This window comes from Triticum aestivum, chromosome 2A (genome assembly GCF_018294505.1).
Source record: "Triticum aestivum cultivar Chinese Spring chromosome 2A, IWGSC CS RefSeq v2.1, whole genome shotgun sequence".
NCBI classification, from domain to species: domain Eukaryota; kingdom Viridiplantae; phylum Streptophyta; class Magnoliopsida; order Poales; family Poaceae; genus Triticum; species Triticum aestivum.
Window position 1 is genome coordinate 707,994,760 of NC_057797.1, and position 144,179 is coordinate 708,138,938.

Consider the following 144,179-nt stretch of genomic DNA (forward strand, 5'->3'; position numbering starts at 1 on the left):
TCGCACGGGAGAGTATGAGGTGCGCCCGCACCGTAGATTCTATGGTGATACGAGTTCACTGAGATCTAACGGCCCACAATAGGAGGTCTGAATGTTTTTGCAATATACGGCTGATAGAGTTTGGGAAATGCGCAGAAAGTACAAGTACTATGCATGTGCCATCTGATCACTGATCATACGACCTAGATGCTCATACCACCGTAGCGGGTAATTAAGCTACGGGGAGCACCTAATATGAGCACCGGGGAGCCGTTGGATCGAAGATGCAGTGGCACACACGAGGCCTGAATGTTTTATTTGCAAAAAACCTTTGGAGAGTTTGGAAATTGCGCATAATTACAAAGACTACTTCCAAGCCATTGGATCTCACTTCAAACGGTGTAAAAACTCGTATGACCATAGTATCTAAGCTGCGGGGTGGATGTGATATTCTATGACGCTGTCATTTTTGTTTGTACACTTGCAAAATACGTGTAACTCATGTCGTTACTTGTCTAACCGCGCAAAGTGTTTGTTCAAAAAAAACCATCCTACACTGAAATATCGGAACAACACACGGGGGTCCCACTTGTCATTAATCAAATTTGGACCTAAAACTAACAAATCCGAAAGACGAGATTCGAACTGGCAACCTGGACTACAAAGCGTAAGTCGATAGCCTGAAAAAACAAACGGTTGTTGGCTTTGTCCCATAACATGATTTTATTTATACAGTACTTTCGTTGAGTAGAGTAGAGGGAGTGCCTCGTCAACACGTGCATGACCGTTGTCTCACTTACTAGTGGGTCCCAGGTATGCGATCTCAATCTCTCTTCTCTCCATCGTCTAACCTTTGCATGGGCACACACGAAGAGCGGCGCTAGCTTGCTGTGGTGTTATTACAACTAAAAAAAATCTTGGAAAATAGAAGAATCGCCTAGAACAAGAGACGTTGTGGCTGATCGAGACGGAGCTAACCACATCTATCCTCCGTGCCATGTTTGCATGATGAAGCTGTGTGGCTAGTGGGGTGTTCTCGACGGACTGGCTGGGTCCCGAGGTCGAACCATAGGTACTATGTCTGATACAGTATATTTTTACACGCACATTTTTCCTCCGTGCCGAGACGTGGCACACCCTACCGCGCGGTTTTGGGGTCCTCCCGGGTGGTGCACGCATATATTCTTCCTGACGTGGGACGCCCTACCGCTCGTTTTCTGGGTCCTCCTTGGTCATCGCGCCGAAGCAAGTAAATGAGTCGTCAAATCACGAAAGACCACCTTTCCCGCTGAGTACATCAGTGAAGCACGGTGGCTAGCTAGTTTGGCTAGTTCGACCGATTAGCTAGGCCGCCGCCACATTTGTTTTTTCACCCCTTTTTTTATCTACTTGCCGGCAGGTAAATATAAATATCCACCGCGGCGTTGCTCTGGTGTTTGGGTGTGGCAGGATTTTTACTTTTTTGATTGACGGGAGCAGGCGCGACAGGACTTTTAATTTTTTGATTGATGGGAGCAGGCACGGCAGCAATTAGTCACAATGACTCCGCCTGTAAAAACCCACCGCTCCCTAATGTGAGAAGTCGTCGACTGGTGTTTTACCATGGTGAAAACCAAAAGATTCCCCACACCCTCTGCCTTCCCGTAGATTGCATTACCTTTCAGCCGTATCTCCCCCTTTGCTTCCTCTCCCCATTGCTTCTACCTGGTGCCACGGCGGCGCAGCAGATCACGGAGTCCGAGGTGAGGCTCCTGACACAAGAGCTCCATGCCAAGGATGTAGAGCTCAGGGCTAAGGATGTGGAGCTCCGTGAGCTCAAGGAGGAGAGGAGTGCCATGCTCCTCCATTATGTGAGGGAGTTCACGAAGCTTCAAAAGCGACAGGTGTCCACCACAAAGATGCTCGAGGCGTCGGCGGCGTTGCTGCAGAAAGCGGGAGATACGATAGGCCATCAGGGGAGCCGGGTGGAGCGCGAGCGGGCCGATCGTGACGAGGTCCAGGATCGCCTCAGCCACTTGGTGAAACATGTTTCCACGCACGTGTTGCGGCTGCGCGATGCCTACCGTCGTGCCAGTGCGACGATGCCGGCCGTTGGGCTAAACCCGTTCAACCACCCGGTCGACTTCAACGAGCTACGGCTTCCTAACCTGGTCTCCTTCTTCACCTATATCTCCGAGGAGCTGAGCCGTCTCCGCGCGATGGTGGGGGCTGAGCTGGACAAGGAGGGGTTGCAGGCTGCCGTCGCCGTTGCCGGGAAAATCCTTTCAGGGCTCCGTCACCGGAATCCATTCGTGCCATTGGACGCCATCTTTGACGAGCTAGCTCCCGTCGACTGGGAGCGGGCTCTGCGGGCGGTTGCACCCTGCATTACCAACGTCGTGTGCCTCGAGAAGCAGAGGGACTTCGGTGGTGTTTAGGCGCCCTCTGCATGGGCATGTCCATCTCTCGGCGCAACATGACCGTTGGATCAAACTCAGATGGTGCAGATCAGTCTTTGTAGCACAAAGTGTGTGGGTGTGTTTGGTTGCATTCTCATCTCAATATAGTTGTTTCCTCTTCGTGTATTTGTTACATATAGGAGTAGTTGACATGCGCACAACATCATTTGTTATCGTCATATCTTACTACACTAGCAACAAGATTGTGTAGTACTGACGTATGAACCACTGCACATGCCTAGTAGTAGGAGCATTGTGTATGTTCAAGTGGCTGCCGTGTTTTGCACTCCTCCGTCATAAGAGTGGAAACGCTTGTTGTAATCATTTTTTCTTTTGAAAAACAGTGGACACGCTCTACCGTGCAGATCCTCCTCTAGCCATGCACTAAATTACTCACTTTCACCGACGTGTGGGACAGCCAGCATCGGGGTCCACCAGCCATGCACTAAATTACTCCGTAGTAGAGTGACGGTAGACTACCCCGATCGAAGTGCCGCAGTAATGCCCAATGAGCCGTCAAATCACAAAACCCCCTCCTTTCCAGCAGTAAGTTGGACGGACGAAGCAACCATCATTTCACTCTTATCTCTTAGCTTCCTCTCTACCCAACCCTCGCTTCTGCCTCATCTTGTTCCTCATTTCTTCAAGAAAACCCGGACCTGCTTCTGCCATTGTTCTTCGCTCCCAAAGAAGGAAAGGTGAGCGCATCAATGGTGTTGATTCTGGCCAAGGCCCGATCTTGCAACCCCGAGACTGATCCTATAACTCCTTCTCTTTTCTTCTTTTGGGTTTGTGATTATGGTTTCTTTTCTTTTATTTATATTTGATAGTTTCTTGATGGACGCTGGAGCACCGACCGAAGTGATGTCTATGGCTCCGGCCAAAACCGTCGAGGCTCATGGTACGAAGAAGCACAAGCACCCCGCCAAGACTACCGCAGACAAGCTCAAAGCCATCGCCCTGTCCAAGCCCCCCTCTCCGGGATCCCTCATTAAGCAAGTCCAGGTAATATCTCTTCTTGACGATCTTTTTCTCGATCTTGATCGTGTTTTTTCATCTAACACGCAGTACTAGTACTAGTAGTACAACTTCCTGGGCGATCTTGCATGTGATTATTGTGTGCCAAATGACGGTTCTAAATTCCTCTTTTGACCAAAACATGCGAGAGGTTGACACTGATTTCTTATAGATTACTTTCAACTACTCCCTCTGTCCCAAATTTCTTCTCTTAGATTTGTCTAGATATGGATGTATCTAATACTAAGATGTGACTTGATACATCCGTATCTAGACTAATCTAAGACAAAAATTTTGGGACGAAGGGAGTACTTTATGAACATCCATGCTACCTTTTAAGAGGGTATATTTGCCTCAGTAACTTGTGTTATGGATTTTGCTTGTAATCCCTCTGCTCTCATGCCTTTGAAGGCATGTTCTAGTGTCTTTGTTCACTCATTTCTTTTGCGTATATGTAGTCTTATATGGAGTATAATATAGAAAATCATCTTATATTTCTGAACGGAGGTAGTAATAAAATATGGTTTCTGTTTGAATCAGAACCAGGTCCGCGATGGAAATGAAGTTCTCAAAGTCATGTCGTGTGAACTGGAAGACCTGATGATGAGTTCTACTCCTGAACTATCCAGCTGCTGTGTCCTTGTCGCCACGTGTCCTGAACTAGTGTTTTCCTGTAGCATTGTTGCCAGGCGTGTTCTCGAGGCTATACTTGACCACAACAATTTCCTGGCTGTGCCTTCGATTACGAAGGGTGTGGTTCTTGTAAAGCTTCCCAACAAATCTAATGCGGCCTGTCTTCATCATCATGTTTATGAGTGGAAAGTGTTGGGGAACGTTGCAGAAAACAAAGATTTTCCTACGGTTTCACCAAGATCCATCTATGAGTTCATCTAGCAACGAGTGATCGGATGCATCTACATACCTTTGTAGATCACGAGTGGAATCATTCACTAGAACGTGGATGATGGAGTCATACTCGCCGTTATCCAAATCACCGATGACCAAGTGCCGAACGGACGGCACCTCCGCGTTCAACACACGTACGGAGCGGATGACGTCTCCTCCTTCTTGATCCAGCAAGGGGGAAGGAGAGGTTGATGAAGATCCAGCAGCACGACGGCGTGGTGGTGGATGCAGCATTCACCGCAGCAGGGCTTCGCCGAGCTTCTGCGAGAGAGAGAGAGAGAGAGAGGTGTAGCAGGGGAGAGGGAGGCGCCAGAGCTTCAGGGTGTGGCTGCCCCTCCCTCCCCCCCTTTATATAGGCCCCCTGGGGGGGTGGCTCCGGCCCTGGAGATCCAATCTCCCAAGGGGGGCGGTGGCCAGGGGGGTGGAGTACCCCCCAAGGCAAGTGGGGCGCCCCCCCCCACCCCTAGGGTTTCAACCCTAGGCGCAGGGGTGGGCCAAGGGGGGCGCACCAGCCCACTATGGGCTGGTTCCCCTTCCCACTTCAGCCCATGGGGCCCTCCGGGATGGGTGGCCCCACCCGGTTGATCCCCGGGACCCATCCGGTGGTCCCGGTACAATACCGGTGACCCGATGGCCGAAACTGCACTTCCTATATATAATTCTTCACCTCCAGACCACTCCGGAACTCCTCGTGACATCCGGGATCTCATCCTGGACTCCGAACAACTTCCGTATTACTGCATACTCATATCTTTACAACCCTAGCGTCACCGAACCTTAAATGTGTAGACCCTACGGGTTCGGGAGACATGCAGACATGACCGAGACGCCTCTCCGGCCAATAACCAACAGTGGGATCTGGATACCCATGTTGGCTCCCACATACTCCTCGATGATCTCATCAGATGAACCATGATGTCGAGGATTCAATCAATCCCGTATTCAATTCCCTTTGTCAATCGGTATTTTACGTGCCCGAGATTCGATTGTCGGTATCCCAATACCTCGTTCAATCTCGTTACCGGCAAGTCGCTTTACTCGTACCATAATGCATGATCCCATGATCAAACACTTTGATTACATTGAGCTCATTATGATGATGCATTACCGAGTGGGCCCAGTGATACCTCTCTGTCATACGGAGTGACAAATCCCACTCTCGATCCGTGTCAACCCAACAGACACTTTTGGAGATACCCGTAGTATACCTTTATAGTCACCCAGTTACGTTGTGACGTTTGGTACACCCAAAGCACTCGTACGGTATCCGGGAGTTACACGATCTCATGGTCTAAGGAAAAGATACTTGACATTGGAAAAGCTCTAGGAAACGAACTATACGATCTTGTGCTATGCTCAGGATTGGGTCTTGTCCATCACATCATTCTCCTAATGATGTGATCTCGTTATCAACGACATCCAATGCCCATAGTCAGGAAACCATAACTATCAGTTGATCAACGAGCTACCAACTAGAGGCTTACTAGGGACATGTTGGTGTCTATGTATTCACACATGTATTACGATTTCCGGATAACACAATTATAGCATGAATAAAAGACAATTATCATGAACAAGGAAATATAATAATAATCCTTTTATTATTGCCTCTAGGGCATATTTCCAACAGTCTCCCACTTGCACTAGAGTCAATAATCTAGTTACATTGTGATGAATCGAACACCCATAGAGTTCTGGTGTTGATCATGTTTTGCTCACGGAAGAGGTTTAGTCAACGGATCTGCGACATTTAGATCCGTGTGCACTTTGCAAATTTCTATGTCTCCATCTTGAACATTTTCACGAATGGAGTTGAAGCGACGCTTGATGTGCCTGGTCTTCTTGTGAAACCTGGGCTCCTTGGCAAGTGCAATAGCTCCAGTGTTGTCACAGAAGAGTTTGATCGGCCCCGACGCATTAGTTATGACTCCTAGGTCGGTGATGAACTCCTTCACCCAAATTGCTTCATGCGCTGCCTCCGAGGCTGCCATGTACTCCTCTTCACATGTAGATCCCACCACGACGCTCTTCTTGCAGCTGCACCAGCTTACTGCTCCACCATTCAACATATACATGTATCCGGTTTGTGACTTAGAGTCATCCAAATCTGTGTCGAAGCTAGCATCGACGTAACCCTTTACGACGAGCTCTTCGTCACCTCCATAAATGAGAAACATGTCCTTAGTCCTTTTCAGGTACTTCAGGATATTCTTGACCGCTGTCCAGTGTTCCTTGCCGGGATTACTTTGGTACCTTCCTACCAAACTTACGACAAGGTTTACATCAGGTCTGGTACACAGCATGGCATACATAATAGACCCTATGGCTGAGGCATAGGGGATGACACTCATCTCTTCTATATCTTCTGCCGTGGTCGAACATTGAGCTGAGCTCAATTTCACACCTTGCAACACACGCAAGAACCCCTTCTTAGATTGATCCATATTGAACTTCTTCAATACCTTATCAAGGTATGTGCTTTGTGAAAGACCTATGAGGCGTCTTGATCTATCTCTATAGATCTTGATGCCTAATATATAAGCAGCTTCTCCAAGGTCCTTCATTGAAAAACTCTTATTCAAGTAGGCCTAAATGCTGTCCAAAAGTTCTATATCATTTCCCATCAAAAGTATGTCATCTACATATAATATGAGAAATGCTACAGAGCTCCCACTCACTTTCTTGTAAACGCAGGCTTCTCCATAAGTTTGCATAAACCCAAACGCTTTGATCATCTCATCAAAGCGAATGTTCCAACTCTGAGATGCTTGCACCAGCCCATAAATGGATCGCTGGAGCTTGCATACCTTGTTAGCATTCTTAGGGTCGACAAAACCTTCCGGCTGCATCATATACAGTTCTTCCTTAAGATGACCGTTAAGGAATGCCGTTTTGACGTCCATTTGCCATATCTCATAATCATAGCATGCAGCAATTGCTAACATGATTCAGACGGACTTCAGCTTCGCTACGGGAGAGAAAGTCTCATCGTAGTCAACCCCTTGAACTTGCCGATAAGCCTTAGCGACAAGTCGAGCTTTATAGATGGTAACATTACCATCCGCGTCCGTCTTCTTCTTAAAGATCCATTTGTTTTGTATCGCTCGCCGATCATTCGGCAAGTCTGTCAAAGTCCATACTTTGTTTTCATACATGGATCCTATCTCGGATTGCATGGCTTCAAGCCATTTGTTGGAATCTGGGCCCGCCATTGCTTCTTCATAGTTCGAAGGTTCACCGTTGTCTCACAACATGATTTCCAGGACAGGGTTGCCATACCACTCTGGTGTGGAACGTGTCCTTGTGGACCTACGAAGTTCAGTAGCAACTTGATTCGAAGTACCTTGATCATCATCATTAATTGCCTCTCCAGTGGATGTAGGCACCACAGGAACATTTTCCTGAGCTGCACTACTTTCCGGTTCAAGAGGTAGTACTTCATCGAGTTCTACTTTCCTCCCACTTACTGCTTTCGAGAGAAACTCTTTTTCCAAAAAGGATCCGTTCTTGGCAAAAAAGATCTTGCCTTCAGATCTAAGGTAGAAGGTATACCCAATGGTTTTCTTAGGGTATCCTATGAAGACGCATTTTTTCGAGTTGGGTTCGAGCTTTCCATGTTGAAGTTTCTTGACATAAGCTTCGCATCCCCAAACTTTTAGAAATGACAGCTTAGGTTTCTTTCCAAACCATAATTCATACGGTGTCATCTCAACAGATTTAGACGTTGCCCTATTTAAAGTGAATGTAGCTGTCTCTAGAGCATATCCCCAAAATGATAGCGGTAGATCAGTAAGAGACATCATAGATTGCACCATATCCAATAGAGTGCGATTACGATGTTCGGACACACCATTACGTTGAGGTGTTCCAGGCGGCGTGAGTTGTGAAATGATTCCACATTTCCTTAAGTGTGTGCATAATTCGTGACTTAAATATTCTCCTCCACGATCTGATCATAAGAACTTTATTTTTCGGTCACGTTGATTCTCTACCTCATTCTGAAATTCCTTGAACTTTTCAAAGGTCTCAGACTTGTGTTTCATCATGTAGACATACCCATATCTACTCAAGTCATCAGTAAGAGTGAGAACATAACGATATCCTCCGCGAGCCTCAACACTCATTGGACCGCACACATCAGTATGTATGATTTCCAATAAGTTGGTTGCTCGCTCCATTGTTCCGGAGAATGGAGTCTTGGTCATTTTTCCCATGAGGCATGGTTTGCATGTGTCAAATGATTCATAATCGAGAGACTCTAAAAGTCCATCAGCTTGGAGCTTCTTCATGCGCTTGACACCAATGTGACCAAGGCGGCAGTGCCACAAGTATGTGGGACTATCGTTCTCAACTTTACATGTTTTGGTATTCACACTATGAATATGTGTAACATCACGTACGAGATTCATTAATAATAAACCGTTGACCATCGGAGCATGACCATAAAACATATCACTCATATAAATGGAACAACCATTATTCTCCGATTTAAATGAGTAGCCATCTCGTATTAAACGAGATCCAGATACAATGTTCATGCTCAAATTTGGCACTAAATAACAATTATTGAGGTTTAAAACTAATCCCGTAGGTAAATGTAGAGGTAGCGTGCCGACGGCGATCACATCGACATTGGAACCATTCCCGACGCGCATCGTCACCTCGTCCTTCGCCAGTTTGCGCTTATTCCGCAGCTCCTGCTTTGAGTTACAAATATGAGCAACAGCACCGGTATCAAATACCCAGGAGCTACTACGAGCACTGGTAAGGTACACATCAATTACATGTATATCACATATACCTTTAGTGTTGCCGGCCTTCTTGTCCGCTAAGTATTTGGGGCAGTTCCGCTTCTAGTGACCCTTCCCTTTGCAATAAAAGCACTAAGTCTCTGACTTGGGTCCATTCTTTGACTTCTTCCCGGCAACTGGCTTACCGGGCGCGGCAACATCCTTGCCATCCTTCTTGAAGTTCTTTTTACCCTTGCCTTTCTTGAACTTGGTGGTCCTATTGACCATCAACACTTGATGTTCCTTTTTGATTTCTACCTCCGCTGATTTCAGCATTGCAAATACTTCAGGGATGGTCTTTTCCATCCCCTGCATATTGTAGTTCATCACAAAACTCTTGTAGCTAGGTGGGAGCGACTGAAGGATTCTGTCAATGACCGCCTCGTCTGGGAGGTTAATGTCCAGATGGGACAAGCGGTTGTGCAACCCAGACATCTTGAGTATGTGCTCACTGACAGAACTATTTTCCTCCATCTTACAACTGTAGAACTTGTCGGAGACTTCATATCTCTCGACCCGGGCATGAGCTTGGAAAACCATTTTCAGCTCTTTGAACATCTCATATGCTCCGTGTTGCTGAAAACGCTTTTGGAGCCCCGGTTCTAAGTTGTAAAGCATGCCGCACTAAACGAGGGAGTAATCATCAGCACGATGCTGCCAAGCGTTCATAACATCTTGGTTCTCTGGGATGGGTGCTTCACCTAGCGGTGCATCTAGGACATATTGTTTCCTGGCAGCTATGAGGATGATCCTTAGGTTCCGGACCTAGTCCGTATAGTTGCTGCCATCATCTTTCAGCTTGGTTTTCTCTAGGAACGCGTTGAAGTTGAGGTTGACATTAGCGTGGGCCATTTGATCTACAAGACATATTGCAAAGTTTATTTAGACTAAGTTCATGATAATTAAGTTCATCTAATCAAATTATATAATGTACTCCCACTCAGATTAGACATCCCTCTAGTCATCTAAGTGAAACATGATCCGACTCGACTAGGCTATGTCCGATCATCACGTGATACGGACTAGTCATTGTCGGTGAACATCTCCATGTTGATCGTTCTTTCATACGACTCATGTTCGACCTTTCGGTCTCTTGTGTTCCGAGGCCATGTCTGTACATGCTAGGCTCGTCAAGTTAACGTAAGTGTTTGCATGTGTAAATCTGTCTTACACCCGTTGTATGTGAACGTTGGAATCTATCACACCCGATCATCACGTGGTGCTTCGAAACAACAAACTGTCGCAACGGCGCACAGTTAGGGGGAACACTTTCTTGAAATTATTATGAGGGATCATCTTATTTACTATCGTCGTTCTAAGTAAACAAGATGCAAAAACATGATAAACATCACATGCAATCAAATAATAGTGACATGATATGGCCAATATCATATAGCTCCTTTGATCTCCATCTTGGGGCTCCATGATCATCTTGTCACCGGCATGACACCATGATCTCCATCATCGTGTCTCCATGAAGTTGCTCGCCAACCATTACTTCTACTACTACGGCTAACACGTTTAGCAATAAAGTAAAGTAATTTACATGGCGTTTCTCAATGACACGCAGGTCATACAAAAATAAAGACAACTCCTATGGCTCCTGCCGGTTGTCATACTCATCGACATGCAAGTCGTGATTCCTATTACATGAACATGATCTCATACATCACATATATATCATTCATCATTCATCACAACTTCGGCCATATCACATCACAAAACACTTGCTGCAAAAACAAGTTAGACGTCCTCTAATTGTTGTTGCAAGTTTTACGTGGCTGCAATAGGGTTCTAGCAAGAACGTTTTCTTACCTACGTAAAAGCCACAACGTGATTTGTCAACTTCTATTTACCCTTCATAAGGACCATTTTCGTCGAATCCGCTCCAACTAAAGTGGGAGAGACAGACACCCGCCAGCCACCTTATGCAACTAGTGCATGTCAGTCGGTGAAACCGATCTCACGTAAGCGTATGTGTAAGGTTGGTCCGGGCCTGCTTCATCCCACAATACCGTTGAAGCAAAATAAGACTAGTAGCGGCAAGAAAGTTGACAACATCTACGCCCACAACAAATTGTGTTCTACTCGTTTAAAGAGAACTACGCATAGACCTAGCTCATGATGCCACTGTTGGGGAACGTTGCAGGAAACAAAGATTTTCCTACGGTTTCACCAAGATCCATCTATGAGTTCATCTAGCAACGAGTGATCGGATGCATCTACATACCTTTGTAGATCGTGAGCGGAAGCGTTCACTAGAACGTGGATGATGGAGTCGTACTCGCCGTGATCCAAATCACCGATGACCAAGTGCCGAAGGGACGGCACCTCCGCGTTCAACACACGTACGGAGCGGATGATGTCTCCTCCTTCTTGATCCAGCAAGGGGGAAGGAGAGGTTGATGAAGATCCAGCAGCACGATGGCGTGGTGGTGGATGCAGCAGTCACCGCAGCAGGGCATCGCCGAGCTTCTGCGCGCGAGAGAGAGAGGTGTAGCAGGGGAGAGGGAGGCGTCAGAGCTTCAGGGTGCGGCTGCCCCTCCCTTCCCCCCCTTTATATAGGCACCCTGGGGGCGCCGGCCCTGGAGATCCAATCTCCCAAGGGGGGCGGCGGCCAGGGGGGTGGAGTACCCCCCCAAGGCAAGTGGGGCGCCCCCCACCCCTAGGGTTTCAACCCTAGGCGCAGGGGGTGGGCCAAGGGGGGCGCACCAGCCAACTATGGGCTGGTTCCCCTTCCCACTTCAGCCCATGGGGCCCTCCGGGATGGGTGGCCCCACCCGGTGGACCCCCGGGACCCATCCGGTGGTCCCTGTACAATACCGGTGACCCCCGAATCTTTCCTGATGGCCGAAACTGCACTTCCTATATATAATTCTTCACCTCCGGACCATTCTGGAACTCCTCGTGACGTCCGGGATCTCATCCGGGACTCCGAACAACTTTCATATTACTGCATACTCATATCTTTACAACCCTAGCGTCACCGAACCTTAAGTGTGTAGACCCTACGGGTTCAGGAGACATGCAGACATGACTGAGACGCCTCTCCGGCCAATAACCAACAGCGGGATCTGGATACCCATGTTGGCTCCCACATACTCCTCGATGATCTCATCGGATGAACCACGATGTCGAGGATTCAATCAATCCCGTATTCAATTCCCTTTGTCAATCGGTATTTTACTTGCTGAGATTCGATCGTCAGTATCGCAATACCTCGTTCAATCTCGTTACCGGCAAGTCACTTTACCCATACCGTAATGCATGATCCCGTGATCAAACACTTTGATTACATTGAGCTCATTATGATGATGCATTACCGAGTGGGCCCAGTGATACCTCTCTGTCATACGGAGTGACAAATCCCAGTCTCGATCCGTGTCAACCCAACAGACACTTTCGGAGATACCCATAGTATACCTTTATAGTCACCCAGTTACGTTGTGACGTTTGGTACACCCAAAGCACTCCTACGATATCCGGGAGTTACACGATCTCATGGTCTAAGGAAAAGATACTTGACATTGGAAAAGCTCTAGCAAACGAACTATACGATCTTGCGCTATGCTCAGGATTGGGTCTTGTCCATCACATCATTCTCCTAATGATGTGATCTCGTTATCAACGACATCCAATGCCCATAGTCAGGAAACCATGACTATCAGTTGATCAACGAGCTAGCCAACTAGAGGCTTACTAGGGACATGTTGGTGTCTATGTATTCACACATGTATTACGATTTCCGGATAACACAATTATAGCATGAATAAAAGACAATTATCATGAACAAGGAAGTATAATAATAATCCTTTTATTATTGCCTCTAGGGCATATTTCCAACAGAAAGACCACTCTGTTAGGTTCTCCAAGGTTGACAATATGGTGATGGTGCGCGTAGACATCTCACATGAAGTCCATGGCCTAGTCAGTTATGCGGGGTTCATCCCATAGGTCGGTGGCAAGAAATAGTCTACAGAGTTTAGTTAGTGCAACTTTGCTTGTCTGTAGTAAGTACTATTGTTCAGTACTTGATTTGTGTTTGTGAATCCTGTATTGTTTATTAGTACTGCCGCTTTTGGTGTGTGGTCAGTCCTGAGAACGGTCTATGTTAATGTCTGTCCACTCAATTCAATCTGTATATTTTGAAGTATCTAGATCATATTTTTTGTGAGGACGGTTTATCAATTATGGTTACACTCCAATATCTGTATGCATTGCAGGGTTTATCGCACCCACCAGGATTTCCAGTCCCATGGATGTTCGGTCCATACGATTTGTCACGACCTTTGGACTGTCCTTCTTGTGGGAGTAGGCAGGGCCCCTGCATGCCACGCGTAGTTGGACGATCAATCTTCTGTTTAGTACTTCAACATAGTGATTTCCTGGTAAGGATTCACTTGTGTCATATCAAGTAAATCTTATTGATTTACTGTCTAAATCTTATTAATTTAATGTCATGTTTTCTTTCTTTTCCTGCAATTTTACGATGCAGGTATTGCCATGTGACATTCATCACAGAATAAACCGTTTGGTTTGCTCTATGATGGCTATTTTGCAGGTTTCACTTCTTATGTCGTGTCAGTAATGAAGTCACTGTCCATCACTTATACTACTGGAAAAAATTGGATCAGTCTATTGTCTAAGTACAAGCTGAATCCCTATGATGAACTGCAGTTTGGTTTAACAAAAACGCCACAATTAGTCCTTCTCGCGTTTAAAAGAAATGAAGAAAAAAACTGGATCACGGTCACAGATCCTAGTCAAGTTAGAAAGCTGATCATAGTAGACCAGACACGATCACCATTGTCTCGCATAGATCGAGCACCGACAGTTGCTCTAGCACTGACAGCGGTAGCAACTCAGTCTGATCCAGCTGAGAATTGGCCACCGACCGCGTCAGCGGATCAGTCTGATCTACCGGAGGATCGGGCATCGACACCGGCACCTGCTCCGACACCGGCATCAACTCTACAAGGAGCACCATCTCCGGCAGCGGCAGCGGCTTCGGCACCCGCACCAACACTTGCACTTGCATCTGCTCTGGCCCGTGCAGTTGCACCGGCAACAGACTAGGATGCAATTCGCACTTCATATACCAAAGTCCTTACAAAAACCGACATGTCCACCTTCTTGGTAAGCATTGGCCGCCCAAGTGCTTCGTTCTTTTTTCTTTCCATGTTGTTTTACATGATTCACTGTGTTGATCTAACTATTTGGGTATGTCTTCTTGTTTGCAAACAGAGAATTCCTAGAGCAACAAGGGAGTCGTTCAACAATCCGGGCGACCGCGGCCAAGTTTCTCTTACCATGCGCAGTCTTGGTGTGAATGAACCTGCTCAATATACGGTAAGTACAAAGGATGGTCGCATGATGATTGATTCTAAAGAATGGTCAAGGTTCAAATCTAAATCATATCTTGCGGTAGGGCATGATGTCAAAATCAAACTTTCTCAGCAAGGAGAGCTGGTCCAAATGAACTTTGAAATTCTTCAGTAGTAGCACGCAACTGCCGAACTGATCTATCCTCTGAGAGATTTTGACGTAATAATCTGGCATGGTGAAACAAGTGTCCTGTGTGTATAAGTAGTATGACAATATTATTTATCACATGGTATATCGTTGATAGAATTGCAACTCTGATTGCTGGTTAGGAAATGTTCGATTTCATTCCAACAGCTGCCGTGCTTTATTCAATTTTGTGTACTCTCCTTGCGACAGCATCTAAAACCAGCGCCGTACCGATCGCTTGCAATATGAAAAGCGCTGAGGTAGAACACATGGGCCCCCAAACATGCAGGGTCTGCCTGCGACCCAAAGTCCAGAACCGTGAGCCTATCTGAGTATTATATTCTCAACTGAACCCCCATAAAAAAAGCTGAACCCCCATAATGCCCGTGCATTGCAGAGTATAGTTCTCTGTCAAAAAATATATTTATGTTATGTGTAACTAGTTACTCCTGTCTTTCTACTTCCTTTCGCTGATATGTGGGGCAACCGGCAACAGGGTCCATGTGTCATATGCACAAATTAGAGTGCACAACTTCACGGTAGACACACCCCGGTCATAGCGCCGCAGTAATGCCCAATGAGCCATCAAATCACAACCCCCCCTTTCCAGCTTTAGCAGTAAGCTGGACGGACGAAGCGGCAATATTTCACTGGGCCTGAATCCCCTTCTCCTTCGTCTGCTTGTTCAGAGAAAACCCCCTCTCGGCGATTGCATAGGGTTTTCTCATGGAGAACCAGGTACGAATTCTTCATCCATCCCCGATAAACCCAAGTCCCTTGGTCGCAGGTAATTCTAGGATGGCAGCCGCCGCCGTTGATGCATTTTTCTTCCTACTGAATCTAGTGTGTTTCATTTGCAATGCCCAAAGTGCGAGTACCCTACAGGTTTCTGCGCCCTCGGCGAGACGCCACACTTGTTCCTTCTCATCCTAACACAGCATTTTGAAACGCGCACAGTATGTTCCTAGAATCCTCTTTTCTATCCGGGAGGGTGGGGTTTTTTTGAACATGCTGTGTTCTCATATTATTTTTCCTGCAGTGTGTTATTTGCTCTGCCAGAACACATGTACTCAAGATGCTCGGCCTTGCCATAACTGAATACACTAGTTTAATGGTCACAGTGAAGACAAGCCATGGATATAAGTTCCGAGTTGGGTTCATGAACCAAGAAGATCACTGCTTTTTTAATGGCCGAACTTGGATAAACTTTCTCAAGTGTTACGGACTGAAAGTTGGCGCACGAATGTTGATGGAAATAGCAGAACCTGGTCTCATCTTCACTGCGATCTTCCACCCCGACGTCATTCCAATTGTTCATCCATGTTAGTTTTGTATCTGGTTCTTGCTTGTTGCCTCGATTACTTCTTAATCCACCTATTCTGTCTAACTAATCACAATTTAACTTTAAAAGTAGCAACGAATCTCTTACGAAGATGCTACTTCTAACTAATATTTTCTTATAATTGGTGGAACGTGTAGGTTTTTTCAGAGTTAAGCAGTCTGCTCGTTTGTTACTCTGTAATAACTCGGCTGTTACTAATGGCACTGAAGTTGACTGGATCGACATCCACAAGTTCCTACACTCCATTGATCGTCTTGAGGTCCTTGTGGGGCGTTTCAATGGTGGAAGGCCACGTGGGATATGTTTGCCACTGCTGCACTCGTTGAACAGGTCCAACTGTGTCGAGAAACTTATGGTACGAGTTGTTTTCTGTTATATATGTTGTTCATAAACTATTGCTTATACATAGTTTTACAGCTGTGATCTTCTTGAAACAGGAACTGCTGAGTTCTATTGTTCCTATACATATGCCTGACCATGGTCGGGTCAGACTTGCGCTTGGTCACAACATGATGTTTATGTCGACCTCTACTCAATTCCCCTTGGAGGTGAAAAGATACTTATTCATGGGTGGTCTCAAATAATGAAGGCCCGTCCATCTTGGAGAATAGGACAGAAGATTATGTTCATGCTTTTCCATGGCTCTAAAGCGAATATCATGTTTATTGACCATGTTGCGAGATGAAGCCGCTTTCAGAAGGTTGTGGATGCGCCAGGTGGCGCCTGGGCCTTATCCTTGTGCTTGGCAACCTCACCCTTGGTTGACTGTAGGCAAAGTAGCACTGTTCGACGCGTGCTTTGTACTGTTGAACCTGTATAAGTACTCATACTGCTTTCAGCTTTGGTTGTTAAGTGCCCCTACTGGTTTCAGTTAAGGTTGTTAAGTACTCCTGCTGCTTTTACAGTCTATCGTGTTTCTTCAGTCCTATCTTGATCCAGCCGCCAAGACCAAACCAGCACCGGCGGGGCCGCCTACTTCCGCCTCCCACGGCTGGCTGCGCCTCAGCGCACGCATCGCCGCCCCACCGTCTCCTAAATTGTTAACGCCGACGTCCTCCACGCGCTTTGGTGCGCTCGCCGCGGCGCCGCCCTCTCGCGTTGTCAACATGGTCAACAAACAACAGGAATCGACAGAAGTATGTGGAGAGGATGACAGTAGGTGCCCACCACGTCAGCGTATGGAAAAATAAAATGCTTCCTCCTAGTGTTTTCCTAACATTTGGGACCCACGACATTGTGAGCGTATATAGTCAATAGACAAGAGAACAACAAAAGATCGGCTGACACCTGGGACGTAGCTACTCGAGCAATATTTTTTTGTTTGGTATTGTTGAGACGGAGCAGGGTTTGAACTAGGCTGTGGCCCGTCTAGCCCGGGCTTATATTTTATGTTCACCATGTGACCAGCCCGAGCTATTTTTTCTTTGTGAAAATGAGCCCAGTTTATTTTTTCTGAAGAATACCCAATCCAGGCCTACTTATTTTTCAGCGCCCTGATGGGCTGCAACTCTTTCAAGACGCCTGCAAATCTTGAAAGTAATATGAAATGGGTTGTAAATATAAAAACAGATGACAAATTGGCAATTACTTTATAATTTCTGAATTTTATCACATTTTCAGATTCCTATTTCACTGGGCATTAACCTAATTTAAATATATCTTCAAAGTTATTTAAATCTGGCTGGACATTTCGGTATTAAAAATAGTTTGGAACCCACAGAAATTTGTGAAATTGGACCTGGACAACCAAAAAAAAACGACTGCAATAAATTGCATAAGAAGTTTCCATGAGCTATATATATATATTATTAAAAAAAGAGGGAGTGGTCTGACTTGTGGGCCTGTTTAGTTGACGTGTATGCAAGATTTTTTAGTGATTATATACGTCAACAAATGATTCTAGCAGACGTAACCGTTGGATGTCAATCCAACGGCCGTCGTGTTTCTTCAATCTCTGATCTTCTTGCTCTAGCCGCCAAAGCAGCGCCGGCGGGACCGCCTCCTCCCGCCCCCCGTGGCTGGCTGTGCTGCCGCACAGGCGTCAGCGCCCCCTACTACTCCCACCGCTGGCTAGGGCATCCCTCTACTCTCCCACACCCCCTGTTATTCTGCGGCGACGACAGCCTCACACCGCAGCCGAACCGGTGAACACTCGTACTCCTCTCCGCGTGGGCATCCACTGCCGCATCTTCCCCGGCTCCGCATCATCCCCTTCCTATGCCTCGCCGTCGTCCACCGCCGTGGTGCTCTCAGCGAGGCGTGGTGAAAGTGGTCAACGACCGACTTCCATCAGAAGAGTACTGTACGTGGAGAGGCTGACAGCTGGTTCCACGGCAGCCGCAAGGAAGTGCCTCCTTATTACGTGGAAAATAATTATTCCTCCACCTGACAGCGGGGACCCATCGGACGGGCCACCAGTATTTTGCGAAAAAATCGTTTCCCCCTGACTGCTGGGACCCACCGGACGGGCCACCATATTTCGCGAAAAAACGTTCCCCCCGCTGTCAGCTCGGACCCACCGGAAGTGCCTCCTTATTATGCACAAAAAAATGAATACTCCCCCGGCTAGCTGGGACCCACCTTGGTGGGAGGCTGACTTGTGGGCCTACTAAGTTGACGGGGACGAAGGGCTTTGTCAACTTAGTCAATATGAACGATAGTAGCTCCAGTGACCGTACGATGTCCATCCAACGGCCATAGTGCTTCTTCGACCTCTGGTCTTCTTGCTCCAGCTGCCCAAAGCAGCGCCGGTCGTGCCGCATGCTCCTGCCTCCCGTGGCTGGCTGTGCTGCAGCGGAGGCCTCACAGCCCCCTACTATTCCCACCGCTGGCCAAGCCCTGCGGCGACGACAGCCTCACACTACAGCTGAACCAGTGAACCCTCGTACTCCTCTCCGCGCGCGGGGGCTTCCACTGCCGCGTCTTCCCCGGCTCCCCGTCTTCCCCTTCCTAGGCCTCACCGTCGTCCACCGCCTTGGTGCTCTCGGCGCGGTGTGGTCAATGTGGTCAAGGAACAACTTCCATCGGACGTGGACTGTATGTGGAGAGGCTGACAACTGGGTCCATGGCCGCTGTCGGTGTCAAAACCGGTGGATCTCGGGTAGGGGGTCCCGAACTGTGCGTGTAGGCGGATGGTAACAGGAGACAAGGGACACAATGTTTTACCCAGGTTCGGGCCCTCTTGATGGAGGTAAAACCCTACGTCCTGCTTGATTAATATTGATGATATGGGTAGTACAAGAGTAGATCTACCATGAGATCAAGGAGGCTAAACCCTAGAAGCTAGCCTATGGTATGATTGTTGTATGTTCTATGTTGTCCTACGCACTAAAGCCCTCCGGTTTATATAGACACCGGAGAGGGTTAGGGTTACACAAAGTCGGTTACAACGGTAGGAGATCTAAATATCCGCATCACCAAGCTTGCCTTCCACGCCAAGGAAAGTCCATTCCGGACACGGGACGAAGTCTTCAATCTTGTATCTTCATAGTCCAGGAGTCCGGCGGAAGATATAGTCCGGCCATCCGGACACCCCCTAATCCAGGACTCCCTCAGTAGCCCCCGAACCAGGCTTCAATGACGACGAGTCCGACACGCAAATTGTCTTCGGCATTGCAAGGCGGGTTCTCCTCCACTTTCCGTGTACCTGTTGAATATTTTTTGTGAATGCAGTGCTCCTTGGCTGGGTCCAATAAAGGGCCCAATAAAGGCCGCCTTCCACGTGTCAAATGAATATGAAAAGTCTGGGTGTTTTTACATTCACACCCCTAGCCGCGTAAATAAGCCACCCATTTAAAGATATGGGGATTTAGATCCAAACCACACCTTCTCCCTTCCGCGAGTAGTCATCAGAGCGCATCCAGCAAAGGTCCATTCCATCATGGCCAGCCGTCGCAACTCCTCCTCTCGCTCTTCCTGTCCTCAGCCTGGAGACTGGGAGAGGTGCTCCATCTCGCATAGCGACCTAGTATCGCTTCAGACCAAGGGATTCCTCCCTCCGGCCTATATGGTCCCGGTCCGAGCCAGACTCGCCACCTATAATGGCGGAGGGCAAGCAGAGAGCGCCCCCAATCCCTCCAAAGGAGAGCGGATGTGCCTCGTCCCTTATCTAATAAGAGGACTTGGATTTCCAGTTCATCCGTTTCTCCGGGGGCTTCTGGAGTTCTATGGCCTCCAGCTGCACAACCTCACGCCCGCCTCTATATTGCATATCACGGGCTTCGTTGCCCTTTGCGAGCTGTTCTTGGGTGTCAAGGCTCATTTCGTGCTGTGGAAGAGGCTGTTCTGCCTGGTGCCCCATTCTCAGGAGGGGTCAATATATCAAGTGGGCGGAGCCGAAGTGTGGCGCATCGCCGGGACCGGATATCTATCCGGAACTCCAAAGAAGGCGTCCGAGGACTAGCCTTCAAAATGGTTCTATATAGAGGATGTCCCCCAACCGGATCCTGTTCGGATCAGCCTCCCTGAATTCAACAGTGCTCCCCTGAAGAAACGCCTAAGCTGGTGTCCACGGAGCTCTCAGAGCACTAGTAGAAAAAGGACCTTTAAAACCAGTTTGTAAGGGCCTTTAGTGCCGGTTATGGAACCGGTACTAAAGTTTCGGCACTAAAGGCCCCCCCCCTTTAGTACCGGTTCGGCACGAACCGACGCTAAATTTCCACCACGTGGCGTGAGCTCGCGCCCTGGTACGGGGGACCTTTAGTACCGGTTGGTGTTACCAACCGGTACTAAAGGTTTTTTTTATTTTTTTTTTGAAAATTTTGGAAAAAAAATTGATTTCTTTTATTTTTAATTTTTCTGAATTATTTGATGATTTAGTCTCTAATCACCTCTCTTAACTGCTCAAGTGTGGATCACTCATTTCAAATCATCTAACTTCCCGACCGGTCACCCATCCCTCTCACTACTCCAGCCCGAGCACGCTTAACTTTCAGGTTCTATACTCCTTCGTTTCCGAGTCTGCACTTGTTGTTTTCCTGACAATAGTAAGATGTCAATCCTATTAACCCTCATGAGTTTAGCTTGAGCATGAATTCACACATTTCACCGTTTGAGTTTGAAACTATTATTCTAAAAAAACAGTAATTATTTAGTAACGCTAATATTTCTTGAATAAGTTTGACCATAGTTTGACCAGATTTGACCAAAATTCAAAAAATTGAAATAATTAGTTAGTAACACTAATATTCTTGAATAATTATGTAGTAACACTAATATTTCTTGAATAAGTAGTTTGACCACAGTTTGACCAGATTTGAACAAAATTCAAAAAAACTGAGATACTTATTTAGTAACACTAATATTATTGCGTAATTATTTAGTAACACTCTATATTTCTTGAATCAGTTGTTTGACCGGTTTGACAAGATTTAACGAAAATTCAAAAAAACATAAATTAGAGCATATCTTTTTTTCCTTTTACAATTTGTCATTTCAAAAATTGTCCTAAACCCTAAACCCGGGACTTAAAACGTCAGAAACTCTATGCTAAACAGTAAAAACTAAGGGTTTAGACCATAAAACCTAACCCTAAATGCTGAAATCTAAACCCTAGCACTAAACGCTAAAAACGTCCAAAAAACATCTAAAACGCCCAAAAACTTTATTTTCCCTTTGGAATTTTGTGATTTAGAAAATTGTCGAAACGGAAAACTGGTATATTTTTGTTCTGCAAATTTTGATATATTATATCTATTTTTCTGAATTAGGATGATTTAGTTATGATTTTTTCAAGTTTGAAAATTGCCCTATAGTGCTAGTTTGTGTCTCCAACCGCTACTATAGGTCAGACCCCGTTAGTACCGGTTCGTGGCACGAACCGGTACTAAAGGTTAGACCTTTAGTACCGGTTCGTGCCACGAACTGGTACTAAAGGTGATCGTGGGGCCCCGGCCTGACGCCAGCCTGCCACCACCCCTTTAGTACTGGTTCGTGCCACGAACCGGTACTAAAGGTTCAACACGAACCGGCATTAATGCAAATCCGTTCGAACCGGCACTAATGGTACCATTAGTACCGGGCCAAAATCAAACCGGCACTAATGTGCTTCACGTTTGACCCTTTTTCTACTAGTGGAGAGAAAGTGACAGGGACGTCCTTTACCTGATGGGCCGGATAAGACTATTGGATCATTCCGGACTAACCATGATCGGAGTCATGGCCGTATGCATCATGCAGGGGGTGCAGCCGCTTCAGTATAGAAGCCACCCCATGTGGGACTTCAACGGGGAGGATGACGCCACCCGTCATGGCCGTAAGGGGCCGGACTCGGCTGCCACTCTGATAAAGATCTTGTCCACTTTGTATAAGGGAGAAGAGGAGGAATTCCTCCGTGTCAACCCTCAGGGTGGATTTGCTATGTACAATCCTCCGAGTTGGGTAAGTGGGCAATTTTACTTGTCCATCCGTCCATTATTAATTATATAGTCTAACGACTTCAACGCAGGAACTGCGCCAGGAAGTAAAGGAAATATATAGCCCTCCTCTGCAGCCCGAGGATCCAGAACGGTCCCTCGACCCGGCCTCCGAAGAGGATCCGAACTTATCTGTGGAGCTGATTGACGGGGTGTTTTATCAGCTGAGCAAGGACAATACCTTGGTGGCCATTACGGCCGATTATCCAGGGTTAATCCCGGCCTCCCAGGTAACTGAGACCGAAGTCCCAGCACCTTGAAAAGGGATCCATCCTCACGTGTTTTCAGTCTCCTGACAACAACCGTGTTTTGTAGGGGAGGTTCTTGAGATGGGAGGCCGAGCCTACAGCGGCTAGCCAACGAGGGGCTGCAGGGCCCCGTGGGATAAAAAGAAGTGTAGTCCGGACTGAGGCGCCGGCGCAGAGGTATAGCGCGCCTTCTCATTCCCAGGTGTTATTCCTTCAAGGCATACTAACACTCGTGCTCTGTTCAGGACAAAGAGACCTCGCCGGACTATATCCGGAGAGGCTGCCAACCGCGCCTCCACCAGCCAGGCTCCACAGCCCGGTCCGAACGCGGAGGTGAACACGAGGCGCGCACCGGATGCTCCTCCGACAGAGGATGCGGACAGGCTGTCCGCCACAAATTCCGAGGTGGAGAGTGCCATGAACCATAGGCGTCGCCGGATAGTTCTTCGTGACATTTGTTTCTCCCGAGAGGCATTGGACGCCTTCAATTCGGGAGATGCGTATTTCCGTGCCGCTCAAGATGGTCTAGCCAGAGCCACGGAGCAATATGTAAAGGACATACAGGTGAGAAATTTTAATGGTTATATATATATCAGTAGCCCCCGAGACTTGAAATAGTTAGAGTAACTGATTTAAGGATCATGTAATACGCATGTTCTTTCAGAGAAGAATACCCAACTGTCCCAGGAGCTAGAAGAGTGCAAGGCCCAACTTGAGGCCGCACTAGCCGTGACAGGGGAGACCAAGGAGAACCCCTCTAGTAATATATGCTTCAAAAAGGATAAGTATTATGCAGCGTATGTGCGAATCTAATAAATAAAATTGCAGATGGCGCCGGACTAGATCCGGAAAGGCAACAACTCCTGCGCCCGCTAAAGGCTTGTGAGAGCTTGCTGGCGAAGGTGAGGCGGGAGAAGAATGATCTTTAGGATGCCAACACCAAGCTGGACGTTGAACTAAAAGATGTTCGTGCCCAGCTGTCGGACTCCGTTAAGGAGAATCGGCGGCTTCGACGCGGCATATTTAGCAAGTGCTTGAATGAACCTTTGGAAAAAAAGAGTTCGGCGAGGAAGTCTAATAACAGAGTAATGTCTGTAGGTATGCTAACAGGTCGTCCTGCAGAGGAGATGCTCGGTTCTACGGGTGACCTTCTTCCCGAGCTCTCGCGACTGCAGGAGCGAGTTCGGCAGGCGATGCAAGGCGTTGCCCAAGCCTTATGGCCTTCCCTCTCCATGCCCGAGGGCCTTGGAGAGCTTGCAGAGAAGCTGAAGGGAGCACGGCGGCGCTTCCGAATGTGGAAGATATCGGCCTGCCATCAAGGCGCAAGGGAGGCCTGGGCCATGGTGAAGATGCGGTACACAAAGGCTGACCCAAACCACATGGCCGAGGTCGGACCTGTGGGGCCCGATGGGAAGGAGATCCCTGTAAGCTTAGTGTATGGCCAAGTAGAATTGGCCGCAAAGTATTCCCAGCAGGACTGTAAGCTAGACAGCCTGTTAGATGGTATTGAAGAGGAATACGATCAGTCATAATGACTATGTAATTTTAATTGACATGTGTGATGCCTTCTAGCCGGATTGTAGATCGTTTGTCATGGCTGACCTTTTCGCTTCGACCTCGGGACCTGACGGTCCGGAGTGTGTCTGAATACCCTTGCGGTTATGGAAGAACCGGGGTATGCATGGAGACCAGGCGTAGGGGTCATTAGTGCTTTATCAGACAAGTGCCCAACTAGTTATGTTATATTACATGGTTAGTAGGAAACATCTTCCAGGGAGAATAGTTCCATTAGGGGTTCCTTTCCCTGGGAGGCATGCCCTAAAGTGCATGTCCAGACTATGAAAAAAACGCAGGAAAAAACATCTGGGGGCAAATAAATAAGTAAAAAGATCATCTTTAGTTCACCGACCGAATATTCCCTTAAGAACGCTAGCTTTCGGCTTCACCTAGTCTGAGGTACACATCCGGCTGAACCGGCAGTAACAATCACAGAGGTGCTCCCTTTACCACCTAGCCGAACAATCGGGAATGTAGGGGTAAACACAGGAGCCAGGCAACCCATCTTGGCCAAAACTTAAGTCATATCGATGCATATAATGGTGAGGAAAAGGTACATGCGGAAGTGTGACACATGTGTTGGGCATGAAGCCCTTATAAATAAGCTTCTGTGTAAAGAAGCCCCCAGGTTTAATGAGCGCAGGTAGCGCGTCACTTGATGAGCCTTTAAGGGCTATAAGAGAAAAGAGGGGAAGGAGAGAAATGTAAGACAAAAAATGTAAAAAATGGACAGAGGAAGGAGACAAACATAGAGTCCGGCGCTAGGCATAGAATCTTCGAAGACGGGCGGCGTTCCATGGGTTTGGCTCGAGTCGGTTATCCGATGCAACTCACAGGCGGTACGCTCCACCAGTCAGGACTTGGTCAATTATGAAGGGACCTTCCCATGGGCATAAGTTTGTCCTTTTTCTTGTCCGGCATGCGTAGAACTAGTTCGCCAACATTGTAATTTTTGGCCCGTACTTCTCTGGTTTGATATCTTCGAGCCTGCTGTTGATAGAATGCGGAACGGGCTTTTGCCACATCACGCTCCTCTTCCAAAGCGTCCAAGCTGTCCTACCGATCGAGCTCGGCTTCTCTTTCTTCGTACATGCGCACTCGAGGTGAGTCATGAATTATGTCGCAAGGCAAAACTGCCTCTGCGTCGTACACCATGAAGAATGGTGTGTATCCGGTGGTGCGATTCCGCGTGGTCCACAGCCCCTAGAGTACAGAGTCCAGCTCCTCTACCCAGTGCGTGTTAGACTCCTTGAGGGACCGCACTAATCTGGGTTTAATGCCGCTCATAATAAGACCATTTGCACGTTCGACCTGTCCGTTAGTTTGTGGGTGATAGACGGAAGCATAATCGAGCTTGGTGCCCATGTTTTTGCACCAAAGTTTTACCTCATCGGCCGTAAAGTTCATGCCATTATCAGTGATGATGCTGTGGGGGACGCCGTAACGGTGTACGACCCCAGATATGAAGTCTATCACCGGTCCAGATTCAGCCGTCTTAACAGGCTTGGCTTCTATCCATTTGGTGAACTTATCCACCATGACCAGTAAGTATTTTTTCTTGTGGGTTCCGCCTTTAAGGGGTCCAACCATGTCAAGCCCCCAGACCACGAAAGGCCAAGTGATGGGGATAATTTGGAGGGCGATGGGTGGCATATGGCTTTGGTTTGCAAGAAGCTGGCAACCGACGCATCGTTGGACCAAGTCCTGAGCGTCTGCCCGGGCCGTCGGCCAATAAAAGCCTGTACGGAAAGCCTTGCTTACAAGGGACCAAGCTGCAGTGTGATGACCACCGAGTCCGGCATGAATTTCAGCCAGCAAGTTCCACCCTTCCTCTTTGGAGATGCACCTTTGAAGGACTCCGGTAGTGCTTTTCTTATAAAGTTCTCCCTCATGGACTTTATAGGCTTTAGATCGCCGCACTGTGTAGCGTGCCTCGTTTTGGTCCTCTGGGAGTTCCTGCCTAGTAAGGTAGGCTAGGAATGGTTCTTTCCACGGGGCGATGACGGCCATTATTACGTGGGCTGAAGTTGTAATGTCATTGGCAGAGCCTCCGATTATGTCAGATTGTTTGGTGTCGGACAATGCGGTTGGGTCCGGGCTGTTATTGCCAGGTTCCCCTTCCCATACTAAGGATGGCTTAAACAGCCTTTCCAAGAAGATGTTGGGGGCGGGGGGGGGGGGGGACTGCATCGCGTTTTGCACTGACGCGTGCCAGGACGTCTGCCGCCTGATTGTTTTCCCGGGCTATATGGTGAAATTCGAGTCCCTCGAACCGAGCTGACATTTTTAAGATGGCGTTGCGGTAAGCTGCCTTTTTTGGATCCTTGGCATCGAAGTCTCCATTTATTTGGGATATCGCGAGGTTCGAATCCCCGCGCACCTCTAGGCATTGAATGCCCATGGATACTGCCATCCGGAGACCATGTAAAAGGGCCTCGTATTCGGCTGCATTGTTGGAGTCTGTGTACATAATCTGTAGTACATATTGAACTGTGTCTCCTGTGGGGGACGTCAAGACGACGCCAGCCCCTAGTACGGCCAACATTTTGGAGCCGTCGAAATGCATGATCCAGTTTGAATATGTGCTGTACTCTTTAGGGAGTTCGGCCTCCGTCCATTCTGCGACGAAGTCGGCTAAAACTTGCGACTTAATAGCTCGCCGAGGCTTATAAGTTATGTTGAACGGGAGGAGCTCGACGGCTCATTTTGCAATCCGGACCATTGCGTCGCGGTTTTTTATAATATTTAGTCGCAAGAACCTTAGTGTTTTCCAGATCTGGCCCAGTAATGATGTACTGTTTCTTCGGGCTTTTGTCTGATTTAGGATAGATCGCTTATGTCTGGATGGGTGGGTGGAATTAAATCCGAAATCTCACCCAATCTGAGACTTAGAGGCCAAGGAGTTTCCAAACTCTAAAGTTTGGATTCTTGGATGTTGTCCAATGAATCTAGCCCGTTGCCTGATTCTAAGTTCAGGTCTTGAGTTACATCCTCCCCTCCGCGGGTATCCGGCTTGAAGGGATCAGGAATCCGGACGTAGCTAGTCCTTAAGATAGATGAAGGGTCGCCGCACTGCGCCTCTATCACAGCGACGTGATGGGTGACTTGGGGAGAGTTAATCTCTCTTAGATCGGGTTTAAGCCCAACCTGGTCGTAATCCGTAGCGACCCCCAGGGCGGTGATGCGATCCAAGAGCTCGTTTACGGAAGAGAGCTCCATTGGATCTAGCTGCTCGGCGAGTTCTGAGCTGACGTGAAGATTGCTTTTGATGACCCGAGAGGTCATCGTCGGCGCAACAGCCGAACAGGCGGTCATAAGAAAAACCACCTAGCCAGAGGGTTTGGCCGACAGCCAAAGCTCCCTTAGCAACGGTGCCATCTTTAAAGACGGGAAAAGGCATCCTTCCTGATTGCGACGGCACAGAGGAACTCTCAATGAAAGCACCAATGTCGGTGTCAAAACCGGCGGATCTCGGGTAGGGGGTCCCGAACTGTGCGTCTAGGCGGATGGAAACAGGAGACAAGGGACACAATGTTTTACCCAGGTTCGGGCCCTCTTGATGGAGGTAAAACCCTACGTCCTGCTTGATTAATATTGATGATATGGGTAGTACAAGAGTAGATCTACCACGAGATCAAGGAGGCTAAACCCTAGAAGCTAGCCTATGGTATGATTGTTGTATGTTCTATGTTGTCCTACGGACTAAAACCCTCCGGTTTATATAGACACCGGAGAGGGTTAGGGTTACACAAAGTCAGTTACAATGGTAGGAGATCTAAATATCCGCTTCGCCAAGCTTGCCTTCCACGCCAAGGAAAGTCCCTTCCGGACACGGGACGAAGTCTTCAATCTTGTATCTTCATAGTCCTGGAGTCTGACGGAAGATATAGTCCGGCCATCCGGACAACCACTAATCCAGGACTCCCTCAGCCGCAGCAAGGAAGTGCCTCCTTATTACGTGCAAAATAATTATTCCTCCACCTGACTGCTAGGACCCACCAGCTACATCTTTGCAGGCAAGGAAGTTCCTGACAGTCGGGACCCACCTGGTCGAAGTGTACGTAGCGTTGTCATTTTGGTCGCGAACGTGTATGTACATATATACTGGTGGATGTAGAGGCACGCACATGTCGTAGTAGAGGCGGCCATGGTGCAAGTAAGAAAATACGGCCACGTATGTGTACATACGGGCGGGGTCTCGAACGCCTACTCGCGCATACGTACGGCGAGGGCTCGTGTACATGGCTGGGTCGGAACGGAGAAACAGCATCGTCGTCGTGTTCATGGGGAGGCAACGGAATGCGTCGTGTTCATCGGGAGGCAACGCAGTTGGGTCAGAACGGAATGCATGGTCATGTTCATCGGGAGGGCTTGGACGGTAGAGGCGATGGAAACGAGGCCTTGCGTACCGCACAATGTAGGAAACGGCCTTGTGTTCGACCGGCCACGTTCGAAACGGGCTCATGTTCATCGGGAGGGGTCTGGCGTACCGCAAAACGGAGGAAACGGACCTCCTACAGTCGAAACGGGGGTCCTGTTGATCAGGAGGGGTGTGGCGTACCGCAAAATGGAGGAAACGGACCTCCTACGGTCGAAATGGGGGTCCTGTTGATCGGGAGGGGTGTGGCGTACCGCAAAACGGAGGAAACGGACTTGTGTTGGAGCGCTATGGTCGAAACGGGGTCCTGTTCATCGGGTGGGGTGTGGCGTACCGCAAAACGGGACTCCACGGGATACTGTTCATCTCCACCGTTGACCCCCTCCAGCCTCCACGAGCTACTGTTCATCCACCGTCGAGCTCCTCCAGCCTCCACGGGCTCCTGTTCATCCAACCTCGACCGCACGCTACTCCATCGGCTACTGTTCAACCACCCCTCCACCGTCGACTGTTCATCTAGCCCTCCACACCACGGGGTCCTATTCAACCACCCCTTCACGGGCACCCCTCCACCGTCTACTATTCATCCTGCCCTCCACACCAAGGGGTCCTGTTTATCCACCCCTCCACGGGCACCCCTCCACCGTCTACTGTTCATCCAGCCCTCCACCACACCACGGGGTCCTGTTCATCCAGAGGCAACGCCACCGCTCACTGTTCATCCAACGCCCCCCTATAACACCCACGATGCGGCTATATCTCCCACGTGTCGGGGCACGACTTGGAGGCATAACCGCATGGTGGTTTTGTCGCAAGAAGGGTCATCTTCACACAATCCCATGTAATGAACAAGAATGGGATAAAGAGTTGGCTTACAATCGCCACTTCACACAAAACATAAATTTAACATACATCAATCATGGTACAATCAAGGTCCGACTACGGAACCAAACTAAAAGAAGACAACGCAACTGCTAAAAGCCCGATCGTCCCAACTGGGCTCCACTACTGATCATCAGGAAATGAAACATAGTAACGACCACGTTCCTCGTCGAACTCCCAATTGAGCTCGGTTGCGTCATCTGCACTGACATCATCGGCACCTGCAACTGTTTTGGTAGAATCTGTGAGTCACGAGGACTCAGCAATCTCACACCCGCGAGATTAAGACTATTTAAGCTTATAGGAAGGATGGGGTAATGAGGTGGAGCTGCAGCAAGCACTAAGCAAATATGGTGGCTAACATACGCAAATAAGAGCGAGAAGAGGAGCAATGCACGGTCGTGAAGCTAGAAGTGATCAAGAAGTGATCCTAAAACTACTTACGTTCATACATAACCCAAACCGTGTTCACTTCCCGGACTCCGCCGAAAAGAGACCATCACAGCTACACACGCGGTTGATGTATTTTAAATTGAGTCAAGTGTCAAGTTCTCTACAACTGGATATTAACAAATTCCCATCTGCCTCATAACCGCGGGCACGGCTTTCGAAAGATAATACTCTGCAGGGGTGTCCCAACTTAGCCCATCATAAGCTCTCATGATCAACGAAGGATATTCCTTCTTCCGAGAAGACCCGATCAGTCTCTGAATCCCGGTTTACAAGACATTTCGACAATGGTAAAACAAGACCAGCAAAGCCGCCCGATTGTGCTGACAAATCCCGATAGGAGCTGCACATATCTCGTTCTCAGGGCACGTCCGGATGAGCAGTCCGTACAACTAAAACCAGGCCTCAAGTTTCCCCGATGTGGCGCTGCAAAGGGCTCTAGTTTGGACCAACACTCAGAGGAGCATTGGCCCGGGGGGTTAAATAAAGATGACCCTCGGGCTCGCGAAAACCCAAGGGAAAAGGCTTAGGTGGCAAATGGTAAAACCAAGGTTGGGCCTTGCTGGAGGAGTCTTATTCAAAGCGAACTGTCAAGGGGGTCCCATAAATCACCCAACCGTGTAAGGAACGCAAAATCAAGGAACATAACACCGGTATGAAGGAAACTAGGGCGGCAAGAGTGGAACAAAACACCAGGCATAAGGCCGAGCCTTCCACCCTTTACCAAGTATATAGATGCATTAATTAAATAAGAGATATTGTGATATCCCAACATATCCATGTTCCACCATGGAACCAACTTCAACTTCACTTGCAACTAGCAACGCTATAAGAGGGGCGGAGCAAAAGCGGTAACATAGCCAAACAACGGTTTGCTAGGAAAGGATGGTTAGAGGCTTGACATGGCAATATGGGAGGCATGATATAGCAAGTGGTAGGTATTGCAGCATAGCAAAAGAGCGAGCAACTAGCAAGCAAAGATAGAAGTGATTTCGAGGGTATGGTCATCTTGCCTGAGATCCCGCAAGGAAGAAGAACGAGTCCATGAAGAAGACAAACGGACGAAGTCGGACAAATCCTCACAAATGCGACGTTATCGGAACTAACCCGAAGAAGCAACACCGAAAAGAAGCAAACAACATGGTAAACAACAAACACATAAGCATGGCATGATGCTCAATCAAGTATGATGCATGTCCGGTTTAAATATGCATGGCAAGGCAAAGTGCAACAAACAATACTACAAATTAAGTGGAGCTCTTGCATATTGACGAAACACCACTTTCAAGTTATTTAGTTCGCTCTCGTTTATGTACCCAACAATATTAAATGTTGTTAACCATGGCAAGAGGTGAAACATAAGTAAACTAACTATTTAGGCTAGTTTAAATAAGGCCGGAAACAACAAACAACAATTCCGGAAATCCTCATATGCATATTTTGGATTTGCTATTGTTCTGTCCTAAAGCATATTTTAGAGTTTTTAAACATGCAAAGTAATGCTACCATGTTAAACTAGGCATTTTTTCATCCCATTTACATATAAAGTTTATTAAAATCGAAGGTACGGTTAATTAGTTATGAAATAAATCATTTTAACATGGCATTTTTACAAATTTAAACAAGCAGCAAGTTTAAACATTTTTAACATGGATGAAAGTGTCATATTATTAAACTTCACAAATTTCTAAGCATTTTACATATATAGTTTATTTAAATCTGATGCATGGTTAATTAGTTATTATATGCATGAACTCATGGGGTTTTATGTAAAACAGACGTTCCTGGGATAATAGCTAAATTCACAGATCTGAAAAAAAAACACATCGGGCTGAATCTGGGCGGACTGAGCGCTCACCATAAGCTTGGCCCAGGTCCGTGTTGCGGTGCGGGCAGGCCGCGGAGGAGGTTGGGCCCTCTTGGCGCTGGCTGGGCCTTGCTGCCGATGCGCTGGAGACGCGGTCAACGTTCGGGACGAGCGAGCCGCTGCTGCTCGTTACCAACACAGGCAATAGCAGGCCATGGCGACGCAGAAGGCGGGCAGCGCGGCAACGGGGCTCTGGCGAGCTGGGTGTCAGCAAGGCAGGGGCGCGGACGAGAACCTGCGTCGGGATTGGGCCGCATCCGACCGGATCTGGCCATTCCCAAGGCTTGGCGGCACGAGAGTTCGAGATGGAGGGGCACCATGGCCGCTTCCTGCTGCTGCTGCTGCTTGGGCGGCCGACGGCGTAGCGGCGACCTGAAGGCAGGAACGAGACCGGGGTGCAGGGAATCGCCGGATCTGACGGAGATAGCAACGAACGGAGCAGGGCCGCGGCAGGAACTTGGCGTCCATGACTTCGGCTGGAGGAGCCCATCCATGGCGCTGCTCCTACGTACCTGAGAGAGAGGGAGGTACATGAGAGAGAAAGAAAACGGGAGAGGGAGGAGAAGAAGACAGAGAGGAGGAGCAGAGGTCCTGGAGGCCGGCGTGGCAGGGTCGCTGGAGGGCGCGGCCTACAGGGTCGGCGAGGTTGGACGGCTGCGGGGTGGCTGCGACTCAGGAAGAGGAGCTCGGGCTCCTGGCTTGCGGTCGATGGCGGGAGGCGTCATGGATGCAGATCGGGAAGAGGTTGTGGCTGGTTGCACACGGGTGGAATTTGGGCGGCGGCGAGTGGTTGGCTTGCTGGTGATCCCGAGGGAAATTGAGAGGGTGACGGCATCGTGGGAATTTGGAGGAGAAGGTGGCGGCTTGGCTGTGCTGGTTGGAGCGAAGGGGATCTGGGAGAATCCCGAGGAAGGGGAGACCAGGTGGAGATAGTGGCAGCGGAGAGGAGGATGGATGGGACATCTCCCCTAGAAACTAGGGTTGCTCACTATTTATAGCAAAATGGTTTTTGTTAGGGACTAATCCGACCCTTCGATCGTAACTGAACGGCTGAGAAAAGTAGGTTAGGTAGATCAAATAAAAAAATCAAAGATGTTTTTCGGATATTTGGTGATGATCTGAATCCAACGGTGATGACTGAGCGGGCGGGTTCGGGGCAGTTTCGGACACGCACGTAAAGGGGGGTTAGGCCGTCACGGTCAAGAGGGAAGTAAAAACCCGATTGGTCGGGAACGGTCAATGAAGGGAAAGCGGATGCGGCAACTACGAGCGGACGCAAGTTTTTAAAACATGACGGCAACGGAGTGCCTATGCAAATGCGGATGATGCGATGATGAATGCAACAAAATAAATAATTACACACAACGATAACGAAAAATATGGAAGCCGTGTGGAGCGTCGGTCTTGGGGCGTTACACACCCCCCCCCCCCCGCAACGCTCACTGTTCGTCCCATCGATCGGCTTCAGTTAGCAGCAGTAGCCAAGGAACCGCTCGATCGCGTTCAGTTAACAGCCATCGATTGATTGCTCAGGTTCAGTAACGCGTAGCCTGCAGTGCAATCACTCGGGTTCAGTTAGAGCCCAACGCCTCGCTCAGGTTCAATTAGAGCCAACGCCTTGCACACACGCGCGTACGTGTATGAGAGAAACGCGCATCGCTCGGCCCCCGACCTCCCAGCGTAACCGGGAACTCCCCGAAATTTTCCTCCCCCTCGCTTCTACCACGGTTTTTTCCATCATGGATGGCCCAAAGAATGTCTTTGCAGCTGCGTCTCCGGCCTGCCCAGGACGAAAAGCCCATTTTCTGTCATGATTTTTTTCATAGAAGTAGGAGCCCACCACATCTATGATGATACCAGGTTTTGTCACAATTATCGTCATAGAAGTGTCATATGTATGACAGAAAAAAATTCGTTCGGCCCAAAATGTCATGGATGTGTCTTTTTTTGTAGTGAAGGCGAGGAAGACCAAACCCTCAGGAGTTCATCGCAAGAAACACCCAGGAGCTACAGGAGTCAAGAGTCATGCGCAGCAGCCGCCGCTTGCCCGCTTAGCCTCACATCCAGGCGAGGATGGTGGGCTGCGCGTCTGCATCGACGTACCAGGGCTCAACCGAGCCGCATCTCAGGAGTTCCTCTGGCCTTCGTGCGCGGGGCGTTGCAAGGGTCCACCTCACAGCTATGTTTGCATGCCTTTCGGCCTGCCGAACGCGGTTGTCGCTCATCAGCTCCTGCTGAGGAGCATTCTGGAGGCTCAGGAGGTCGGGCATTGGGTAGTCCTGGCGGAGATGGAGATGGCCCTCGAGGACCCACCTATGCCCCCGGAGCCTCCCGAGGCTCCTGGGCCTGGGGGCTCATGAGGGTCGACATCTTCACTACACATCGCTCGCTTCTTCAGCATCACTTCATCTTCAACAGCATCAGGTGACACCTTTCAAAGTTCCATTATCAGTTAGGAGTGCCCACAGGGCCGCATCATTCCCAGGCCGCGTGGGTCCGTCCACGAGGCATGTATCCATTTTTCTTGTGCTCTTTACTTACCCTGTTGGGGGCGCCACTCGGGCTGCATCATCCCCAAGTTGCTCGGGCCCGACCCAGCAGTGGCTGCTTTTCCTGCATCTACCTAAAACAAATTTGCTCTTCGCGCTTAATCTGGCTCCCATGATTATCACCTGCTGCTTATCGCGGACTTCTCCGCTCTCATGCAAAGCACTTGCACGTTAAAAGGGGAGTACCTGAGCATCGCGACTCATGGGCTCCTACTGGCTCTCCAGCCCTCACCCCCTGGCCTTGACCCACGACATCGCGACCTGTCATACCAGCGGCGGCTGAACTCGCTCGAGGGCCGGGACCTGAGGACGTAGAGCATTTGCATTCTAACCACCCTGCAGGAACACACCATTGATAAAGGCCCAGAGCCAGGCACAACCCGCCTCGAGGTAGGGCCTCGTGAGTCCCGCGCTGGCTCACGAGTGCCCAGATACACCTCTCCTAGCCCTACCGTGCCGGCCACGTGTCAGGGCGGAGCTGTACACGCCCCGGGGGCTCCTCCCGGAGGGGAGCCCCCTCCCACGTACCAGTGGAAGCACCATGCTCCGTGCTGGCTGACGACACTGCCGAGGAGCGGCTATGCTCGTACACATACGGAAGCGCTATGCTCCGCGCTGGTGATAAACAACTGAGGGCGGCCCATGGCCGTACCAACCTCAGGGAGCCCAGTACTCAGTGTCCGGCACCGTCGCAACGCCTCCCCTCGGGAGCGCCGCACGAGGGGGCTGGACACGCGGGCTACGCCTGGGCCTGGCCCGAGCGCACGCCACCCAGCCAGGTCCCTCAGAGCTGGTCATCACGCGCCCACCCCGAGCGGAGCCAGGGTATGAAAACCCGTTTGAGCGTCAAGGGGGACTCCTGAGCATCGCGACTCAGGAGCCTAACTGGTCACATAGCCCCTCACTCCTTAGTCCCGTCCTGGTTTCCAGTCGGGGCTAACACTGGGTGAGGTACGTGCGGGGCCGGGCCCTGCCGACGTTGAGAGCAAGCAAGTAGGAGAGGAAAATGCAAATTCCAGGAAATTCAAAGCAAATATTACAAGCCATAGACTATTCCACAACGCCAAACACAAGTTTAAACGCCTCCGCGAGGCATGGCGCATGTTGCAGGAATAAAAGCAGGAGAGAAGCCGCGAAGGGATCACTCTTCAATGGTGTCGTCGCCTGTGGTGGAGTCACGCTGGGCGACTCCGCCTCCTGAGGTCGCGGAGTTGGCAGCACCACGCCCGGGCAAGATGCTGAAGGAGCGGAACTTCCCCAGCAAAGCCTCTGCTCGGCCTTTCACGGCCTCAGCGGCAGCGGCGGCACGGTCGCCGCTCACGGGTTCCAGCAGGCTGTCGAAGTCGACGTTGGGGTCGCGCAGGTAGATGTGGCTGAGGACATGCGTCAGCGTCGCAGAGGACAGAGCACGCGCCTCGACCTCGACCATGCGGCCAAGGCTATCTGTGACATCTTCAAGCGCATCGACCAGGAAGGGGAGCAGCTTGGTGGCACCGTCCTCCGTACCAGCCAACGGCTCCTCCAGGCCGCTCTCGTAAAGCGTCTTCAGCGTGGCGCGAGCTTTCTTCTCCAGCTTCGTGAAGGCCACCCGATCCTCCGCCAGGACCTTCGTCTTGGCATCCAGCTCGGCCCTCTCCGCCTTCAGCAACCGCTCCAACGTCTCCAATTTGTTGTGGCGGTCATCAAGCTTGGCGTCCCGGTCCTTGACGGTAGCCTCATGAGCCTTCATCTCCTTCTCCTTCTCCTAGCGGCCGTGCACCTCCTTGGCGAGCTCGTCACGCAGGCCTTGCAGCTCGACCTCCAGCGCCTTGCAGCGGCCCTGGGCGGCTGCAGCGTCACCCAGGGCAGCGTCGCAAGCGGCCTTGGCTTGGCTGGTGGCCTGCTTCTCCCATCGGAGGCCGACACAGCCTGGCTCAGCGCTGCTCAGATGGAGGCGGCAGAACGGGCCCAGCCAGAAGCTAGCTCCAGGTGCCCGGCCACTAGGCGAGGGTCCGCACTCAGGAGATCCTCCAGCAGCTAGCTTAGTTCGTTGGCAGCCAGGTCCAGGACGGCGGCAAAGGGAGTAGAAGAGACGGGAACCAATGGACGGGGCGGAGAGGACGACAGCGTGATCACAGCTTGACAGGAAGGAACCCTCTCGGCCTTGGCTCCTCCGGCTGCAGCATCGAGCGCAGTCGACTCCAGGGTCAGCGGGGCTACGGGGGCCGACTCCTCGCCAAGTTGTCCCAATTGGCCTCGCGAAGACGATCGGGCAGAGGAGGCGCGAGCCTTGCCGTCTTCTTCCCCAGTGGATGAAGGCGCCGCCCCGGCAGATGGACTCGCCCCAAGCAGGGCCGTGGAAGCCCCTCTCAACCTCTTTGCTGCAGGTGCCGACCTAGCAAAAGAACGCAGGCGTCAAGCCTCGGCGGCAGAAACCAAGCAAAGCACGAATCAGGCACTTACTAGACGTCGGTCACGGACTCAAGCAACCTCCGGCCAAACTTGAAGCCCGAAAGCCTGCAGCTGGGGTCGGCCTTGGGAGGCCCGGAAGCAGAAGGCGCGTCAGGAGGGCCGGAGCTGGCCTCAGACCGCCCAGGGACCAGAGTAGACCCTGGGGGAACCAGTCCCGACCTGCCCTTCCTTGTGACCAAGGGAGAGTCCTCCCCTCCTCGCGTGGCACCGGCCTCATTGTCGTCCGGCATGGAGTGGAGGGCCTGGGACCTGCATCGAGGGAAGGACTCCCCTGACTCCTCGCTAGTCGCTTCGGAGTCAGACTCTTCCTCCTCCGCTTCTTCTTCCCCCTTACTCCTGCTGGAGCTACTGGAGGACATGTTCACCGTCGCCAACACCGCCAGATCCTCAGGAGCTTCCGCAGGCACCAGCCCCTTACTATTGAAGGTGGGCATGGCGTTCACCACCTGCTCCCAGTCATCGCGAAGGAATAGGGGGACGGGGCGCCCATCGGGCTCGCCACGTCTCCCCAACCAAGGAATGGAGGGCCGCGACCAGATCCTCGTCGGTCAGGGCCTCGGAGCTCAGGCGCAGCGTGGCGTCCGCGCACCCAAGCCTCCACAATGGGAGTGAATGTTCCTGGAGAGGAGCCACCCGGTGCTCCAAGAACTCCCTTAGGAGGGTGGCCCCGGTCAACTTCGCCGCCCCCAAGTTGCTTGGCCTCAGGTCCGCATTCATCCTCTTCAGCACCGCCTTCACAAGGGGGTCGACGAGCTCCGCACGGGACCACGCGTCAACGGCCTTGGGCTGCCCCGTGGGCAACACCAGTCGGGGGTGGAGGCGCCCGACGTCCACCATGACCCACTTGCTCCGGAAGCCTTCGATCCTCTTCCCAGGCTTCGAAATGGCATTGGAGTTGGAATATGCGATAAAGCTCGCGCATGCGGAGACATGGGCACCAGAAACCCGGAGGGAGAAAAAGTGGCGCAGCAAGGCCACCGAGGGCTTTACCCCAACGTGAGCCTCACAATAGTAAGCGAAAATCGCCAGGAGAAGAACGGAGTTAGGGTGGAGATGCAGAGCCTGCAAGTTGTATTGGCAGAGAATAGAAAAGAAGAACTCAGATAAAGGAGGCACCAGACCGGCGATGATGGCGCTCACGAAGAATGGATAGAAGGTGCTCCCCTTGCCCTCAGGCTGGTCGGAGCCGGCCTTGAGCACATTCGCCCCCTGGCGGCCCTGCGACACCGTCATCAGGCGCGTGAGGACGAGGTTCTTCTTTGACAGGTTCGGGGAATCCAGAGCCGGCGAGCACCAGGCCTCGGTCGGGGACTTGCGAGGCGCCATGGCATGCCGGATGAGAAGGATTGAGGCAGATCTAGAGGATTTCGGGGGCGAGAAGGAGAAGAGCGAGAAAGGGGATCTGGGGCGAGACGAATGAGAACAAAGCAAGTAAGTCTGGCCCGGGTACCTCTTTTGTCAGATGGACAGTTGCCGAGGCATCATGGGAAGCGCAGTCACCCACGTCCAATATACCACCACGCGGCGCCCAAGGCCGCAGGCTTTTGGGGCCCGCGGCGCTTCGCACTTGCCCTTTTGCTTCTCTACTAAGCCAAGCCCGCGCGCGCCTTGGGCCCGAGGGCTACTGTTGGCGTTCTGGGAACGGGGGTCCCCAGACTTGCCTGCCTGCGGCCTGCGGCGTGGCTCAAGTGGGGGACCAGCATGGCCCATCTTCATCAGCTCAGGCTCAAGACCCTCGCGAGGGGCCGAGCCTCGCGGGGCGGATGACAGGAAGCTTCCTCAGGAGCAGCCTCATCAGGCAGGCTCGCGAGAAGGCGGAGAGATCAAGGCAGGGGTACCTCATGAGGAACCTGTGACACAAGCCATGATGAACGAGACCAAGCAGGCGCCAGGCGGGCGCTGGCCTGCGCAGTGTCCTTGTTTCCCTTTCAGTGCAAAGGGGGCAAGCACAGGCCAAGGCATCAGGCAAAGGTTACCATTCCGGTGCAACGAGACCAAGACCAGCAGAGCGGCAGGACGGAGGTCACCGTGGAGCCCAAGACGGCGTCATCACTAGTGCTTTGGCAGCCGAAGACCACCTTTGGTCAGGATAACTTGTACTAGATGTTCCCCTTCAAAATGGCCAATTGTTGGCGCCCTTCCCGCTCATTATTTGGGGAGAGGCCCATGGCCTCTATAAATAGAGCTAGCCACCACAGAGTAGGGGAGAGGACATCAAGAGATCGGGAAATCTGATAGAGCCCTAGCAGAGAGAGAGACAGAGGCGACTGAACTCACCCAAGTAGTTCATCGCACCAGCTCAAGAACACCTCTCGCGAGGCTGTTCTTCCCTTGTACTGTTCATCATCAACCCCTGAGGCAATCCACCACACCACACACTGGAGTAGGGTATTACACCACAACGGTGCCCCGAACCAGTATAAACCTCGTGTCCCTTGTGTTGTTCATTGTTTCCAGCTTAGAACACGCGAGGAGATCGGGCGTAGATAGGTAGGGGAGAGATCTTCACGCGCACCCCAGTGTTCGAACCTCAAGGGTCTGCCGGAACCCAAAATCTGACAGAGGTCATGCGAGGCGCTAGAGACGCTCTACGAGCGCGGCCTGGAGACGCCTCTGGACACCGACGAGGACGACCCCGCCTAGCTGCTTCCTATCATGGTGAAGGCGCTTGAGGAGGTCGTCGACGGCCTCGCTCCCATGGCAGAGGCAGAACCTCATGTCATGTCTTCAGTTGCACTAACTCGGGTCTTCAGCCTTCTGCACCTCCGCAACCCCAACGCTCGCTTTGACGAGCTCCTAGAGCTGGTGGCTGAGGATCAATACGAGGCAGCTGCCACGGCTGTGCAGGATCAAGTGGGGGCCTTGCTGAGAAGGTTCCGTGGCTTTGTCTCCGCTCCTCTGTCCGGCGTCGTCTACCTTGCGGCTGGTGGTGAAGACAAAGCCGATCACGAGTGAGCGCCTTCCGCAGGCGTTGGCGACGCCTGGAGGTGACCCGCGGCCATTTCTCTTGTTCCGTTCCTGCAACATTTAACCAGCCTCGTGGAGGCGTTTAGACTTTTATTTGGTATTGTGAGGATAATATGCTTGTAATATTTGCTTCGAGATTTTGTGATTTCCTTCCTATTTGCTTTGCGTTCTGCGTCGGCGGAGCCCGGCCCCGCACATACCTCAACCGCCATTGGGCCGACCGGAGACCAGGACGGACCAAGGAGTGAGGGGCTACGTGACCAGTTAGGCACTTGAGTCGCGATGCTCAGGAGTCTCCCTTGATGCGCAAACATCATATAGGGAGAGTTCGCTGGGATAGATTATTGTTCTACGTCGGCAGAGCCCGGCCCTGCACATACCTCAACCGCCATTGGGCCGACCGGAGACCAGGACGGACCAAGGAGTGAGGGGCTACATGACCAGTTAGGCTCCTGAGTCGCGATGCTCAGGAGTCCCCCTTGACGTGCAAACAATCCCGTACCTGCCCTCGCCGAGGCCTTGGGAGGGGCGCGCGATGCCGAGGTCCGGAGTTCCTGGTTGGGTGGCGTCCTCTTGGGCTTGACCCGTGCGCAGCCCCCGTTCCCAGCCCCCATGCGCGGCTTTCCCGAGGGGAGGCGTTGCGGTAAGGCTGGGCGCTGAACTCTGGGCTCCATGAGGTTGGCACGACCGTGGGGTCGCCCTCAGTTGTTTATCACCAGCGCGGAGCGTAGTGCTTCTGCTTGTGCACGGGCATAGCCGCTCCTCGGCAGTGTCGTCAGCCAGCATGTAGCATGGTGCTTCAAGTTGGGCGTGGGATGGGGCCCCCCTCCGGGAGGAGCCCCCGGGGCGTGTACAGCCCTGCCCTGACACGTGGCTTGCACGGCAGGGCTGCGAGGTGTATCTGGGCACTCGTGAGCCAGCATGGGACTCACGAGGCCCTACCTCAACGCGGGTTGCGCCTGGTCTTGAGTCTTGGTGACTGTATGTTCCTGCAAGGCGGTTAGATGCAAGCACTCTACGTCCTCAGGTCCCGGCCCTCGAGCGAGCTCAGCCGCCGCTGGTATGCCAGGTCGCGATGCCGCGGTCAAGACCAGGGGGTGATGGCTGGAGATCTAGCAAGAGCTCCTGAGTCACGATGCTCAGGAGCCCCCCTTTTAACGTGCAAGCGGATTGCATAGGGTGAACAGGCGGGCGGCAATCAAGTAGGCGATAGCCGTTGGCAGGTTAAGCATAAAGAGAAGATCGACTTGGATAAATGTAGGAAGATAAATGCCATTGGGTCTGGCCCGAGCAGCTTGGGGATGATGCAGCCCGAGGGGTGCCCCCAACACGGTAAGCTAAAGACTTAAGCAAAAGGGGTACATGCCGCAGGGACGGACCCATGCGGCCTGGGAATAATGCTGCCCGAGGGGCGCTCCCAGCATAAACGAATTTGGAAGATGTCACCTGGTTCTGTAGACGAAGTAGAGTTGATGTAGCTGAAGCCACGGGTTGAAGGGATGAATCCTCATGAGCCACCAGGACCATGAGCCTCAGGAGGCTGTGGGGGCTCGGGAGGTTCCCTGAAGACCATCTCCATCTCCTCCTGAACAGCGTGGATCTTGGCCTCCCGAGACGCCAGGACCCGCCGCAAGTTGCGCTGATGGGTCGACGCCACGCTCGGCAAGCCGAAGGGCATGCGAACGTAGCTGTGTGGTGGGCCCTCACAGCAGCCCGCTCGTGATGGCCAGAAACGCTCCTGAGATGCGGCCTTGTTGAGCCCTGGGACATCAATGTAGAGACGCAGCACGACATCCTCGCTCGGATGGAGTGCTGCGCCCTGTGTGCGGCTGTCGCCGCGCATGGCTCTTGCTCCTTGCAATTCTTGGGTGGTCTTGGTGATGAACTCCTGGGTGGTGGGCACTCCTTGCCCTGTGTTCTCCTGAGGGAAACGTGCCGCGAAGCACGCCTCCAAGTGGTGCCTGTCGGATTTCGGGCTCCGCAAAACCCTTAAGATTCGAACACAGGGGCGTGACGAAGATCTCTCCCACTTCACGTCTACCTAGCGCCTCGCTCTTCTCCTAGTGGTGGGAATGGAATGCAAGCAAGCAGGCAAACAAGTAGAACACACAAGAGTTTACCCAAGTTTAGGCCACCTTGCGGTGTAAAACCCTACTTCCTGCTTTAGTGGATTGGCCTCACGAGGGCACGAGTATGAACAAGTACAGTGCTTTCCCGAGCTCAGGAGGCGAGCTCAAGAAGGACGAGGAGGCGGATGTTCTTGCTCCTTTTCTATGCTAAGTCCCAAAGGGTTGGTCGATCCCCCTCTATGCTAGGAACCCTAGATACTTATATAGATGGCCAGGGTCCTCTTCCCCCGAAATGTTTAGGCGGGAAGGGAATCCCACAACGGCCATTTGAGCGGGAACACAAGGGCGCTCATATCCTGACAAAAGGTGGTCTTCGCCTGCAAAGAGGGCAGGCGGTGACGCGGTGGTGGGCTCGGCGATGACATCCTTCCTGCCATCCTTGTGGTCTTCAGTCTTGTTGCACCAAAGGGGAAACCTTTGTCTCGCCCTTCGGGAACCTGCGCCTGTGCGGTCTTCTTTGCACTGATATGGAAACTGCGCCCGCTGGCGCGTGCTGGCGCCCACTGGCGCCCACTGGCACGGTTCGTCATGGCTTGCTTCACTGTCTCTTCCTGAGGTAGCCCTTGCCTTGAGATCTCTGCCCTCCCGAAGCAGCCTACCTGAGGCCACTCTTGGGAGAGGCCTTGGTCGCCCCTCCGGAGCAGCCTAGGTGAGGCTGCTCCCTGAGGAGGTCTTGGTCGTTCTCCTCGCCAGGGCTGGCCCACTACAAGAAATATGTCAACTTATGACCTTCTTTCAGTGACCCTCGAAGAATTGGTCATAAATTTATGACCATTTCAGCCCAATTGGTCAAAAGCTATTCGGGGGGCTCCAAACCCTATACCATTGCGACCATTTTGGTCAGAAAGGTCGTAATTTCATTATAGGAAATGGTCATAAAGCAAACAGCGCTAGTCCGCTGCCTTATTGTTAACGACCAATATAGATGGTCATAGCCTTGTAAATTGTGGTGGGTTGCGATGAGTAGGCGCCACCTCATCAGTTTTGCCTATGTGTCATGTCCATGTGGCAGTTTTTGCCCTAGGTTGTGAAGCAACCTATATTTTTGTCATTCCCAAAATTCCCGAAAAAATATCATAAATTCTTTGGGTCATATCTTCGTCAAATATGTAAAAACCTTCCTTGCCTAGTTCAAAAATAATTCAAAAATATTCATTTCCTATTCTGTTCAGAACAACAGTTTGTGAAGGAAGTACCACTTTGGCATGTCCAAATAGTATCCATTTTCTACAGTGCTTTCCTATGCCCAAATTAACATCCTCCAACAAATGCCAGCTCAATCTATTCTTTATTTTGAGTCGAGCTTCAACATACATATTTATGTCCAGTGTGGTAGTTTGCAAAGCAAGTACCACCTAGGCTCCTCCTTTTGAGCTGAAAATTTGTGAAGACGGTCTTCTTAGTAATTGATCATCCTCAGCCAAAACTCACGCCCATTAGCCATGTACATTTCCTATACCGCTAATCAAACACTTGGCTGCTAATTCATGTTTGAGCACCGATCGGTCTCCTCGTGAGAATCTTATGTTGTAATTTTCTTCCTAGCACCTACCTGGGGAGTGCCCAACCCACTAGACATGTCTAGGCCACCCAGAACACATGGCAACGCCACGGTCACGCGGTGACCACGCGGCGGGCATGCGAGTTTACGCGCTCTAGAGATGGGGCCCTCGGCCACCGCCCAAACCTTGACGTATCGCCACCAAACCATGTATTTATGATTAAATAGGTACTTATGTAACTAGAAATGATTGTTGGAAAAAACAAATAGCAAACTATGAGGCAGCTGTAGTTCAAATTTGACCCGCTTCTAGCTGAATCGGTGGAAATTTGTCTTTTTCACGAGAGGTGGATCAAAACTTTTTACACCCAACCATTTTGTCAATTGTGCATTAAATATGTCCTAGTATTTTAGAAAATTGATTTGGTCCAATTTTGCAACAATTATTTGGTAGTTCCTTCACAAAAAAACCTCCTTTCGGGCACTTGGAAAATGAAAAATGGTTTTTTCGTCCAAAGAAAATGAAAACTTCCTTAGGAAACATTGTTTGCCATTCCAATATGCACCCTTGTGCACAATATGAGATCATTTGAACAAACTATGCCACGAGTGTGGCCATAAGATTGATCATTTGGCTTGAAAGCCATGAATCTTCAGAGATGATAGCTCATTTCTGAGAACACTTTTTTAAAATAATTGCCGTATTACAAGTTTGTTATTTTTCTTGGGAACTTGGCCACATATAATGACACAATGTGAAGGTTTCCCATTTTTTTGATTTTTTTTGAATTTTTTATGCCCGTTTGAAAATGCGGTCAAAACGGCGGGCTTGACCGTTCCTAGCTAGTGGTTGAATCTTGGAAAACTTTTGGTGTTTCTCTGATTAAATAGATACTTATGTACCTAGAAACGATTTTTGTAAAATATAAATAGCAAACTATGAGGCAGCTGCAGTTCAAATTTGACCCGCTTCCAACTAAATCGGCGGAAATTTGTCTTTTTCACGAGAGATGGATCAAAACTTTATACACCCAACCATTTTGTCAATTGTGCATTAAATATGTCCTAGTATTTTAGAAAATTGATTTGGTCCAATTTTGTAACAATTATTTGGTAGTTCCTTCACGCCTCCCTCCGCTGCCCTACGCTGAGGACGACGTCCGTGAGTTCATCGTGTGAGCGGGAGCTCCCCCGCACACTTGGATCTTCCTCCCCCCGTTCTTGAGGGAGGTGCTTCCGGCCCGCGGACAAGTGACGATGCAGCTTCGGCATGATGGATGCCATCTCCCTCATTTGTACGCCGACGTGGACGTGATCTCCTCCGGCCAGGTCTACATGACCTGGGGCTGGGGAGTGGTGCGCCGCGCGTGCGCCCCCGCTAGGAGGCACGTTCTTCACTTCAGGCTGGATGGGCTGGCTTCGCTGACCTTCAAAGTCTTCAGGGAGGATGGCCGGCGACGAGCGTGCAACGAAGAGGAGGGGCTTGCCGACGACCATTTCCGGTGCTGCCTGGGCGCCGAGGCCTGGGGCGAAGTGTTCGCTGTTGGCTCCGCCCCCGACTCCCCTAGTAGCAGCTCCGCCTCTCCCGCGATGGCCTCGAGCTCTGATGAGAGCTACGAGCCGCCGACCCGCTGCCCTCGCCTCCGGAGCGATGCGCGTCCTCTGACCGTCATCACCGTTGAGGGAGCTCGAGCGTCACTCCTTCGGAGGCGGTTTTCTTTTGCTTGGTCCCTGCGAGGCAACCATGAATGCCCCCCCCCGAGGGTGCGTAAATGTTTGCAACTTTCTTTTGTTGTCGAACAAGCATCGTAACCCGGGTTCCTCATGAGATCCTTTGTTAGAGCAAGACCTTCCTTCTCTTCCGTCCCTGTGGTAGCTTAGTTCCCCACGTCTACGAGACCCAGTTCCTAGGCAGGCTTCAGCCGTCGCTGGTATGCCAGGTCGCGATGCCGTGGCCAAGGCCAGGAGGTGAGCGGCCCAGAATCCGGTAAGAGCCCCCGAGCCCTCAGCCGAGTGGGCGGTCGTGGTGGCGCCCCCTCTTCAGCAGGTAGGTCTGGTCCTAAGGCCCTGGAGGCGGCCTGCGCTGCGCTGAACTAGCTCCGCGTTGTCTTTTGGGACGGAGATGATCGTGCGCTGGACGCCCACTTGGGCCTACTCTCGGGGTGGCTGCAAGCAAAGGAGTATATGCAGGCCGCCTGGAGTCAGGCTTCGGCGGCCATTGCCGAGGGTCGGGAGGAGGCTCCCTCGGCTGCACGGGCGCGGGAGACCGCGGAAGCCTAGGCAGCGACCTCCGAGAACCGTCGTCAGGAGGCGGAAGACGAACTTAAGACCCTCCGTAAGGAGAGCGCGAAGCATGCCCTGGAGCTTGAGAGGTTGGAGAAGGAGCTCCAGGGCGAGAAGGCCGAGACATCGCGGTTGCAGGAGAAGCAGCTCGCCGACCGCGTGAGCCTGGAGAAGCTGAAGACGGAGGCCGAGGAAGCCAAGGCGTCCCAAGCCAAGCGCGAGGACGAGCTGAAGGCCAGGGAGGACGCCCTTGCAGCCTTGGACAAGACCGCGACGGTGAGTCGTGAGGCCCTCGCCGCCTTCGAGCTTGAGGCCCGAAGGCTGCTGCGGTTCGCCTATGGGGAGGGGTTCGAAGAGCCGCCGGTCACCCCAGAGGATGGCGCCATCGGGTCCTAGCTGCACTCGTGAAGGTCCTGGGCGACGTGGCATCTGCAATCGGTCAGTTAGCTGATACTGAGGGCCGATCGCTTCTTACCTTTGCCTTGGCGCAGGTGTGCGGCCATTTCTTCCTTCGTGACCCTAGCTTCGACCTGTCCACGCTATCCCTGCCGCTGGCCCCGAGCCTGGAGGGCGCGACTACTGAGTGTGTGGCAGAGAAGGTCAAAGAGCTGGTGGAGGCGTTCCTTCCGGCTGCTGCTGATGCGTCTGAAGAGGCGGAAGCTGATGCCGGCACGTCTGGTGATGCCTGACCTGTTCCTGCTGAGGAGAATGCGAGTGCCTCGGGGAGGCGTGACACTTGTTTGAATGTGATGAACTTGAGCTTATTGTAATAGCTAGGATTTGAATTCTGTGATTTCCGTGCTTGCTTCCATTCATGTTTGCTTAAGTGCTCTGCATCGGCAGGGCCCAGCCCCGCGCATAACTCGATCTCCATTGAGCCCTCCAGGTCACCAGGGCAGGCTCAAGGAATGAGGGGCTATGTGACTAGTGAGGCCCCTGGGTCGCGATGCCCAGGGGCCCCCCTTAACGCTCAAGCGACCCGTTTGCGTTCTGCGTCGGCAGAGCCCAGCCCCGCGCATACCTCGACCGCCGTTGAGCACCGGGCCCAAGGAGTGAGGGGCTACGTGACTAGTGAGGCCCCTGGGTCATGATGCCCAGGGGTTCCCCTTGATGTACGAACGACTCTCATGAGGGAGAACGAGCACCATACCTTCCTCACGAGCCTTCGCCTAGGATGGGGGCGCGAGAAAGCCAAGTGTCTGGGCACCTGGTAGGGTGGCATCTACCAGGCGTCACCTGAGCATAGCCCCCGTGCCTAGCCCCCCTCGCGATACCCTTCCAAGGAGAAGTTGTGAGCGTCGTGAGCTGAAAAGCTCCCTGAGGTTGGTGAGACTGCTGGGGCCGCCCTCCATTGTTTATAACTAGCGCGGAGCATAGAGCTACCACACTTGCGCGGAGTGTGGGCATAACCGCTCTTCGGTCGTATCGGCCAGCGCGAAGCTTGGTGCTTCCACTGGTTCGTGGGCACAACCGCTCCTCGGTCTTGCCAGCACGGAGCTAAGCACTTCCACTGGATCGTGGGAGGGGAGCCTCCTACCGGGAGAGACTCCCGGGCGTGTACAGCCCGTCCGGACACGTGGCTTGCACGGCGGGACAACCAGGGTATATATGGGCCCTCCTCAGGACGAGCTAAACGACTCCGAGGAAGTTCTCGCGAGCTTACGCATCACTCACGAGACCCTACCCTGAGGCGGGTTGCGCCTGAGGTGGGTTGCGCCTAAGTCTTCTTCTGCAAAATGTGAAAAGAGATGGGTTGCCTGGACCTGCGCCGAATGCATCTCCAGAGGGCATTGCATGAGAAGGCCCCAGCACCAACGACCCCAGGAGGTGACGTCAGCGGGACCGGCCCGTAAGATAGAGCTCAGCCGCTGGATTTATCGACGCTGCAGGGACGGACCCGGGCACAGAGGCCGTGCCCAGTCTTCTCATGCTATAGTCCAAAGGATAAACAACCGGCGCGTGGTTCTCGTAGAAGCGAGGCACCTGCCACGGGCCCCTACTCACCCACCAACGATTAGCCCATGCAAAGGACCATGGGAGGTGACGTCACGGGAATGGCTCGTGAGATAGAGCTCAGCCCTTGGGTATAGCAATGCTGCAGGGACGGACCCGAGCACAGACGCCATGCCAGTCCTTAATCATGGGGACATTGCGGATGGGCTGACAAGGGCTCATGACCTTAGTGGCGGTGAGGATGCCAACCATATAGATAATACGAAAGGAAGCAACCAGTTCTGATTCATGCGCAAAAAGGAGACGGCTGTGGGGGTAAGCCCCCAACGACTCAAGGATGATGCAGCCTGAGGGTCACCCTTGACAGAATACCTGAGACATCACCTGGTGCTTGCCGCTGAAGAGGAGTTGGGTAGCTGGAGACGCGAGCCATGCGGGTTGCTCCTGAGGAGAGGCGAGCTCCCAAGGCCCAGAGGCTCCGAAGGCCCTCAGTGGTCACGGGGGTCCTGGTCCTGCTCCGTCAGGACCGTCTGCTGCTGAGCCTCCTGAGCCCCCATGGCCTGTTGTACGAAGTGCTGGTATGTGGCGGCCGCGTTGCGGAGGCCATAGGGGAAGGCCCTCCTCCAGCCGACCGCCATCGGCTGGAAGAGGCCCTGGGTGGCAGCCCTGTTGAGGCTCGGGATGTCGATGCAGACGTGAAACTGGTTGCTTGGGTCTTGAGTAGGTGGGTAAGGTTCCTTGGTGGCTTGGTCGATGGGGTCCTGAGCCCCCAGCGTTATGAGGCTCACGCTGGGCTCAGGACGACGCACGGCGGGGCACGCCCGCGAGTGGTGCCCGGGCACCTTCCTCACGACCAGGTCCGGGGCCCCCTTGAGGGGAGCCCCCGAGCTTGTCCTGAGAGGGGCGCTGGGCGCGCCTCCCTATGCGAGGGCGGAGGGCGCCTCGTCAGCAGGCGCGGAGCTTGAGGTGGTGCCGTCGGGAGCCCCCAAGGCCTGAGAGTCGGGAAGTTGCTTCTTCTTGTTGGGGGCGGTCGTCAGGGCGAAGACGGCTCCGTCTTCGTCAGAGCTCTCGATCGTCGCAGTCTGGTAGGCGCGCTCCAGAGAATGTACTGCTTCCTTCTCGTTGCAGGCGATCGTGATGACTCTGCCACTTCCAGGCATCTTGAGGACGTTGTAGCCGTGATGGGTCGCCGCCATAAACTTGGAGAGGGTCGGATACCCTAGGATGGCGTTGTACAGGAGGTTGATGTTGGCGATGTCGAAGTCGATGAGCTCGGTGTGGTAGTTGTCGCGGTCACCGAAGGTGACGGGGAGGCGGACCTGCCCCATCGGGAGGGTGGAGCCATCTGTGACTCCGTAAAATGGCTTGGTTGGGTGTAGCTAATCGTAGGGTACTTAAAGAGTCTCAAAGATCTGGACGGAGAGGATGTTGAGCCCTGCCCCACCGTCGATGAGGGTCTTGGTCACGCAGACGTTACTGATGCTCGGGGTGCAGAGCATCGGGAGAGTGCCTGGCGCGGTGGTGCACCTGAGCTGATCCTTAGGGTCGAAGGCGATAATCTGCTTGGCCCACCTGAGGTTGCGCACGGTGTCAGGCCTAGCGCTGCGTTCAACTCATGAGCAAACTGCTTGAAGATGCGGTGAGAAGCCAGAGCGTGGGCTCCTCCCAGGATGCACGCGACCCCGTGTGGATCTTGGAAGCCCCACGCTTCGTCTCCCTGGAGGTCATCGTCGTTCCTTCTTGGCAGTGGTGGCAGTGGAGGCAGGCCCGCGTTGCCCTGAGGGCGACCCTCACGAGGCTGGTCACGCCAGGGGGCGTCACGAGGCTGCTCCTGCCAACGGTCTTCACGAGGCTGATCACGCCATCCTTGGCGCGAGTTCCTGCCATCCCAGCATCCTCTGCCACGGCCTCCTCCATGGTCGTAGCCACGGTTGTCGAGCTCAGGCGCTGCCTGACGCACCCGCCGCGCATCGCCCTGAGCTCTTGGCAGTCGTTGGTGTTATGGCTATGGACATCGTGGAAGATGCAGTATGAACGGTTGTCTCTTGGAGGGTCGTTGTAGCCGCAGCCACACTTCACTTCTGGCTCCACAGCCAGCACGACAGGTCCCTTGCGCTTTTCTTCCTTGGCCTTGGTCTTCTTGTCGTCGGCTTCCACCTCAGGCAGTTCCAGGAGGGAGAGGCGGCCTTCCTCTGCCCTGGCGCACTTTGCCACGAGATTGAACATCTCGAGGGCCGTGCATAGGTCCTCGTGGATGGCAAGCTCCTCCTTCATCCTAACTTCACGGACACCGTCGGAGAACACCGAGATGATGGCCTCGTCGGAGACCCTGGGGATCTTGAGGCGCACGATGTTGAAGCGTTGGATGTACTTCTGCAGGGTCTCCCCAGGCTATTGTTTTACGTGGCGCAGGTCTGTGGCCGCTGGAGCTCGGTCGCGGGTACCTTCAAAGTTGGCGATGAAGCGCTCGCGAAGCTCCCCCCAAGAAGAGATGGATCCTGGAGGAAGGTTCAGGAGCCAGGAGAGCTCACCGTCCTTGAGGGCCATGGGAAACCAATTCACCATGACCTGCTCGGTGCCGTTCGCCACCTCGATGCTGAGCTCGTAGAGCTGGAGGAACACCGCTGGGTCGGCGGTGCCGTCGTAACACGAAGGAAGATCTGGCTTGAACTTGCCGGGCCAAACGAGGCGCGTAGCTTAGGAGATAGGGCGCGGCATCCAGCCACGCTCATGATTGCTGGCGCCCCTTGCGCCTGCGGTGTTGGATCTTGGGGTGCGGGCGCCACCACCTACTATGGGGCGCGGTTCTGGTGCTGCTGAGCGGAGCACATGCGCTTCTGCCTGGGGGTGCGGGACCACCTGGCAGCTCTCCTCGTCACGCGAGGGGGCCCTGCGGGGTTGTTCGCGCCGTGGAGCCTCGCGCCTGAGCCCCTGGCCGGCGCTGCGCGGTGCAGGTGAGGGCGGAGCATCGTGGTCTTCGTTCCCCGCCATGAGCGACGGAGGGCGAGTGGAATGGGTTGGCGCGGGCACCTCCCCGGCAGCGTTGACAAGCTCGGTGATGCGGTGGAGCCACTCGTCGTAGAGGGCGTTCGCCGGACAGTAGCATAGGAGATCCCGCGCCATCAGTAGCGCAGACTGCTCGTAGACCGGCCCACGGCGGACCAGCGAGGACGACACCGCGGCCGGTGTAGGTGACGGGGTCGCCGTGCGGCCTTCAAGCCGCACGGACAGCGGCAGCGACGAGTCCTGCTGCTCGTGGACGACTAGGTCCGTGGCCGCGTTGGCGACCGGCGAGTTGGGGCGGAGTGGTGCGCCGTTACCCGCGGGTGCTGTCTGAGCAACGTTGGCGGCGTGGCGGGCGGCGTGTGCTCAGCGAGTGTCCACCATGGCGGCGAAATGAGGTCGACGGAGAAGAGCGGAGCGAGGTCGTCGGAGAAGCGAGATTTCGACACGCCCCCTACCTGGCGCGCCAAATGTCGGATTTCAGGCTCCGCAAAACCCTTAAGATTCGAACACAGGGGCGTGACAAAGATCTCTCCCACTACACATCTACATAGCGCCTCGCTCTTCTACTGGTGGTGGGAACGGAATGCAAGCAAGCAGGCAAACAAGTAGAACACACAAGAGTTTACCCAGGTTCAGGCCACCTTACGGTGTAAAACCCTACTTCCTGCTTTAGTGAATTGGCCTCATGAGGGCACGAGTATGAACAAGTACAGTGGTTTCCCGAGCTCAGGAGGCGAGCTCAAGAAGGATGAGGAGGCAGATGTTCTTGCTCCTTTTCTATGCTAAGTCCCAATGGTTGGTCGATCCCCCTCTATGCTAGGAACCCTAGCTACTTATATAGACGGCCAGGGTCCTCTTCCCCCGAAATGTTTAGGCGGGAAGGGAATCCCACAACGACCATTTGAGCAGGAACACAAGGACGCTCCTATCCTGACAAAAGGTGGTCTTCGCCTGCAAAGAGGGCAGGCGGTGACGCGGTGGTGGGCTCGGCGATGAAATCCTTCCTGCCGTCCTTGCATCTTCGGTCTTGTTGCACCAAAGGGGAAACCTTTGTCTCGCCCCTCGGGAACCTGCGCCTGTGCGGACTCCTTTGCACCGATATGGAAACTGCGCCCGCTGGTGCCCGCTTGCACGGTTCGTCATGGCTTGCGTCACTGCCTCCTCCTGAGGTAGCCCTTGCCTTGAGATCTCCGCCCTCCCGAAGCAGCCTAGCTGAGGCCACTCTTGGGAGAGGGCTTGGTCGCCCCTCCGGAGCAGCCTAGGCGAGGCCGCTCCCTGAGGAGGGCTTGGTCGTTCTCCTCGCCAGGGCTGGCCCCCTCGCGAGGGTCTTGAGCAGTTGGTCGATCAGCTGGGCTTTACCGGTCCGTACCAGGAATGTGACGTGGGCCGCAGACAGGCAAACCTGGGTACCCTGGTTCCCAGTATGCCGACAGTGCCGAAGCGCCTCCCTCGTGAGGTTGGCAAGGTCTGAGGCCCTCCAGAAGAGAGCCCCCGAGCCCTGCCTGAGGAGGGCGCCGGGCGCGCTTTCCTATGCGACAGAGGGAGGTGCCCCTGGAACGGGCGCTGATCCTGACGAGGCTCTTGATGCGACGCCATCTCCTTGTGGTCTTGCACGGCGTGGCAACTTCTTCTTGGGGACGGTCTCCGGAGGGCCTTCACTTCTGCTGTCGGGCTCGTCGATTGCTGCGGCTTGAAAGGCGCGCTCAAGAGAGCACACCACATCCCTCTCTTAACATGGGACCGTGATGATTCCTCCGCTTCCCGACATCTTGAGAACGTTATAGCCGTGATGAATGACTGCCATGAACTTGGCTAGGGCTGGATACCCGAGGATGGCGTTGTATGGCAGGTGGATGTGCGCGACGTTGAAGTCGATGAGCTCGGTGCGGTAGTTGTCGCGCTTGCCGAAGGTGACGGGCAGGCGGACTTACCTTATCGGTGTGGTGGAGCCATCAGTCACTCCTGAGAAAGGCTTGGTTGGCTGGAGCTGCTTATAGGGCACTTGAAGGTTGTCGAACGGGTCGACGGATAGGACGTTGAGCCCTGCGCCGCCGTCGATGAGAGTGTTGGTAACATGCACATTGCTGATGACTGGGGAGCACAGCATAGGGAGTGCGCCAGCAGTGGCTGCGCACTTGAGCTGGTCTGCCGAGTTGAAGGTGATGGCACATTGGAACCACCTGAGTGGGCGCGTGGCCTCGAGCTTGGGGAGCGCAGTGTTCACCTCGCAAGCGAACTGTTTGAAGATGCGCAGAGAGGCCGGGGCTTGTGCACCGCCCAAGATGGAAGCGATCGCACACATCTCCTGGAAGCCCCCAGCCCCCCTCGTCCTGGTGGTAGTCGTCATTCCTTCTTGGTGGCGGCAGCGGGGGGACACAGGTGTTACCCTGGGGGAGATCCTCATGAGGCGGGTCCCTCCAGGCGCCCTCGCGAGGTTGGTCCTACCAGCGATCCTCGTGAGGCCGGTGGCACCACTCCTGGCGCAGGCCACAGTCGTCCCAGCGTCCGCCTCCACGTCCTTCTTCGCGGCCGAAGCCCCGGTCGTTGCGCTCGGGGCGTCGACCGTAGCATCCTTCTCGTATGGCCCTGAGCTCTTGGCAGTCGCTGGTGTTGTGGGTGTTCGGGTTCTGGAAGGCGCAGAATGGTCGGCTGTTCTTGGATGACTCAGACTGATCTCTGCCTCGCTTGGTGTGAAAGTCTGCTGCGAGCACCACTGCCTCCTTGCGCTTCATGTCCTTGGCCTTGGTCTTCTTTTCTTTTGCTCCTGCAGCTGGCAGCTCGAGGAGAGAGAGACACCCCTCCTCCGCTCTTGCGCACTTGGTCGCCAGGTTGAACAGCTCCTGAGAAGTGCAGAGCTCCTCGTGGATAGCCATCTCTTCCTTCATCTTGACGTCATGGACGCTGTCGGAGAACGCGGAGATGATGGCCTCATCCGTGACCTTGGGGATCTTGAGGCGGGTGTTGTTGAAGCGCTGGATGTACTTCTGGAGAGTCTCTCCTAGCTGTTGCTTGATGCGGCGTAGATAGCCCGCGGCCTGTGGGCGGTCGCGAGTGCCCTGGAAGTTGGCGACGAAGCGGTCGCGCATCTCGTCCCAGGAGGAGATCGAGCCGTGCTGCTGTTTCAGGAGCCAAGAGCGGGCCCCATCCTTGAGAGCCATGGGAAACCAGTTCGCCATGACTTTTTTGTTGTTGTTGGCCGCTCCGCGGGATCGGCGGTGCCGTCGTAGCGAGGAGGCAGGTCTGGCTTAAACTTGCCTGGCCAGGCGACGCTACGTAGCTCGGGGGTGAAGGCGCGGCAGCCGGCTGTGGTTGCTGGGGCCCGCTTGAGGGGCGGAGCTTGGTCTTGACGGGGTTCGCGCTGTGCTGCTGTGGGCGGTGCGCGGTCTTGATGAGGTGGCGCGGGGAGCGCCGGCGGAGCTTCTCGCGGACGCGGGATTTCTTGGCAGCTTCTTTCCTCACGCACGTGCGCCGGGTGCGGTGGGTCACGCCGCAGAGGTGCGCGCCTTGGTTCCAAGGCACCGTCTTGGGGGTGAGGTGGTGGAGGCACGCCATGAGCCCCGTCGCCCGCGGCTGGTTGAGGGGGAGGCAGAGAGTTGGATGGTGCTGGAGAGCCCCCTGCGGCACGGACGAGCTCGGCGACGCGGTCGAGCCACTCCTCGTAGACGTCGTCGACAGGGCGGTAGCGCAGCAGCTCGTTCGCCGCGATGCGCACGGCTTGTGCCTCCATGGGAGCGCGGTGCGCACGGGACGAAGAACCAGCAAGGGTGAGTGATGGAGTAGCGGTGCGGCCATCTTGCCGCACCGAAGGATGCAGCAAGGACGCCTGCTGCTCGTTCGCCGCAGGGCCGGTGGCAGTGTTGGCGACAGGAGATGGAGAATGACGAGGTGGCCCACCAACAGGAGCCGTCTGAGCGATGCGGGCGGAGAGGGCAGCCCGACGCTCAGCTCGAGCACGGCGAGCGTCCGCCATGGAAAAGATGGACCAACGGAGCAATGAACTGATGGAAGGGAAACCATGGCGCACCCCTACCTGGCGCGCCAAATGTCGGATGTGGGGTTCTGGCAAACACTTAAGGTTCGAACACTGGGGAGCGCTTGAAGTCTTTCCCTCCTACCGATCTACGGTCTAGCTCACTAAGATCTTGTGGACGAACTCGATGAACTCACAACCCAGAAAGAGACACGGGGTTTATACTGGTTCGGGCCACCATTGTGGTGTAATACCCTACTCCAGTGTGGTGGTGGTGGATTGCCTCTTGGGCTGATGATGAACAGTACAAGAGATGAACAGCCTCCTGAGATTGAGGTGTTCTTGTGCGTATGAAGTTGTGGTGTGAGGAGTTGATGAACTGCTCTCCCCGCACTACTGTGGTGGCTAGTCCTATTTATAGAGGCCCTGGTCCTCTTCCCAAATGTTGAGCGGGAAGGGAGCCAACAACGGCGGGCAAATTTGAAGGGGGATAGCTAGTACAAGCTATCCTGACAAAAGCGCTCTTCGCCTGCGAAAAGCCCTAGGATGACGCCGTCTTGGGCTCCAGGATGACCTCCGCCTTGCCGTCCTCCTGGTCTTGGTCTTGTTGCACCAATATGGCAACCTTTACCTAATGCCTCGGTACTCTTGGTCTACACTTGCCTCCTTAGTACCAAAGAGGAAATGGGGGCGCTGTGCGCACTGGCGCCCACCTGGCACCCGCCTGGCACCGTTCGTCATGGCTCACGTCACGAGTGCCTCGTGAGGTTTGCCCCGCCTTGATATCTTTACTCCTCGTGAGCCTGCCTGGCTAGGCCACTCCACAGGAAGTCTTGCGTCGTCCGCCTCGTGAGGCTTGGACCCTCCGCTCCTCAGATTTAAGCGTCGTCTGCCTTGTTGATGAAGATGGGACGTACGGCACGCTGCTTAGCCACGCCATGGGCCGCAGGCAGGCAAGTCTGGGGACCCCCGTTCCCAGAACGCCGACACCGGGCAAGATCCAAATAGCCCCTCCCACAGATTCAAATCCCTCATTCGCCGTGGAATTTTTCCATGTGTTGTTTTCATGGACTAGCAAGATGCTCGTGCATTGCACAGAACATCAGGATGCATTTTTTTTCAAAACACATGTTGTGATTGACCCATGCAGGAGTAATCCCATTTTGTAAAAACTAATGATTGCTCGAGAATTTTATCAGATAAATGGTATCTCGTGAATTTTATCGGACTCCATTTTTGTATACAAGGCCACAAACACATATTACAGGTACCAAGGCAAAAATTAATGTCTTCTAACTCAATGTTGCAAGCCAGCTTGTTTCCTTGTTTGCCGTGTAAATTAATGTGTATTCTTCTCTTTCATGCACATCAAGCCAATGCTCACACTCCCGCACGCATGCAGGGGATAATTAATGTCCTCCTTTGCTAGTAGTACTACGAGGCAAACATCATTAATATTGTATCGATTAGTGTTAGTGGCCTTGTATATCTGCAAATTGTAATTTTGATAGTGGCCTTGTATATAAAAATGGAGGGAGAAAGATGAGAGATAAGGTGAGGAGGAGTGGGGCGTGGTGGTGACTGGTGGTCGGACTGGGCGGAGGCATGGGGATAGACGGTGCATTATGTGTAGGTTTGTATCTCTATAGTCCCTCTCACACACACCCACGTAGGTGGGGGATGTGCATGAAGAGAAGAGGTGCACGCACGGCGCACGTACTCCCGTCTCTTTCCCAACCACACTCGCGCGGGTACACGTTGGAGCTCATTTATGTACGAAAAGGCAGCCCATGTGGTAACTTGACACGTGTACTGGTTGTCCACTAGATGGAGGGAGAATCATCTACCATGGGTGAACAAACAAATTGCGACTTGACGCGTTATGTTAAAAAAGAGGCAAACCATGTGGGGCCTAAATTAGAGGCAAGGCTCTATACATGGGAGTACTTTTGATGTGTCCCGTCAACTCGCAGAATGAGAAGCTTGCTTCATACGCCGTATCATCCGCCCATGGGCGCGGTGGCTTAAAGGATGAGGTGAAGCTTGATTACTACGCCTTACGCCCTCTCCCTCGCCCACGTGCGCGGTGGCTTGCAGGACAAGGAGAAAATTTTACTACTCCCTCTGTTTAATCCTCGTCCCTACTACCTTGGTTAGAGAGATTATCATATTGTTTGGAGTATATGTCCTTTACTACTCCCTCCATTTACTTATACAAGGCCACTATAAAAAAATACATTTTGCATCTATACAAGGCCACAAATAGTAATCGAGACAAAAGTTACTACTCCCTCCTTTCCAGTTTATGGCTCAATTCCAAATCTCTCCAACCAAGGTAGACGGTGAGTGGTCGAATTAATTTCGTACTCCTAGTTTGCACAAGTAATTAGTACGCTCGTTTTTCTCAAGAAGTTATGTTTACCAAGGCATTAATTAGAACGAATGTATGAATGACCACTAAATTTCCATGAACTTCTGCAATCATTGGTGAGTTTTCTCTTGACACTCTTGCATCGGGTGATCTAATGCACCTCGATATCCAACATGTGATGGTACCGCTACTAGTAGTAGAATTGAGACTTATAAAACGGAAAAATGAATGTTTTTTAGATGAGACCTATAAACCCTAGTGGGTACATACTCCGTAAAATCAGATTTTCCCAAAACTAGTCGCTCAACCTTTATTTGCTTGTTTCCCTTGCCTGCTGCGCGGGAAAAGACCCACCCTCGCCTTTTTTAGTCCAGGTTTGTATCGATGGATCACGCGAAGCAGCAAAAACCCAAGCCATGTCTTGAACTCCTCCGTCGACACTCGCTTTCATGAATTCTGTACTTCCTGTCGCTGACATGTGGGACATATAGCAACCGGGTCGACGTGTCAAGCACCAAATAACAATGCAGAACAGCAGGGGGACGCACCCCAGTCATACTGCCCCAGTGGTAGTAGTAACGAGCAATGAGACGTCAAATCACAATGCCTCACCTTCCCAGACAGATGAAGCAACCATTATTTCACACTTCGGTTCGCCATCATCTCAAACCACGTAGTATTGCTTCTGCCTCAAGAGGGACACACGCATCGCCTTGGTACATCATGACACGTGGGACCGCATGACAGGCCATGCTCCCTCGCCGATCGCTCGGTAAATCACCTCATTTTTACTACTATACTTCCTCCGTATCGGTTTACATGGCATGCACGTCGTTCTAGGTTGAGAATTTAACTGGCTATATATGTGATGAACAGTATATGTTTAGAAACTACATCCACTTAATAATCCAATGATATACTTTTTGTGACATAGTAACTCAGATTTAGTTAGCCAAATGGATGACCTAGAACTACGTGCACGCCCTAGAAACCGAGACATCTAAAGAAACAAGACGTAGAGGGTAGTTCAGTACATATCTTTTTAGATCAATATAGTCAGGATTCACCAAGGAGCCAGACCAAGTGGTAGGCTGCACCTGTCGTGTTGGTGTAGCGACTCAAGAAGGGTCAGTCCGCACACGAACTGGCGACACACTTAACATGGCCCCTTTGGCCGACATGTGGCTCATCCACCGTCTTGTTCCACGTCCGATGCACCAAATTACAGTTCGGAGCAGCGGTTGGAATTGGGGGCAACCCGACTGTAGCGCCGCAGTAGTAGAAAATGAGCGAGGAGGGGTCAAATCTAGGGCACAAGAGCATAAAGAATAGAGAAAACCAATGATGCGTGCGGCAGCTACCTAGGGTACCCTAGGGTAGGGGTCTCCACTACAGATCATTTTTTTAAAAGCGCCTCCAGTACAAATCGGCTTCTCCCTCATCCTCTTGAAGAAAACCGATGATGCGTGTGGCGGTAGGGTTTGTAGGAGTACTACTAGGGCGTGCGGGGACATGTCGTCATAAACGGGAGAGGGATTGAGTTTGAGTCGATGCGTTAAATATGTGTGGGCCGCTTGGTTTTAGGGGAACGAGGCAACATTTGGGTTCGGGGACCAGTGGAGATATAGTACGTACAATGAATTGTGGACGTAGGTTCGACCGAAAGGCAATGATGCATGGGCCCTGCATTTTGATATACCCGGGGCCGCGTGAAATTTGCTACTCTACTCAAAACTAGTCAGGTACACATGCATTGAATGCATGAGATTTCGAAACCAAATTATGAATAAATACACACTATAGCATGTAAAGCTTTGAGTCATGTATGCATGATGTAGATGTTCGTTTAGTTCTTATAGTTCATCACATTCAAAATCAATTAGTTTTATAAAAATGTTAAGATTCATGGGGTTGTGCATTGTAAAGCATAAAGTAAAAAACAAATAATGGCAATTCATTTAGAAAAAAATAAATTATGATACGGAAGATTCTAGAACAAAGGAGAAGTGCTTGTATTTTGAGGTTTGTGCATTATGCTTCAGTTCAACCATGAAGTCTTCTAAATTGTATATGTGGCAGATCTAGTGGAATGTTGATGATATCCAACGGCCAGTAGTTCTCGGATTTGCCATCTCTGCACTATCGGATTAGCTTCATCCAGTGACCATCTTTCAAGTTATTCGCACACTATATAGTTCTTGTGCCTTATAGTTGCATGTCTTGGAAAAAAGCTACTAGTGGGTTGTACTAGCTATTTAGGAATAGAAGATGTATACATGGAAGTTGTAGGGAAAGAGATGACATGGAGTATCTCAATTCCTATGAGTAGGGATTGGAAAAGAGATGTCATTTGGTTAACATCATAGGAACTTTTCTATTGAATCTAGAGATGACATGTATCTCAATTCCTCTAAGGAGGGATTAGAAAAGAGATGTAATTTGGTTCATATCATAGGAACTTTTCTATTGAATATACACTAATGTTTATTTTCCTTTGAAATTATGGGAGTATAGGAATCCATTCATATGAACCAAGTGGCTCTAAAGCTATATAAATGATATCATGTTTATTTCCTTTGAAATCTGGAGTATATGAATCTATTCCTATGAACGAATTGCCTCTAAAGGAAAAAATCCAATAAAAATCATATCATATAGAGTTCCTATGATATTCCTCCACACCAAAGGATGGTTGAAATTGCTACAGGTGATACGATGGTCTTTCTTTGTAGACTCCTCCCCCATCTTTATAGTTACCTCTCGAAGATGAATGAAATGATATATACAGGGTATTCTACATGTGCAATTTGGTACACAAGAACTCGGTAAAAGTTTGCGAGGTTCGAATTTTCAATAAAGCTATATGCTCTGCATTTTGGAGCGGAGGGAGCATACAACAATTGCTAACACTCATGTGGAATAATTGTGTGTAGGAGGAGTGGCTATTCTGTTAAATGACATGGCAAAACTGACAGTGTCGAATGCCGATCTAACGGTTCTTATGGCGTTCGTCAGGAAAAGGCTTGTGGCGAACGTTTGTCGGATAATGATTTACGGACACATGCATTGCGTTGATACGTGCCCCCCTCTCTCTCACGCACACGCACCCTCCCGAGTCCTCTCGCACCCACCGTCTATCTGCAGGTAGACATCACACACATATGTGCTCTTCACACCCTACCCTCAGAACTTCTAAAAAACAAAAGACATCGCACACATTTTATTTTAGCTCACACGTCACACACTTATACTATTACTCTTGTGGCGAACATTCTTTGGCCATAGTATATTGTACTCTCACGAAGAGAAGCGGTGCACGCACACACTAGTTCTCTCACACCCACTCGCGGGTACATGTAGGAGCACATTTTTTTGAAGCTGGTACAACAAAATCACTCCACTATATTTATAAGCAGGAGCCTTATTGCTTACTTTACTAAGGTTCCTCTCATTTACTCTCTCATGATCTCCAGATCTAAGCAAGACATAGGTGGCCACACTCTATCTCAGCTCACGGCTGGTCACAAATCCGGCCGAACAAACTCGACTGGGGCACGGGTGTAGGTGCATCATTCACGCTGTCGTTGGCGGCGAGGGAGGAGACCAACGGCTGCCCGCGCATCCCGATCGGCGGTCGTGCCGTTCTCTCCAAGAGAGCGCCGGCTCCGGAGGGCCTCCGAGCCCTTCTTCCTCCCTGCGGTATTGTGGCCAAGAAGCAGCCTCCCGACGCCGTCTTTGCCACATGTCGACGACCCTCAGGTATACATTCCTTCAAAACCTTCCTTGCTCTACTGCCCCAGCTCCCCACTTGGCTTCGTGTGGATCTTTTTCTACACCCGTCCGCTGTTCCAAAGCCACCTAGACTTTTACTATTATTAGAGGTAAAGCTAGTTCATACAGTCGACTCTAAGAGTTGGTTCAAACAGGGAAGAAAGTGGGAAAGTTGTAGCATGAATCTAGGACTTGGTTCTAAGAGGAAACGGGGGAATGTATTAGATACTGGCTACCCAACCGGTCTCTTGGTTGAAAAGACGAAGAAAGCATGGTGGGTGGCGAAGGGTGGGGGGAAGTGGACCTATCTCTTGGTTGAAAAAGGAAAGAAAGTGACGGGTGTTGGGGGACAACGCAAATGAGAATGAGCAGGTCTAGATTTCATGTGCTCACGTAGGAAAATGTCGCCAAGGAGATAAAAAATGGGACTGCACAAATGTCACTATAAGTAATGGTCTAGTGCCGTCGATAAATTGAAGCAATGCCACCACCATTTTATGAAGTGCTTCCGTCTTGCTTTATTTCCCATGAATTGTGTTTTTGCAGTTACACTTAAATCTCACACCGCTAACATTGCTTCATCCCAGTGGAACTGCACAAATTTGATTGCACATTTACTGACCATGTGCTACTCTCATGACAGTAATACTAATGCTATTGTTCTGCATGTTAATCTAGTGGCAGTGCTGATGTGATGTGATGCTACTTACTTAAGGACACTTTCATACTGTCAATCTAGTGCCAATTATAACACAATAGATGCTGCTATTAATCATACACCACTGCAAATATCTGTCACTGTTTAAATAACCGTATTTCGTATTTGCGCAAACAGGGATGGCTGTCTCCATATCATTTCGGGATGTCTGTCTCCGTATCGTTTCTATCCGCGCAATCAAAAGCACACACCTCAGTTTTAGTAGAATTGCGCAAAATGAGATGGCTATCCCTCATTGCCGTCGGCTAACCACCCGTCTTCCAGGTATTCCTACATTGGTAGTTACTAGGTAGAATGACCAACGCAATCTAAAAGAAGCTGATTCATACGTTTTACTTCCTGATTGCAGTGCAGGGACGACAAAAACATCTGCATCCTAGTCTGGAATGCACTTTCTTCCAGTTCATCCATGGACCAAGGACAAGCTGGCACGGCTGCACGGAGGTTTTTGGGACAGGTGCACGGACAAGAGGCATTGTGGTTTGCTTATTTCTGCAAATAGCGGCGCTTAAATTTAGTGGAATGCACAAGACTTTCAGCTGGTCAGTACACTGCATGGTTCAGTTCAGCATTCCAGCTGAGAACACAATTATAATTGGTTATTCTTGAATGAGAGAACCTAACCCTGGATGGTGGCAACAAGAAAAAACCAGAGTGAACTCCGAGAAATTTAAGCCTGTCGGGAGGCCCTTTACTCAGAGAAACCTTGCTTGTTTTTTCCTGATTTGTAAACCTTCTCACAACTTTGTCTTTTGCTATTAACTAGTATATGTTTATTATGTTCAATGAATCATTGAGATGTATAAAATTGCTTAACTTATGCTTGTCAAGTTTTTTAGGAAGTCGAATTTAATGTGAGTGTTCCACATGAACGCTGGACTAGCGTGTGAACGTTTGGAATTTACAATGTGGCCTCAGTTAACTGCATGAACCACTGTAACAAGATACATAGTTGCTTATATGTCAGACAACATATTGTTGATTGTTAATTGGTCGATAGCCTAATGCTGAAGCGAGCTGAGCCAATGTGTCGTGTTTTGCACAACTGCTTATATGTGGGGTAGCAACAACGGTGCTTACAAGTACTTATGTATACGTCGGCTCACAGTTCTCGGACGAGTACTCTATTTCATCAAAACACACACTGCTCATATGATAAAACTAATGAGGATGCATCTGTTTCGGCAACAATTACGATGATTCACGGGCACACAAAAGTAGCAGCAGTTCCCATAGACGGATTCAAACAGAGTACTAGCCCTAGATGGCTCGATAATAGGCAAGGTTCAGATAATTAGACAGAATCCTAACTACTATTAAACACTAGCTGGGGCAAGTATTTCATGACTCGATCTAATTTGGGCTGGACACAAGATAGACCTTGCCATGAACATCATCGAGGACGTCCGGCAGCAGCTCAATCCCGTGAACCTTCATGAAGACAACGTTCTGGCCTTGCCACTCATAAACTTGTTTCTGGAGGCATGCCACGTCATCTTCCTGCGTAAGCTTGACAAGAATAGTATGCCTCACAAACGAAGAAATAGCTTTGAACTTCTGGTGCTTCAATACACCCTGGACAACACGCCTGACAACAGTGAGGCTAGAATACAACTCTTCATTGGTATAAGCGCAAATGGCTTCTAGGATCCAACAGCCTAAAAACTCTGTTTTCCCAGTGCGTATATTCAGGTCATCCGCCTCATAGTGAGTGACATGTACAACCACACAATCCTTGTCTATATCAGGGCTCTAACTGAAACAGAAACAAATTTTGAATTACTTTCCAGTATAAGAAACACAAGTTATTTAAACCACTATGTATAGCATGGCATCGAAGCTAATAAAATTTTGCATTATTCATCACCACATACTTAGATGAAAAACCACAATCGAGATCGGCAAAGAAGAAAATCACCTTGGGCAGCTCAGCGGGGGGGGGGACACATCCTTGAAGGGGGAAAACTTCTCCTGCAGTGCCACGGGGGCTGTAACCTCAAACGGTCCGTTGACCATCTCAGTAGTGGCCGTGAGCGTATCTGGGGTCGGCTCGGTGGCTGCCTCCATGCATCTTCTTGGAGCTCTCTGTCTCGTGGGGATCAGCCTCAACGTCTGCTCCAATATCGGCAGATCTTTGCTTGGTTCTCCTTGGTCCATCATGAAACTGACGAATACTAGGAGACCACTGAAAGGAAAACACAATTGCAATGACAATGAAACAAAAAAGAGAGTGAGGATCGGTTACTGCTTTGCAAAAGTTCTTTTTTTTCTCTAAACGAAAATATACCAACATCACGGATCCACTTACCTTCTCTTCGTTGGGAGAGAAGATCAGTGGCAGATGCGAGTGTTGCCTTTCTTGAAGACGATGAGGGAGAAGGGGATTCAGCGAAGAGTGAAATGATGGTTGCTTCGTCCGTCAAACTTAGACTGCAGGGAGGTGGGGTTTTGTGATATGGCGGCTCGTTATTGACGCGCTATGACCCGGGTGACTCTCCGCCTTCATACTGCCTACTAACTTGGTGGATGGCATTTGGGCCCGCGCGCTGCATGGCCCGCATGTCGGTGAACAAAAGTATAATGGCATTCAGTAGAGGGAGACGTTTCGATGACCTAGGAGGAGCAGAAGCGGTATTGTATCCACTGTACTAGTAGTAATTGTTTTTCTGGGTAGTTGTAGAGTGTCTCCACTATACTTGTAGTAATTGTTTCTCTGGGCCCAAGACAAAACATCCCATCCACCCTAGTAAATAGTAAAAGCAATTCAAAAGTCCATATATTTACTGAATGAGAGGCGCTACCCACACCCAGCACACCGCCCCCCCCCCCCAAAAAAACCTAGGTCTTCTTCTTCCTCCTCACTCCCACCCACCTCACATTAGCTCGCTCCACTCGTACCCCAAAATTCCTCACCTCACTCCTACAGAAAACCCTAGCTCCCCTTCTTCCTCACTACTACAGAAAAACCCCAGCTCCCACTACAAAAAAAAGACACATCCGTGACGTTTTGGGCCAAACAAAAAAAAATTCTGTCATACATATGACACTTCTATGACGATAATTGTGACAAAACCCGGTATCATCATAGATGTGGTGGGCTCCTACTTCTATGACAAAAAATCATGACAGAAAATGGGCTTTTCGTCCTGGGCAGGCCGGAGACGCAGCTGCATGACATTCTTTGGGCCGTCCATGATGGAGAAAACTATGGTAGAAGCGAGGGGGGTTAAAATTTCGGGGAGTTCCCGGTTATGGTGGGAGGTCGGGGGCCGACCGATGCGCGTTTCTCTCGTACACGTATGCGTGTGTGTGCGAGGCGTTGGCTCTAACTGAACCCGAGCGAGGCGTTGGGCTCTAACTGAACCCGAGCGATTGCACTGCAGGCTACGCGTTACTGAACCCGAGCGATCGATCGATGGCTGTTAACTGAACCCGATCGAGCGATTCCTTCGCTACTGCTGCTAACTGAATCCGATCGATGTTTCCTCTAGGATGAACAGTGAGTGTTGCAGGGGGGGGGTTGGATGAATAGTGAGCGGTGGCATTGCCTCTGTATGAACAGGACCCCGTGGTGTGGTGGTGGGCTGGATTAGCAGTAGACGGTGGAAGGGTGCCCGTGGAGGGGTGGTTGAACAGGACCCCGTGGTGTGGTGGAGGGCTGGATGAATAGTAGACGATGGAGGGGTGCCCGTGGAGGGGTGGTTGAACAGGACCCCGTGGTGTGGAGGGCTGGATGAACAGTAGATGATGGAGAGGTGGTTGAACAGTAGCCGGCGGAGTAGCGCGCGGTGGAGGCTGAATGAACAGGAGCCCGTGGAGGCTGGAGGAGGTCGACGGTGGAGATGAACAGCATCCCATGGAGTCCCATTTTGCGGTACGCCACACCCCCTCCTGATGAACAGGACCCGCATTTCGACCGTAGGAGGTCTGTTTCGTCCGTTTTGCGGTACGCCACACCCCTCCCGATCAACAGGACCCCCGTCTTGACCGTAGGAGGTCCGTTTCGTCCGTTTTGCGGTACGCACACCCCTCCCGATCAACAGGACCCCCGTTTCGACCATAGGAGGTCCGTTTCGTCCGTTTTGCGGTACGCCAGACCCCTCCCAATGAACAGGATCCCATTTCGAACGTGGCCGGTCGAACACAAGGCCGTTTCCTCAGTTGTGCGGTACGCCGGCCTCGTTTCCATCGCCTGTTCCATCCCAGCCCTCCCGATGAACACGACCACGCATTCCGTTCCGACCCAGCCAGCTGGCTCCCACACGTTCCGTTGCCTCCCGATGAACACGACGCATTCTGTTGCCTTCCCATGAACACGACGCATTCCGTTGCCTCCCCATGAACACGACGACGACACTGTTTCTCCGTTCCGACCCAGCCATGTACACGAGCCCTGGCCGTACGTATGCGCGAGTAGGCGTTCGAGACGCCACCCGTATGTACACATACATGGCCGTATTTTCTTTCTTGCACCCTGGCCGTTGTACGTACGTGTACATGCTATGTGCGCGCCTCTACTACGACACGTGCGCGCATCTACTACGACACGTGTGCGCCTCTACATCCACCAGTATGTACATACATGTTCGCGACCAGAATGACAACTCTATGTACGCTTCGACCAGGTGGGTCCCTACTGTCAGGCACTTCCTTGCGTGCGAAGATGTAGCTGGTAGGTCCCAGCAGTGAGGGGGCGAATCGTTTTGTTTTTTTGCCCGGAGGCACTTCCTTGCGTGTGAAGGTGTAGTTGGTGGGTCCCAGCAGTCAGGGGGAAATGTTTTTTTCGCGAAATACGGTGGCCCGTCCGGTGGGTCCCCGCTGTCAGGTGGAGGAATAATTATTTTGCGCATAATAAGGAGGCACTTCCTTGCTACAGCCGTGGACCCAGCTGTCAGCGCCTCCACGCACAGTACTCTTCCGATGGCAGTTGGTCGTTGACCACATGGACCACGCCGCGCCGAGAGCACCACGGCGGTGGACAACGGTGAGGCCTAGGAAGGGGACGACACGGAGGCAGGGAAGACTCGACAGTTGTTTCCCATACGGAGGGGAGTACGACTCTACGAGGGTTTACTGGTTCGTCTGCTGTCGCCGGAGAATAACAGCAGGTGTTGGTGTGTAGAGGGATGGCTAGGCCAGCGATGGGAGTACGGTTGGGCGGTGAGGCCTGCGCGGCAGCACAGCCGGCCGCGGGGAGGAGGGAGCAGGCAGTCCCGCCGGCGCTTGTTTGAGCGCCTGGAGCAGGAAGAGCAGAGATTGAAGAAGCACGACGGCCGTTGGATGGACATCCAACGGTCAGTGTTTGTGCGTCAACCTTTTTTTAGGAAAGCCTCAAATCTGTGGAAAATAGCATACATCCCATCTCCCATTCTTTCTAATAATTTATAGCCCATTTGCTAATTCTTAAGGTTTTTTGGAGCCCATATTATTTTTGTTAGCATTACAGCCCATATTGTGGCCACGGTTCAAAATTATACGAAATTTTGCATATTTCGGTGCGGTCCGAACTGTTCTTAATCCCGAAATTTCGACTCACATACAAACTGATTTTAAAAATAAATGTATATCAATATAAAATCCAACAAATTCTCCACGCATAGAAATTAATGTAATTTAAAATCTTGAAATCAAAAAAAAGTTATTTTAAACTAATTGCCGGTTTGATGTGTTTTAAAAATGTACATCCCATTTCTCATTACTGATGGGCCATTTTCTCGGCCAGCCAAATGAAAGCTCTCCTCGTCTTGAAAGATTTGCAGCCCAATAGGCCTGACAAAGCGACTTACTTGGCAAATCACAAAAAAACTGGGCTGTGGCCGTGGACCCAGCTGTCAGCCTCTCCACATACAGTACTCTTCCGATGCAAGTCGTTCCTTGACCATGTTGACCACGCCACGCGAAGAGAACCACGGCGGTGGATGACCGCGAGGCCTAGGAAGGGGACAACACGGAGCCGGGCAAGACACGGCAGTGGAAGCCCGCGTGGAGAGGAGTACGAGGGTTCACTGGTTCGGCTGCGGTGTGAGGCTGTCATTGCTGCAGGGCCAGGCCAGCGGTGGGGATAGTAGGGGCAGGTGAGGCCTCCGCAGCAGCACAGCCGGCCATGGGAGGCAGAAGCATGCGGCACGACCAGCGCTACTTTGGGCGGCTGGAGCAAGAAGACCAGAGGTTGAAGAAGCACTACGGCCGTTGGATGGACATCGTACGGTCACTGGATCTAGAATCGTTCATATTGACTAAGTTGACAAAGCCCTCCATCCTCGTCAACTTAGTTGGCCCACAAGTCATCCTCCCACTATGGTGGGTCCCAGCTGGCAGGGGGTATTCATTTTTTTGTGCGTAATAAGGAGGCACTTCCTTGTGTGCGAAGATATAGCTGGTGTTGGGGAACGTAGCAGAAATTCAAAATTTTCCTACGTGTCACCAAGATCTATCTATGGAGAAACTAGCAACGAGGGAAGGAGAGTGCATCTACATACCCTTGTAGATCGTTAAGAGGAAGCGTTCATGAGAACGGGGTTGAAGGAGTCATACTCGTCGTGATCCAAATCACCGGAGATCCTAGTGCCGAACGGACGGCACCTCCGCGTTCAACACACGTACAGCCCGGTGACGTCTCCCACGCCTTGATCCAGCAAGGAGAGAGGGAGAGGTTGAGGAAGACTCCGTCCAGCAGCAGCACAACGGCGTGGTGGTCGTGGAGGAGCGTGGCTATCCTGCAGGGCTTTGCCAAGCACCACAGGAGAGGAGGAGGAGGAAGAAGAGATGCAGAGCTGCACCAATGAGAGGGAGAAGTTCTCATGTCTGTTGGGCTGCCCCTAGACCTCATGTATTTATAGGGGGAAGGGAGGGCTGCGCCCCCTCTAGGGTTTCCACCCCCTAGGGGTGGCGGCCAGCCCTAGATGGGTTTTGGGGGGGGGGGGCGGCCAAGAGGGGAGAGAGGGGAGGCGCTCACTAGGTGGGCCTTAAGGCCCATCTGGACTAGGGTTTGCCCCCTCCCACTCTCCCTTGCGCCTTGGGACCCTTGTGGGGGGCGCACCAGCCCTCCTAGGGGCTGGTCCCCTCCCACACTTGGCCCATGCAGCCTTCTGGGGCAGGTGGCCCCACTTGGTGGACCCCCAGGACCCACCCGGTGGTCCCGGTACATTACCGATATCGCCCGAAACTTTTCCGGTGACCAAAACAGGACTTCCCATATATAAATCTTTACCTCCGGACCATTCCGGAACTCCTCGTGACGTCCGGGATCTCATCCGGGACTCCGAACAACATTCGGTAACCACATACAAGCTTCCTTTATAACCCTAGCGTCACCGAACCTTAAGTGTGTAGACCTACGGGTTCGGGAGACATGCAGACATGACCGAGACGTTCTCCGGTCAATAACCAATAGCGGGATCTGGATACCCATGTTGGCTCCCACATGTTCCACGATGATCTCATCGGATGAACCACGATGTCAAGGACTCAATCGATCCCGTATACAATTCCCTTTGTCTAGCGGTATTGTACTTGCCCGAGATTCGATCGTCGGTATACAGATACCTTGTTTAATCTCGTTACCGCCAAGTCTCTTTACTCGTTCCGTAACACATCATCCCATGATCAACTCCTTGATCACATTGTGCACATTATGATGATGTCCTACCGAGTGGGCCCAGAGATACCTCTCCGTTTACACGGAGTGACAAATCCCAGTCTCGATTCGTGCCAACCCAACAGACACTTTTGGAGATACCTGTAATGCACCTTTATAGCCACCCAGTTACGTTGTGACGTTTGGTACACCCAAAACATTCCTACGGTATCCGGGAGTTGCACAATCTCATGGTCTAAGGAAATGATACTTGACATTAGAAAAGCTTTAGCATACGAACTACACGATCTGTGCTAGGCTTAGGATTGGGTCTTGTCCATCACATCATTCTCCTAATGATGTGATCCCGTTATCAATGACATCCAATGTCCATGGTCAGGAAACCGTAACCATCTATTGATTAACGAGCTAGTCACCTAGAGGCTTACTAGGGACATGGTGTTGTCTATGTATCCACACATGTATCTGAGTTTCCTATCAATACAATTATAGCATGGATAATAAACGATTATCATGAACAAGGAAATATAATAATAACCAATTTATTATTGCCTCTAGGGCATATTTCCAACAGTCTCCCACTTGCACTAGAGTCAATAATCTAGTTCACATCGTCATGTGATTAACGCTGATAGGTCACATCGCCATGTGACAAACATCCAAAGAGTTTACTAGTGTCTGTAAACTAGTTCACATCATCATGTGATTAAGACTCAATGAGTTCTCAGGTTTGATCATGTTTTGCTTGTGAGAGAGGTTTTAGTCAACGGGTCTGAATCTTTCAGATCCGTGTGTTCTTTACAAATCTCTATGTCATCTCCTAGATGCAACTACCACGCTCTATTTGGAACTATTCCAAATAACTGTTCTACTATACGTATCCGGTTTGCTACTCAGAGTCACTCGGATAGGTGTTAAAGCTTGCATCGACGTAACCCTTTACGCCCAACTCTTTATTGCCTCCATAATCGAGAAACATGTCCTTATTTACTCCAAGGACAATTTTGACCGCTGTCCAATGATCCATTCCTGGATCATTCTTGTACCCCTTGACTGACTCATGGCAAGGCACACTTCCGGTGCAGTACACAGCATAGCATACTATAAAGCCTATGTCTGAAGCATCGGGGACGACCTTCGTCATTTCTCTCTCTTCTGCCGTGGTCGAGCTTTAACTCTTAATTCATACCTTACATCTCAGGTAAGAACTCCTTCTTTGACTGATCCATCTTGAACACCTTCAAGATCATGTGAAGGTATGTGCTCATTTGAAAGTATTATTAAGCATTTTGATCTATCCTTATAGATCTCGATGCTCAATGTTCAAGTAGCTTAATCCAGGTTTTCCAATTAAAAACACTTTTCAAATAACCCTATATGCTTTCCAGAAATTCTACATCATTTCTGATCAACAATATGTCAACAACATACACTCATCAGAAATTCTATAGTGCTCCCACTCACTTCTTTGGAAATACAAGTTTATCATAAACTTTGCATAAACCTAAAATCTTTGATCATCTTATCAAAGTGCATATTCCAACTCCGAGATGCTTACTCCAGTCCATAGAAGGATCGCTGGAGCTAGCATACCTTTTAGCATCCTTAGGATCGACAAAACCTTTCTGATTGTATCGCATACAACCTTTCCTTACGTAAATTGGTAAGGAAACTCGTTTTGACATCCATCTGCCAGATTTCATAAATGCAGCTTGTGCTAACGTGATTCCGACGGACTTTAAGCATCGCTATGGATGAGAAAATCTCATCGTAGTCAACCCCTTGAACTTGTGAAAAACTCTTCGCCACAAGTCGAGCTTCATGGACGGTGACATTACCGTCCATGCTTGTCTTCTTCTTAAAGATCCACTTATCTCAATGGCTTGCCGATCATCGGGCAAGTCCAGCAAAGTCCATGCTTTGTTCTGATACATGGATCCTATCTCGGATTTCATGGTTTCTAACCATTTGTCGGAATATGGGCCCACCATCGCTTCTCCATAGCTCGTAGGTTCATTGTTGTCTAGCAACATGACCTTCAAGACAGGATCACCGTACCACTCTGAAGTAGTACGCATCCTTGTCACCCTATGAGGTATGGTAGTGACTTGATCCGAAGTTTCATGATCACTATCATAAGCTTCTACTTCAATTGGTGTAGGTGCCATAGGAACAACTTCCTGTGCCCTGCTACATACTAGTTGAAGTGACGGTTCAATAACCTCATCAAGTCTCCACCATCCTCCCACTCAACTTTCCGAGACAAACTTTTCCTCGAGAAAGGACCCGATTCAAGAAACAATCCCTATTGCTTTCGGATTTGAATTAGGAGGTAGACCCGGCTATTTTGGGTGTCCTATGAAGATGCATTTTCTCCGCTTTGGGTTCGAATTTATCAACCTGAAACTTTTTCACATAAGCGTCGCAGCCCCAAACTTCTAAGAAATGACACCATAGTTCATACGGTGTCATCTCGATGGAATTACGTGGTACCATGTTAAAGTGAGTGCGGTTGTCTCTAATGCCTAACCCATGAACGATAGTGGTAATTCGATAAGAGGCATCATGGTACACGCCATATCCAATAGGATGCAACTATGATGTTCGGACACACCATCACACTATGGTGTTCCAGGCAGTATTAATTGTGAAACAATTTCCACAATGTCTTAATTGCGTGCCAAAACTCATAACTCAGATATTCATCTCTATGATCATATCATAGACATTTTATCCTCTTGTCACAATGATCTTCTACTTCACTCTGAAATTACTTGAACCTTTCAATAATTCAGACTCGTGATTCATCAAGTAAATATACTCAACATCTACTCAAATCATCTGTGAAGTAAGAACATAACGATATCCACTACACGCCTCAGCACTCATTGGACTGCACACATCAAAATGTATTACTTCTAACAAGTTGCTTTCTAGTTCCATTTTACTGAAACCGAGGCTTTTCAGTCATCTTGTCCATGTGGTATGATTTGCATATCTCAAGTGATTCAAAATCAAGTGAGTCTAAACGATCCATCTGCATGGAGTTTCTTCATGCTTATGCACCAATAGACATGGTTCGCATGTCTCAAACTTTTCAAAAACGAGTGAGTCCAAAGATCCATCAACATGGAGCTTCTTCATGCGTTTTATACCAATATGACTTACATGGTAGTGCCACAAGTAGGTGGTACTATCATTACTATCTTATTACTTTTGGCATGAACATGTGTATCACTATGATCGAGATTCAATGAACCATTCATTTTAGGTGCAAGACCATTGAAGGTATTATTCAAATAAACAGAGTAACCATTATTCTCCTTAAATGAATAACCGTATTGCGATAGACATAATCCAATCATGTCTATGCTCAACGCAAACACCAATCTCGATGGTAGAGGGAGCGTGCGATGCTTGATCATATCAACATTGGAAACACTTCCAACACATATCGTCATCTCACCTTTAGTTAGTCTCCGTTTATTCCGTAGCTTTTATTTCGAGTTACTAACACTTAGCAACCGAACCGGTATCTAATACCCTGGTGCTACTAGGAGTACTAGTAAAGTACACATCAACACAATGTATATCCAATATACTTCTATCGACCTTGCCAGCCTTCTCATCTACCAAGTATCTAGGGTAATTCTGCTCCAGTGGCTGTTCCCCTTATTACAGAAGCACTTAGTCTCGGGTTTGGGTTCAACCTTGGGTTTCTTCACTAGAGCAGCAGCTGAATTGCCGTTTCATGAAGTATCCCTTTGTTCCCTTGCCCTTCTTGAAACTAGTGGTTTCACCAACCATCAACAATTAATGCTCCTTCTTGATTTCTACTTTTGTGGTGTCAAACATCGCGAATTTCTCAAGGATCATCATATCTATCCCTGATATGTTATAGTTCATCACGAAGCTCTAGCAGCTTGGTGGCAATGACTTTGGAGAAACATCACTATCAAGTGATTGTTGCACTCAGACAATCTGAGCACAAGCTCAACGATTGAGCTTTTCTCCCTTAGTTTGCAGGCTAAGAAAATTATCGGAGGTCTTATACCTCTTGATGTGGGCACGAGCCTGAAAACCCAATTTCATCCCTCGAAACATCTCATATGTTCCGCGACGTTTCGAAAACGTCTTTGGTGCCTCTACTTAAACCATTTAACTGAACTATCACATAGTTATCAAAACTTGTATGTCCGATGTTCGCAACATCCACAAACGACATTTGGGGCTCAGCACACTGAGCGGTGCATTAAGGACATAAGCTTTCTACTGTCCGCATAATCGCTACTGTCAACTTTCAACTATATTTTCTCTAGGAACATATCTAAACAATGGAACTAAAGCGCGAGCTTACGACATAATTTGCAAAAGGTCTTTTGACTATGTTCAGGATAATTAAGTTCATCTTATGAACTCCCACTCAGATAGACATCCCTCTGGTCATCTAAGTGATTACATGATCCGAGTCAACTAGGCCGTGTCCGATCATCACGTGAGACGGACTAGTCATCATCGGTGAACATCTTCATGTTGATCGTATCTACTATACGACTCATGCTCGACCTTTCAGTCTCCGTGTTCCGAGGCCATGTCTGTACATGTTAGGCTCGTCAAGTTAACCCTAAGTGTATTGCATGTGTAAATCTGTCTTACACCCGTTGTACGTGAACGTAAGGATCTATCACACCCGATCATCACGTGGTGCTTCGAAACGACGAACTGTAGCAACGGTGCAGAGTTAGGGGAGAACACTTCTTGAAATTGTTGTAAGGGATCATCTTATTTACTACCGTCGTTCTAAGTAAACAAGATGCATAAACATAATAAACATCACATGCAATTATATAGTAGTGACATGATATGGCCAATATCATATAGCTCCATTGATCTCCATCTTCGGGGCTCCATGATCATCATCGTCACCGGCATGACACCATGATCTCCATCATCATGATCTCCATCATCGTGTCTTCATGAAGTTGTCACGCCAACGACTACTTCTACTTCTATGGCTAACGCATTTAGCAATAAAGTAAAGTAATTACATGGCGTTGTTCAATGACACGCAGGTCATACAATAAATTTAAGACAACTCCTATGGCTCCTGCCAGTTGTCATACTCATCGACATGCAAGTCGTGAATCTTCTTACAAGAACATGATCAATCTCATACATCACATATCATTCATCACATTCTTCTTGGCCATATCACATCACAGAGCATACCCTGCAAAAACAAGTTAGACGTCCTTTAATTGTTGTTTGCATGTTTTACGTGGCTGCTATGGGTTCTAGAAAGAACGTTTCTTACCTACGCAAAACCACAACGTGATATGCCAATTGCTATTTACCCTTCATAAGGACCCTTTTCATCGAATCCGTTCTGACTAAAGTGGGAGAGACTGGCACCCGCTAGCCACCTTATACACCAAGTGCATGTCAGTCGGTGGAACCTGTCTCACGTAAGAGTACGTGTAAGGTCGGTCCGGGCCGCTTCATCCCACAATACCGTTGAAACAAGATTGGACTAGTAACGGTAAGCATATTGAACAAAATCAACGCCCACAACTACTTTGTGTTCTACTCGTGCAAAGAATCTACGCAATAGACCTAGCTCATGATGCCACTGTTGGGGAACGTAGCAGAAATTCAAAATTTTCCTACGTGTCACCAAGATCTATCTATGGAGAAACTAGCAACGAGGGAAGGAGAGTGCATCTACATACCCTTGTAGATCGTTAAGCGGAAGCATTCATGAGAATAGGGTTGAAGGAGTCGTACTCGTCGTGATCCAAATCACCGGAGATCCTAGTGCCGAACGGACGGCACCTCCGCGTTCAACACACGTACAGCCCGGTGACATCTCCCACGCCTTGATCCAACAAGGAGAGAGGGAGAGGTTGAGGAAGACTCCGTCCAGCAGCAGCACAACGGCGTGGTGGTGGTGGAGGAGCGTGGCTATCCTGCAGGGCTTTGCCAAGCACCACAGGAGAGGAGGAGGAGGAACAAGAGATGCAGGGTTGCACCAACGAGAGGGAGAAGTTCTCATGTCTGTTGGGCTGCCCCTAGACCTCATGTATTTATAGGGGGAAGGGAGGGCTGCGCCCCCTCTAGGGTTTCCACCCCCTAGGGGTGGCGGCCAGCCCTAGATGGGTTTTGGGGGGGCGGCCAAGAGGGGAGAGAGGGGAGGCGCTCACTAGGTGGGCCTTAAGGCCCATCTGGACTAGGGTTTGCCCCCTCCCACTCTCCCTTGCGCCTTGGGCCCCTTGTGGGGGGCGCACCAGCCCTCCTAGGGGCTGGTCCCCTCCCACACTTGGCCCATGCAGCCTTCTGGGGAAGGTGGCCCCACTTGGTGGACCCACAGGACCCTCCCGGTGGTCCCGGTACATTACCGATATCGCCCGAAACTTTTTCGGTGACCAAAACAGGACTTCCGATATATAAATATTTACCTCCAGACCATTCCGGAACTCCTCGTGACGTCCGGGATCTCATCCGGGACTCCGAACAACATTCGGTAACAACATACAAGCTTCCTTTATAACCCTAGCGTCACCGAACCTTAAGTGTGTACACCCTACGGGTTCGGGAGACATGCAGACATGACCGAGACGTTCTCCGGTCAATAACCAACAGCGGGATCTGGATACCCATGTTGGCTCCCACATGTTCCATGATGATCTCATCGGATGAACCACGATGTCAAGGACTCAATCGATCCCGTATACAATTCCCTTTGTCTAGCGGTATTGTACTTGCCCGATATTCGATCGTCGGTATACCGATACCTTGTTTAATCTCGTTACCGGCAAGTCTCTTTACTCGTTCCGTAACACATCATCCTGTGATCAACTCCTTGATCACATTGTGCACATTATGATGATGTCCTACCGAGTGGGCCCAGAGATACCTCTCCGTTTACACGGAGTGACAAATCCCAGTCTCGATTCGTGCCAACCCAACAGACACTTTTGGAGATACCTGTAATGCACCTTTATAGCCACCCAGTTACGTTGTGACGTTTGGTACACCCAAAGCATTCCTACGGTATCCGGGAGTTGCACAATCTCATGGTCTAAGGAAATGATACTTGACATTAGAAAAGCTTTAGCATACGAACTACACGATCTGTGCTAGGCTTAGGATTGGGTCTTGTCCATCACATCATTCTCCTAATGATGTGATCCCGTTATCAATGACATCCAATGTCCATGGTCAGGAAACCGTAACCATCTATTGATTAACGAGCTAGTCAACTAGAGGCTTACTAGGGACATGGTGTTGTCTATGTATCCACACATGTATCTGAGTTTCCTATCAATATAATTATAGCATGGATAATAAACGATTATCATGAACAAGGAAATATAATAATAACCAATTTATTATTGCCTCTAGGGCATATTTCCAACAGCTGGTGGGTCCAACATGTCAGCGGGGGGAACGTTTTTTCACGAAATACAGAGGCCCTTCTGGTGGGTCCCGCCGATGGATGTCCACGGCCGATGGATGTCGTTCGTTGACCACGTTGACTAGGCCGCGCCGAGAGCACCATGGCGGTAGACGACGGAGAGGCCTAGGAAGGGAATGACATGGAGCCAGGGAAGACTCGGCAATGGTTGCCCACGCGGTGGGGAGTACAAGGGTTTACTGGTCCGGCTGCCGTCACCGGAAAATAACAGGAGGTGTGGGTGAGTAGAGGAATGGCCTGGCCAGCAATGAAGTAGGGTGGGGTGATGCGGCCTGTGCGGCAGCACAGCCGGCCACGGGAGGCGGGAGCAGGCAGTCCCACTGGAGCTGGTTTGGGCGGCTGGAGCAAGAAGATCAGATATTGAAGAAGCAGCACGCCCGTTGGATGTTACCGTTGGATTAACATCCAACAGTCACAGCTGCTAGAATCATTTGTGGACTAAGTTGACAATGCCAAAGTACACATCAACCTAGTAGACCCACAAGTGAGCCTCCAAATCTGTCCCAAACAGCATACAGCCCGAAATTTCTAGCCAGATTCAAATTAATTTTAAATCTAAATATACCTTAACTTAAATTCAATGAAATTTTACCCGCACAAAAACAATGAAATTTAAAATATCAAAATCCAAAAGAAAACAGTATTTTGGAACTAATTGCCCGCTTGCTGTATATTTTCATTTTACAGCCCATTTATTATTACTTATAGCCCATTTCTTATTACTTATAGCCCATTGTCTGGGCAAAATGCATCCCTCCTCGTCTTGAAAGATTTCTGGCCCAGCAGGGCATAGAAAAGCAAGTAGGCCTACGTTGGTTATTCTGCAAAAAAACAAAATAGCTGGCTAGCCATTTTCAGAAAGGAAAAAAACAAACTAGGCTGGTCATGTGCTAAACATATGAAACTGGGCTAGACGGGCCACAGGTCCCGCACAACCTAGTTGATACCCTTCTCCATCCCGAAAAAACAAAATTACTGCGCGCGCTGCTGGGTCCCTACTGTCATCCTCACCATGTACAGTCATCTCCTTATTCCTCTCGGTTGTTGACCATGTTGAAAACACCGGAGGGCAGCGCCGCGGAGAGCGAACCAAGGTGGAGGACGATGGTGAGGCCTCGGACGGGAACGAACAGGAGCCGGGGAAGATCACAACCAGCCGTGGGAGGTGGGAGCAGGCGGTCCCGCGGTGCTGGTTTGGCTTTCACAGCTCGAGGAAGAAGAGACTGAAGAAACGCGACAGACGTTGAATGTCAATCAAACGGTCAAGGTTGGCACAATCGTTTGTTGACTAAGCGGACACCAAGTAGCATACTTTTTTATATATAGGAAGAAAACTGCGAGGAAAATGCGTTCGTCTGCCGTCCTCCTCACAGGGAACATTTGCCACATAAGTGTCTAGCACCCTTGGTTTTCAACCGAGAGGCCTTGGGTTCGAGTCCCAAGAACTCTCAATTTTGTCCCCCTTCCTTCCTCGCACAAAGGGAAAGAAAATCAAAGACTTGGGAAGGCGTACAGAACAAGCTAGTGTACTAGTAAAGAGACGTTGCCGAGTTTTAGAAAAAAGAAAGACGTGCCCCTGTAGCTGGTTCGAATCCAAACCTAGACTATGACTATGTATGGTGCTATGCTACTCTGCAAGTAATGAAACTAACATATCCAACGTTCACTTCTCCTCTTCTCTACTTACTCTGCCTAGCATCAGAAGCTCTGGCCACAGCAACCATGTCCGCTGGCTGCTCGTCCACCTGCTCTCCAGCAGGCAACAACCAGATATGCGCCAAGTCGCCACCCATACCATCGCCTGTGGGTCTCATCACACCCCCACCGGCACGCGCACCGCAGCCGATTGCTCATCGCAACCCGCTGTTGTTGGTGTGGTGCCACTGCTGCAAATCACGCAGAGTCATCCGTCGCGTCTCAACCACAATCCGCAACCCTGGCCGAGTCTTCTACAAATGCCTGAATCATGGGGTAATAATATGTTTAAGTGTTGTTCTGCTGCATTCAGTTTCTGGTTTTTTTAATAGTTTGGTTGATGATCTTCCAATTTGATTCGTGCAGAAAAGGGAAGATTTGTGTGATTTGTATTTCTGGAAAGTTGCTGATGTGGGGGAATGCAACTACGCTGATTATTTGGTTAGCCAAGGAATCCCAATACTAGCAGGTTGGGGTGTTGGACAAGTAACTGAAGGAACGACAGAAGAGGAAGATGCAGAGCAGAAGGTTAAAGATGCAGTTCCTCTGATCATGGCCAAGCAACAGCTGCTGAACGGCCTTGACAGCAATGAGGAGATGAAAGAGCTTGTGAAGATAATGGGAAAAATCGATGTGCTCTATAGGATGATTGTCTCTTTATGTGCAGTGTATGTAGCACTCGTGATGTATTCAGTGGCTACTACATGAGCACTTTGTTGAAACTAGTAATGAATGAAATTTGTGTAGCAGGCTGGGCATAGTGTTGTGAACATCTAATGATTTCTATTAACAGAAATCAGGGGGTATCCCCTTTTGCTCATATAAATAAATAAATAGCAGAGGCCCTTTCGGGTTAGCTTTGTTCTCATTCGAAGACGTCGAGAAAATTGCAGTCCAATAGCAAACTATGTCACCAAATTCAAGTTTCACAGCCAAGTATGTGTACAACTAAACAACAATGTCATCATGTTTTAGTTGTCATACAATCACCAAACACAAATCAGCATACATAACAAGTGATGTTCTCACAGCAAAATACTAAACAACATGTTCATCAGGTTTCAGTTGTCATAACAAACACAATTTCACATAGTAGATAAAAAACGTCTTCTGACAGGAAAATACGACAAAAGCAATGTAATCATCGTCTGCAGCAGCAGCATCAACATCTTCGCCATGTGTATCAGTCTGAATTGTAATTCCCCACGGTGTCATCTTCTTCGTCCTCAACGTCCTCGAACGTTGGCTTCTTCTTGATCAACTCTTGTATGTCCACAACACGATAGGCAATCTTTTCGCCGGCGTCATTGACGTGATGGTTCTCGAAGATATTAGGAACATCTGTGTTATCTTGTACATCAGGAGCAGTGTAAGCATCATCTTGTTTTGCAACTTCATTAAACGAATTCCTCTGCTCAAACCTTTGCAATACTCTCCAGTCATCGCTACATGCAAATGTGTCTTCCAAGAAAAATATCTGTGTTTCTTGATTTGCCAAAATAAAAGACTCATTGGTCTGGTACGCTGCCTTGACATTGATGGATTTGAAATAATCATCAGCTCTGGGTTTTGCGATCCTGGAAAACAGGTTATACCAACGACAGCACAACAGCACCACACACCGATGATCCTCGAAACTGGAGATATACTGCAACTGAACAATGTCTGTTATGTTAGCATACATTTCAGTTGTCTCTTTGTCGTACGTATCCGTGCTCATGATGGCACTGTTTTGTGTCTTCCTGTCTTTGTCTCGTGCAAGGGTGTTGTAGCGCACATCTCCAACAACGCAAGATTCATAATGTCTTACCCGAGTATCAGGACCCATTGCTAGTGAGTAAAGGGCATCATCAACTGCCTACCCATCCTCCCGCATCTTCTTAACCTATGGTTAGAAAATAGACAAGCTGATCATCTTATGTACTCAATATATTAAAAAACTGACAGTGCACTTCAAAAGCTTACATGGTTCTTGAACCATTTCGCAAATCCTGCCATAACCAGTTTGTCAATGTTTCTTGGATTTTGCGGTAGTAACTCCTCTTTGTAGATGCTGCACAACATAGTGATCGCGTCAAACATCTAAATATATAAGAATGTGCTGCAAGTTTAGTAGATTACGATGTATAAGTTAAAGTACTACACTTACTTGATATAAGGTAGTATCTCAGGACAGTTATTCATCACATACCAAACCATTTTGTCCAAATAATTAGGTTTGTCCTCTTGTCGACTCTTCCCAGTAACTCGAACAGAATAATCAAAAACATTGAGCCCAGGATTGTCTTCACCCACCTCTTTGCTAAGCTGATCAGCTATTTCAATGTATTTTGAGCAGAATGTCAATGCTTCTGTAGCAATGTTGGCCTCTGCAATGGAACCCTCGGGTCTAGCTCTGTTCCTAACATAGCCCTTGAAAGTGCCTAGCCGCCTTTCAATAGGGTACATCCAACCATACTCTACTGGACCTCTAAGTAGTGCCTCATCAGGTAGATGAACAGCCAAATGCACCATCACATCAAAGAAGGCTGGAGGATATATCTTCTCAAGGTCGCATAGGATAGTTGGTATCTTGTCTCTAAGACGCTCCAAAGCATCTATCCTGATCTTCCTACTGCAGAGTTCCCTGAAGAATTGTCCCAACTCTGTAACTGCTCTGTATAAGTCATGGCGGCCCAATCCTCTAAGGATAACAGGTAAAACCCTTTGAAGTAGGACGTGGAAGTCATGAGTTTTCAACCATTGTACCTTGTTTCCATCTGCACTGACTCTCCTTTCAGGGTTGGAAGCAAATCCATGTGGGAATCTCACACGTGATAGGACCTCGCAGAATTCTTTTCTTTTTACCTTGTCCAAGACGTACACAGCTGGTGCCATATCCCGTGGTTTACCTTCATCTTGCACCTGCAAATCCTTTCTGATACCCAGGTGTGTCAAATTAATCCTAGATTTTAAGGTATCTTTCGTCTTGCCTTCAATATTAAGAAGTGTGCCGATAATGCTGTCACATATATTTTTCTCGATGTGCATCACATCAAGATTATGCCGCATATCCAAATCTTTCCAATACTCCAAGTCCCACAAAGTGGACCTGTGGGTAAACAATAATCTCTCTTCTACCCTACCACGCTTCCTTTTCCAGCTACCATTACCAGGATGGTTTCCTGGTGTAATATGCCTGACCTTCTCTAATTCCTCTTGCAAGTCATCGGCGGTGAGCCTCTTTGGCGCATCACGGTTTTCATGCTTTGCATTGAACACATGTCTTCGGTATTTTCTAGGATGCAACTTGTCCTTGGCAAGGAAACGGCGGTGTCCAATGTAACAGATCTTCCTAAGTATTGAGTATGACAGCGGATTCCTCTCACAGCGAACACATGCATTGTAACCATGTTTCGTTTGCCCTGACATTGTGCCCAAAGCCGGATAATCATGGATGCACCAAACTATAACAGCACGCAGAAAGAAATCAGCTGGTGGGCTGCTATATAGGTCTCGAGTGAGAACACCCTTCCATAGCTGTTGAAGTTCCTTGAAAAGAGGCTCCATGAACAAATCAAAATCCTTTCCAGGACTTTTTGGACCTTGGATGAGCAAGGCCATCATGTAGTTTGATTCTTTGGTGCAGACATTTGGAGGCATGTTGTAAGGGATAACAAGCACTGGCCACATGCTATATCTGGCGCTGTGGTGACCAAATGGGTTAAATCCATCTGAAGCTAAGCCAAGTCTAATGTTTCTCGGGTCAACAGCAAACTCTTTGTGTTTATCATTGAAGCTTTTCCACTCACTACCATGAGATGGATGGCTCATTACATTCTGATCTCTGTACTCCTGGTTGCTAGAATGCCACAATACATCCTCTCTTGTTTCAACATCATGAAACAACCTCTGTAATCTTGGTGTAATTGGAAAATGACTCAGAACATTATGAGGAATCCTCTTCACAGCATCGCCATCTTTCCATCTTGATGATTTGCATTTCGGGCATTCACTTAAGTTGGCATAATCCTTCTGGAACAGAACATAATTATTCTTACAAACATGGATCATATCATATCCAATTCCAACTGCACGAAGGAAATTCTTCATTTTACTGTAGGTGTGTGACAGCTCAGACGCATCTGGGAAAGATTCGCGGAAAGCAGCCAACATCGCATCGAATGATTTGTTGGTCATCCGCTCGGATGTCTTCACCTGAAGAAAGGTGACCATAGCTGAGAATACAGACAGCTTATTTCCTGGGGTGACAACAACGTTGCATTGTTCCAACATGCGGGCCCATCGTTTTTGTTCTACAGGTGAAAGTTCACGGAATGCACGAGCATTTCGTAGCATTGTTTCAATGTTGGTCAAAATCACTGGCTCCGACACCACCACCTCCTCCTCCTCTTCCACTTGAGCATCAGGCAGATCAGGATGGTGATCTGCTGCTTCCACGTAGTCAATAACATTGACGTTCACAGCTTCACCATGATGAACCCACCTAGTATATCTGACTGACATCCCATATAAGTGTAGATGATTTTGCACATTTTACTGGGGTCTTGTAACTGAATTCATACAACTGCTACACGGGCAGAGCACATCTAATTTCAGACCACCGTACTCAGCTTTGATAAAGTTCATGAAGTTTTCAACCCCCTCGACATATGCAGCGGAGAATCTTCGAGCAGAAGTTATCCAAGTCATGTCCATCTATTAGACATACAAATTAGTTCTTCTACTAGATATTACAGGAAAAACATATATGCTTTTTTATGAAGTCCAGAAAAAATACCTAGGTCGATGTCTAAAGCTATGGCAAGATATTTGGACGAGCAGATCTAAGTAACAAAATATATGTAAAGATAATTTAGCAAACAGATTTGAGTGCCAAATTATGGCAGGATGTTTCAGCAGTCAATGAGGCCGAGCACATAGCCATCGAACTATCGAAGGCCATCGCAGCAACAAAGATCGAGTATAAAACGGTGTAGAGCTATTTCACCTAACAGATTGGCTACTAGACCATGGCAATCTATGTCACAATAAATATATGGCAGGTTATTTTAGCAACTAATCAGCCTTGGCATGCCATCTCAGCTAAGCAGATTGAGTGCAGAACAGGGCAAGGAAGCTTCTTAAGCAGAGCATATTGACAGTAAACTACTTCGGCAAACAGTGAGATTAACAACGTCTATCAGCTAACATTCAGCGCTACACCGACATGAACGGGGCCTCAGTCTAGAATGCACGTACCATGGGAGAAGCTGACTGTCGTGCGTCTCGACATGAACGTCGCCAGCGGTGGTGGCGCTGACCGCCGTGCGCCTCCACAAGAACGTAGCCAGAGGTGGCGGTGCTGCTATAGGACGGTAATCTACGAGAGTGTACTGTGGGAGCGAGAGGATCGCCGAACCGCGACGCTAACGTATCGGCGAGGCGGGGAGGGCGGCTTTGGCGGAGCGAATGGGGTGGAGGGGGACGGGGGGGGGGGGGGGGGGGTTGGGGAATATTATTTGCTAGTTGGCCGAAGGGCGGTTGAATCGGATTTGGGGGGAATTTTTGGGTGTGTGGGGGGGGGACGATTTTCACGCGGTGGGCGGCGGGAGTTTGGCGCATGGTCGGTTTCTCCAAGTGCAGTTCCACGTGTCTGTGAAGAGGCAAGCCGAAGCGCGTTCCGTTTGTGTGAGCCGTGTGCAGGACCGAACGTTTGTGTGGTGCAATGCGACCGCGATAGGAGTGCTGTGAGTGTACCGCCTTTTTTCCTTTTAAACTAGGTGCTTTGGCCCCTCAAAAAAATTTGTTGCTTCGCGCGATCCATCGATACTACTACTAGTAATCCGGTAATCCCGACTAAAACGGCGCGGCCGGGTCTTTTCCCGCGCGATATGCTGGGAGGTTGGCTTAGTTGGGTTTTTAGGACGAGTAATGCTACACCTACGTAATCCCAGTTACGTAATTAACATAATGTGAAACGTGTGAGCTGTTGATTGTAGATTGGGGGGGGGCACCACCATGAAAATCAGGGGAGGAGAGAGAGAGGCAATTTACGTTAACCTTTTCGAAGGTTCCCATAGATGTAGAAAGATGTGAAATGCGTGAATGTGTAGTGGACGTACTATTGGAGTGCCTAAGATAATTTGTGTATGTATAGACCCTATTTATTTATTTTACTTCGCATGTTAGATTTGTCTTGGTTCAATAAAAAGCAGAGTTGGTGATGATGGTGTGCCTGTCATCCTGCAATATAGGTCGTCCGATCTATATCTAACGGATAGGAAGGAAACTATGAAAATTTACCCGAACTCCTCTCCACATTTGCAGATAAGGCTTTCCCTCGTTCATCCTTTTCTCCGACAAGATCTTGATCTTCCGTGCAATGCACGGGCATCTTTCTAGTACTCCTACAATATGTATATTATTGTGAAAGTTCATATACACCGGCCGAGATTAATGCAAACACGGCAAATTTTCATTACATTTCGAACTTTTATAGGACAAAAAAATAAAAGAAACCCGACCCTAAACCTATTCTACGGCGGCGACCGATGTCCTCCATCTGTGATCTCCATGTACGGGGGCAGGGTTCAAGACCCGTGAAGTGAAGGTGTAGTCTCCGGTGAGGAAAAGTAGAACACGGGAGACGGACTGGCCAGTTGGCACACCATGCCCTGCTGCCTCCCATGCCCTACTCATCCTCGGAGGAGTCCCCGACCTCGGCGGTGTCGGACGTTGGACGGTGGCAAGTAGGACGCGTGGCTGACGGTGTTCCCGTCGTCGGCCACTAGCGTGGCCACCGCTTGTGCGGCAACTTGAGCGAGGGTGGCAACCTCGAGCTCCATCCCCGAAGACAAGCTCTCCCGCAGAGTGTTCTCGCTTGCGGTCATGGCGGATGTGGTTCCAGGTAGGAGGATGATGCAATATGGTGTCGAGGTTAGCTGGGCGTTGCCGCTTTAAGTAGCGCATTCCGGTGATGCCAGGCGTCCTGGTGCGTCATTATGTCGCCAGAGTTGGTTCCTCGGGCACCGAGCCTCTTAACGACGGCATACGGACGGACGGCATGAATGCGGGCAGCTGGCGCCGGCTGGGAACGCACCACACGATGGCGCGAGGGACGAGGGTTTTTGGTGTGCCACGGTAGTCAGCTGCGGTCGTGGCAACGTTGGAGATGCCCATTGCTCACATGCGAACGATGCATGTCATTGAAAAAGCAAGATGACCCGGCATGGTCTCAGGTCCAGAGGATGTAGTTGGCCACGCTACACCACTCCGCAGATGCGTCACGGCGCCCCATGCATCCTCGACGAGCTGGGTGTTGGGGTGTGTTTGGATTGTGGCCAAAGTGCACCTTACCAAAATTTTGGTCATGACCCAAAGATTGGTCTTTGTTTGGATGGTTGCCATTTTTTTGGCATGCCAATGAACTCTAGCCAACTCTAGTTAATTTTTCTTGCCAATGTCGGCCAAATCATGGGCAACCAATACCTCAACAAAAATTTTGGTCATGACCCAAAGATTGGTCTTTGTTTGGATGGTTGCCATTTTTTTGGCATGCCAATGAACTCTAGCCAACTCTAGTTAATTTTTCTTGCCAATGTCGGCCAAATCATGGGCAACCAATACCTCAACAAAAATTTTGGTCATGACCCAAAGATTGGTCTTTGTTTGGATGGTTGCCATTTCTTTGGCATGCCAATGAACTCTATCCAACTCTAGTTCATTTTTCTTGCCAATGTCGGCCAAATCATGGGCAACCAATACCTCAACCAAAATTTTGGCTACCCAATGCTTTGATGGGGCAACCTTGGGCACAAACCAAACATACCGTTGGTCGTGCCACAGCACTAACGCCACCCTCGGCACACTGAGACCGACCATGTCTAGCGATGATATGAGCGTGTCGCTCACCGCGGTCGCCGTGTCCAGAGGCGGTGCTGGAGCTGCGCCCCGTTGTTGGCCCCAACGACCCACATGAACGGTTGTCGGTGGCGAGGAGATCGTGGGCCAGCTCCTCCATTGGACTAGTCTGCACTACATCGTCGCGACGGGTGTGCCCCACATGTCGGTTTCCCTGTTTTCCCGGCCATATTCGAGCGTCAGTGCTCCGCGTTGCGCATTAGGCCTTTCACTATGTAGGCCAAGCGAGACAACTTATTTTTTATTTGAGCCGTTCAAGTATAATCATGTGGCGTATGCTTATTTCTCATTCCTCTCCAACCCTCTTCTCCATCGATCATGTCGCCCTCCAGTCGAGTCCATCCTCCCGCATACCTCATTTGAACATTCCGCCGAGTATCATTCGCATGTACCTACCCTAGTCCTCTTTCAATAGATCTCCGGACCCCGAGATGAAATCGAGAGGGAACGAGTGGGGGCACATGATACCTAAGGCGGATTCAAAATTTTGAACCGGTGATCATAGCATCCGCAAATCATATATAAAGGGTATTCAATGTTCGTTTTGTTTTTGAACGTACAATATACTCCCTCCTATCCTTTTTAGTTTACATATAAGTTTTATGTGTAGTCAAAGTATCTCTACTTTGATCAAAAAGGTATCAACATTCAACAACGCCCAATCAATACTGTTAGATTCATACGTACTCCTAGATTTGTACTCGAGATGGTTTCCAATTTGACTATTGACAAGATTAATAGTACATGAGATGTATAATGTGAAAATTATATCATTGGAAACTCCTTTCACATACGAATTTGACCGTATGCTTTGTGTAAGTTGCATGTCATATATTATTACTCTAACATTTGGTCAAAGTTATCCTCGAAAAATGCATTAGACCTTGTATGCTTTGTGTAAGTTGCATGTCATATATTATTACTCTAACATTTGTGTAAGTTGCATGTCATATATTATTACTCTGACATTTGGTCAAAGTAGTATAGTGGAAGTGGATCCTCTGACGTAGGTATCCCTGCCTTACCCTCGGTTTCAGTCACTTACTGGCAGACCCCATGCTTGCTAGGCCCCGCATGTCGGTTACTCAATGGGTTCGGCCACGTCAGGGGATCCTCATCCGTAGTATACTCCCTCTGTTTTTATTTACTCTGCATAAAACGGAGGGAGTGGTGGTATAATAAATGACGCGAGCGGGGGAGGGGGAGGGACGTCGGTTTGCTATCAACTGCGGTCCCACAAGCAAGCAAAAACGCAAGACGAAGCGCGTTCCATTCGGTGAGCGACGTGGAGGGTCCAGCGTGCCGGGCTGCAACGCGAACGCGACAAGAGTGATGTACAGTCAAAACCGATTGACCAGTCGTCACCGGAACCACTATTCACACCAGAACCTTCGCTGCTCGGCCTACGCCAGCCACTGCCCTAAAACCACACCAAATCTCCAGCCCATTCCCCCACCTTTCAATCCCCTAGCCCGCATCAAGCGTCCCCTAGTTCGCCGGAAAGCCATGGTGCGCCGCAAGATCACTTACTACAAGATGTTGACGCCGGAGCGCCGCGCAGAAATCGCGGCGGCGGTCGGCGCCACAGACCTCCGTTCCCAAGCTCGCTTTGTGGCGGGCCAATCCCCGAGTTCTCTGGAGCCAAGCTACGAGGAGGAGGAAGCCGATCCAATGTTCATGGCGGAGGTCGCAGCGCAGAAGGCCCCTGATGGGTATGAGATGATGGACGTCGACTTCGTGCTGGCGTCCGAGTCCCCCATGGTGCAGGCAGACCAGTGGTTCAACATGGCGATACTAAAGGAGGACCGGGAGGCAAAGGCTCAACTCGACGCGGAGTGCATGCTTGCCGCTGCCATCGAGGCTCTCCTGCAGGCGGAACCGGATGTCGTGGATGTGAACCGGGCGGCGGAGGCTCAACTTGAGGCGGAGCACGCGGATGCCACTGCCATCGAGGCCCTCCTACAGGCGGAACCGGACGTCCTGGACTTGAACCGGGTGGCAGAGGCTCGACTCAACACAGAGCGCGCGGATGCCGCTCTCATCGACGCCCTCCTGCAGGCAGAACCGGACGTCCTGGACTTGAACCGGGCGGCGAAGGCTCGACTCGATGCGGAGCGCGCGGATGCCGCTGCCATCGAGGCCCTCCTGCAGGCGAAACCAGACATCCTCGACTTGAACCGGGCTGTGCTCTCGTCCATGCAGAGCGCCCGCATGCTCCGCTTGAACGAGTAGCTGGAGGCCGAGGACAACCACGGTGCGGAGACACACGTCGGCAGTGATGGCTGGTTCGCGCCGGCAGCCCAAGACAACGAGGTCGTCTCTTTCCGCGGGCAGTGATAGTTTTTCTTTATGCTGTTGTGTTTATGGATCTTTTGTTGTGTAAAAACATATATTTGTTATGCTAGTCTCCTGACTTGGGTCAGTCTACCATTTCAGGCGGTTGGATGAATATCCTACGTCTCCTAACCCTTCTTTCCTTCTTCCTCACCTCTTCTTCTTCCCCAACAGACCACCGCACTGGCCGTATGGATACTACCCAACATGCGGTTGGATAAACATACTCTATGAACGAAAATTATGTGTCAGCGATAGGATGGCTGAGTTTGGTTTGTTCACATGCGACAGCACGTGTCAGTGAGGGTGCGTTCCCTTGGTTGGGTTTGCGGCGTGTAGGAGCGAGTGTGTGAGGGTGCGGTGCGACTGCGGCGTGCAGGAGCGACCGTGTGAGGGTGCGGTGCGACTGCGACAGCCGTGCGCAAGTGTACCTCCTTCTCATTTTGAAAACTTTAGGCAAGCTTGGCAAAAATGTGTGGCGAAGTTTGGCAATGCAAGGCCTAGACCCAAACAGGATAAGTACGTACGTACTAGGAGTACTAGTGTTAAAAAGGAAAGGCGGGGTTTTCCTTCGTGGGATTTAATCGATACAAATCCTCGTTTCATGTGTCAATTAATGCGTATTTTTTCTTCAAAGGCCAAAGAGCTAACCATCTCACTCATCGCTTGATTAATGCAGCGCCATGCAAACCAACCTTCTCACTTCCGCATGCATGCAGGGGATATTAATGTCCTTGGTTGCTAACCCCATCAATTTTGCCTCGATTAGTGTTAGTGGCCCTTTGCAAATTGTAATTTTGATATTACTGGCCTTGTGTACAAAAAAATGGAGGTAGTAACTATATTTGACTTCCTTCCCCATTGCGGTGACGTCGACGATATCTTTTTTTGGGTGGTTTGGCGAAGTGCGTTCGATGGAGAACACCATTGAGGGAGACCACGGTAAGTCGTTCGCAAGTGCCACCTGCAAGCCGAGACAAACCGCCTTATTTGCATCCAGGAAGTCCTTTACTAGTACTACTAGGAGTACTAGTGTGGTGGGATGATTTCTCGAAGAAGACGATGGAGAAGCGGAGTCAGCGAAGAGTGAAATGATGGTTGCTTCGTCCGTGCTTTTGTGATTTGACGCCTCACTGCTTTGTGATTTGTGATAGAAGGGACAGGGGGGTAGACTCTATGCTCTATACTATACTACATGCGTCCAAGCATGGGAGAAAGAGGAGAGACGTTGCATTTTTCTATTCCTTCAATCAATCAATCTGGGAGCTTCGGTTCCATCTTTTTGGCTTTGGCAACACCGTCCACAATGGTTGCCACGATGCCAAAAGCTATTTTCACATTTGGCTACACATTGTGGATGCCCTTAACCGTACCACTTGGCTTTGCTCCTGTGTGCTATCTATACAAATCTCGATTATATTGATCTAAAAAATTATAGAATCAAGATTAGTAAAAAGGAGGTGATTTTGCCGCGCGGACGGCGGGGGAGGTTTCTTATTTGAGCAATGCTACATCCATGTAATGGTTTACGTAAAGTTACGAACTGATGTGATGTGGGACTATTTGATTGGATTAAAGGAGAGGATTAGGCCCACCCCACCTGAAAATCAGGGGGGCATATATAGATTAGATGGAAAGTATACGTAGCAGCTACGTAGCCCTTTGTAAGTCTAGGATTAGGCTTCTTATTTTCGGAGGACGTTGTCCTGGCGGTTTGCTAGCATGCGGTCCCATGTGTCAGTGCTTTACCAAGCCGATCCGCGTCCCACATGAGGCAGAACAATGACAGAAGCAACACGTGGTTAAGTTGAAGAAGATGAGGGAGAAGCGGATTCAGCAACGAGTGAAATGATGGTTGCTTCGTCTCTCCAACTTAACTGCGGGAAAGGTGTAGCTTTGTGATTTGACGCCTCATTGCTCATTACTATGCCGGCGCCATGACTCGGGTGCTTCACCCCAGCTGCTCTGCACTATATTCCGGTATGGCACGTGGACCCGGTAGCTTGATGTCCCACATGTCGGCGAAAGGGACTAGAAGATTTATGAAAGCGAGCACTCCACTCTTACGACGGAGGAGTAGACGACACGACGGCCCAGTGAACTATCACTTGTACTGTATAGTACTATAGTTTTGTTGTTTCGCATGATCCATCGATACAAACCCGATTAAATAGGAAAGGGCGAGATTTTTCCCGCGCGGTAGATGATATTGTCCATACATTTCAAAGGCAATTTTAATGTATGCAAACTGAATAATTATAAGTAACAATATGATATCTAGTAAAACTAAAAACACATATGATTTATTGTGTTAGAGTGTAGTAGTAGTGCTGTATTGCATAGTTGTTAGATGTAACATGCGAGAACGTGTAGAGATGTAGTTTTGGAGGTCCTACAGAGAGAAAAGCGTAATACAGTCAACGAACTTCAGAATAAGCTGATTACGGTCACTATATACGTTTTGCAGTGATTATACGGTCACTTGCTCACAGTTCAGCATCGGATTGCACTCTGCTGACCGGCCAAATAGTCTGCATGGCGCCATGTTGACTAGTTAAATTGACCATGTTCCTTGTGGGTCCCACCTGTCAGTTCGCATAGGCAAAAGGTCAGACAAACACAAATTTACGCAGGCGCGACAAGGCTCCAACCCGTGCATGGGAATCACCTGGTTGTGTATGTGTCTGTCAGGGCCTGATGTGTGCGCATGCACGTGTAAGTTGGGCACTTGAGCGTGAGAGTGTGTGTTGGTCGTGTGGTGTACTGGTGTGTGCATGCATGCGTGCGTGTGTGCGTGTGAGTGTTGCGTGCGTGCGTGTGAGTGTTGCGTGCGTGCGTGTGAGTGTTGCGTGCATGCATGGCTGCGTGTGTACGTGTGAGTGTTGCGTGCGTGCATGGGTGCATGTGTTTGTGTGAGTGTTGCGTGGATGCAGTTCGTGTGCATGCGTGTGTGTGTGTGTATAATCACCACACCAGCTCCCGTGTGTTAAAACAGGCGGCTCAACATACCAATACAAGGCCACCTTGTCCGTTGTGCCCGCGGTCATGGCTTCGAACCACCGTCCAAATATATTTTTGTCGTTTGTTTTCATTCTTACTAGCAAGATGCCCGTGCGTTGCACGTAACATCAAGATGCATTTGTATGACTTGTTTATCTTGTGAGAGAAAAGGATGAACGAGGGAAGGCCTTATTTGAAAATATGGAGAGGTGTGTGGGTACCTTTTTTGCAAAATTGCCATAGTTTCTTTCCTATCCGTCAGATATAATTCGGACGACCTATATTGCAGGATGGCAGGCACACCATCATCACCAACTCTGTTTTTTATAAGAGTGTATTTTATTTATAAGAGTGTAGATGTAGAGTAGATACAAGTCGACAGGTGGGCACGATGGTAGTGAGATAATGTGATGCAACACTAGAGGTGCCACATGGAGCGTTTAACTGGTCAACTAGTCATGTCATGAGCAAATACAGAGTTGTACAGTTAGCCCATGACTGTATAATAACCACTAAACATAAATGGTGACCGTAATGAGTGGATTCTGAAGTCCAATGTACGTATCGTGCTTTCGCTTTAAATACAATGATCGTCATTGCATATATCGCGAGAGAAAGATGAAACATGCGTGAATTTCTGGGGGCTTACTTTTAGAGGACCTGGAGATAGTTTTGTGTGCATACGTGAAAGGGGCATACAGGGGGGTATGCGATGGAGAGAGAGGTGCTATTCGTTTCACTTTATTATGACTAACTTTGTATATAGTATAAAAATATACAAATTCACAGTGCGGAATAAATATCATTATGGGCACCATGCAATGCAAATTAGCGTTCGTACTCCTCCATATAACTTTGTAATGTTGTATATATGTAGAAACTCTAAAATAATTTTTTGGCCACAGTTTATTCAAAAGGAATGTTGTATGCAAAATAAACGTGAAGAGAGGGCTTTTTAGATCAATGGGGTACGTGATGTAACATGTGTGAATGTGTAGTTGATGCATTTGGTGGGGCCTAGAGAGGTATGTGTGTGTTTTACGTATTCGAGATAGGCATGGATAGAGGGGCCAACAGGGGGGTGGGAGAGATAGCACGAGAAATGAGAGTGGTCTAGAGAGAGAGACGAATATGACGTCACGACAAGAGATTCCATTCCCTTGAGTGTGTATATGCAAGGGGGGAGGGAATAGAGGCACCAGGAGAAATTTTCTGTGTGTGTGTGGTGTTTGCGTTGGTATGTGTGGGTGTGAGAAGATAATGAGACATGGGGGTAGAGGGTGTGTCACCGCGTGAGGTCCGGTGGGTCGAGGTGAGGCCCTTCGTTCGGTTCCATCCTGCGCCACATTGGTCGGCCCATGACGCATTTAGAAAGACCCATGGATGAAGCTAGTTGTACAAGACAAAGTTAGCAGAATGTGAAGGACTCTGTGTCCACTGACAAAGCCGGCTAGGATTTGTAACCCTAGGTTCTCGGACTAAGGTAACCCCTTTATCTCTGATATTACTATTCATCCAACCTAACTTTAAGGGGCATCCTACAGAATGCTCTGCTAGAATCATACTCATTGATTAGGAAAAGAGGAGTGAGACAATGCGTGAGAGACAGGCGTAAAGATAATGTGCGTACATGAGACACGTAGGCAGGTCCATGTATATAGAAAGGGTCGATGAGGATTGTGCGTGTGTATGTTTGCGAGAGGAAGAGTGCTTGTGATAAAGGTTAGTGAAAACAGTTGTAAATGGTTACGAGAGGGAGGGAGGGTTATATCTAGAGCATGTGTGCGAGAAAGACACCTCGGGAAAGAGTGTGTGAGCATGTGTGAGAGACCATCGATGGAGAGTGAAACTACACGTAAAAGACTGCTCTACACATTGATTAAAGATATAATTGTATTCAAATATTAGGATGGGATCATGATATTTGCAATTCGCGTAAGGAGCGGTCATTGATTCATCAGACATCTAGATTCTATCGAATTTGAGCATGTCTATGTTATTATTCGACACAATTGATCCACATAGTTAGTATTTTGAACTCCAGACAATGCATCGCTTTAGCAATAAAATATAAACGTGAGTATAGTTCATGCTGTGTGTGTAAAGCACATTATACATATGAAAGTTACACAATGGACATTAGAAATAGCTACCTATGAACTAGCATACATTTGAATTCAACTTAAGGTGGTTTAAAAAAATTGAATTCAACATGAAGTCCATTCAATTATTTGAATTTGATATCATGGCATTTGTAAACCATACCTAAATTATGGGGGCAGCAATCTTTGCTCTAATTTTGTACATAATAGCATATGTAGTCAAGTACAAATAGATTCAAATTTAGCTCCTCCATTCTAAAATAATCGTAGTTATAGGATTTTCAAGTGTCAAAATTTCAAAAAGAAGTGGATAATTTAATGAGGTTTTCAAACATACAAGGTCAAATATAACGTTGTCTATTTAGGTCAATCCTCATAGTTCAAGAGTACTCTAAACGTGAATGCTTGTGTTTCAAAATTTTGAACGAAGTGCCAAAAGAGCCTCTACTCGCCCGAAACCGCATGAGACCAATGTTTGGTAGTACAAGGAAATTACTTTTCTAATAACTCCGACCCGTGAAACCTACCGGCCCAACGTCCAAAGGTCTAAACCGGGGTAGGTTTGTATCTTCATCTAGATGCCACGCAACCGCATCCAAAAAACATTCATACACAATGGCCGCCTAAGCACACATGCGCACGGCCGAAATCGCTCCCGCCCACTATTTGGGACACCTGGGATTACCATCCTACCCCCGACCCACAGTAGGTCCGAAATTTAAGAGCGGGCAAAGTTTGTACTTTCCCCAAATTTCAAACAAGCGCATCACATCTTCTGTTCAAAAAAGCCAAAAACAAGTGCGTCCCAGACCGAAACATGGTCCCCCCCACCCGTCCGATTACCCATTCGTACTCCGTGGGCGCCAAAACTACCTCTCCACCAGCCACGAAACCCCGACGTCCTCCGTCCGCCACCCCATCCCACCCATCAACCGCCGCCCTCCTCAATCACGCCAGAGCCGATACCCCGACGTCGTCATCCACCGCAACCTCAACCGCAATGCCCTCCACGGCTAGTAGTTGAAGCCGAGGCTGAGGCGTCCGTACCCAAGCCAGTTCAACCACGCCGTCCTGTGCCTCACCGCTGCCGCTCCAAGTTCTCCATCCTCCACCGCACGGGAGTTGTTCCTGCTACGCCGTCCTTCGCCGCCTCGGATCTGCTTCCCCTCCGCCGACATACGGCCACGGCAACACATTCAACAATTTAGCCATGGGTTCGTCCAAGCCAGCACCCTCCAGAACATCGGTTTCCCCGGTAAAAAGAAGAAAATCGGCACGACATGTGGAGAGAACATCGGTTTCCCCAGTAAAAAGAAGAAAATCGGCGCGACATGTGGAGGTGACCACACTGGCAACCGAAAAAGGTACTCCTCTTCCCTTATTTCTACAAATCTTATGTCTCTAGATGTTCCTAGTTGACCGCTTCTTCTTTATACTAGATGTTCCTAGTAACTCGCGATGCACAAGGTTTCTCCTCATATACTATTTCACCTTAGCTAGAGGTCCGTCGCCCCCCTGAATTTCAATTTCTGGCCAGTTGATTCCCAATTAACGGAAGCATTCCCCGGCATAACAGGTGCTAGTACGCCTATTACACCGGGGAAGCAGCGCCTTGGTGTTTATCTTAGGGGCGTGTGCGGCCTAGAGCTACTGGCGCCCGATCTGGAGGCCGGTCGGGATTAAATGGATGGCCTGGGGGCGCTGCCAAGCACGGCGGTGGTGTGAGGTCGATGGGAGGGCGGGGCGGCGGAGGCAGGGGTCGGGGCTGGTGGTCGCTGGCGGTTCAAGAAAGATCGTCAACAGTGACTGGCGGGAGGTAGACGAAGGCCATCTGCCCGTTCCTTATAGATCGGATGGTTCATTAAAAAAATTGACTGACCTATTTATTTTCAGTCGACTATTATCTTAGATGACCACATGTGGTGGTGTGCTGGAGGAGTACCTGCATTTCCTATGCTCATATATTACAAAATCATACGGAGTAAAATCTAATTTTTTTGCCATGCAATGTTGTAGAGCTATCATATGTCTCATGTCATTTATTTTTCAGCCGCCTGCTATCTGCTACTTTTACAGTGCACTAGTTCTGCACACACTTCACCCTTACTCTCACTATTGTGTTTTTATGCAAGTGTATTTCAGACTCTACTGCCATGAGAGAAGCCAAAAAGAAAAGAGAGAAGTCACTCCAGCTTTGTATGCTGGTAGGCAAGACACGTTACAACGCAATAAAGGGTGCAGTGTCAGCAGATGGAGACGGTAAACGTAGCTTTGGAGTTGATGACCTCGCTCGCAATGAACCACCATCCTAGGTGCTTGCTTTAACTTCGCGGTGTCATATGTGGTTGCATGTTCCATATGGTGTCTAGCTTGTATTCGAAAGGCCGAAGTCGGTAAGATAAGGAAAGATATTTTTTACATGAACCACCATCCCGTGAGCACCAGAAGACAAATAGCTAGTCAGGGCACTGGCCGAGCCAGTGATAAGCCCAGCAAAGATAGGCATCACCTAGAAGCCAACTAAAAATCTGCGATGGTGGTGAAGCAGCCCGCCTCCCACCAGGCTCTCAGGTCCTAGATGATCATGCTCACCACTCCAGCCGGATGTCTAGCTTGTATTGCTTCCAATTTGGTTAAATTGCATCTGCTTAGCTTACACATTATACCTTTGAATATGACATGCCTTTCTGTTTTTGGTACATACTAGTACATCTGTGTATTAACCATGTTCTTACATCAAACTAATGTTCTTGTGTATCCCTCATCAATCACTTATGACGAGGCAGGCAGGCAAGGGGACTACTCCTCATTTAAAGAATGCAGCGTCAGCCTCCCGACATGATTCTCAAGAAACAGAAATGCTAGATGAAGATAGTGAACGTACCTCTGTAGTTGATTACAGCATTTCCCCTACACTAGCATCGCAGGTGCTTGCTCTAACTTGGCAGCGTGATATGTGGTTGCATGTTGCATATGGTGTCTAGATTGTAATTCTTCCAATCTGGTTAAACTGCATGTGCTAGTCTGCTTAGCTTGTACATTATACCTGTTAATGTGACATGCCTTCCTGTATTTAGTACATAGTACATCTGGCTATTAAGCATGTCCTTACATAAAACTATTGTTTTTTTGTATCCCGCATCAATCAACATGATGAGACACCTTTAGTATATGCAGTGCGATATTAGTTGCATCTTTCATATGATTTATAGCATGTGCTTCTTCTAATTTGTTGAAATTCCATTTATGATGGGACGCTTTTAACTTGGCAGAGTCATATTGGTTGCATCTTTCATGTGGTGTCTAGCTTGCATTGCTTCTTATTTGCTGGAATGGTTTCTGCTTAGTTTACATAAACAGTTGTGAACATGCCATGCCGTCCTATTTTTTCGCACATATTCCATCCTGGTGTCATGTGTTTGCCTTACATCAAAGTAGTGATTGTCAGTATCATGCATGAATGAGTTCTGAAGAGAGAATTTTTATTTGCGTTTCTTACAATTCAAAATCAATAAAGCGGAAGGAAGTTAGCAAGGCAGTGGATAAAGGTGCTCCTTTAGAACGGAGGGCCTCTACAGTTTCTACTCCTCCACACCCCCAAGAGGATTTCCAAGACAACACATGCATAGACACTCAACAAAGTTGTGTTTATGATGAGCACGTCTCCCCTAGTGCAGCATCACCGGTGCTCCCTCTAACTTGGCACTATTATATGTGGTTGCATGTTATGTGTGATGCCTAGCTTGTATTGCTTCTAATTTTGTTGAATTCCATCTGCTTACTTTACACATTATACTTGAATAAGACACGTGTTCCTATTTCTAAAACATACAATATCTGTCTATCGCACCATGTTCTTACATCAAATTACTACTTTTGTGTAACCTGCAGCAATCACTTATCATAAGACACGTTTGACTTCGGAGTGTGATATAGGTTACATCCCACATTCTTTTCTAATTTGTTGAAATGGCACTTATGACGAGACAGTTTTAACTTGGTAGAGTGATATTCGTTGCATCTTTCATCTGGTGTCTAGCTTTCATTGCTTCTAATTTGTTGAAATGCCTTCTCCTTAGTTTACATATCATAAGCTGTGAATATGCAATGCTGTGAATATGCAATGGCACTAATGACGAGAGACCTCTAACATGGTAGTGTGATGTTGTTTGCATCTTGCATATGATTTATTTCTTGTACTGCTTCACATTTGTTTAAACGCCATTTATGATGAGACACTGTTAACTTGGCAGAGCGATATTTGTAGCATCTTTCCTATGGTGTCTACCTTCCATTGCATTGCTTCTAATTTGGTGAAATGTCTTCTTCTTAGTTTACACATCATAGTTTTGGTTATCTCTTCCGTCCTGTTTTTCATAAGTATTACATCCTCCTATCATGTGATTGTCTAACATCAAAGTTCAGTTAGTCTGTGATACGTCCATTTTGCATCATGCTTTTATATCGATATTTATTGCATTATGGGCTGTTATTTCACGTTATGTCACAATACTTATGGCTATTCTCTCTTATTTTACAAGGTTTACATAAGGAGGGAGAACGCTGGCAACTAGAATTCTGGGCTGGAAAAGGAGCAAATATTAGGGACCTATTCTGCGCAACTCCAAAAGTCCTGAAACTCCACGGAACATCTTAAAATAAATAAAGAAAAATCCTCGCCAAAGATGAAGGATAGGGGGCCCACACCCTGCTCACGAGGGTGGGGGGCGCGCCCCCTACCTCGTGGGCCCCCTGGTGGCTCTCCAACGCCCATCTTCTGCTATATGAAGTCTTTCGATGAGAAAAAAATAAGAAGCAACCTTTCGGGACGAGACTTCGCCGCCACGAGGCGGAACCTTGGCGGAACCAATCTAGAGCTCCGGCAGAGCTGTTCTGCCGGGGATACTTCCCTCCGGGAGGGAGAAATCACCACCATCATCATCACCAACGCTCCTCTCATCGGGAGAGGGCCATCTCCATCAACATCTTCACCAGCACCATCTCATCTCCAAACCCTAGTTCATCTCTTGTATCCAATTCTTGTCTCCAAGTCCGGGATTGGTGCTAGTAGGTTGCTAGTAGTGTTGATTACTCCTTGTAGTTGATGCTAGTTGGTTTATTTGGTGGAAGATCATATGTTCAGATCCTATATGCATATTATTACCCCTCTGATTATGAACATGAATAGGCTTTGTGAGTAGTTACGTTTGTTCCTGAGGACAAGGGAGAAGTCTTGCTATTAGTAGTCATGTGAATTTGGTATTCGTTCGATATTTTGATGAGATGTATGTTGTCTAGCCTCTAGTGGTGTTATGTGAACGTCGACTACATAACACTTCACCATTATTGGGGCCCAGAGGAAGGCATTGTTAAGTAATAAGTAGATAATGGGTTGCTAGAGTGACAGAAGCTTAAACCCTAGTTTATGCGTTGCTTCGTAAGGGGCTGATTTGGATCCATATGTTTCATGCTATGGTTAGGTTTACCTTAATACTTTTGTTGTAGTTGCGGATGCTTGCAAAAAAGGTTAATAATAAGTGGGATGCTTGTTCAAGTAAGAACAGCGACCCAAGCACCGGTCCACCCACATATCAAATTATCAAAGTATCGAACGCGAATCATATGAACGTGATGAAAACTAGCTTGACGATATTCCATGTGTCCTCGGGAGCATCTTTCCTATTATAAGAGTTTGTCCAGGCTTGTCCTTTGCTACAAAAAGGATTGGGCCACCTTGCTTCACTTTATTTACTTTTGTTACTTCTTGCTTGTTACAATTTATCTTATCACAAAACTATCCGTTACCACTTATTTTAGTACTTCCAGAGAATACCTTGCTGAAAACCGCTTATCATTTCCTTCTGCTCCTCGTTGGGTTCGACACTCTTACTTATCGAAAGGACTACGATAGATACCCTATACTTGTGGGTCATCAAGACTCTTTCTGGCGCCGTTGCCGGGGAGTGAAGCTCCTTTGGTAGGTGGAATGTGGTAAGGAAAAATTTATATAGTGTGCTGAAATTTACTGTCACTTGTTACTATGGAAAGTAATTCTCTGTGGGGCTTGTTCGGGGTATCTTCACCCCGTACAGTAGAGCGAAGAGTTGCTCCTCAACCTACTAAACCTATTGAAAATGAAACTCCTTTTGAATTTCCTTCGGGTATGATGGAAAACTGCTAGCTATTTTACAGGAGATGGAACAAAGCATCGTAATGAGCACTTAATATATGTGGATGAAGTTTGTGGATTATTTAAGCTTGCAGGTATACCCGATGATGTTGCTAAGAAGAAGGTCTTCCCTTTATCTTTGAAGGGAGACGCATTGACATGGTATAGGCTATGTGATGATATGAGATCATGGAACTATAAAAGATTGAAATTGGAATTTCATCAAAAGTATTACCCTATGCATCTTGTTCATCGTGATCGCAATTATATATATAGTTTTTGGCCTCGCAAAGGAGAAAGCATCGCTCAAGCTTGGGAGAGGCTTAAATCAATGTTATATTCATGCCCCAATCATGGGTTTCCAAGGGAAACAATTATTCAAAATTTTTATGCTCGACTTTCTGAAAATAATTGCACCATGCTCGATACTTCTTGTGCTGGCTCTTTTATGATGAAGACTACTGAATTCAAATGGGACTTATTGGATAGAATTAAACGCAACTCTGAAGATTGGGACCTCGATGAAGGTAAGGAGTCAGGTATGACACCTAAGTTTGATTGTGTTAAATCTTTTATGGATACCGATATCTTCCATAAGTTTAGCACTAAATATGGACTTGACTCTGAGATAGTAGCTTCTTTCTATGAATCTTTTGCTACTTATGTTGATCTCCCTAAGGAGAAGTGGTTTAAATATCATCCTCCCATAGAAGTAAAAGTAGCTGCACCTATTAAAGTTGAAGAAAAGACGGTCACTTATAATGATCCTATTGCTCCTACTTCTTATGTTGAGAAACCACCTTTTCCTGTTAGAATAAAGGATCATGCTAAAGCTTCAACTATTGTTCGTAAAAGCAATATTAGAACTTATACACCTCCTGAGCAAGTTAAAGTAGAACCTAATATTGCTATTGTTAAAGATCTCTTGTCTGATAATATTGACGGGCATATTATTCAGTTCAACGGTGAAACTGCTAGAATTTCTAAGCCTTGTGTTAAAGATAAACATAGACCTGTGGTAGGCGTGCATGTTATTTCTGTTAAAATAGGAGATCAGTGTTATCATGGCTTATGTGATATGGGTGCGAGTGCTAGTGTTATACCGCATACTTTATATGAAGAAATTAAGAATGAAATTGCACTTGCTGAGTTAGGAAGGTATTGATGTCACAATTAAACTTTCCAATAGAGATACTATTTCACCAATTGGGATTGTTAGAGATGTTGAAGTCTTGTGTGGGAAAACTAAATATCCTGCTGATTTTCTCGTTCTTGGTTCCCCACAAGATAGCTTTTGTCCCATTATATTTGGTAGACCCTTCTTGAACACTGTTAATGCTAGGATAGATTGCGAAAAGAATGTTTTTACTATTGGCTTGGATGATATGATTCATGAGTTTAATTTCTCTAAATTTAGCAAAAAACATCATGAGGAAGAATTGCCTAGTAAGGATGAAATTATTGGTCTTGCTTCTATTGCCGTACCTCCTAGTGATCCCTTAGAACACTATTTGCTAGACCATGAAAATGATATGTTCATGAATGAAAGAAGGGAAATAGATGAAGTATTCTTTAAACAGGAACCTATTCTGCAACACAATTTGCCTGTTGAAATTTTAGGGGATCCTCCTCCACCCCAAGGGTGATCCCGTGTTTGAGCTTAAACTGTTGCCTGATAATCTTAAATATGTTTATCTTGATGAAAAGAAGATATATCATGTTATTATTAGTGCTAACCTTTCAGAGCATGAAGAAGAAAGATTATTGAAAACTCTAAAGAAGCACTGTGCTGCTATTGGATATACTCTTGATGATTTTAAGGGCATTAGTCTCACTCTATGTCAACATAAAATAAATTTGGAAGCAGATGCCAAACCAGTTCGTGATCCTCAATGACGTTTGAATCCTAAAATGAAAGAAGTGGTAAGAAAAGAAATACTCAAGCTTCTGGAGGCAGGTATAATTTATCCCGTTGCTGATAGTTAGTGGGTAAGTCCTGTCCATTGTGTCCCTAAGAAGGGAGGTATTACTGTTGTTCCTAATGATAAAGATGAATTGATTCCACAAAGAATTATCACAGGTTATAGGATGGTAATCGATTTCCGCAAATTAAATAAAGCTACTAAGAAAGATCATTACCCCTTACCTTTTATTGATCAAATGCTAGAAATATTATGCAAACATACACATTACTGCTTCCTAGATGGTTATTCTGGTTTCTCTCAAATACCTGTGTCAGCTAAAGATCAATCAAAGACTACTTTTACATGCCCTTTTGGTACTTTTGCTTATAGACGTATGCCTTTTGGTTTATGTAATGCACCTGCTACCTTTCAAAGATGCATGATGGCTATATTCTCTGACTTTTGTGAAAAGATTTGTGAGGTTTTCATGGATGACTTTTCCGTCGATGGTTCCTCTTTTGATGATTGCTTGAGCAATCTTGATCGAGTTTTGCAGAGATGTGAAGAAACTAATCTTGTCTTGAATTGGGAAAAGTGCCACTTTATGGTTAATGAAGGTATTGTCTTGGGGCATAAAGTTTCTGAAAGAGGTATTGAAGTTGATAAAGCCAAGGTTGATGCTATTGAAAAGATGCTATGTCCCAAGGACATCAAAGGTATAAGAAGTTTCCTTGGTCATGCTGGATTTTATAGGAGGTTCACTAAGGACTTCTCAAAAATTTCTCGACCTCTGACTAATTTATTACAAAAAGATGTACCATTTTGTCTTTGATGATGACTGTGTAGAAGCATTTGAAATACTTAAGAAAGCATTAGTCTCTGCACCTGTTGTTCAGCCACCTGATTGGAATTTACCCTTTGAAATTATGTGAGATGCTAGTGATTATGTTGTAGGTGCTGTTCTAGGGCAAAGAGTTGATAAGAAATTAAATGTTATCCATTATGCTAGTAAGACTCTAGACACTGCTCAAAGAAATTATGCTACTACTGAAAAAGAACTTTTAGCAGTTGTATTTTCTTGTGATAAGTTCAGACCTTATATTGTTGATTCTAAAGTAACTATTCACACTGATCATGCTGCTATTAAATATCTTATGGAAAAGAAAGATGCTAAACCTAGACTTATTAGATGGGTTCTCTTGCTACAAGAATTTGATTTGCATATCGTTGATAGAAAGGGAGCTGAGAACCCCGTTGCACACAACTTGTCTAGGCTAGAAAATGTTCTTGATGACCCACTACCTATTGATGATAGCTTTCCTGATGAGCAATTAAATGTTATAAGTACTTCCTGTAGTACTCCTTGGTATGTTGATTATGCTAATTATATTGTTGCTAAGTTCATACCACCTAGCTTCAGATACCAGCAAAACAAAAAGTTTTTCTATGATTTAAGACATTACTTTTGGGATGACCCACATATTTATAAAGAAGCAGTAGATGGTGTTATTAGACGTTGTGTACCTGAGCATGAACAGGAACAGATCCTACGCAAGTGTCACTCCGAAGCTTATGGAGGACACCACGCTGGAGATAGAAATGCACATAAGGTATTGCAATCCGGTTTTTATTGGCCTACTCTCTTCAAGGATGCCCGTAAGTTTGTTTTGTCTTGTGATGAATGTCAAAGAATTGGTAATATTAGTAGACGTCAAGAAATGCCTATGAATTATTCACTTGTTATTGAACCATTTGATGTTTGGGGCTTTGATTATATGGCACCTTTTCCTGCCTCTAATGGATATACACATATTTTAGTTGCTGTTGATTACGTTACTAAGTGGGTAGAAGCTATTACAACTAGTACTGCTGATCATAACACTTCTATTAAAATGCTTAAAGAAGCTATTTTTCCGAGGTTTGGAGTCCCTACATATTTAATGACTGATGGTGGTTCACACTTTATTCATGGTGCTTTCCGTAAAATGCTTGCTAAGTATGACGTTAATCATAGAATTGCATCTCCTTATCACCCACAGTCTAGTGGTGGAGTAGAATTGAGCAATAGAGAGCTCAAATTAATTTTGCAAAAGACTGTCAATAGGTCTAGAAAGAATTGGTCCAAGAAACTTGATGATGCATTATGCGCTTATAGAACTGCATATAAAAATCCTATGGGTATGTCTCGATATAAAATGGTTTATGGAAAAGCATGTCACTTACCTCTCGAACTAGAACATAAGGCATATTGGGCTATTAAAGAGCTCAACTATGATTTCAAACTTGCCGGTGAGAAGAGGTTATTTGATATTAGCTCACTTGATGAATGGAGAACCCAAGCTTATGAAAATGCCAAGTTGTTTAAAGAAAAAGTTAAAAGATGGCATGACAAAAGGATACAAAAGCGTGAGTTTAACGTAGGTCATTATGTATTGCTATACAACTCTCGTTTAAGATTTTTTGCAGGAAAGCTTCTCTCTAAATGGGAAGGACCCTACGTTATCGAGGAGGTCTATCGTTCCGGTGCCATAAAAATCAACAACTTCGAAGGCACAAATCCGAAGGTGGTAAACGGTCAAAGAATTAAACATTATATCTTAGGTAATCCCTTAAATGTTGAAACCAATATTATTGAAACCGTAACCCTGGAGGAATACATAAGGGAAACTTCCTGGACCGTTTCAGACTTCGAAAAGGAATATGTATGTGGTACGGTAAGTAAACCGACTCCAAAACAATTTTTAAGGCAATAATTCTCTGTTTTGGAATATTTAGAAAAATAGAAAAATAAGTAGCAGTCTGGGAAGGACACGAGGGCCCCACGAGGGTGGTGGGCGCGCCCCCTACCTCGTGAGCACCTCGTGTTCCTTCAGGACTCCGTTTTCTTGCACGATACGTATTTTAGTCGGTAAAAATTCATTATATATATTCTCCCGAAGGTTTTGACTCCCGTATCATGCAAATATCCTCTGTTTTCATTTCGAGCTGTCCCGCTGCAGATTAGATCAACATGTCTTCCCAGGATTCGGCAGGAGAAAGCTATGTGTATGATTACTTAGCAAATCCCAAGGTCTATGGAGATGTGGATCACGATGGGTGGACCACGGAGGAAGAAGAGGATTATGAACCCAAGGGGAAGGAGGAGACGAGCTCAGATGAAGATGAAGCCCCATTACCTCAACCTGGGGACATGCACGTGGAGTTCAAAAAGTCAAATCTCCCTGATAGGGTAAAGAAACCAAAGTTCGAGTTTATCCCCTTTCGTCTCTTGCAGGAAAATAAGCAGGACCTATGCAAAAAGATATTAACCCTGGAGTGGGAGATTGATGATCTGAGGGATCAAAATGCCGTCCTCAAGCACAAATTAAGGGAGAAGTCTATGCCATCAACTAAGTCAACGACACCACCACCTTCTTCACCAACAACAAAGAAGGAGACATAATCACATGGGTATGGGCACTCCCCGTGGAAACTGCCAAGCTTGGGGGAGGTGCCCCGGTATCGTATCACAATCACATCTCCTATCTTTACCGTTTTTCTTAGTTCGACCCTATTAGTAGTATCTTGATCTAGTAGAATAAAGTTTATGGCATGATCTAGTTTTGAGTTTTGCTTTATGATCTCTCTATGTAATCGAGTCAGTGAGCTATATATAATAAAGATTAGTGTTGAGTCAAGGGCTTGATTATTTTTCCATGATCTTGGGTGAATAAAAGAAAGAAGAAAAGAATAAAAAGAAACAAAGAGTTCATATTGATCTTATTGAGAGTAATGACATCACATGGAAAGAGTATGATGATTAAAAGTTGTTGGGAGTTGGCAGACATAGCTTTGGTCATCGTTGCAATTAATAGGAAGTAATAAGGAAAGAGAGGTTTCACATATAGATATATTATCATTGACATCTTTTATGATTGGGAGCACTCATTAAAATATGACATGCTAAAGAGTTGATGTTGGACAAGGAAGACAACGTGATGAGTTATGTTTTCTTATATCTGAGATAAAGTATGTTGTCATGGATCCTCTAACATGTTGAGCTTGCCTTTCCCCCTCGTGCTAGCCAAATTCTCAGCACCAAGTAGAAATACTACTTGTGCTTCCAAATACCCTTAAACCAGTTTTGCCATGAGAGTCCACCATATCTACCTATGGATTGAGTAAGATCCTTCAAGTAAGTTGTCATCAGTGCAAAGCAATAAAAATTGCTCTAAATATGTATGATTGATTGGTGTGGGAGAAATAAGCTTTATACGATCTTGTGATGTAGAAGTAATAAAAGCGACGGACTGCATAATAAAGGTTCACAACACAAGGGGCAATATAAAGTGACGTTCTTTCACATTGAGATTTTGTGCATCCAACCATAAAAGCGCATGGCAACCTCTGCTTCCCTCTACGAAGGGCCTATCTTTTATTACTATCTTATGCTTTATGCAAGTGTCATGGTGATCTTCAGCTTTCCTTTTTCATTTGATCCTTTGGCAAGCCGAGCATGTTGGAAATAACATGATATATATATCTAATTGGATGTAGGGGAGCATGAATTATTATTGTTGACATTACCCTTGAGGTAAAAGGTTGTGGGGCAAAACTATAAGCCCCTATCTTTCTCTGTGTCCGATTAAAACTCCGTAACCACAAGTATTGCGTGAGTGTTAGCAATTATGAAGGACTAGATGATAGTTGAGTATGTGGAATTGCCTTTTAGCTCTGACATAGACTCTTTCCGATGTTATGATAAATTGCATTGTTTCAATGACTGAGGTTATAGTTTGTTGGTGCTCAATGAGGTTTCTGCTTCATACTTTTGCATTGTGAATAGATCATCACTTGAACATAAGTAATCATATGACAAAATCTATATATGTTGCTGTTATGAGAATAATCATGATGCCTTCATGTCCGTATTTTATTTTTATCGACGCCTCTACCTCTAAACATGAGGACATATTTATTGTTATCGGCTTTTCGCTCGAGGACAAGCGAGGTCTAAGCTTGGGGAGTTGATACGTCCATTTTGCATCATGCTTTTATATGGATATTTATTGCATTATGGGCTGTTATTTCACGTTATGTCACAATACTTATGGCTACTCTCTCTTATTTTACAAGGTTTACATAAGGAGGGAGAATGCTGGCAGCTGGAGTTCTGGGCTGGAAAAGGAGCAAATATTAGAGACCTATTCTGCGCAACTCCAAAAGTCCTGAAACTGCACGGAACATCTTAAAATAAATAAAGAAAAATCCTCCCCAAAGATGAAGGGCAGGGGGCCCACACCCTGCTCACAAGGGTGGCCCCCCCCTTAGGGCGCGCCCCCTACCTCGTGGGCCCCCTGGTGGCTCTCCGACAACCATCTTCTGCTATATGAAGTCTTTCGATGAGAAAAAAAAAGAAGCAATCTTTCGGGACGAGACTCTGCCGCCACGAGGCGGAACCTTGGCGGAACCAATCTAGAGCTCCGGCAGAGCTGTTCTGCCAGGGATACTTCACTCCGGGAGGGGGAAATCATCACCATCATCATCACCAACGCTCCTCTCATCGGGAGAGGGCAATCTCCATCAACATCTTCACCAGCACCATCTCATCTCCAAACCCTAGTTCATCTCTTGTATCCAATTCTTGTCTCCAAGTCCGGGATTGGTGCTGGTAGGTCGCTAGTAGTGTTGATTACTCCTTGTAGTTGATGCTAGTTGGTTTATTTGGTGGAAGATCATATGTTCAAATCCTATATGCATATTATTACCCCTCGGATGATGAACATGAATATGCTTTGTGAGTAGTTACGTTTGTTCCTGAGGACAAGGGAGAAGTCTTGCTATTAGTAGTCATGTGAATTTGGTATTCGTTCGATATTTTGATGAGATGTATGTTGTCTAGCCTCTAGTGGTGTTATGTGAATGTCGACTACATAACACTTCACCATTATTTGGGCCTAGAGGAAGGCATTGGGAAGTAATAAGTAGATGATGGGTTGCTAGAGTGACAGAAGCTTAAACCCTAGTTTATGCGTTGCTTCGTAAGGGGCTGATTTGGATCCATATGTTTCATGCTATGGTTAGGTTTACCTTAATACTTTTGTTGTAGTTGCGGATGGTTGCAATAAAGGTTAATAATAAGTGGGATTCTTGTTCAAGTAAGAACAACGACCCAAGCACCGGTCCACCCACATATCAAATTATGAAAGTATCAAACGCGAATCATATGAACGTGATGAAAACTAGCTTGACGATATTCCCATGTGTCCTCGGGAGCGTTTTTCCTATTATAAGAGTTTGTCCCGGCTTGTCCTTTGCTACAAAAAGGATTGGGCCACCTTGCTTCACTTTATTTACTTTTGTTACTTGTTTCTCTTTACAATTTATCTTATCACAAAACTATCTATTACCACTTATTTCAGTACTTGCAGAGAATACCTTGCTGAAAATCGCTTATCATTTCCTTCTGCTCCTCGTTGGGTTCGACACTCTTACTCATCGAAAGGAATACGATTGATCCCCTATACTTGTGGGTCATCAGTCTGCATCACGCATCAATTTGTTCGGACGAACTAAATTGTTATTCGCTTTCTTGTCGGCTTGACTTAACATGGCACAGAGAAAGAGGAAGAAACACAGAATGGCAGGGAATGAGAAGCGTATGAATCCTGCAGATTCTGCTGTTACTGATGGTGCAATAGAAGGTCAAAGTCCAGCGGAAAATTCTACAAACACGGCATCCCATGCTACATGAGTTGCAAAAAAGCCAAACAGAAACAAATAGTTGCCACCAAACAAGCAGAGACAACCCTAGTTCTTGCAACACCTACCACAGTACTACCAGCTGCATGACTTACTCGTGCGTCAACTAAGCTAGCAGCACGTTCCCAAGCTCCCTTGCTGCTACCTTTTGAGCACTGTGTTGGATTTCCCCGAAGAGGAGAGGATGATGCAGCAAAGTAGCGTAAGTATTTCCCTCAGTTTTTGAGAACCAAGGTATCAATCCAGTAGGAGGCTACACGCAAGTCCCTTGTACCTACACAAAACAATAGCTCCTCGTAACCAACACGATTAGGGGTTGTCAATCCCTTCACAGTCACTTACTAGAGTGAGATCTAATAGAGATGATAGATAATATTTTTGGTATTTTTGATATAGAGATGCAAAGTGAAAAGTAAAAGGCAAAGTAAAAAAGCAAAGCAATAATAAAGTGATGGAGACTGATATGATGAGAATAGACCCGGGGGCCATAGGTTTCACTAGTGGCTTCTCTCAAGAGCATAAGTATTCTACGGTGGGTGAACAAATTACTGTTGAGCAATTGACAGAATTGAGGATAGTTATGAGGAATATCTAGGTATGATCATGTATATAGGCATCACGTCCGAGACAAGTAGACCGACTCCTGCCTGCATCTACTACTATTACTCCACTCATCGACCGCTATCCAGCATGCATCTAGAGTATTAAGTTAAAAACAGAGTAACGCCTTAAGAAAGATGACATGATGTAGAGAGATAAATTCATGCAATATGATATAAACCCCATCTTGTTATCCTCGATGGAAACGATACAATATGTGCCTTGCTGCCCCTTCTATCACTAGGAAAGGACACCGCAAGATCGAACCCAAAGCTAAGCACTTCTCCCATTGCAAGAAAAACCAATCTAGTAGGCCAAATCAAACTGATAATTCGAAGAGACTTGCAAAGATAATCAATCATAGATAAAAGAATTCAGAGAAGATTCAAATATTATTCATTGATATACTTGATCATAAACCCACAATTCATCGGTCTCAACAAACACACCGAAAAAGAAGATTACATCGAATAGATCTCCACGAGAGAGGAGGAGAGCTTTGTATTGAGATCAAAAAAGAGAGAAGAAGCCATCTAGCTAATAACTATGGACCCGAAGGTCTGAGGTAAACTACTCACACTTCATTGAAGAGGCTATGATGATGTAGAAGCCCTCCGTGATGACGGCCCTCTCCGGCGAAGCTCCGGAACAGGCCCCAAGATGGGATCTCGTGGATACAAAAAGTTGCGGTGGTGGAATTAAGTTTTTGGCTCCATATCTGCTCGTTTGGGGGGTACATAGGTATATATAGGAGGAAGGAGTACGTCGGTGGAGCACCGAGGGGCCAACGAGGCAGGGGGCGCGCCCTGGGGGGTGGCGCCCCCCACCCTCGTGACCGCCTCTTTGCTTGCTTGGAGTAGGGTCCAAGTCTCCTGGATCACGTTCAGTGAGAAAATCACGTTCCCAAATGTTTCCTTCCGTTTGGACTCTGTTTGATATTCCGTTTCTTCGAAGCACTGAAATAGGCAAAAAAACATCAATTCTGGGCTAGGCCTCCGGTTAATAGGTGAGTTCCAAAAATAATATAAAAGTGGAAAATAAAGCCCAATATAGTCCAAAACAGTAGATAATATAGCATGGAGCAATCAAAAATTATAGATACGTTGGAGACGTATCACTTGCCACCTGACACTACTTCCCAAGCACTCTTGAAACAAGACGAGTTGGCAATATCAGATGAACCTTGTGAGCTTCAACAGCAAGAAGGTAGTTGCTGGAGTCAAGTTAAAGTTGCATGCTTCTTTATATGTAGTCTCACTGTTTGATGTACATTAACACTTCCTATGTTCGTTGTTGGAATAGCACCTAGGCGCAAGAGGAAACAAACATCAGGGATAATGCTCGATAGGTTAACTAAATCTAGAGGAGGAAGAATGGAGATCCGTTTTGAGGCAGGTTTAAAAAGGCCACGTGATGCTACAGAGTCAGCCAAGTTAGTAACAGAGGCAGCGGTTGCTGTTAGGTGTCATGTATGTATCCTCCCAACATGGATTCAATACAGGAATGACAAAGACGAAACCCAGTTCAACACCTTCCTCGACCATTTATCTGTAAGTATGGTTATGTATGGAAACTAGTAATATCGTCTTGCTCTGTCCCATACTTTCTAGGTTGCTGATAATGAGACTCCCATAATTTTCAACAGATGAGGTTCAAGTTGGATAGCCAAGATGATGCAACCAGACAAGCTTGCGACACTGCGAGGCTCTTGTAATTAGCTGCAACCAGACAAGCTTGCGACACTGCGAAACTGCAACCAGACAAGCCAACCGTACGAAAGTGAAATTCAAACAGACGACAGGATCTCGTAGCTATATTGCACACTGTGAGGCTCTTGTAATTAGCTGCTGTCTCACTCTTTTCGCAGTACCATATTATCAGATCTATATTGACTTGTTCGAAATGCAGAGGAAAGCCCGCAAGGACCAAAAAGTACCTGAACCAAATGATGTGGAAATCTTCAAGGACTATCACACCAGCAAGAAGAAGGGCATGACTACACCAGTCAAAGCCGCTGTTGTAAGTCCTTAATCCTCATGCCTTTTAACTACTACTTACTCTGACTTGTGCCTTGAACTGCATCGTTTGCAGCGAATGTCTATTACTCTTTTCAATTTTATACACAATTGTCTTAGCGTATCATTGCACCTTACAAGGTTTAAAAGAGAGGAGTGATGTTCCTTCTATCTTGACCCGTAATCTAGTTCCGTGATGCACTTGCCCACACAATGTTACAATTGCCTGTTTGTCTGTTCTCAGTTGTTTTGTGATATGAATGATGTCATACTATGCTTACCGTATTATAAACTTCATCTCTTTATCCTTAGCCCTCAATACAATGTGAAGAAATAGACAATACATTAGCGATGGTACATGGTCATATGTTTGGAACCTGGTTTTATTATGTACGTACTTTGCAATAAAATACAATTAATATTTTACATGGGTTCACCAGAATAAGTTCTCTATATAGACCAAAGCTATTTTGTTTGGTTTTGCTGCCTCCTTAATATCTTTTGTTCTGGTACTACTAATGTAAAACCTCAACTTTTCAGCGAACTATGGAAAAAATGGTGGAATCACCACCTTCTGAAGGTGCCGAGGCAACTATAACCGCAATGTCAGCTCTTGCTGCAGTGGGTCAGTACCTGTCCACTAATAGTGCCAAAAGCATGTTCCTGTGTAATACTGGGTTGGTTTTTAAGGCAATATCGTCCAAACTGCCTCATGATCAAGATATGCAAGCTCAAAGCAATGTTGTATCTGCGCTCCTGACACAAGTCCATTCCCTTACAGAGACCCTTTGAGAAACAAGGAGAAACATTGCTCAATGTCATCAAGATATGCATGGTTTTTGAAAACCAGACTATCAGACATTTGCTATGTTGTTCAGGAGCCTAGGGGAAATGAAGGCGAGGGTTATGGTGCTCCATTGGACAACACAGCATGAAAACATAACAGCCAGGTCAAATGAACTGAGCTTCTGAACTTTTGGTGGTGCATTTATCTGCTAGACTGTTAAGTTTTGTGCCAACCTTCCTTTTGTTATATAGTTGTAATTTGTTTTGGTGCGATACAAAATTTATTCTTAATGTGCAGCCACCGCCTGAAGAAAACAGCAAGCCATTTTGGTATAGTGTAGGATGTTCCCTATATTTGCACTGGTGGCGATCTTTGATGCCGAGTGGATGTAATCTGTGCAATCTCCTTAATAGCCTAGCGTTAGTTTCGGCCTTATTTATTTCCTAGTCTTCTTTTTCCCTGGTTTTCTAGTGGCCGCAACTACCATGGGTCATATACGGGTCGTAGGATCCACGGGTCTCCTACGGGCCGTCGATAAATGGGCCTGTAACCGGTGGGCCTCGGGCCGTCGGATAAATGGGCCTGTAACCGGTGGGCCTTGGGCCGTCGGATAAATGGGTCTACATGGGCCGTAATCGGGCGTAATTGGTATCGGCCCAGCATGGTAACAGGCCGTTAACAGGCCGTAGGACAGCAAAGGCTTAATTCTGTCACAGGCATAACGGGTCATTAATGGGCCAGAATATAGGACGGGCTAGAAACGGCGCAACGGGTTAACAGGCCAGAAACGGGCCGACTCTTGCCATGGGCCGAATTTGGCCCATTAGGGAAACAGGCCAGTAACGGGCCGACTCTTGCCATGGGCCGAATTTGGCCCATTAGGGGAACAGGCCAGTAACGGGCCGTCTCTTGCCATGGGCCGAATTTGGCCCATTAGGGGAACAGGCCAGTAACAGGCCGGAAGTAATGGAGGGCCGAAAAGGAGCCCAAGAACATATGGGCCGTCTATAGGCCGAAAGCTAACACGAGCTGGAAATGGCCCATGTAAATCACGGGCCATTAACGGGTATAAAGAAAATTACTGTTCATTATGGGCTAGAGTCACCGTGGGCCTGTAAAGGGCCGAAAGATACGAAGGCCTCATATGGGCCGAAAGACGTCGTGGGCCATACATGGGCCGAAAGTGAAATGGCTAGTGTTATATTCGACAGCCCACATGACGTTGTTGGGCCGATTTCCTTTAGGGCCTAACGGGCCGTGAGTTAACGGGCCGTAAAATGGGATATTTGCGAAGAGACCGTTAACAGGCTTTTCATGGGCCAGCCCGTTAACTTTTGACCAAGTCAAACGGGCCGGCTTTGTAAGCTAAATGGTCCAGTGGTGGGCAGTGGCACGTGTCGACATATCATAGGCGCCTATCTGACCCACTGACGAGCTGACACGTGTTTCGTCCGGCCAATAAGAATTTTACACGTGGAAATTTCCCATTGGTCGGGGCTGTTAACGGGTTATCGGATCCAAAACCTGACCCGATAGCTTAACGGCGTTCCGTTACGGTGGATGCCATGTGTCGGTCACCCTTGACAAAAGCACTTCTGTGACGCGCGATTTATCGCCATGGAAATGGACACTTCCATGATGATAATTTTGGTAATGTCATGGAATACTTCTACGATAACACAGGTATGACTATCTTGATTCTGTCATAAATTTTCCATCATGGAAGTGTATTTTTTTGTAGTGTCCCCTTCTTCTTCACTCTCACTACAACTAGGCTCGTCATTCGTTACTCTGCTCAAATCCGTGAGCGCGACGCGACGCCCTCGAGGAAAATGGAGTCGGCTGATCCCAGCGCCAAGAAGATGAGCCTCCCGCCAGTGACGATGCCTGTTGTACATCCCGCACCCGGCAGCGCAGGGAGAAGCGGCGACCCCGCCCCCACCGGATCCCAGGAACCCGTAGAATCTCGGGTGAACCGCATCAGTGATCTCCCGGATGCCGTCTTTTGGGAGATCATCTCACTTCTCTCCACCAAGGGTTGCTGCCGCACCCAAGTCCTCTCAATTTGGTGGTGTCCTCTATGGCGCACCGTGCCCCTTAATCTCGACTGTCGTCAACTATCTCTCTTCAATGATTTTGAAATCCCTAGAGCCATCATCTCCTCCCACCAAGGCTCCATTCAAAGCCTCTGCATCCCGTCATGCTACCTGAGCAACCATACCATGCCCTGCACGATGGTCGTCTGGCTGAAATCCCCTGAATTACACAGAACTACAGTTGCTTGAGTTCTCCCTGGAAATCACCTACCAGATAACTAATGCCATCTACCTGTGCCCTCAGCACCGATGTCCATCTCGCGGTTTTCCTCCTCTCTCCACACCACCACCTTTGCATTGTGCGACCTACCAGACAATCTGGTACTAAACCTTCGACTCCCATTTCTCAAGAAACTTTCACTTGTGCAGGTTCGTATATCGGAGGCCTCATTGCACAGCATCATCCACTCCAGTTGCCGTGCCCTGGAGTGCTTGGTGCTTGTTTTCACAGTTAGAATCGATTGTCTCCAAATAAAGTCGCCTAACCTTGTAAGAATTGGAATTCGTTTTGACGGAAGGCAGCTCATCATCCAAGAGGCCCCTTCACTTCAAAGGTTGATCCTTGATTCTAGTTATTCACCATTGCAAATAACCGTCCTCTTTGCGCCTAAACTGGAGACCTTGGGTGTAATACATGATATCTGTGCTCATTTCAATATGGTGTTTGGCTCCATAGTTCTTTAGGTACTTTACATTATCATCTACACTTGTAACCATAAGCAACATTTTAAATTTTTGCGCAAAAATTATATGTCATCTTGGAGTATACATTTTGTACTAATATTATGTTCTATGCTCAATGAAGAGTTTCTCCATGGATGGCCTATCAATGGTGCTGGATTCTGTCAAGATCTCATATATCCAAATGAATAGTTTTGATCTGAACAAGATTATTGGCTTGCTGGAATGCTTTCCATGTCTAGAGAAGTTGTATATAAAGGTGATAATTTCACGCACATTGGAAGCCCGCATATAGTGTACTAGAATTAACCGTTCAGCTGTTGCTCTTTTGACACTCTTTTTTTAGACCTTAACTATTTTCAATCTTCATGTCTATTTAGGCAACAGGACGGGGTAAGAAAGTTATAACCAATCGGTGGATTTGTAAGCATCGGGATTTTCTCACTTCTCATGAGATTCGATTGGAGACAATAACGCTAGAATGATATGTAGCGAACCGTGCAAACACTAGATGTGTCACATTCTTCCTGCTGAATGCGAGGTTACTATTGTCCATCAGGCTTAAGTTTATCGGCAACATGGTTTTGACGGATGGGTATGTAGAAGAGCAAAAAAAAGGAGTTTCAGGTGGGAAAAAGAGCTTCTGAACATGCCGGGCTTCTATTTACAACATATTGTGGTCATAATCCAATAAATTTTACGACCCATGATGTTCATTCTATGGACCTGACCGATCCATTTGACTGTGACTGCCAAAAATAGTGCTGGAGTTAGATGTTGTTGCCCTTTTCAACCTGGGTTATTTTGTAAACCTGATGAACAATTAACCGTTGTACTTTTGTACAGTTTGTAAGCTGCAGTTAGATGTTCTTTCCCTTTTCAACTCGGGTGTGACTGTCATATTTTCTTTGATGCAAGGCACATGGCTTGCCAGTCGTTTAATTTAGAGTGAAATATTGTAACAACTAACAAATCCTAACCAAGGGAAGTAACATCACTCTCGCCGGCTGCTTGAGCTCACTGTGCATTACAAAAGCCAAGTGATTAGCCCCCACCAGCGCCCACAAACTTATTTCCAACTAGCACATCAAATGGGCTATAAATTTTCATAGGAAGGGCTGCATGACCGTGACAGATTTGGATTCTGACATTTGGGACCCGCGAGGAAATAGCCTATCTAAGGTGGTGTCGACTTACTAGCCAGTCAACAAACGATTCTGCCTACCAGCCGTTGGATTGAAATCCAACATCTGTCGTGTATCTTCTATCTCTTGTCTTCTTCTTCCTCCCGCCACCCAAACCAAACCACCCTGTCGGCTCCGCCTGCTCCCGCCTCCCATGGCTGGCCGCGCCTCCACTGCCCTACCGTACGTACCGTCCAACATTGGCCAGTCCCTCCCTCTATTCCCCCACACGTCCTATTATTCTCCGGCGACGTCAGCCCCTACACGCACCCACACCCGAACCAGTCAACCATCGTACTCCCCTCCGCCTGCGACTGGACCGGCGCATCTTCCACGGCTCCTGTTCGTTCCGTCCGAGGCCTCGTCGCCGTCCTCCGCCTTGCGGCCTTGGTTCGCTCGCCGTGCGCGGTGCACCGCCCACTTGTGTTGTCAACGCCGTAAAAAACCGAGAGGAACAAGGAGATGACTATACGTGGAGAGGATGACAGTAGGGACCCACCAGCGTCATGGCAGTACGCAAGCAAGTGCCTCTATATTACAAGCCCAAAAATGTGGTTCCTCCTAATAGTTGGACATCTGGGGCTCACGCCGTTGTCAACGTAGTCAATAAACGAGAGAATTACACTACGAGCGGCTAACACCAGGGACCCAGTAGTTCGCGCAGTTCTTTTTTTGAGGAACAAGTTGTTATTTATACTAGTTTTAGCGATGGATCAGGGTAACAACGGCGCTGTGCTGGGGCTGTGGCCCGTCTAGCCAGGGTTTTATTTATGTATACCACATCATGAGCCCAGTTGTGTTTTTTTCTTGCTGAAAATGGCTAGCCCCGTTCTATTTTTTTAAAACAAATACCCAAACGAGGCCTACTTGCTTTATCAGCCCTGCTGGGCCGCAAATCTTTCAAGACGAGGAGAGTTTCATTCGGTTTGCCCAGAAATGGGCTGTACATTTTTAAAACACATCAAACCGGGAATTAGTTTCAGTTTTTTTTCATTACAAGATTTTAAATTCCATTGATTTTTATGCGTGGACAATTATTTGGATTTTATATTTATATAAATTAGTTTTCAAAATAGTTTGAATTTGAATCAATATTTTAGGATTAAAAACAGCTGACCGCACCGAAATATGCAAAACAATCATATACTTTTTTACCATGGCCACAATATGGGGTGTAATGCTAACAAAAAGAAGATGGGCTCCAAAAAAATTCTTAAGAATTAGAAAATGGGCTGTACATTATTAGAAATAATGCACATGAGAGCAGTGACTGTTGGATGTCCATCCAACGGCTGTTGTGCTTCTTCAATCTCTGCTTTTCCTGCTCTAGCCGCTCAAACAAGCGCCGGCGGGACTGCCTGCTCCCTCCTCCCGTGGCCGGCTATGCTACCGCGCAGGCCTCACCGCCCCACCAAACTCCCATCGCTGGCCTAGCCATCCCTCTACTCACCCACGCCTGCTGTTATTCTCCGGGGATGGCAGACGAACCAGTAAACCCTCATACTCCTCCGCGTCGGAAACAACTGCCGAGTCTTCCCTGGCTCTGTGTCGTTCCCTTCCTAGGCCTCGTCGTCGTCCAAGGCCCTGGTGCTCTCGGCGCGGCCTGGTCAATGTGTTTAATGAACGACATCTAACAGTTGGGTCCACGGTCGCACGCAAGGAAATGCCTCCTTATTACATGCAAAATAATGATTCCTCCACCTTACAGCTGGATGTTGGGGAACGTTGCAGAAAACAAAAAATTTCCTACGGTTTCACCAAGATCGATCTATGAGTTCATCTAGCAATGAGAGATCGGATCCATCTACATACCTTTGTAGATCGCGAGCGGAAGCATTCAAAGAACGGGGATGAGGGAGTCGTACTCGACGTGATCCAAATCACCGGAGATCCTAGCGCCGAACGGACGGCACCTCCGCGTTCAACACACGTACGGTCAGCGTGACGTCTCCTTCTTCTTGATCCAGCAAGGGGGAAGGAGAGGTTGAGGAAGATGGCTCAAGCAGCAGCACGACGGCGTGGTGGTGATGGAGCTGCAGTACTCCGGCAGGGCTTCGCCAAGCTCTATGGAGGAGGAGGAGGTGTTGGAGAGGGAGAGGGAGGCACCAAAGGCAAAGGTGCGGCTGCCCTCCCTTCCTCCCACTATATTTAGGGCCAAGGGAGAGGGGGGCGCAGCCTTGGCCCTTCCTCCAAGGAAGGGTGCGGCCAGGGAGGAGTCCATCCTCCCCAAGGCACCTAGGAGGTGCCTTCCCCCTTTAGGACTCTTCCTTTCCCTTATCTCTTGGCGCATGGGCCTCTTGGGGCTGGTGCCCTTGGCCCATATAGGCCAAGGCGCACACCCCTATAGCCCATGTGCCCACCCGGGGCAGGTGGACCCCCTTGGTGGACCCCCGGATCCCTTTCGGCACTCTCGGTACAATACCGATAATGCGCGAAACTTTTTCGGCGACCAAAACAAGACTTCCCATATATAAATCTTTACCTCCAGACCATTCCGGAACTCCTCGTGACGTCCGGGATCTCATCCGGGACTCCGAACAACATTCGGGTTACTGCATTTACATATCCCTACAACCCTAGCGTCACCGAACCTTAAGTGTGTAGACCCTACGGGTTCGGGAGACATGTAGACATGACCGAGATTGCTCTCCGGTCAATAACCAATAGCGGGATATGGATACCCATGTTGGCTCCCACATGCTCCTTGATGATCTCATCGGATGAACCATGATGTCGAGGATTCAAGCAATCCCGTATACAATTCCCTTTGTCAATCGGTATGTTACTTGCCCGAGATTCGATCGTCGGTATCCCAGTACCTTGTTCAATCTCGTTACCGGCAAGTCACTTTACTCATACCGTAATGCATGATCCCGTGACCAGACACTTGGTCACTTTGAGCTCATAATGATGATGCATTACCGAGTGGGCCCAGTGACACCTCTCTGTCATACGGAGTGACAAATCCCAGTCTTGATCCGTGTCAACCCAACAGACACTTTCAGAGATACCCGTAGTATACCTTTATAGTCACCCAGTTACGTTGTGACGTTTGGTACACCCAAAGCACTCCTACGGTATCCGGAAGTTACACGATCTCATGGTCTAAGGAAAGGATACTTGACATTGGAAAAACTCTAGCAAACAAACTATATGATCTTATGCTATGTTTAGGATTGGGTCTTGTCCATCACATCATTCTCCTAATGATGTGATCTCGTTATCAATGACATCCAATGTCCATAGTCCGGAAACCTTGACTATCTGTTGATCAACGAGCTAGTCAACTAGAGGCTTACTAGGGACATGTTGGTGTCTATTATTCACACATGTATTATGATTTCCGGATAACACAATTATAGCATGAATAAAGAAAATTATCATGAACAAGGAATAATAATAATGCTTTTATTATTGCCTCTAGGGCATATTTCCAACAGTCTCCCACTTGCACTAGAGTCAATAATCTAGTTACATTGTGATGAATCGAACACCCATGGAATTCTGGTGTTGATCATGTTTTGCTCTAGGGAGAGGTTTAGTCAACGGATCTGCTACATTCAGGTCCGTATGTACTTTACAAATATCTATGTCTCCATCTTGAACATTTTCACGAATGGAGTTGAAGCGACGCTTGATGTGCGTGGTCTTCTTGTGAAACCTGGGCTCCTTGGGAAGTGCAATAGCTCCAGTGTTGTCACAGAAGAGTTTGATTGGCCCCGACGCATTGGGTATGACTCCTAGGTCGGTGATGAACTCCTTCACCCAAATTGCTTCATGCGCTACCTCCGAGGCTGCCATGTACTCCGCTTCACATGTAGATCCCGCCACGACGCTCTGCTTGCAACTGCATCAGCTTACTGCCCCACCATTCAAAATATACACGTATCCGGTTTGTGACTTGGAGTCATCCATATCTGTGTCGAAGCTAGCGTCGACGTAACCCTTTACGACGAGCTCTTCGTCACCTCCATAAACGAGAAACATTTCCTTAGTCCTTTTCAGGTACTTCAGGATATTCTTGACCGCTGTCCAGTGTTCCTTGCCGGGATTACTTTGGTACCTACCTACCAAACTTACGGCAAGGTTTACATTAGGTCTGGTATATAGCATGGCATACATAATAGAACCTATGGCTGAGGCATAGGGGATGACACTCATCTCTTCTACATCTTCTGCCGTGGTCGGACATTGAGCTGAGCTCAATTTCACACCTTGTAACACAGGAAAGAACCCCTTATTAGACTGATCCATATTGAATTTCTTCAATATCTTATCAAGGTATGTGCTTTGTGAAATACCTATGAGGCATCTTGATCTATCTCTATAGATCTTGATGCCTAATATATATGTAGCTTCTCCAAGGTCCTTCATTGAAAAACTCTTTTCAAGTAGGCCTTAATGTTGTCTAAGAGTTCTATATCATTTCCCATCAAAAGTATGTCATCTACATATAATATGAGAAATGCTACAGAGCTCCCACTCACTTTCTTGTAAACGCAGGCTTCTCCATAAGTCTGCGTAAACCCAAACGCTTTGATCATCTCATCAAAGCGAATGTTCCAACTCCGAGATGCTTGCACCAGCCCATAAATCGAGCGTTGGAGCTTGCACACCTTGTCAGCATTCTTAGGATCGACAAAACCTTCCGGATGCATCATATACAATTCTTCCTTAAGGAAACCATTAAGGAATGCCGTTTTGACGTCCATTTGCCATATCTCATAATCATAGAATGCGGTAATTGCTAACATGATTCGGACGGACTTTAGCTTCGCTACCGGTGAGAAAGTCTCATCATAGTCAACCCCTTGAACTTGTCGATAACCCTTAGCGACAAGCCGAGCTTTATAGATGGTCACATTACCATCCGCGTCTGTCTTCTTCTTAAAGATCCATTTATTTTCTATGGCTCGCCTCTCAACGGGCAAGTCAGTCAAAGTCCATACTTCGTTTTCATACATGGATCCTATCTTGGGTTTCATGGCTTCTAGGCATTTGTCGGAATCCGGGCCCGCCATCGCTTCTTCATAGGTCGAAGGTTCACCGTTGTCTAACAACATGATTTCCAAGATAGGGTTGCCGTACCACTCTGGTGCGGAACGTGTCCTTGTGGACCTATGAAGTTCAGTAGCAACTTGATATGAAGTTTCATGATCATCATCATTAACTTCCTCTCTAGTCGGTGCAGGCACCTCAGGAACATTTTCTTGAGTTGCGCCATTTTCCGGTTCAAGAGGTAATACTTCATCAAGTTCTACTTTCCTCCCACTTACTTCTTTTGAGAGAAACTCTTTCTCTAAAAAGGATCCATTCTTGGCAACAAAGATCTTGCCTTCGGATCTGAGGTAGAAGGTATACCCCATAGTTTCTTTAGGGTATCCTATGAAGACGCATTTTTCCGACTTGGGTTCGAGCTTTTCAAGTTGAAGTTTCTTGACATAAGCATCGCATCCCCAAACTTTTAGAAACGACAGCTTAGGTTTCTTCCCAAACTATAATTCATACGGTGTCGTCTCAACGGGTTTCGACGGAGCCCTATTTAAAGTGAATGCGGCAGTCTCTAAAGCATAGCCCCAAAAAGATAGCAGTAAATCGGTAAGAGACATCATAGATCGCACCATATCTAATAGAGTGTGATTACGACGTTCGGACACACCATTACGCTGAGGTGTTCCAGGCGGCGTGATTTGTGAAACTATTCCACATTTTCTTAAGTGTGTGCCAAATTCGTGACTCAAGTATTCTCCTCCACAATCTGATCGCAAAAACTTGATTTTTCTGTCACGTTGATTCTCAACCTCACTCTGAAATTCCTTGAACTTTTCAAATGTTTCAGACTTGTGTTTCATTAAGTAGACATACCCATATCTACTCAAGTCATCAGTGAGGGTGAGAACATAATGATAGCCACCGCGAGCCTCAACGCTCATTGGACCACACACATCAGTATGTATGATTTCCGATAAGTTGGTTGCTCGCTCCATTGTTCCTGAGAACGGAGTCTTGGTCATTTTACCCATGAGGCATGGTTCGCACGTGTCAAATGATTCATAATCAAGAGACTCTAAAAGTCCATCTGCATGGAGCTTCTTCATGCGTTTGACACCTATGTGACCAAGGCGGCAGTGCCACAAGTATGTGGGACTATCATTATCAACCTTACATCTTTTGGTATTCACACTATGAACATGTGTAGCATTACGCTCGAGATTCATTAAGAATAAACCATTCACCATCGGAGCATGACCATAAAACATATCTCTCATATAAATAGAACAACCATTATTCTCGGATTTAAATGAGTAGCCATCTCGAATTAAACGAGATCCCGATACAATGTTCATGCTCAAAGCTGGCACTAAATAACAATTATTGAGGTTTAAAACTAATCCTGTAGGTAAATGTAGAGGTAGCGTGCCGATGGCGATCACATCGACCTTGGAACCATTCCCGACGCGCATCGTCACCTCGTCCTTCGCCAGTCTCCGCTTATTCCGCAGCTACTGCTTTGAGTTACAAATGTGAGCAACTGCACCGTTATCAAATACCCAGGAGCTACTACGAGTACTGGTAAGGTACACATCAATTACATGTATATCACGTATACCTTTTGTTTTGCCGGCCTTCTTGTTCGCTAAGTATTTGGGGCAGTTCCACTTCCAGTGACCACTTCCCTTGCAATAAAAGCACTCAGTCTCGGGCTTGGGTCCATTCTTTGGCTTCTTCCCGGTAGCTTGCTTACCGGGCGCGGCAACTCCCTTGCCGTCCTTCTTGAAGTTCTTCTTACCCTTGCCTTTCTTGAACTTAGTGGTTTTATTCACCATCAACACTTGATGTTCCTTTTTGACTTCTACCTCTGCTGATTTCATCATTGCAAATAATTCAGGAATGGTCTTTTCCATCCCCTGCATATTGAAGTTCATCACAAAGCTCTTGTAGCTTGGTGGAAGCGACTGAAGGATTATGTCAATGACTACGTCATCAGGGAGATTAACTCCCAGCTGAGTCAAGCGGTTATGTAACCCAGACATTGTGAGTATGTGCTCACTGACAGAACTATTTTCCTCCATCTTACAGCTGAAAAACTTGTCGGAGACTTCATATCTCTCGACCCGGGCATGAGCTTGGAAAACCATTTTCAGCTCTTCGAACATCTCATATGCTCCGTGTCTCTCAAAACGTTTTTGGAGCCCCGGTTCTAAGCTGTAAAGCATGCCGCACTGAACGAGGGAATAATCATCAGCACGTGTCTGCCAAGCATTCATAACGTCTTGGTTCTGTGGGACGGGTGCGTCACCTAGCGGTGCTTGTAGGACATAATCTTTCTTGGCAGCTATGAGGATGATCCTCAGGTTCCGGACCCAGTCCGTATAGTTGCTGCCATCGTCTTTCAACTTGGTTTTCTCTAGGAACGCGTTGAAGTTGAGGACAACGTTGGCCATTTGATCTACAAGACATATTGTAACGATTTTAGACTAAGTTCATGATAATTAAGTTCATCTAATCAAATTATTCAATGAACTCCCACTCAGATAGACACCCCTCTAGTCATCTAAGTATAACATAATCTGAGTTAACTAGGTCGTGTCTGATCATCAGGTGAGACGAACTAGTCAACGTCGGTGAACATCTTCATGTTGATCGTATCTTCTATACGACTCATGCTCGACCTTTCGGTCTTCTGTGTTCCGAGGCCATGTCTGTACATGCTAGGCTCGTCAAGTCAACCTAAGTGTTTGCATGTGTAAATCTGTCTTACACCCGTTGTATGTGAACGTTGGAATCTATCACACCCGATCATCACGTGGTGCTTCGAAACAACGAACTGTCGCAACGGTGCACAGTTAGGGGGAACACTTTCTTGAAATTATTATGAGGGATCATCTTATTTACTACCGTCGTGCTAAGTAAACAAGATGTACAAAACATGATAAACATCACATGCAATCAAATAATAATAGTGACATGATATGGCCAATATCACATAGCTCCTTTGATCTCCATCTTGGGGCTCCATGATCATCTTGTCACCGGCATGACACCATGATCTCCATCATCGTGTCTCCATGAAGTTGCTCGCCAACTATTACTTCTACTACTATGGCTAACACGTTTAGCAATAAAGTAAAGTAATTTACATGGCATTTCTCAATGACACGCAGGTCATACAAAAATAAAGACAACTCATATGGCTCCTGCCAGTTGTCATACTCATCGACATGCAAGTCGTGATTCCTATTACAAGAACATGATCTCATACATCACATATATATCATTCATCATTCATCACAACTTTGGCCATATCACATCACAAAACACTTGCTGCAAAAACAAGTTAGACGTCCTCTAATTGTTGTTGCAAGTTTTACGTGGCTGCAATAGGGTTCTAGCAAGAACGTTTTCTTACCTACGTGAAAGCCACAACATGATTTGTCAACTTCTATTTACCCTTCATAAGGACCCTTCTCATCGAATCCGCTCCAACTAAAGTGGGAGAGACAGACACCCGCCGGCAACCTTATGCAACTAGTGCATGTTAGTCAGTGGAACCGGTCTCACGTAAGCGTACGTGTAAGGTTGGTCCGGGACGCTTCATCCCACAATACCGCTGAAGCAAGATAAGACTAGTAGCGGCAAGAAAGTTGACAACATCTACGCCCACAAAAAATTGTGTTCTACTCGTGCAAAGAGAACAACGCATAGACCTAGCTCATGATGCCACTGTTGGGGAACGTTACAGAAAACAAAAAATTTCCTACGGTTTTACCAAGATCCATCTATAAGTTCACTAGCAACGAGAGATCGGATCCATCTACATACCTTTGTAGATCGTGAGCGGAAGCGTTCAAAGAACGGGGATGAGGGAGTCGTACTCGACGTGATCCAAATCACCGGACATCCTAGCGCCGAACGGACGGCACCTGCGCATTCAACACACGTACGGTCAGTGTGACGTCTCCTTCTTCTTGATCCAGCAAGGGGGAAGGAGAGGTTGAGGAAGATGGCTCAAGTAGCAGCACGACGGCGTGGTGGTGATGGAGCTGCAGTACTCCGGCAGGGCTTCGCCAAGCTCTATGGAGGAGGAGGAGGTGTTGGAGAGGGAGAGGGAGGCACCAAAGGCAAAGGTGCGGCTGCCCTCCCTTCCCGCCACTATATATAGGGCCAAGGGAGAGGGGGGGCGCAGCCTTGGCCCTTCCTCCAAGGAAGGGTGCGGCCAGGGAGGAGTCCATCCTCCCCAAGGCACCTAGGAGGTGCCTTCCCCCTTTAGGACTCTTCCTTTCCCTTATCTCTTGGCACATGGGCCTCTTGGGGCTGGTGCCCTTGGCCCATATGGGCCAAGGCGCACACCCCTACAGCCCATGTGCCCCCCCGGGGCAGGTGGACCCCCTTGGTGGACCCCCGGACCCCTTTCGGCACTCCCGGTACAATACCGATAATGCGCGAAACTTTTCCGGCGACCAAAACAAGACTTCCCATATATAAATCTTTACGTCCGGACCATTCCGGAACTCCTCATGACGTCCGCGATCTCATCCGGGACTCCGAACAACATTCGGGTTACTGCATATACATATCCCTACAACCCTAGCGTCACCGAACCTTAAGTGTGTAGACCCTATGGGTTCGGGAGACATGTAGACATGACCAGGATTGCTCTGTGGTCAATAACCAACAGCGGGATCTGGATACCCATGTTGGCTCCCACATGCGCCTTGATGATCTCATCGGATGAACCACAATGTCGAGGATTCAAGCAATCCCGTATACAATTCCCTTTGTCAATCGGTATGTTACTTGCCCGAGATTCGATCGATGGTATCCCAATACCTTGTTCAATATCGTTACCAGCAAGTCACTTTACTCGTACCGTAATGCATGATCCCGTGACCAGACACTTGGTCACTTTGAGCTCATAATGATGATGCATTACCGAGTGGGCCCAGTGATACCTCTCCGTCATACGGAGTGACAAATCCCAGTCTTGATCCGTGTCAACCCAACAGACACTTTCGGAGATACCCGTAGTATACCTTTATAGTCACACAATTACGTTGTGACGTTTGGTACACCCAAAGAACTCCTACGGTATCCGGGAGTTACATGATCTCATGGTCTAAGGAAAGGATACTTGACATTGGAAAAACTCTAGCAAACGAACTATACGATCTTATGCTATGTTTAGGATTGGGTCTTGTCCATCACATCATTCTCCTAATGATGTGATCTCGTTATCAATGACATCCAATGTCCATAGTCAGGAAACCATGACTATCTGTTGATCAACGAGCTAGTCAACTAGAGGCTTACTAGGGACATGTTGGTGTCTATTATTCACACATGTATTACGATTTCCGGATAACACAATTATAGCATGAATAAACACAATTATCATGAACAAGGAATAATAATAATGCTTTTATTATTGCCTCTAGGGCATATTTCCAACAATGGACCCATGGGAAGGGCTTCTGTATTTCAGGAAAAAAACGTTCCCCCCGCAGAAAGGTCGGACCCACCAGCTATATCTTCGCACGCAAGGAAGTGCCTCCTTATGACGCATAAAAAAATGAATACCCCCTGGTAGCTGGGAACCACAATAGTGGGTGGCTGACTTGTGGGCCTACTAAGTTGACGGGGACAGAGGGCTTTGTCAACTTAGTCAATATGAACGATTCTAACTCCAGTGACCGTACGATGTCCATCCAACGGCCATAGTGCTTCTTCAACCTCTGGTCTTCTTGCTCCAGCCGCCCAAAGCAGCACCGGTCGTGCCGCCTGCTCCTGCCTCTCGTGGCCGGCTGTGCTGCCGCGGATGCTTCACCGCCCCCATACTGCTCCCACCGCTGGCCAGGCCATCCCTCCACTCACCCACACCCCATGTTATTCTGCGGCGACGGCAGCCTCACACCGCAGCTGAACCAGTGAACCCTCGTACTCCTCTCTGCGTGGGCATCCACTGCCGCGTCTTCCCCTGCTCCGCGTCGCCCCTTCCTAGGCCTCGCTGTCGTCCATCGCCTTGGTGCTCTCTACGCGGTGTGGTCAATGTGGTCAATGACCGACTTCCATCAGAAGAGTACTGTACGTGGAGAGGTTGACAGCTGGGTCCACGGCCACAGCCCAGTTATTTTGTGATTTGCCAAGTAAGTCGCTTTGCCACGCCTGTTGGGCTGCAAATCTTTCAAGACAAGGAGAGCTTCATTTGGCTGGCCGAGAAAATGGCCTATCAGTAATCAGAAATGGGATGTACATTTTTAAAACACATCAAACCAGCAATTAGTTTCAAATTTCTTTTTTCATTTCTAAATTTTAAATTGCATTGATTTTTATGCATGGACAATTTGTCGGATTTTATATTGATATACATTTATTTTTAAAATCAGTTTGAATGTGAATCGAAATTTCGGGATTAAAAACAGTTCAGACCGCACCGAAATATGCTAACAAAAAGAATATGGGCTCCAAAAAACCTTAAGAATTAGCAAATGGGCTGTAAATTATTAGAAATAATGGTAGATGGGTTGTACGATGTTTTCCACAGATTTGAGGCTTTCCTAAAAAAAAGGTAGACGCACAAGCAGTCACTGTTGGATGTCCATCCAACGGCCGTCGTGCTTCTTCAATCTCTGCTCTTCCTGCTCCAGCCGCTCAAACAAGCGTCGGCGGGACTGCGTGCTCTATCCTCCCCGCGGCCGGCAATGCTGCCGCGCAGGCCTCACCGCCCCAACGTACTCCCATCACTGGCCTAGCCATCCTTCTACTCAACCACACCTGCTGTTATTCTCCAGCGACGGTAGACGAACCAGTAAACCCTCGTATAGTCATACTCCCCTCCGCGTGGGAAACAACTGCCGACTCTTCCCTGGCTCCATGTCGTTCCCTTCCTAGGCCTCACCGTCATCCACCACCCTGGTGCTCTCGGCGCAGCCGGGTCAACATGGTCAACGACCGACGTGCATCTGAAGTGGAATGTATGTGGAGAGGCTGACAGCTGGGTCCACGGCCGCACGGAAGGAAATGCCTCCTTATTACGCGCAAAATAATGATTCCTCCACCTGACATCTGGGACCCATCGAAAGGGCCTCTGTATTTCACGAAAGAAACGTTACCGCCGCTGATAGCTTGGACCCACCGGCTATATCTTCGCACGCAAGGAAGTGCCTCCTGATTATGCACAAAAATTTGAATACTCCCCCTGTTAGCTGGGACCCAGTATAGTGGCAGGCTGACTTGTGGGCCTACTAAGTTGACGGGGACGGAGGGCTTTGTCAACTTAGTCAATATTCACGATTCTAGCAACAGTGACCGTACGATGTCCATCCAACGGTCGTAGTGCTTCTTGAACCTCTGGTCTTCTTGCTCCAGCCGCCCAAACCAGCGCCAGTCGTGCCTCGTGCTCCTGCCACCCGTGGTCGGCTGTGCTGTCATGGAGGCCTCACCGCCCCTACTACTCCCACCGCTGGCCAGGCCATCCCTCCACTCGCCCACACCCCCTGTTATTCTACGGCGAAGGCAGCCTCACACTGCAGCCGAAGCAGTGAACCCTCGTACTCCTCTCCGAGCGGGCTTCCACTGCCGCGTCTTCCCCGGCTCTGCGTCGTCTCCTTCCTAGGCCTCGCTGTTGTCCACCGCCCTGGTGCTCTCGGCATGGCGTGGTCAACATGGTCAAAGAACGGCTTGCATCGGACGTGGAATATACGTGGAGAGGCCGACAGCTGGGTCCACGGCCGCAGCAAGGAAGTGCCTCCTTATTATGCGCAAAATAATTATTCCTCCACCTGACAGCGGGGACCCACCGGATGTGCCACCGTATTTCATGAAAAAAACGTTTCCTCCTGACTGCTAGGACCCACCAGCTACATCTTCGCACGCAAGGAAGTGCGTCCGGGCAAAAAAAATGATTCAGCCCCTGACTGCTGGGACCCACCAGCTACATCTTCGCACGCAAGGAAGTGCCTCACAGTCGGGACCCACCTGGTCGAACCATACGTAGCATTGTCGTTCTGGTCGCGAACGTGTACGTAAATATTGGTCGATGTAGAGGCGCGCACGTGTCGTAGTAGAGGCGCGCATGTAGCATGTACACGTACGTACAGCGGCCAGTGTGCAAGAAAGAAAATAGGGCCACGTACATACATACGGGCAGGGTCTCGAACGCCTACTCGCGCATACGTACGGCCAGGGCTCGTGTACATGGTTGGGTTGCAACGGAGAAACTGCGTCATCGTCGTGTTCATGGGGAGCACTACAAAAAAAAGACACATCCATTACATTTTGGGCCGAACAAATTTTTTTTCTGTCGTACATATGACACTTCTATGACGATAATTGTGACAAAACCCGGTATCATCATAGATGTGGTGGGCTCCTACTTCTATGACAAAAATCATGGCAGAAAATGGGCTTTTTGTCCTGGGCAGGCCGGAGACGCGGCTGCATGACATTCTTTGGGCCGTCCATGATGGAAAAAACCATGGTAGAAGCGAGGGGGAGGAAATTTCGCGGAGTTCCCGGTTACGGTGGGAGGTCGGGGGCCGAGCGATGCGCGTTTCTCTCATACACGTACGCGCGTGTGTGCGAGGCGTTGGCCCTAACGGAAAACGAGCGAGGCATTGGCTCTAACTGAACCCGAGCGATTGCACTGCAGGCTACGCGTTACTGAACCCGAGCGATTGATCGATGGCTGTTAACTGAACCCGATCGAGCGATTCCTTCGCTACTGCTGCTAACTGAAGCCGATCGATGCTGCCTCTGGATGAATAGTGAGCGTTGCGGGGGGGGGGGTGGATGAATAGTTCCCGGTGGGGGTGGATTAACAGGACCCCGTGGTGTTGCCTCTGGATGAACAGGACCCCGATCGATCTTGCCGGTTGGGGCTGGATGAACAGGACCCCGTGGAGGGCTAGATGAACAGGACCACCCCATGGAGGGTAGGATGAACAGTAGACAGTGGAGGGATAGATGAACAGTAGCCCGTGGAGGGGTGGTTGAATAGGAGCCCGTGGAAAGGGCTGGTTGAACAGTAGCCGGTGGAGTAGCGCGCGGTGGAGGCTGGATGAACAGGAGCCCGTGGATGAACAGTCGCAGGTGGAGGCTGGAGGAGGTCGACGGTAGATGAACAGTAGCTCGTGGAGGCTAGAGGGGGTCGACGGTGGAGATGAACAGTATCCCGTGGAGTCCCGTTTTGTGGTACGCCACACCCCTCCCGATGAACAGGACCCCTGTTTCGACCGTAGGAGGTCCGTTCCGTCCGTTTTGCGGTGCGCCACACCCCTCCCGATCAACAGGACCCCTGTTTCGACCGTAAGAGGTCCGTTTCCTCTGTTCTGTGGTACGCCAGGCCTCGTTTCCATCGCCTGTTCTGTCCAAGCCCTCCCGATGAACACGACCACGCATTCCGTTCCGACCCAGCCGGTTGGCTCCCACGCGTTCCGTTGCCTCCCGATGAACACGACGCATTCCGTTGCCTCCCCATGAACACGACGCATTTCGTTGCCTCCCCATGAACACGACGACGATGTTGTTTCTCCGTTCCGACCCAGCCATGTACACGAGCCCTCGCCGTACGTATGCGTGAGTAGGCATTCGAGACCCCGCCCGTATGTACACATACGTGGCCGTATTTTCTTTCTTGCACCCTGGCCGTTGTACGTACGTGTACATGCTACGTGCGCGCCTTTACTACGACACATGCGCGCCTCTATCGACCAGTATATATGTACGTCCACATTCGCGACCAGAATGACAACGCTACGTACGCTTCGACCAGGTGTGTTCCGACTGTCAGACACTTCCTTGTGTGTGAAGATGTAGCTGGTGGGTCCCAGCAGTCAGGGGGGCGAATCGTTTTGTTTTGTTTTTGCCCGGACGCACTTCCTTGTGTGCGAAGGTGTAGCTAGTGGGTCCCAGCAATCAGGGGGGAAACATTTTTTTCGCGAAATACGGTGGCCCGTCCGGTGGGTCCTTGCTGTCAGGTGGAGGAATAATTATTTTGCACGTAATAAGGAGGCACTTCCTTGCTGCGGCCGTGGACACAGCTGTCAACCTCTCCACGTACAGTCCACGTCTGATGGAAGCCATTCCTTGACCACGTTGACCACGCCGCACCGAGAGCACCAGGGCGGTGGGCGACGGCGAGGCCTAGGAAGGGGACGACGCGGAGCCGGGGAAGACGCGGCAGTGGATGCCCACACGTAGAGGAGTATGAGGGTTCACTGGTTCGCTGCGGTGTGAGGCTGCCGTCGCCGTAGAATAACAGGGGGTGTGGGTGAGTAGAGGGATGGTCTGGCCAGCAGTGAGAGTAGTAGGGGGCGGTGAGGCCTCCGCCGCATCGCAGCCGGCCACGGGAGGGAGGAGCACGAGGCACGACCGGCGCTGGTTTGGGCAGCTGGAGCAAGAAGACCAGAGATTGAAGAAGCACTATGGCCATTGGATGGACATCGTATGGTCACTTGAGCTAGAATCGTGCATATTGACTAAGTTGACAAAGCCCTCCGTCCCCGTCAACTTAGTAGGCCCACAAGTCAGCCTGCCACTATACTGGGTCCCAGCTAACAGGGGGAGTATTCATTTTTTTGTGCATAATAATGAGGCACTTCCTTGCATGCGAAGATATAGCTGGTGGGTCCGAGCTATCAGTGGCGGTAATGTTTTTTTCGCAAAATACAGAGGCCCTTTCGGTGGGTCCCTGATGTCAGGTGGAGGAATCATTATTTTGCACGTAATAAGGAGGCATTTCCTTGCGTTCGGCTATGGACCCAGCTGTCGGCCTCTCCACGTACAGTCCACTTCAGATGCATGTCAGTCGTTGACCATATTGACCAGGCCGCGCCGAGAGCACCAGGGCGGTGGACGACAGCGAGGCCTAGGAAGGGAACGACACGGATGCAGGGAAGACTCGGCAGTTGTTTCCCACGCGGAGGGGAGTACGACTATACGAGGGTTTACTGGTTCGTCTGCCGTTGCCGGAGAATAACAGCAGGTGTGGGTGAGTAGAGGGGTGGCTAGGCCAGCGATGGGAGTACGGTTGGGCGGTGAGGCCTGCGCGGCAGCACTGCCGGCCGCGGGGAGGAGGGAGCAGGCCGTCCCGCCGGCGCTTGTTTGAGCAGCTAGAGCAGGAAGAGCAGAGATTGAAGAAGCACAACGGCCGTTCGATGGACATCCAACAGCCACTGCTTGTGCGTCAACCTTTTTTTAGGAACGCCTCAAATCTGTGGAAAACAGCATACAACCCATCTGCCGTTATTTCTAATAATTTACAGCCCATTTGCTAATTCTTAAGGTTTTTTTGGAGCCCATATTCTTTTTATTAGCATTACAGCCCATATTGTGGCCATGGTTAAAAAATAATAGTACAAAATTTTGCATATTTCGGTGCGGTCCGAACTGTTTTTAATCCCGAAATTTCGACACACATTCAAACTGATTTTAAAAATAAATGTATATCAATATAAAATCCAACTAATTCTCCACGCATAAAAATTAATGTAATTTAAAATCTCGAAATGAAAAAAAGATATTTGAAACTAATTGCCGATTTGATGTGTTTTAAAAATGTACAACCCATTTCTCATTACTGATAGGCCATTTTCTCGGCCAGCCGAATGAAGCTCTCCTCGTCTTGAAAGATTTGTAGCCCAACAGGCCTGACAAAGCGACTTACTTGGCAAATCACAAAAAAGTGGGCTGTGGCCCTGGACCCAGCTGTCAGCCTCTACACGTACAGTACTCTTCCGATGGAAGTCGGTCGTTGACCACATTCACCATGCCGCGCTGAGAGCACCAAGGTGGTGGACGACGGCGAGGCCTAGGAAGGGGACGACGCGGAGCCGGGGAAGATGCGGCAGTGGATGCCCACGCGGAGAGGAGTACGAGGGTTCACTGGTTCGGCTCCGGCGTCAGGCTGCCGTCACCGCAGAATAACAGGGGGTGTGGGTGAGTAGAGGGATACCCTGGGCCAGTGGTGGGAGTAGTAGGGGGCGGTGAGGCCTCCGCGGCATCACAGCCGGCCACGAGAGGCAGGAGCACGCGGCATGACCGGCGCTGCTTTGGGTGGCTGGAGCAAGAAGACCAGAGGTTGAAGAAGCACTATGGCCGTTCGATGGACATCGTACGGTCACTAGAGTTAGAATCGTTCATATTGACTAAGTTGACAAAGCCCTCCATCCTCGTCAACTTAGTAGGCCCACAAGTTAGCCACCCACTATGGTGGGTCCCAGCTAGTAGGGGGTATTCATTTTTGGTGCGTAATAAGGAGGCACTTCCTTGCGTGCGAAGATATAGCTGGTGGGTCCGACCTGTCAGCGGGGGGAACATTTTTTTCGCGAAATACAGAAGCCCTTCCCACGTACAGTGCATGTACAGTGCGTAATAAGGAGGAACTTTCCTTGCGTGCGACCATGGACCTCGTGGGTCCAAACCGTCTGGCTCTCCACGTATAGTCCTCTTCTGATGACTCTCGTATGTTAACCACGCCGCGCCGAGCGCACCGAGGCGGTGGACGACGGCGAGGCCCCAGACTGGAATGACCCGGAGATGGGGAAGACGCAGCAGTGGAGTCGGAAACGGAGAGGAGTGGGAAACTTGACTGGTTCGGGTGCAGGGTGGGCCTACACTCGGCAGAGAATAACAGGAGGTGCGGAGTGGAGGGATGTGCTACCTCTTGAGCTTGCGTTGGTTTTCCCCGAAGAGGAGAGGATGATGCAGCAGAGTAGCATAAGTATTTCCTCAGTTTTTGAGAACCAAGGTATCAATCCAGTAGGAGGCCACGCTCAAGTCCCTCGTACCTGCACAAAACGATAGCTACTCGCAACCAACACGATTAGGGGTTGTCAATCCTTTCACGGTCACTTACGAGAGTGAGAACTGATAGATAATGCTTTTAGTATTTTTGATATAGAGATGCAAAGTAAAAAGTAAAAGACAAAGTAAAAAGCAAAGCAAGATTAAAGTGATGGAGATTGATATGATGAGAATACACCCGGGGGCCATAGGTTTCACTAGTGGCTTCTCTCAAGAGCATAAGTATTGTACGGTGGGTGAACAAAATACTATTGAGCAATTGACAGAATTGAGCATAGTTATGAGAATATCTAGGCATGATCATGTATATAGGCATCATGTTCGTGACAAGTAGACCGAAACGATTCTGTATCTACTACTATTACTCCACTCATCGACCTCTATCCAGCATGCATCTAGAGTATTAAGTTAGAAACAAAGTAACGCTTTAAGCAAGATGACATGATGTAGAGAGATAAATTCATGCAATATAAAATAAACCCCATCTTGTTATCCTCGATGGCTACGATGCAATACGTGCCTTGCTGCCCCTTCTGTCACTGGGAAAGGACACCGCAAGATCGAACCCAAAGCTAAGCACTTCTCCCATGGCAAGAAAAACCAATCTAGTAGGCCAAACCAAACTGATAATTCGAAGAGACTTGTAAAGATAACCAATCATACATAAAAGAATTCAGAGAAGATTCAAATATTATTCATAGATAGACTTGATCATAAACCCACAATTCATCGGTCTCAACAAACACACCGCAAAAAGAAGATTACATCGAATAGATCTCCACGAGAAAGGGGAGAACTTTGTATTGAGATCCAAAAAGAGAGAAGAAGCCATCTAGCTACTAACTATGGACCCGAAGGTCTGAGGTAAACTACTCACACTTCATCAGAGAGGCTATGATGATGTAGAAGCCCTTCGCGATGACGGCCCTCTCCGGCGGAGCTCCGGAACAGGCCCGAAGATGGGATCTCGTGGATATAGAAAGTTGCGGCAGTGGAATTAGGTTTTTGGCTCCTGTTCTGATCGTTTGGGGGTACGTAGGTATATATAGGAGGAAGGAGTACATCGGAGGAGCACCGAGGGGCCAATGAGGCAGGGGGCGCGCCCTGTAGGGGGGGGGGGGTGCCCCCACCCTCGTGACCGCCTCCGGTACTTCTTGGAGTAGGGTCCAAGTCTCCTGGATCACGTTCGGTGAGAAAATCATGTTCTCGAAGATTTTATTCCGTTTGGACTCCGTTTGATATTCTGTTTCTCCGAAACTCTGAAATAGGCAAAAAACAGCAATTCTGGGCTGGGCCTCCGGTTAATAGGTTAGTCCCAAAATAATATAAAAGTGGAAAATAAAGCCCAATATAGTCCAAAATAGTAGATAATATTGCATGGAGCAATCAAAAATTATAGATACGTTGGAGACGTATCAGGCATCCCCAAGCTTAATTCCTGCTCGTCCTCGAGTAGGTAAATGATAAAAAGAGAATTTTTGATGCAGAGTGCTACTTGGCATAATTTCAATGCAAATCTTCTTAATTGTGGTATGAATATTCAGATTTGAAAGATTCAAGAAAAAGGTTTATATTGACATAGAAAATAATAATACTTCAAGCATACTAATAAAACAATTATGTCTTCTCAAAATAACATGGCCAAAGAAAGTCATCCCTACAAAATCATATAGTCTGGCTATGCTCCATCTTCACCACACAAAGTATTTAAATCATGCACAACTGTAGGACCTTGAAGTAGATGTGTCTAGAGGGGGGTGATTAGACACTTAATGCTAAAGTTGCAATTTTTAAGCTTTTTCGGTTTAAATGGAGTTTAGGCATAATTTCAACATTCACAATACATATCAAGCAAGTATGCAAAGAGTGTATAGGCAGCGGAAAGTAAAGCATGCAACTTGCAAGAATGTAAAGGGAAGGGTTTGGAGAATTCAAACGCAATTGGAGACACGGATGTTTTTCCCGTGGTCCGGATAGGTGGTGCTATCCTACATCCACGTTGATGGAGACTTCAACCCACGAAGGGTAACGGTTGCGCGAGTCCACGGAGGGCTCCACCCATGAAGGGTCCACGAAGAAGCAACCTTGTCTATCCCACCATGGCCATCGCCCACGAAGGACTTGCCTCACTAGCGGTAGATCTTCACGAAGTAGGCGATCTCCTTGCCCTTACAAACTCCTTTGTTCAACTCCACAATTTTGTCGGAGGCTCCCAAGTGACACCTAGCCAATCTAGGAGACACCACTCTCCAAGAAGTAACAAATGGTGTGTTGATGATGAACTCCTTGCTCTTGTGCTTCAAATGATAGTCTCCCCAACACTCAACTCTCTCTCATAGGATTTGGATCTGGTGGAAAGAAGGTTTGAGTGGAAAGCAACTTGGGGAAGGCTAGAGATCAAGATTCATATGGTAGGAATGGAATATCTTGGCCTCAACACATGAGTAGGTAGTTCTCTCTCAGAAATAGGATGCTGGAAGTGTAGGCTTAGTCTGATGGCTCTCTCCACGAATGAAGAGGAGGTGGAGGGGTATATATAGCCTCCACACAAAATCCAACCGTTACACACGATTTACCAATCTTGGTGGGACCGAATCAACAAACTTGGTCAGACCGAAATAGGAAACCTAGTGACCGTTAGAGATTCTCGATGGGACCGACTGAATCAACTCGGTGGGACCGATGTGCTAGGGTTAGGGTAAATCCAAAACTCTGTTTGACCGATTACTCAAACTCGGTGGGACCGATTTGGGTAATAAGTGAAACAGAGAGTTGGCCAAGCAAACTCGGTGGGACCGATTGCATATCTCGGTGGGACCGAGAATATTGCAATAGGTAACAGAGAGTTTGCAAGCCCATCTCGGTGAGACCGAGATCCCATCGGTGAGACCGAACTGATTAGGGTTTCTGGCAGTGGCTATGACAAGTGAAACTCGGTGGCGCCGAATAGGAATAATTGGTAGGTCCGAGTTTGGCTTTGGGTTTTAGGTCAAATGTGGAAGTGGGAAAATAACTGAGGATTTTGGAGCATATCATTAAGCACATGAAGCAAGTGGCTCATTAAGCAACACCTCATCCCTCCTTGATAGTATTGGCTTTTCCTAAAGACTCAATGTGATCTTGGATCACTAAAATATGAAATGAAGAGTCTTGAGCTTGAAGCTTTAGCCAATCCTTTTGTCCTTAGCATCTTGAAGGAGTTCCCACAACCTTTAGTCCATGCCACTCCATTGTTGAACTTATCTGAAACATACTAAATGAAAATGTTAGTCCAACAAGAGATATGTTGTCATCAATTATCAAAACCACCTAGGGAGCACTTGTGCTTTCAATCTCCCCCTTTGTGGTAATTGATGGCAACATACATCAAAGCTTTAGATAAATATATAAAGAACAGCAAGTAAAGCTTTGGAAGGACATGTAACAACCATAGGCTCCCCCTACATGTGTGCAATCATATGAATATAAAATATAGAAGCATGTGAAAGCATAATCATGACAGAGTAGGCAATGTGTTACATGTATCCTGGCCATATGCATCAGAGCAAAAGATTATCAAGGAAAATACCTTCATGCTCATGAGTCCTTCTTGCAAACAGTATGTACATAAGCAAGAACTCCTCATACTCATGATTTTGATGCATACACTTACCTTGTAGTCTTTGAGTTGGCTTAGGATAGAATGAACCTGCACAAACAAAGTTAGATAACATAGGTACATCCACTAGCCAGAGCAAACAAAAGAAACCACAAGAATACCAAGACTGGGATGACATGTAGAGAGTAAGTACTAGGTACTACATTGAATTCAACATGTCCCCAAGAGTAAAGATATGTAATGAATTTGACTGATTCCTTTCCCTTAGGTGTCTTGCTCCCCCCTGGATCTTTCATGGGATATTGGGAGAAGATAGGAACAGAAAGTCAAAGTTGAATGATACAAATGAACATGTCTTTCCCCCTAAAAAGACATGTGACATCTCTCCTATTGAACCTCAAGCATCTGGGATCATTGAGTATTTTCTCTCCCCCTGGAAATCTCTTTCTCCCCCTTAATACTTTCTCTCTTGTAGGTTTGGTCCTTGAGACTTTTTCTCCCCCTTGACGTGATCTCTCTTTCCTACACGCTTTGATGTGATCTCTCTCTCCCCCTTTGACATCAATTTCCAAGAAGGGCTTTCTGGAATCCGTCGTATAGGTTTGGTCATTGAGACTCAGCACAAAGCAATGGATAAAACTGTGATGCTTGAAGAGGACAAGATTCATTGAGTAGAGCTGGATTAGAAGAAATATAGAACAAGTGGCAAACTGTTTTTCCTGTTGCAAAGTCGGTGGCACCGAGTGGCATGTTTCGGTGGTACCGAAAAGATTCAGTTGGACCGAAAATTACAAGTCGGTGAAACCGAGTTTACACAGAGAAAAACACTTGTCACCTCAGCTCACTAGACATGTAGGATCTCACAAAGATTTGCAATGAATTACCTGAAGAATTTGCAAGGAATTAAATGCAGAGAATGCAGAACAAAAACAAAAAGAAAAGAGAAGAAACTGAAAGATCTAGATGAAGGTTTTTTTTGTTTTTGTTTTTGAAAAAGAGAAAGAAAATCAACATGCATGAGACAAATGAAATAACACAAAGAAAGAACACAAGAGAACTTCATCTAGAGTTGGGCGGTGACATAGTCACCTATGTTAGAGTATATTGTCTTAGGAGTCAAGTGAGAACACTTGATCATAGGTCATACTCATCGTTTAGGCTCAAAATGGGGTTACCATTTTTCGTTTAAGCATCTTGATGTATTCACATCTTGTTAAGTTGCTTTGACTCATGTCTTGGAGTAAAGCTTCTCTGAGATGGAATAACATACCTTGGGTGGTGGTGTGGTTCTTGCTCATGTAGTTGAACTTGTGTGGGTGCTCAAGGTTGATGTAGCTCATCAAGAGTTGGGAGCACCACTTGGAGTTTGAGTTCATCTTCCTAAATGGGTTAGTTCTTGCAAGGAAGAGCACTTGTGTATCCAAAAATGACAATCATGAAGCTCAACATAGAATATTTCAAAGGATATGTTTGAATGGTTTTGTGCTTCCTTGTCTTCAACCACCATTGTGTAGAGACTTGGTGATGTAGAGATTGCTCAAGATGTGAGTGAGTTGCAATCTCATGGAATTAGATTCAACCAAGCACCTACATGGGTTAGACAACATGCAAGGTACAAATATATCCAAGACATAAGATAGTCATCATAAGAGATATATCATGGATTAGTCATAAGCTCATGTCTTGCATGTATCCAAAGGAGTTCCTACTCCAAGTTCGAGGCATCAATAATGTTCAATTCTCCTCTCAACCTGCAAAACACTTTCTCATCAAGTGGTTTAGTGAATATATCCGCTAATTGCTTATCGGTGCGAACATGCTTAAGATTAATGTCACCCTTAGCAACATGATCTCGAATGAAATGATGACGAACTTCAATATGCTTAGTTCGAGAATGTTGTACAGGATTATGACCAATTTTTATAGCACTTTCATTGTCACAAAGTAGTGGAACATGTTTCACATAGATCCCATAATCTTTAAGAGTTTTTGGGTCATCCAAAGTAATTGAGCACAACATGAACCAGCGGCAATGTATTCCGCTTCGGCGGTGGATAAGGATACCGAGTTTTGTTTCTTGGAGGACCAAGACATGAGAGATCTACCAAGAAATTGACATGTACCCGAAGTGGACTTTCTATCAACCTTGTCTCTGGCATAATAAGAGTCGGAATAGCCAACAAGATCAAAAGAAGACCTCTTAGGATACCAAATGCCAAAGTTTGGTGTATGAATTAAGTATCTAACTATCCTTTTCACGGCCTTAAGATGACATTCTTTAGGAGCAGCTTGATATCGTGCACACATGCACACACTTAGCATAATATCGGGATGTGAAGCACATAGGTATAACAATGAACCAATCATAGAGCGATAAACCTTTTGATCAACCGGTTCACCATCTTTGGTCAAATCATTATGTCCACTAGTAGGCATGGGTGTAGACATACCTTTGCATTCTTGAATATTGAACTTCTTGAATAAGTCCTTGGTGTACTTTGTTTGAGAGACAAATGTACCTTCCTTAGTTTGCTTGATTTGCAAACCGAGAAAGAATTTGAGTTCACTCATCATAGACATCTCAAACTTCTCTGACATTAGCTTTCCAAACTTTTCACTAAAGAGAGGGTTAGTTGAACCAAATATGATATCATCAACATAAATTTGGCATACAAATAGTTCTCCATTAACCCTTTTAGTAAAAAGAGTAGAATCAATTTTACCAATTTCAAAACCGCCTGCAATAAGGAACTTGGTCAAGCATTTATACCATGCTCTAGGAGCTTGTTTAAGACCATAAAGAGCTTTGTGAAGTTTGTAAACATGATTAGGTTTCTTAGGATTGACAAAGCCGGGAGGTTGTTTGACATAAACTTCCTCCTCTATTTCACCATTTAGAAAAGCACTTTTAATGTCCATTTGGTACAAGGTGATGTTATGGTGATTAGCATAGGCAAGTAAGATGCGAATGGACTCAAGTCTAGCAACAGGAGCATATGTCTCACCATAGTCCATACCTTCGACTTGTGTGTACCCTTGGGCGACGAGACGTTCTTTGTTGCGAACCACTTGTCCATCTTCATCTTGCTTGTTGCGAAACACCCATTTGGTACCAATGATGTTGTGGTTGTTGTCGGGCTTCTCAACCAATGTCCAAACTTGGTTTCTTTCAAAGTTGTGTAGCTCTTCATGCATAGCGTTTATCCAATCCGGATCTTCCAATGCTTCTTCAACCTTCATGGGTTCAATGCTAGAGATGAATGAATAGTTTTCACAAAAGTTAGCTAAACGAGTCTTTGAGCGAGTGATTCTCCCGGTTTGTATATCATTGAAGATTTGCTCGACGGGATGATCTTTGGCAATTCTTGCTCGAACTCGTGAGAGCTTTTGCTTGGGTCTTCGTTGAACATCTTCTTCATCTTGTTCTTCTTCTTGGCCTTCTTCATTGTTGACGTTGTCATTCTCTTGTCGTGGTGGAGAAGGAGGTTGTTGATGTTCGTCTTGATGCATTTCATTGTCTTCTTCATCTTGGTGTGTCCCGCTTGTGGATGCTTCCATATCAATTCTTGGTTCACCTTGTCGTGAAGTAGAAGCTTCCACTTGGACGGATGAAGTACTCTCCTTCACCTCCGTTGGACGAACTTTGCCTACGGACAAGTCTTGGATTGCTTCTGAAGGGTCTTTGTCTCCTACATCAATTGGCAATTGCTCTACTTGCGAGCCATTAGATTCATCAAACTTCACATCTACCGTCTCTTCAACCTTTCGGGTGAAATTGTTGTAGACATAGTAAGTGTGAGAGTTTGAGCCATAACCGAGTAGGAAACCTTCATGAGATTTAGGAGCAAACTTTGAATGACGATGCTTATCTAGAATGTAGCACTTTGAGCCGAATACTTGAAAGTATCCAACTTGGGGTTTGTTACCGGTGAGGAGCTCATATGCCGTCTTGCCGAGTAGCTTGTGAAGATACAAGCGGTTTGTTGCGTGACAAGCTGTCTCAACCGCTTCTGCCCAAAAGTACTTCGGCGTCTTGTATTCATCAAGCATTGTTCTTGCCATTTCGATGAGCGTCCGGTTCTTCCTCTCAACAACTCCATTTTGTTGAGGTGTGTACGTAGCCGAGAACTCGTGTGAAATCCCTTCTTCGTCAAGAAAGGTGTCCACATTTGCGTTCTTGAACTCCGTTCCGTTGTCACTCCGAACCTTCTTGATCTTCATGTCAAACTGATTTTGGGCCTTTCTAGCGAAGTTTTTGAAGATCTTATGGACCTGCGACTTGTCATTAAGAAAGAACACCCACATGAATCTTGAAAAATCATCAACTATAACTAGACCAAAAGAATTTCCACCGAGACTCTTGTAGGCGTTCGGACCAAAAAGATCCATGTGAAGTAGCTCGAGTGGCCTCCTTGTGGTCATGATGTTCTTCACGAGATGCCTTCCTCCAACTTGTTTACCTGCTTGACAAGCACTGCAAAGTCTATCCTTATCAAATATGACATCGTTAACTCCAAGGATATGATTTCCTTTAATAATCTTGTCAAGGTTTCTCATGCCAACGTGACCTAGTCGTCTATGCCACAACCAACCTTTTGAGGATTTAGCAACAAAGCAAGTTTTAGGTTGTGCCTTTTTAGAGAAATCGACAATGTAAAGATCACCTCTACGCATACCGGTAAAGACCATTTTATGATTGTCTCGACGAAATACTTGGCAATCTACCTCAGTAAATAGGACATTCAAACCGAAATCAGCAAGTCTAGATACTTAAAGTAAGTTGTAGCCGAGAGATTCAACGAGCATGACATTTTGAATGGAACTATCATGTGAGATGGCCACCTTACCAAGGCCAACCACTTTACCCTTTGAATTATCACCAAAGGTGACATATTTCCGAGGGCCGTCATTTTCAGCAAGCTCATTGAACATCTCTTCATCTCCAGTCATATGATCAGTACATCCACTATCAAGAACCCATTCCTTTCCTCCTGATTCATATCCCCGAAGATTTGCCGTAAGACCAAAATGTCTCATTGCATCATCAAGATCGAAGTCACTATCATCATCATCATCATAGTATCCATGTTCATCATGATCTTGTGACTCATCATTTCCTAGAGAGGGTAATTCATTAGATAAATGATCATCAAAGTGGTCACTTTTATGAATTCTTATAGCTTCGAATATGATATCACTAATGATTCCAACATCTCCTTTAGCATGCTTGAGATTGGTAAGCTCAAATAGACAATCACCAAAACTAGGATCACTAGAGTTCATCTTACTCAAGGCAATAGATTTATGGAGAATTTCATCCAAATTTTTCAAGGAATGATCGGGAAATCGTTCCTCAAGAAATTTCCATATAGTATAGGCACAATTAAGAGTAGGCAAACTAGCAATCAAATTTTTGGGCAATCCTCTAATGATGAGCTCAATAGTTCTAAGATTGCGAATCATGTCAATATCTTCATCTAGGGTAGGATGCAAAGGATCAATATGAGGTGCACAAGGACTAGCAATATACTTGTTCAAATGATATTGATTGAAGATTACAAGCATCTCATTTTTCCACTCATGAAAATACTCTCCATCAAGAATAGGCACTCTATGTCTAAGACTCCCTAAAGTAGACACATCCATCTACCTCCAATGGTGATTAAACCAAGGCAATGGAGACCAAGGCTCTGATACCACTTGTAGGACCTTGAAGTAGATGTGTCTAGAGGGGGGTGATTAGACACTTAATGCTAAAGTTGCAATTTTTAAGCTTTCTCGGTTTAAGTGGAGTTTAGGCATAATTTCAACATTCACAATACATATCAAGCAAGTATGCAAAGAGTGTATAGGCAGCGGAAAGTAAAGCATGCAACTTGCAAGAATGTAAAGGGAAGGGTTTGGAGAATTCAAACGCAATTGGAGACACGGCTGTTTTTCCCGTGGTTCGGACAGGTGGTGCTATCCTACATCCACGTTGATGGAGACTTCAACCCACGAAGGGTAACGGCTGCGCGAGTCCACGGAGGGCTCCACCCACGAAGGGTCCACGAAGAAGCAACCTTGTCTATCCCACCATGGCCATCGCCCACGAAGGACTTGCCTCACTAGCGGTAGATCTTCACGAAGTAGGCGATCTCCTTGCCCTTACAAAGTCCTTGGTTCAACTCCACAATTTTGTCGGAGGCTCCCAAGTGACACCTAGCCAATCTAGGAGACACCACTCTCCAAGAAGTAGCAAATGGTGTGTTGATGATGAACTCCTTGCTCTTGTGCTTCAAATGATAGTCTCCCCAACACTCAACTCTCTCTCATAGGATTTGGATCTGGTGGAAAGAAGGTTTGAGTGGAAAGCAACTTGGGGAAGGCTAGAGATCAAGATTCATATGGTAGGAATGGAATATCTTGGCCTCAACACATGAGTAGGTAGTTCTCTCTCAGAAATAGGATGCTGGAAGTGTAGGCTTAGTCTGATGGCTCTCTCCACGAATGAAGAGGAGGTGGAGGGGTATATATAGCCTCCACACAAAATCCAACCGTTACACACGATTTACCAATCTTGGTGGGACCGAATCAACAAACTCGGTCAGGCCGAAATAGGAAACCTAGTGACCGTTAGAGATTCTCGATGGGACCGACTGAATCAACTCGGTGGGACCGATGTGCTAGGGTTAGGGTAAATCCAAAACTCTGTTTGACCGATTACTCAAACTCGGTGGGACCGATTTGGGTAATAAGTGAAACAGAGAGTTGGCCAAGCAAACTCGGTGGGACCGATTGCATATCTCGGTGGGACCGAGAATATTGCAATAGGTAACAGAGAGTTTGCAAGCCCATCTCGGTGAGACCGAGATCCCATCGGTGAGACCGAACTGATTAGGGTTTCTGGCAGTGGCTATGACAAGTGAAACTCGGTGGCGCTGGATAGGAATAATCGGTAGGTCCGAGTTTGGCTTTGGGTTTTCGGTCAAATGTGGAAGTGGGAAAATAACTGAGGATTTTGGAGCATATCATTAAGCACATGAAGCAAGAGGCTTATTAAGCAACACCT